This window comes from Populus alba, chromosome 1 (genome assembly GCF_005239225.2).
Source record: "Populus alba chromosome 1, ASM523922v2, whole genome shotgun sequence".
Taxonomy (NCBI): domain Eukaryota; kingdom Viridiplantae; phylum Streptophyta; class Magnoliopsida; order Malpighiales; family Salicaceae; genus Populus; species Populus alba.
In genome coordinates, this window is record NC_133284.1 from 42,662,258 (window position 1) to 42,805,303 (window position 143,046).

General features: G+C 31.5%; 12 protein-coding genes and 1 long non-coding RNA gene across 25 annotated transcripts; 7 read left to right on the top strand and 6 right to left on the bottom strand.

Moving 5' to 3' along the window:
* Window positions 1–14,529: 14,529 nt before the first annotated feature.
* LOC118063547 (transcription factor GTE4) lies at window positions 14,530–18,824 on the top strand. 4 transcript variants are annotated; one of them, XM_073410357.1, is made up of 5 exons: window positions 14,530–16,290; window positions 16,386–16,431; window positions 16,550–16,663; window positions 16,779–16,862; window positions 18,531–18,824. In XM_073410357.1, exons 1-4 carry the CDS (start codon window positions 15,259–15,261, stop codon window positions 16,820–16,822), a joined length of 1,236 nt encoding a protein of 411 aa, XP_073266458.1. In that variant the 5' UTR covers window positions 14,530–15,258; the 3' UTR covers window positions 16,823–16,862; window positions 18,531–18,824. The 4 variants fall into 4 exon arrangements, 3 of the variants coding, with proteins under 3 accessions (XP_073266458.1, XP_034933494.1, XP_034933493.1); XM_035077603.2 differs by having other exon boundaries at window positions 16,586–16,663; window positions 16,779–16,844; XR_004689918.2 differs by having other exon boundaries at window positions 14,531–16,290; window positions 16,779–16,901.
* Window positions 18,825–18,912: 88 nt separating this feature from the next.
* On the bottom strand, window positions 18,913–22,639 carry LOC118063548 (malate dehydrogenase, mitochondrial). Its single transcript, XM_035077604.2, has 7 exons — window positions 22,277–22,639; window positions 21,801–21,974; window positions 21,378–21,546; window positions 20,995–21,056; window positions 20,731–20,852; window positions 20,279–20,396; window positions 18,913–19,378 (listed from the first exon to the last, which is right to left on the bottom strand). The coding sequence occupies exons 1-7, from the start codon at window positions 22,514–22,516 to the stop codon at window positions 19,241–19,243; spliced, it is 1,023 nt and encodes a 340-aa protein (XP_034933495.1). The 5' UTR covers window positions 22,517–22,639; the 3' UTR covers window positions 18,913–19,240.
* Window positions 22,640–25,896: 3,257 nt separating this feature from the next.
* LOC118063549 (tRNA dimethylallyltransferase 9) lies at window positions 25,897–34,122 on the bottom strand. Of its 2 annotated transcripts, XR_004689920.2 has the most exons (12): window positions 33,665–34,122; window positions 33,282–33,335; window positions 32,498–32,540; window positions 32,256–32,364; window positions 31,304–31,502; window positions 30,592–30,790; window positions 28,973–29,067; window positions 28,436–28,530; window positions 27,646–27,721; window positions 26,429–26,568; window positions 26,124–26,315; window positions 25,897–26,025 (listed from the first exon to the last, which is right to left on the bottom strand). XR_004689920.2 is itself a non-coding variant. In XM_035077605.2 (11 exons), exons 1-11 carry the CDS (start codon window positions 33,908–33,910, stop codon window positions 26,234–26,236), a joined length of 1,338 nt encoding a protein of 445 aa, XP_034933496.1. In that variant the 5' UTR covers window positions 33,911–34,122; the 3' UTR covers window positions 25,897–26,233. The 2 variants fall into 2 exon arrangements, 1 of the variants encoding a protein (XP_034933496.1); XM_035077605.2 differs by having other exon boundaries at window positions 25,897–26,315.
* A 1,163-nt stretch (window positions 34,123–35,285) lies between these two features.
* LOC118063552 (protein trichome birefringence-like 31) lies at window positions 35,286–37,455 on the top strand. The gene is made up of 5 exons (XM_035077607.2): window positions 35,286–35,825; window positions 35,974–36,145; window positions 36,301–36,500; window positions 36,642–36,788; window positions 37,083–37,455. Exons 1-5 carry the CDS (start codon window positions 35,452–35,454, stop codon window positions 37,435–37,437), a joined length of 1,248 nt encoding a protein of 415 aa, XP_034933498.1. The 5' UTR covers window positions 35,286–35,451; the 3' UTR covers window positions 37,438–37,455.
* Window positions 37,456–37,656: 201 nt separating this feature from the next.
* Window positions 37,657–43,214, bottom strand: LOC118063551 (uncharacterized). 3 transcript variants are annotated; one of them, XM_035077606.2, is made up of 5 exons: window positions 43,074–43,214; window positions 41,649–41,821; window positions 40,414–41,386; window positions 38,809–38,966; window positions 37,657–38,095 (listed from the first exon to the last, which is right to left on the bottom strand). In XM_035077606.2, exons 2-5 carry the CDS (start codon window positions 41,739–41,741, stop codon window positions 37,913–37,915), a joined length of 1,407 nt encoding a protein of 468 aa, XP_034933497.1. In that variant the 5' UTR covers window positions 41,742–41,821; window positions 43,074–43,214; the 3' UTR covers window positions 37,657–37,912. The 3 variants fall into 3 exon arrangements, with proteins under 3 accessions (XP_034933497.1, XP_073263274.1, XP_073263273.1); XM_073407173.1 differs by lacking the exon at window positions 43,074–43,214 and adding an exon at window positions 42,989–43,009; XM_073407172.1 differs by lacking the exon at window positions 43,074–43,214 and adding an exon at window positions 42,980–42,998.
* Window positions 43,215–51,574: 8,360 nt separating this feature from the next.
* Window positions 51,575–53,109, top strand: LOC118063553 (uncharacterized). The gene is made up of 3 exons (XR_004689923.2): window positions 51,575–52,176; window positions 52,270–52,507; window positions 52,618–53,109. It is a non-coding gene; the product is annotated as an uncharacterized lncRNA (long non-coding RNA).
* Window positions 53,110–56,080: 2,971 nt separating this feature from the next.
* Window positions 56,081–59,495, top strand: LOC118063554 (protein PARTING DANCERS). Of its 2 annotated transcripts, none has more exons than XM_035077609.2 (8): window positions 56,081–56,214; window positions 56,843–56,979; window positions 57,074–57,162; window positions 57,236–57,331; window positions 57,424–57,518; window positions 57,600–57,640; window positions 57,755–57,838; window positions 58,832–59,495. In XM_035077609.2, the coding sequence occupies exons 1-8, from the start codon at window positions 56,157–56,159 to the stop codon at window positions 58,979–58,981; spliced, it is 750 nt and encodes a 249-aa protein (XP_034933500.1). In that variant the 5' UTR covers window positions 56,081–56,156; the 3' UTR covers window positions 58,982–59,495. The 2 variants fall into 2 exon arrangements, with proteins under 2 accessions (XP_034933500.1, XP_034933501.1); XM_035077610.2 differs by having other exon boundaries at window positions 56,087–56,214; window positions 56,852–56,979.
* A 533-nt stretch (window positions 59,496–60,028) lies between these two features.
* Window positions 60,029–63,973, top strand: LOC118063555 (DNA-directed RNA polymerase II subunit RPB7). Its single transcript, XM_035077611.2, has 6 exons — window positions 60,029–60,322; window positions 60,640–60,805; window positions 60,911–60,961; window positions 61,734–61,799; window positions 61,891–61,959; window positions 63,569–63,973. Exons 1-6 carry the CDS (start codon window positions 60,207–60,209, stop codon window positions 63,629–63,631), a joined length of 531 nt encoding a protein of 176 aa, XP_034933502.1. The 5' UTR covers window positions 60,029–60,206; the 3' UTR covers window positions 63,632–63,973.
* Window positions 63,974–66,302: 2,329 nt separating this feature from the next.
* On the bottom strand, window positions 66,303–73,578 carry LOC118063556 (UBP1-associated protein 2C). Of its 4 annotated transcripts, none has more exons than XM_035077615.2 (2): window positions 72,101–73,578; window positions 66,303–66,857 (listed from the first exon to the last, which is right to left on the bottom strand). In XM_035077615.2, the coding sequence occupies exon 1, from the start codon at window positions 73,428–73,430 to the stop codon at window positions 72,102–72,104; it is 1,329 nt and encodes a 442-aa protein (XP_034933506.1). In that variant the 5' UTR covers window positions 73,431–73,578; the 3' UTR covers window positions 66,303–66,857; window position 72,101. The 4 variants fall into 4 exon arrangements, with proteins under 4 accessions (XP_034933506.1, XP_034933504.1, XP_034933505.1 ...); XM_035077613.2 differs by lacking the exon at window positions 66,303–66,857 and adding an exon at window positions 67,065–67,479; XM_035077614.2 differs by lacking the exon at window positions 66,303–66,857 and adding an exon at window positions 67,509–67,654.
* Window positions 73,579–94,755: 21,177 nt separating this feature from the next.
* On the top strand, window positions 94,756–103,515 carry LOC118063557 (polyadenylate-binding protein-interacting protein 9). 2 transcript variants are annotated; one of them, XM_035077616.2, is made up of 10 exons: window positions 94,761–95,679; window positions 96,650–96,760; window positions 96,874–96,918; window positions 99,851–99,923; window positions 100,031–100,143; window positions 100,278–100,337; window positions 100,507–100,554; window positions 100,664–100,732; window positions 103,066–103,127; window positions 103,220–103,515. In XM_035077616.2, the coding sequence occupies exons 1-10, from the start codon at window positions 95,395–95,397 to the stop codon at window positions 103,275–103,277; spliced, it is 924 nt and encodes a 307-aa protein (XP_034933507.1). In that variant the 5' UTR covers window positions 94,761–95,394; the 3' UTR covers window positions 103,278–103,515. The 2 variants fall into 2 exon arrangements, with proteins under 2 accessions (XP_034933509.1, XP_034933507.1); XM_035077618.2 differs by lacking the exon at window positions 100,664–100,732 and having other exon boundaries at window positions 94,756–95,679; window positions 100,507–100,549.
* Window positions 103,516–108,274: 4,759 nt separating this feature from the next.
* On the bottom strand, window positions 108,275–110,370 carry LOC118027476 (exopolygalacturonase). Its single transcript, XM_035030851.1, has 5 exons — window positions 110,224–110,370; window positions 109,567–109,869; window positions 108,848–109,366; window positions 108,473–108,633; window positions 108,275–108,359 (listed from the first exon to the last, which is right to left on the bottom strand). The coding sequence occupies exons 1-5, from the start codon at window positions 110,368–110,370 to the stop codon at window positions 108,275–108,277; spliced, it is 1,215 nt and encodes a 404-aa protein (XP_034886742.1).
* Window positions 110,371–124,208: 13,838 nt separating this feature from the next.
* LOC118063558 (uncharacterized) lies at window positions 124,209–128,287 on the top strand. The gene is made up of 8 exons (XM_035077619.2): window positions 124,209–124,663; window positions 124,774–124,923; window positions 125,016–125,150; window positions 125,264–125,329; window positions 125,551–125,601; window positions 125,723–125,809; window positions 127,087–127,171; window positions 127,770–128,287. Exons 1-8 carry the CDS (start codon window positions 124,466–124,468, stop codon window positions 127,979–127,981), a joined length of 984 nt encoding a protein of 327 aa, XP_034933510.1. The 5' UTR covers window positions 124,209–124,465; the 3' UTR covers window positions 127,982–128,287.
* A 3,080-nt stretch (window positions 128,288–131,367) lies between these two features.
* On the bottom strand, window positions 131,368–136,255 carry LOC118063559 (interactor of constitutive active ROPs 4). Of its 2 annotated transcripts, none has more exons than XM_035077620.2 (3): window positions 135,949–136,255; window positions 133,596–133,652; window positions 131,368–132,691 (listed from the first exon to the last, which is right to left on the bottom strand). In XM_035077620.2, the coding sequence occupies exons 2-3, from the start codon at window positions 133,607–133,609 to the stop codon at window positions 131,587–131,589; spliced, it is 1,119 nt and encodes a 372-aa protein (XP_034933511.1). In that variant the 5' UTR covers window positions 133,610–133,652; window positions 135,949–136,255; the 3' UTR covers window positions 131,368–131,586. The 2 variants fall into 2 exon arrangements, with proteins under 2 accessions (XP_034933511.1, XP_034933512.1); XM_035077621.2 differs by lacking the exon at window positions 135,949–136,255 and adding an exon at window positions 133,825–135,927.
* Window positions 136,256–143,046: the final 6,791 nt, after the last annotated feature.

Below are 143,046 nucleotides of genomic sequence, written 5' to 3' on the forward strand. Positions count from 1 at the left end.
ACCAAAACTTATCCACAATTCAACCTTGCAAACAAAGACCTTCTTAGGGGGATGGATTGATAAGAAATCTCTACTACATGACTTCCATGGGTGACTGGATACGTGGCTTACTTTTTTTTTTATTGAATTAGTCAATTAATAAATTAATGTGTGTAATAGGAGCTGCTGAAAGCATTCCTAGTCTTCAGCACTAGTATTAGAGTCCCTATTATTTTGGATTATCATTGTATTGTTGTGGCCTATTTAGGTTCACATTTTCTGTATTGAAGTTTTATGCAATTAATAACAAATATTCTCCAAAACCTCTCTTCTTCTTCTTTTCTTATCTTCCCTAAATTCTTTTCTTATCATTTTCTAACAAGTTTGCAACATCAATGTTATTATCAATTCATTTCTTCGAACAAGTTCCCTTCAATCTCCATCCTCGCATTCCTTTCCAAACTTCGAACAACTATTTGAAACTAGAATCTTGTATTCCATAGCCTTTGTTATCTTGTCTTTAGGTATTATTTTATATTCTTTGAACTAGTTTGGGAATGTGGATGGCCATGTGTTTTTAAAGATTTTGAATTTTTATTTTTAGATTATTTTGATGTGTTAATATCAAAAATAAATTTAAAAAAATAAAAAAATATTGTTTAAATTTATTTTTGAGCAAAAAAAAACCATTTTAAAAAACAATCATTACCACAATACTAAACACTATGTTTAATATGTTGCTTTTTAGTTTCTTCCTATTTGATCATAGTTCCTAGTACATTTTTCTCTTAGGTTGGTTAACAAAAATCAAAATACTAAATACATTTATTTGAATTGGTGGACAAGACTACTTGTAACAGATTTTGAATAATTTCAATGCTCTTTTTTATTTTTATTTTATTTTTTTAATCATAGAAAGTTTAAAAAATTAGTTTTTGTTTCATAATAAATAAATCAAATGCGAACATAAATTTAAAAAATCAACCCACAATCCAAATATGCTTTGATTTCATAAAAAAAAAATGTCACGTATCTAACTATGATTTATGAATATTTAACTACATTTAAAAAAATGTTCTAGCCTTATCTTATTTCTTGTCGATGCATTTGAAGAGGTATTTAATCCTTTTCGAATGGTTGCACCTTTCAATAATTTTATAAGACTGAACTTTACTAATAAATCATAGTTATATGAGATGACATGATTATTATCTAATTTAAAACATCTCAAATAAATTATAAGATTTCTAGTGCTAAATTAAAAATCCATTTTTATTAATGGTGGTATGTTCATATAACTTGTTGGTACAATACTTTGTGTATTTATTCTATGAGCAGCTTTTGGATTCGAAATACCATAATTACCCTATACTATATATATATATATATATATATATATATATATATATATATACTCTTCATATTCTACTCTTCTATTGAAATGATCTTCTTTGTCAATCTAAAATATAATAATATATGCATTAAGCAAATCTCTTTTCTGAGATTGAATGGTATATATAGGGTAAAACAATTCAAACTATTATATCTATTATAAATTTTATTTCCAAAGATAAATATAAAGAAATAATTTGGTAATTTTGGATTTTATATCCCAAGCCTGTACCATGTGTCGATTGTAAAAAAACATACATTTGACCAAGAAAACATGGTATGGTGCCACCTTGATGTTTGGAAGTGTAGTAGTAGTTGTTTTTCAAAGTGTTTTTCATTCCAAAACACATTAAAATAATATTTTTATTTTTAAAAAATTATTTTTGATATCAGCATATCAAAATGATCTGAAAACATAAAAAATATATTAATTTAAAACAAAAAAATAAAAAAATAAAAAATTTTCAAAAACACTTTCCAACAGCAGTGCCAAACACTGCCTCAAACAAAAACACTACATCAAATAAATCTGAGTTGTTAATCCTCTCATCATTGATAGTATCACTTTCCTTACATAATACCCAACCTAAGTGTTTTTTCTTTTTCAGACTATTGTATTGCCTCTTCATACCATTAACAAAATACTAAAGGAGGAGGGTTTTAATGTGCACCTCCTCACATTATATTTATTATTCATTAGAATAATATTATTTTCTCTAATTTATTTATTTTATTTTAATTTCATTCTTTAATATTATATTTATTGGGGATTAGATTTTATAATTTGTTTTAATTTACTTTTTCTAAGGTTATCTTAGATTCATGACCTGAATCGCGTGTTTGATAGATTAACTCAATTTTTTTTATTTTTCTAATTAATTTTTTTTTCAATTTCATCCTTCAACATTGGATTGATTGAAAATTAGACTTCATGATTTATTTCAGTTTGCTCTCTATGAGATCATCCTCATCTCATGACTCAGGTCACAAGTTTGGCAGGTTAATCCTGGTCGACTCGAGTCGTATCTTGTGTTCTTTTTTTAATTGATTTTTTTCAAAATCATCCTTCAACATAATAAGTTGGTTAGTTACTGAGTTTTTTTTTTCAAATAAAAAACTATAATTAAAACAACATAATATCTATAAGTTAATGCATTATTACCTTTATTTTCCATAATTTACATTGCTTGTATGGGAATGTTATTTATGTTGGGAGACTATCAATTTTGTTTTCTTATTCTTTGTTTTATATTTTGAAGGTATTTTTGGATGAAAGATACAAAAAAGAGTAAATTGGAGGTAATTGGTAAATTTGACGTTCAGTCAATGTTTTGTGCAGAGCATGAGTCACAGAGGTCGAAATAAAGTGATTATAGTGGAACTAAAAAGCTAACAACCATACATTTCTGGAACATCTAAGTAAAGAAAATAAAATAAGGAACAACATGGAAATTACAGCTTTCAAAGTCAAGTCTTGCAATCTGCCAGTGTTAACTTTTGACCATTCCAACTTGAATATATATATATATATATATATATATATATATATATATATATATATATGGACCTACAGAAGTCCAATTGATACAAACTCAATTTTCTTGCATTCCTAACTTAAAGACCTATCAACTCTCAAACTTTTAGCCAAACAAGATGTCATATAAGAGAGATATGATTTTTCAAAGATGATAGCTGAATTCTACCAGCATGATTTTTCAAAGATGATAGCTGAATTCTACCAGCAAACAGGTTTCGTGAAGAAACGAGTTCAAGTTACATTCTGAAGCAACTAAACCGATATCCAAGATTTCATGCAAGGCTATTTCTTCGCTTTTAAAAGAAGAAGAAAAATAGTTATTGAAGTACTTAAATGTAAACTTTCTACTTAAAGGAGGACTATTTTATAAAATAAAGACTAGGGTTTCCTAGGATATTAAAAGAATAAGAGAAGAGAACGGAGGGCAGCTAGCCAAGAAGAGAAAAACACCCCTTTCCTCTAAAAAACCTGAAATCATGCATTCCTCCTTCTTTTTGATTAGTTGTTCAACAAACATGCAAGGCTAAACTTTTTTTTCTTGGTTGCAAGGACACGGAAACCTTCAAATTTCAAGAACTGTGAGGTTTATTTTACTTTTTATTTTCAGTTTATATGATGAATATGTTTGTTCTCCTATGCTTATTTTTTCATATGATTGTTTATTTTAATTGCTAGAGCAAACTCTAAGTTATTATTATAGACAATATATTGCTAAGTTTGATATCAAAACCGGAGTTGTGGTATATGAACTTGTGAAGCAACTGAGTTTAATAATTATAGCGAATCTACGTTATTAATATTAAGGAGAACATTCAATCAAATCAAACATAAACTGCGGACAGTTATATTTTCTTGATTAATCAACTTATTTAGTTCTTAAGGCTGCCACTAAATTAAATTATTAGTGCAGACACTGTGATTATTTGATGGTTAGCGTTAGTTATATGACGGGTCCATTAACTAACCAATGTTAAGAAGAGATAAATATTCAGAATATAAATTGATGTTTTGTTTCCATGATCAGTTATGATTTCTATAGGCGGATGTTTACGTGTGACCAAGATTTGTTCTCTTGATTATTTTCTGATTTTATTTAATTTCGTTTGATAGTTTTCTTTCTTCTTTTTTTTTCTTTAGCCTAAATGACTTCACAACCCTCCCCCCCCCCAGTTGTATATCATACAGCATAAAAATCTGACTTGAACCTTTCTTATGAGATCGACCCTTTACTGGCTCTATACTATCTTATGTGTTATGTTTTAAGCTAGGATAATTATTTTATGCAACCACGACATCGCAAGCAACTATAGAGTGAATTACTATAGACTATGAGTGATTTTACTATGGATTGCACTATTTGTTAGGGCATGGTGAGGTTGCAGACCCCAGGCACCTGGTTGCAGACTCACTCTCCTAGGTCTATAGACCCTACAATGCAGAATAACAAATTTGTTTGGTGAGGCATGGTAAGGTTTTCAAACCCCAGGCGAGTAGGTTTGCAAACCCGCCCGCCGTGGTCTTTTTTGACATGCAGCTAGGTTCTGCATGCCCCCTAGGGGTTGGAGACCCATGCGACCGGGTCTGTAGACCCTACAGAAAAGAAAAATAAAAATATAATAATAACAATTATTATTATTATTATTATTATTATTATTATTATTATTATTATTATTATTATTATCGTTAATAGTTAATAATTTTAAAATATATATATTACTACAAAAACTTTGGCAAAACAAGTTTAATATTATTATTAATATGATAAATATTATTATTTGTATTCTAAATATTATGATCTTTATTATAATTAAAAGTATAAGAATATTATTATTGTGATATAAATATTATTATTTTTATTATAATTAGTATTACAAATATTAAAAATACCATTATTTTTATTATAAATATTACAATTTTGATTATAATTAATATTATTCATATAATAATTAATAAATTTCTAGAAAATATTATAAATATTGAAAAGCAAAAATAGATTTGATTTTTTGGGTAAAATTAAATTACTATTATTATTGTTGTTATCATCATTAATAAATTTTAATTACTGTGGATTGTAAGTGTTTTCATTATGGATTATACTATTTGGAAGTACTATAGACTGGAAGTGATTTCATTGTGGATTGCACTGTTTAGGTTTGCTCTTTGCTAAAAGCATTGTGGATTGGAGCGATGTAATGACAGAGTTGTCATTGCCACAAAGAGTTGCAAAGATTGCAATAGAGGTGGTGTTGTCTGTTTGGTTGAGGAGAAAATGGTCAGTTCGAGTTTGGATGGGGCTGCAAGCCTTAAGCTGTAGACACCTGGCGTTGGCTACCAAACCCTACTCACTAAGGTCAGACCCTTGCGCCTGACCACAGCCCCAGGTTGTTAACACCTAGTGCCAAGCCCTTGGAGAAGTGGTTGCCAAACCCTAAGCAATAGAGTCAGACCTGCGCACTTGGCTACAGACCTGAGGGCCTAAGGTCTACAGAACCACATGTTGGATTCTGTGTCAAGACCCAATTCTCTTGGGTCTGGTGTTAGGACCCAAGGTTTCTGGATTTTAGGTTTCTAAATATAATTATTTGTATTATATATATTATTATTAATAATATAATTAAAAGTATTGATATCAAAAATATTATTATTTGTCTAATAAATATTATTATTTTTCTTATGATTAATATTATTAATATTAAAAATACTATTATTTGTATTATAAATATTATTATTTTTATTATAGTTAAAATCATTAATACAATACTTATTAAATTTTAAAAAAATATATTAATATTGAAAAGCAAAAATAGATGTTATTTGAAGGGTTAAATTAGAAAATATTATTATTATTATCATTAATAAATTTGGAAAAATATTATTGTTATTGAAGAAAAACCTTAAATTTGATTTGAAGGGATTACAAACTATAAGAACTTGGGTCAGATATGTTTAATATTATACGTATTATTATATTTATTGGTCTTTACGCCACGACCCAATGCTAATGGGTCCTATATAAAGACCCAATCTGCTTGGGTGCGGCATTCGAACCCTAATTTGCTTAGGTGCTTCATCAGGACGTAATACATTTGGCTCAACTGTCTAATTGGTCTCTACACCAGACCTAAACAATTGGGTCCTGACACCAAACTCATTAGCCTTGGAACCTATGGTCGAACCCAAGCAAATTTGGCCCCCTATCAAGACCTAATTCTTTTGGGTCAGCCCAAGATCTAATTCTTTTGGGTCTGACGTATGGACCCAAGGTTAAGGGGTCGGGTGTTAGGACCCAATTCTATTGGGTGTTGTGCTAAGACCTAATTTTTTTAGGTTCAGTGTCAGGACCCAAGCCTAATGGGTCCTGCGTCAAGACCCAATTCTCTTGAGTCTTAGATTTTTATGATATTTTTTTATGAAAATTAAAGGTGAGCCTACGGCATAATGTGAGCCACCTAACTAGTATAATCTATATCATATTGTGGTGCGTGAAAAGACATACTAATAGTCGATGTTACATATGGATTGTTAAATCAAGAGCCATTCGATCTTTTACACCCATTGATAAAGGCAATGTTGTTCACCCCTAGTTGACAAGGAAGACCACGATTGCGTTCTTCTCGAGTTCCTCCTTTCTCTCCTTCATCAAAGCTACTATAATTTTCGTTGTTATTGGCTGATGTTATGGTTAGTGGAGAGGTGTTATGGACATCATCGATCATGATGGAGATGTGTTGTTATGGATCACACAAGCGTGAAGGAGAGGAGAAAAGTTGGGTCAAGTGATACTCAAAGGTGAAGAGGATGAGGAAGGAGAAGAAAGAATGAAGAATGGCTTTTTTGGTGGTGGTATCACATGTGAAAAGAAGGCAAGGGAGAGTGAGAAAATATCACTAATTTGACAAAAACTCGTCAATGTAATTTTTTTAATAAAGTCTTATATGCAACAAGAAGTCAACAACAACATCCATACATAACTTAAAAATTCAAAACAACATCAACACATAAATTTCACAATTTAAAAACAACATCAACACATATTAAATTCCACATCAAGACCAAACCATTACGTCTTAGGTAAATATTATGATGTCGCAGTCACACAAATTAATTAGCTTAAATAAACAATATAGTATAAAGCAAGCAAGAGGTTAATCCCATGAAGAAGATCTGGATTAGGTCTTTATGCTAGATCATTTAAAGTTTGGGGATTTGAGGTTATCTAGGTTATGATATGGCAAATAGAATAAAACAGCAAACTAAATTAAATAAATATGAAACTTATCAAAAGAAAAACCTTGATCTCAAGTAAACGTCCATCTATGAAAATCAAAATTGATCACTGAAACGATATGACAATTTATATTATGAATATTTAACTTTCCTTAACATTAGTTAGTTAATCGATCCACAGTATAACTAACCCTAACCATTAAACAACCACAGTATCCGCACTAGTAATTTAATTCAGTGACAGCTTTAAAAAAACTAGATAGGTTGATAAATCTAGACAGCATAATTGTCTGAAGTCTATGTTTGATTTAATTGAACATTTTCCCTAAGATTAACAACATAGATCCGTCATAATTATTAAACCTAGTCACTTCACAAGTTCAAATATCACAACTCTAATTTTAATAGCAAACTTAGTAGAAGATTGGTTTAGAGTAATAATTTAGAGTTCACTCTTGCAATCAAACTAAACAATCATAGAAAAACATTCATATTCATCATATAAACTAAAAATAGAAGATAAAATAGATCTCACAGTTTTTAAAATCTAAAGGTTTTTGTATCCTTTTACCGAGAAAAATAACTTAGCCTTGCATGTCTATTGAAAAACTAATGAATAGAACATATGAGAGCATAATTTCGGGTATATGAGAAAAAGGTAGACTTTTTCTTTTTCTTTTTTACTTCCTCACCCTTCTATTTATCTCTTTCTTTTTATTTGATAGAAAAACATAATCCCCACATCAATCTAATCCATTTGTATCCTCCCAAAACAATAAAAATAGTCCTTTTCAAATTGGACAATCTATATTTAAGTAAATTTGAATTATGTCTTCACAAAACCTATTTGCTGGCATAATTTATAGGTTGTTTTGGAAAAATCATATATCTCTCATATAAGCTCTTTTTTTATTGCCATTTGGTAGGATGATAGGTCTTTGAGTTCAAAAAAAAAAAAAAAGAGTTTGCATCAAATAGACTTCTCTAAATCAAGGTATTCAAGTTAGAATGGTCGAAGGTCAAAATTGATAGAATGCAAGACTTGTCTTTGAAGGCTGCAATTTCTATCCCTTTTTTTTCTTTTTCTTTTTTCCTTTACATATATGTATAGAAAGGTATGGATGTTAACTTTCTAATGCCACTAGAATCACCTAATTTTGACCTCTACAACTCAAGTTCTAGACAAAGCATCGATTAGAGGTCAAATTTGTCAATATTCAACATGGGTTGGAACATGGTCTAAATTTTATCTTCAATTTACTCCTTCTTAATCTCGTATCCAAAAGTGTCTTCAAAATATAAAATAAAGATTATCAAGGAATTTTTATTTAAAAAACATAAGCAAAATACTAGGTAAATATGGGTAAAACTATCAAATAATATGGTTATATCAAATACCCTTACACATAGCTCTTGCTCGTCCTCAAGAAAGGAGAGATAAAATCAAACTTAAGGAATTTCAAAGTGTAAATAAATAAAATAAATATGACTAAAATATTAACAGGAGTACAAGCATTATAAACAAGAATACAATCAAGAAGGATAAAAACATAAATTTTCAAGATTTTATTTACATGCAAACTTCAAAACTCAATTAATTGTTGGGATTTAAATGAAATTCATGTCATGTCAAAGTGATAGGTCCTCTCATTATTATACACTCCAACACTCACGTGTTTAGGGTCTACGTGTTTAAATCTCTCTAATTCAATCAATAAAAATGTTCTACCATAAGCTTGTTCTTTAATTTCATCTTCATTACTAAAATATTACAAGCTATACATGAATTAAAAGGTCTTATTTTTCAGTTGTACTGGGGCTAAGGTTAAGTTAAAGTAAAAGAAATGAAAAGAAAAGGCTAAAATCAAAAGAAGTAAAGCATTCTATAAAAATTGAATTTTAAAACATGATATTTCATTATCAAAGCACATAAATTCACCATCTTTAAGCACGAATACTTCAATTCTTTTGATTTCATGGTCCATCAACATAAAGCTTTCAAAACACAATGGAACAACTTTTCTTTTTCTTTTCGAATGGTTTACCTTTGGTGACTTTGCTCATTCTTTTCATCAAGTATAACCTTTTTTCATATAATTTCCAACCATAATCTCATGAGATATCAACAAGTATATGCTCGACTAATCCTTGGCCAGGGGAAAAGAAAAACATATAAAATTTAAGGCTTACAACATAGGTAAAGCAAAGAAAAGATATACAAACTCAAAATAGCTCATTAAGGGTAATATGTTTTGGGTTGGCTTTTTAGCTCAAGTGGTTAAAATTCCTAGTACCTTTATCATCTTCATGTACATATATAATGTGAATATAATCTCAATAAAATATGAAGCAAGTTCTAAAGATATATTTCATTGAAAGAATGCGTAATCAAAGAATGCAATGTTGAAGGCTTAAAAACTTAGATTGGTGCAACACTATTAAGTCAACATGGTATATTTTCAAAGTCAATCCCTAAACTAATTAAACTTTAAAACTTGAATGCACGCTCATTCATTCAATTTATATTTTCATCTATCTTAATTAATTATCCTACATAATACTCATATTCTCATAAATCAATGGGAGTTCAAGAGATAAAACGTAATACTTAAAGTGGAAAAAACATAATTTTTTTTTTTGACATAGAAACAACAAAGAAAAAAGAAAACAAAAACTCTCCAAATACCCCTCCACACTTTAAATACAATATTGTCCTCAATGTTAAAACAAAAGAAAAGGAATATAATAGAATGACAAACATAAAGTTAAATGTAAAAAAATAAAAGATAAGGGAAAAGGAAAGCAAATCTGAATTATTATTTTTTTTGTTGGGTTGTCTCCCAATAAGCGCCTTTGTTTTATGTCATTGACTTGACACATCACATGCTCAGGCCTCATATATTGGTTTAACTAACTCCACAGAAACAATGAGTTATATCATCCAACCATCATAGAAAGTTTTCAATTGATGTTCATTGACTTTAAGCACTTTGTTTCTTTCTAAACTTGTAATCTCAACTACATCATAAGGAAAAACATTAAAAACAACAAATGATCTAATCCAATGAGAGGGCAACTTTTCAAGAAAAAGTTCCAAATATAAATGATAAAGCAAGACTTTGTCTCCAACATGAAACTTTGTTCTTGTAATCATTCAGTCATGAAGACTTTTGGTCCTTTCTTTGTAAATCCTTGTATTTTCATGGGCATTATTCAATATCTCTTCCAACTCTTATAATTGCAACCTACTTGCAATCCCAACAACATCATAATCAAAATTGCATTGTTTAATAGCTCAAAAAGCATTGTGTTCAAGCTTCATTAGTAGATGACATGCTTTCACATAAATCATCTTATAAGGTGACATTTTTATATGTGATTTATAAGCAGTCCGATAAGCTTAAAATGCATCACCGAGTCACAGACTCCAATCTCACCAGTTAGGTTGTACTGTCTTCTCCAAAATGAACTTGATTTCTCTATTTGAAATTTTAGCTTGGTCATTTGTTTGAGGATGGTAGGCTGTGGAAGTTTGATGAGTCATATGGTACTTGCGTAGTAATGCTTCCATTAAACGATTGCAAAAATATGAGTGTCATGATCACTAATGATAGCTTTAGGGATTCCAAACTTATCAAATATGTGAGTTCTAACAAAATATATGAGTTCTGACATATAATCAACAACAAGATGGATATAAAGATTACCAAAAAAAGAAGGAAATTGACCCATAAAATCAATACCCCAAATATAAAAAATTTCACTTACAAGAATATTAGTTAAAGGCATTTGATTCTTATGAGTAATATTTCCTATTCTTTGGTATTTTTCATATGATTTACAAAGGTGATAAGTATCCTTAAAAACAAAAGGTCAATAGAGATCACTTTTAAATACCTTGTAGGCTGTTCTTTTTACTCCAAAATGCTTACCACGAGAATGAGAATGACAAAAAATGAGAATGGAATGAAATTCATCTTATAGTACATGTCTTCTTACTACTTGATCCGCACAAAATTTCCACAAATAAGGATTGTCCCAAACATAATATTTAGCATCAGCTTGTAACTTGTTTTTTTAGGATTTAGACAAATCTAAAGGGAATTATTTGATGACTAAATAGTTTACTAAATTAGCATATCATGGTCTTGTAGAGGTATGTAACACATACAACTACTTGTCTAGGAATGTCTCTCTTACTTTTTGGGTTTGTATATCATTGGTCTGCAGTCGGCTCAAGTGATCAACTATATGATTCTCGGCACCTTTTTTTATCTTTGATCTCAAGATCACTTTCTTGTAAGAGTAAGATCAACCTAATCAATCTTAGTTTGGATTTTTTTTATTATTTTTTCCTTCAAAAGATACCTCAAAGTTGCATGGTCAGTAAAAACAACTTTTGTACCAAGTACATAGGAATTTTTCTAGAGCAAACACCACTGCAAAAAGTTCTTTTTCAATTGTATGGTAATTGCATTATGTTTTTTCCAACATGCGGGAAGCATATGCGATCACATACAAATTATTTCATATTCTTTTCCTAAGTACAACCCCTATCATGTAATTACTTGCATTGCACATTATCTCAAAATGTTCATCCTAATTTGGTGATTGCATGATAAAGTCAGATGTGACACGCCTCTTACACTCATTATAGGTATCTTTACACGCTTAATCAAACACAAAATCCACATTTTTCATAGCTCAAGACAAGGTTAGTTTCAATTCACCTTTTCAAAACTAAAGATAAATTTTCGAAACACTTATCAAAAGAATCACCATATACCGTGAAATCATCCATAAAAACCTCAATTATTCTTTTAACATAGTTAGAAAAAATATTCACCGTGCATCTTTGAAAAGTTATAAATGCATTACACAAACCAAAATGCATTCTTTTATATGCATATATACCAAATAGGCATGTAAAGGTAGTCTTTTCTTAAAGCCATTCTCTTCTCATGAATCTAGCTTGATTGCCAAACCCAAAGCTATTGGGTTTGGCATAACCGCCAAACCCAAGTTGATTGGGTCTAGATTGGCCATCAGACCCAACTGTCTTGGTCTGGCATGCCCAAACTTGGGTCTCGATTGGTCACCAGACCTAATTATCTTGGTTCTGGCATGCATGTCAAACTCAAGTCTGGCTTGGCCACTAAACCCAAGAGACTTGGGTCTCGATTGGCCGCCAGACCCAACTATCTTGGATTTGGCATGCATGTCAAACCTAAATCTGGCTTGGCCACTAAACTCAAAAGACTTGGGTCTCGATTGGTCGCCAGACCCAACTCTCTTGGGTCTCGGTTGGCCTCTAGACCCAAGGATATTGAAAAACATTATTTAGGATGCTTCAATGGCAGTTTAAATATTTATTTAATAAAAAAATAATTAATTAACATTTCTGTTTAGGCTATTTTAAGGGTAGTTCAAATGTTTTTTCTTTTTATAAAAATAGAAACATTTATATATAAAAAAAAATTATATATGATACTTTAAGGATAGTTTTAATGTTTTTTTATAGAAAAATTAAAAAAAAAAAAAGAGTTAATTAGGATTTCTGCTTAAGATACTTCTAAGATGGTTTAAATGTTTTTTTTAGAAAAAATTAAAAAAAAATCTATAAAAAAAATTAATTAGCATTTTTGCTTAGGATACTTTAAGAGTAATTTAAATGTTTTTTATAAAAAAAAATTAAAAAAATAATAATTACAATTTATGTTTATGATACTTCAATGATAGTTTAAATGTTTTTTATCAAAAAAAATAATAATTAGCATTTTAGTTTAGGTTACTTCAAGGGTACTTTAAATGTTTTTTTATCAAAAAAAAAAAATCAATTAGCATTTCAGTTTAGGATGCTTTAAGTGTACTTTAAATATTTTTTATAATAAAAAAAAATTTAATTAGGCATGCCACCAGACTCAAGGTTATTGTGTTTGGCTTGGCTGCCAAACCCAATTCGACCCAAGAAACTTAGGTCTGACTTGGCCGCCAAACCCAAGACTCTTAGGTCTAACATACCCATCAAACTCAAGACACTTAAAATATTCTTTATATTTTTAAGATTTTTATTACATTTGAAAAAAATAATTATTATTGACTCATCACGGAGTGCGGGCCAATATATTAGTTAAATATAATACCATGTAGATTTAGGGTTGACAATTCCTGTGAAAAAAACAAGCTATAAGATATTTCTCATATATATGCCTTTTTGGTTTGAAGTTCCACATATCTTTAAGATAAATTTAATTCAATAATATTTATTAGAATATACATGTTTTTCACTATCTAATAAAATCTATTTAATTTTTAAAGATAACTTTTTGTTATGGGTGTTTAAAAAAATCAATTCATCTATAATATTTATATTATCTGACTCAACATATCCTATCAAAGTCCGATAATATGGATTTTATATATGATAATAAGTTAAAACAAATCTAAGAAAATGATATCACATGTTGGGTAATGGGTTGAGATTTTTTAACCTGCTCAAGCTAATAGAAAAAAAAATCAAATAAATTATGAATTATAATTTTCAATCAACTTAGTATTGAAAGATAAAATTGAAAAATAAAATCGATTAAAAAATGATAAAAAAAACCAACTCGAGTTAACTCGTGTTAATCCGTCAAACACGTGACATAAGTTTAGGATAACCTCATAAAAATTATATTAAAAAGATTGTGAAGCTCAATCCTTAATAAATCTAATATTAAAGGATAGAATTGAAACTAAAAAATCAATTAAAAATTACACACAAAAAAAACAACTAAAGTTAACTCACCAAATTCGTGACTCAATTCATGAATTAGGTATAACATCATAAAAAACCAAAATAAATTAAAAAAACTTAATTCTTAATCAACCCAATTCTAAATGATGAAATTAAAGGAAAAATCAATTAAAAAAAGGAGAGAAAAAAAAAAACTAAAGTCGACTGAGTTAACCTGTGAAACTTGTACTCTGGATCATAAGACTATGATAACTTCATAAAAAATAAGTTAAAAAATTATGAAGTTTAATAACAAATCTAATGTTAAATGATAGAATTGAAACTGAAAAATCAATTAAAAAAAACACAAAAAAAACAATTGAAGTTAACCCGTGAAACTCTTGATCCAATTCATGAATTGGAGATAGCCTCATAAAAATTTGAAATAAATTACAAAACTTAATTCTCAATCAATACAATTTTAAATGATGAAATACCTTAATTGTGGTTTTTATTTTTATATCCTTTACACGAAAAACTAGATTAAAATTTTATTTTTCATACATTTTGAGATTGTAATTAAAAGTGTATTGTTTAAAATATTTTGTATTTAAAATTATATTAAAATAGTTTTTTTAGATTCTTTTAATATTAGCATTTTAATATGATTAAAAAAACACGAGCTGTCGAACTTCCATGTGGGGAAAGTCTACACATCGTCGTTACATTAAAAAGAAGAGGAGCCAAAGTTAGGGTTTTGATGCAAGAAATTAGGGTTTCTAACTTTCCATGAATGGTTAGGCTTTGAAGAGGAGGATTGTTGAGAGAAGAAAGGAAACCCAACATCAACAAAAATCTGTATACCCAAAAACACCTCAACAAACCCAAGAATCTAGACAACATCCCTCACCCGCAAAAGCACCTGCAAGAAGAAGAAATTCAACCTTTTCAAACCCTAAAATACACCACCACCTCCACCTCGTCCTCTTCTTTGAAGCAGAACCACCGCGACGGCACAGTGGCGTCGAACGATTCTTCCAGTCTTAATCACGTACAGCCGGTCCCACAGAATGAGAACAAGTCAGCACTACCCGGGTACGTGAGATTTGATGATGGTAGTAAAGTAAAAATCAACTTGAATTCAAGGTCTAAATCTGAAATTAAACAGCTAAAGAGGAAATTAGCAAGTGAACTTCATCAAGTTAGAAGCTTGAAAAAGAAACTTGAATCTAAAGAAAAGTTAACATCTTCTTATAATGATAATCATAATAATAGAATAGGTAATAGCGGTGGTGGAGGCGGCGGTAACAGAATTGGAACTCTTGCTAGGGTTAATTCTGAAGTTAGTTATGTGGGACCCACCAATTCGCTGCTGTTGGATGGTGATGAGAAGAAGAAAACCCAGATGAATTCGAAGAAGAAGTTGAAACAGTCTGGCGGTGGAGGGAAGGACGGTGGTGCGGGAAAGGGGGTGGTGGTGGAGTTTAGCAAGGATTTGGTTAAAGGGTGTGGGGAGCTGTTAGGGAATTTGATGAAACATCAATATGGATGGGTGTTTAATGAGCCAGTGGATGCAAAGAAGTTGAAGCTGCATGATTATTATAAGATTATTAAGCACCCCATGGACTTAGGGACTGTGAAGAGTAGGTTGAGTAAGAATTGGTACAAGTCGCCAAAGGAGTTTGCTGAGGATGTTAGGTTGACGTTTAATAATGCTATGAAGTATAATGAGAAAGGGCAGGATGTGCATGCTATGGCGGATAAGTTGTTGAAGATTTTTGAGGAGAATTGGGCTAATCTTAAGGCCAAAACTAATTTTGATAAGAGGGGGGAGATGGGATACGATGCTAGCTTGCCAACACCTGCTTTGAAGAGAGCTCCAGGTCCTCGTGCTTCGTCTCCTGCTCACGGTCCTGCTTCAAAGAGAGTTCCAGGTCCTCGTGCTTCATCCCCTACCTCTGGTCCTGCGTCTGCTTCTGCCCGTGCTCCCAGTCCTGCTTCTTTTCCACAGACAATGCCTTTAGAGACAAAAACTTTGGATAGGACAGATTCTTTGACAGAGCTTGTACATTCGAAGATGAAAGCTGCAAAAACTGTTGTCAATCAAGGCAGGACATCAGCGTTGAATAAGCCTAAGAAGAATGAAACTGACAGAGGCGTGATGACATACGAGGAGAAGCAGAAATTGAGTATACACCTGCAGAATTTGCCTTCAGAGAAACTAGAATCAGTTGTCCAGATTATTAGGAAGAGGAATCCTGGGCTTTTCCAACAAGAAGATGAGATTGAAGTGGATATTGATAGTTTTGATAATGAAACACTTTGGGAACTTCATGGTTATGTAACCAATTACCAGAAGAGTATGGGCAAGAATGAGAGAGAACCTGAAGTTGCTCCACAAGGGAGAGAAGAAGCTGGCCATAAAATGCTTGGGACTGTAAGACCATAATTCTTATTAGCTCCAATCTCTGCTGAATTTCCTTCATGAAAGTCAGGCTGACCAATACATTATCCTTCTCTCTGTCTGTGTAGAATATGACATCTGCTACTGCAGAGGCACCAAAAGAACTTGGATCGGGTAATAATCATCTTGAATTCCTTAGGATTTGTGTTGCCCACATTCAGGCTCTTTTGCTGGATCTTTATGGCATTCTAATTGTTATGCACTGATTTCTAATCCTGTTGGTTTGAAGCAGTACAAATGACTGTTTCTGCATCTTCTCCTGTTAAAGATCATAGGCAAGGCCATAGTATGAGCAGATCAAGTAGTTCCAGCAGTTCTGGCAGTGATTCCAGATCCTCTTCAAGCGGTAATTGAAACTCAGCTAATGTACCATTGTTGAGCATGTATAATTTTCTGGCAATGATGGTGCCAATTAAGACATTAAATGGATTTATTAACTCATTCCAATACCTTATGTGCAGGCTCTGATAGTGATTCAGGATCTGGGTCAGATGCAGCTCAATGACATAGGAGTTAGTAGATTCAAGGTAGGGGCGTCATCCTTGGTTAGAATCTAACCATCTCTTGTTTCTCTATCATCCATGGTAATACAAAAATTGCCATTCAACGTTTACAATATTGGACATTTACCTGTCAAAGTGATCATTATTGAAGCTTTAACCACTCTTTAATTCTCTTTCTTTTTTCTTGAACCATATATATGGTTTTAAGGTTATGGCAGTATGCTATGGAATTTTGTGATATCTGTGATTTCAGTAGTTGAATGATACTGTGAGTCCATAATAGCTCAATGGAAGCTAATTTTGGTTTAGATACTGGTGGGTGGGCGATTTATGACATGCCATTTGTTCTGGAAAAGTACTTACTCATATAGTGTAGGGCTGCAATGGCTATGCTTTTGGTAACCAGAGGTTACTAAGGTTCAATGTGTTGAAAACATTGCCTATAATCATCATTCAATGTCTTTGAAGTGCCAAAAGATAATTTTAGAAGCTGGCTGGCTTGCATTGCTCAAGGCATCAGATTAATGATAAAGCCCTTTTTTTCCTTTTTTTTTTTGTATGTGAGTGTGGTATTTTTTCCAATCATGTCTTGTAAACCGTTCCGTGTAGCCTATGAATCTTCTGGAGTAACCACATTTCCACTTTTCAGTGGCCATGCATAATCAAATGCTTTGTTTTATGTTTTCCAGAGTTCCCTTTTTAAGTGTTTCTGTAGGATTTCATCTCAGATCATTCACCATTTTTAGGTGATATTTCTGACATTGTTCCTGATTGTTGTTCATTATGAGATAGATTTGTGGCTTTTGGATACCAATGACGTAATTTATTTTATCCTTCTAGGGGCATCTATTGTTGGAATAATGATATTTTGAAACTAACAATTGCATGTTATTTATTTATTAAAGGGTTTAGGTGTGCTGTCATATACAATACTGTAGCACAAGTTCACTTCTTGCTAACACTGAATGCGTACAGTGAATTTTGTTGCAAATTCTTGTGTGATTGTTTAATTCTTGTTAGGTATGCATAGTTTTGCCTCCCAAAATTGCTACCTGCAGTTTTATAACTAAACTCTAATTTTTTTCCTGTGGAAATTATTTTCTAAATCAACTCTGCAACTTGCCAATCATCAGAGAAAAAGTTCTGAAAATAAAAATAAACATAAAATGTTTGGAATTTTGTACTCTGGCTTAACGATTTATAGCACTGCCTTTTGGTAGAGCGGCTTTGGATGGAAGCACTCTATCGCATTCTGCTGAGTGTGTGTGTGTGCTCACAGGTTGAGTGACTTTGTACTTGTTTAGATTTTAGATGGAGCTGACAACCTAGATTGAAATACTATAGCAAGCTACTGAGAAAATACATGATTTCAGAAAGGATTAGGGTAGCTACTTTTAGCAATCCTGTGCTGCGGCTGTTGTGGTGGAGTGGCCTCCTAGAACTGTTTACTGGATAATTTAAAAGGGAAGTTGTATTTCTGCATGATATCATGTTTTTTTCCTTCTTTTCCTTCCCCTTTTGTTTTTTAAGGTTGCTTCGTGTTTTCCCTGTATGAATTCCTAGGACCGGCACTTTTGCTCAAACTGCACTAGTTGCATGGTGGCCGGAGGGCCAAGATTGCTGGTGCAGGAATATTATTGTAGAACTATATATAACTTTTAACACCTATGGAACATCCTTGGATTGATACAGTACTTATTTTTGCTGCAGCTGATCCGCAGATTTAAGTTGGTCTGTATGCTCTTTTGGAACATACCTGACAATTCTTGGGATGCTGATTTTGCCTGGGAGAATCCAGGTTTCATCACCTTCTGTTGATTCTATAAAGTGAAATGTCTTTATCAGTAAGACGCTCAGCGCTGGGGGTCTTTCCGTACTTTTGTAGGCTTGTGATCATTCAGGGCGATAAACATATCCACTATGACAGCATGATTTTTACTTGTAATGGAATGGTCTGGTGAAATTGAAGTCAAAAAAGGGTCGGAAGCACTAGTTTCTTAGTCTTGTAGTGATTGCCACATGTTATTTTCTTGACAATGGCCATGATAACTTTCAAACATAATAATTCAGAACAAATCAAAAATACCCAGCGTGAAAAAAGGGTGGCGGAGATCTATCCAAATCGCCATCAATGTGGGTGCATACCCTGTTTTATAAGAATATCATCTTCCATGGGAAGTTAACAATGGCCATACGCATTTAACACAAACTAAAAAAATCTTATTCTCTCCCGGGTACCAAACACCTCCTATAAAAGTCACAGCGTATTATTGATAAAATTTAAATTTATGTGCCTCCTCTACCCGAAAAAGCAAAAGCCGGGTGCTGCTGGCGGCCGCAAAGACAACACTGAAAAAAATGCAAAGTTTGCATGTGTTTGACTCGAGCAAATAACCGCCGGCCAAAAATCAGTAATTGAATTACTGGGTGGCAAATTTGATTCCCTTCTCAATAGATGATTTGAGCTCAGGCTTCAACTTTTCTAAGCCTTCCTTTTCGAAGTCAGAGAGAGGACCTAACCCTAGAACTTCCTCCACGCCATTCTTTCCAAGCCTCACCTGCAAATACAAAAGGATTCACAGGCTTACTATCTCACAACAACCCTGGCAAGCATACAAAATTCAAAATACAAAACTTCCATCGCAAAAATGCAAGAGTAGAACAACGACGATGCACCAGAGTGCTGCATCTGCAAAAGGTGCAGAGCATCATGTAACCTTTACAATGTAATGCACCCTTTGTCATCAGATATATCTACAAAGGACCTGCTAAAAACAATAGATCTAACAAGTTCACTCTTCATTTTTCATTTGGCAGAGTGATTGCTTTGTCATAAAATTAGTGTAACTGAGATGAGGATGCAATGATCAGCACATCAAGACTGACCAAATTAATAAGTGCATCTGCAAAGAGGTGATGGCACCTACTGCAGCAAAATTATGGACACGTCATAAAAATGGTTCAATCATGTTCAACATGAAGCGAGAAAACATACACGATGCACTAGAGAGGAATAGTTATCAGATTGAAGTACTGGAGGTAAAGGGGAAGACAAACCAAAATGACATGAATTAAACCAGTATCCTTTAGTATGACTACAACATTTAGAAGCTCAACCCAACATAACATTGACTGGATAAGACAGAACCGAGTAGGTAACCACAACTCAGGTATTTCATTCTTGGGGCTTAAAAGAATTAAAATTCAATGAAGATCATTTTTCTTTTCCAACCAAGTAAACAGGACAGCTCAGAGGAGACTCCAAAACATACAAATCTGTAATTTGAACTAATATATTGTGAAGATAGCATGAATCAGCTAGGGATGGTACTCTAAACTTGTAAACAATATGCAATTAAGTAAATTAAAAGAATGAATCCCAATCAAAGAGATATTTTCCATCGACATAATAAAACAAAGAGCTTTTATGTTCAATCAAGGAAAGTTGATAAAATTACCCTGGATGCGAAGAAAGGTAGTTCAGTGACAGTTGACTGCACAAATGAACATTCAATCACATCTGGAACTCCATTGAGCCCCTTCAAGCAAGCATCAGCAAAAATGGCTCCTGCATAGCTGCAAATGGCCAATCAAATTAGTTAAAAGAAACAGTTTTTCTTTTATAACTAAGCTGGATTAACGACATGAAGAGACTTCTAAAAGGGTAAAGAATGAGTTACACATTGTTTTTCCAACCATGATTTATACGGGAAGGGAAAAAAAATTAAAGCTGACAGGTAAAAATAATCCTCCATAAAAATAAATTACACAAGAAATTTATTTCCTGGTCAACATAGCATGAAAACTTTTGTAGGCACCAGACTTTCATGATGAAAAGCAAATGTAGTGTCCATAGACAAGGATCCAAATTATATTCATGATTATAAATATGTTCAGGACATAAACTTACGCCATTGACAAAGTTGCAGAGCCCTTTCCAGCCTTTGCTTCCACAACTTCTGTCCCACCATCTTGAGTTCTCTTTGTAAGAGCAGTAATCACTTCATCTGATAAATTGGCTTTTGGTGTGGCCTATAAATAAATCAAATAAGTAAAACATAATTGGAAAGGTTGATCTCGAACAATCAGACAAGAATTTGCATACAAACAATATTAGCATACGCCAGATACAGAATATTTAGGAGAGAACAAGGGGAAGGGAGTGAATAAATACTTGTGAAAATAGTGGGAGAATGGTTATGCCTGCATGACCACCAACAACTGGTACATTAACCTCTGTGAACCAAACCAAAACACCAAAGGCAGTATGAGAAATCCACACGTGAGGTATTCAAAATGTTCAAATAACTCCCCTATGCTCATAAGATATTATAGAGTCAAAAGGTTCTAAAACACAGAACTGCACAGTAAAAGACCAGAGAAACTTGCTAATATAAGAATTCCATCTACTGAAGCTAAGTTATTCTTTTTCACCAAAACAAAAGGTTTAGTAGGTTAAATCACTATACACTTTGCTTTCAACTTGGTTTTCTGTAGGGAAACATAGGTGGAGAAAAAATAAGGACAAGTTTCTTGTAAATGAGTAACTGGACAAACCTGCAACTGGCACCATGGCCTTTCCAGCATAGAAAGTTTTGGCCCTAACAACATCAAGGGTAGTCACACCAAACAACCTTTTCGGGTCATAGGTTCCTGCTTTCTTAAAAACCTCAGCGGCAATAGGAACTGTTGAGTTCACTGGGTTGCTGATCATATTAACAAGTGCCTAATACAGCAAATTCAAACACAAGATTTGTAAGCCAACATGAAATCAAAACAAAACCATAAAGAAAAATAACCCTGAATGCATGTTTGATTGACTTTGAAAATACAAATGACTCTATTGGGCTCCAAATACAACTGCTGCAGGAGCCATATAAACCAAACCATAGCAGAGTTAAGAACTAACCATTAAAGTTAACTCAGACATACAAACATGAATTAATAGAACTGTTTACAGAAAAGAAGCTTGTTACTCACATTAGGGCAGTGCTTAGCAATTGCTTCACAGAGACCCTTTACAATCCCAGCATTGATGTTGAAGAGATCATCACGGGTCATTCCAGGTTTCCTTGGCACACCAGCTGGAATGATTACAACATCTGCCCCCTCCAAGGCTTTCCCCAATTCAGCATCACTTGCATACCCAACAACCTAAACACAAATAAACAAGCAGGCAAGCAAACACCTAAAGTTAATGACAAGTGAGTTAATGACAAGTAATTAATCAAAGCAGAAACATTTAGTGCAACTAAATCAACAACAGCATTATAAAACGGATGGATTCAGTTCCAGAGAGACCAAAAACAATAAGGAATTAACACGACGAATCAAATATAGATCTGTTTAATTTACATATTGATATAATAAAATATACTAAAAAAGCAAGCATCTGCACAAAAAGAGGAAAATAAAAGTGAAAGCATGTATCTTTTATATAGTTAGGGGATATAAACCTCAGATCTGGTGTTGATGTGGCTGACATCGGCAGCGACACCGGGAGTGTTAGCGATATCGTAGAGAGCGAGGTTGGAGACGAGAGGATTAAGTTTCATGAGAAGAGAGAGTGGCTGACCGATTCCTCCGGCGGCACCGAGGACGGTAACCTTGCGTTCGGGGACGGCCTCAGAGGCGTAGCCACGGCGGACGATGTGGGAAGATGGGGAGGTGGTTAGGGATTTGATGAATCTCAACATTGAAGCCCTCTTTTTTTTTTTTTAAGTTTTCGAGAGAGAGGAAATGGAGATGGAGGAACGATCGAGGGTTTTGGGGTTTGGAGGAGGAAAAGAGAGTTAGTTTTGTTGGTAACCTCCAGGTCGAGGGTGAGAGGGATCTTAAGGCAGTGTTTTGAATTTTTTTTTAATTAATTTTTGTATAATTTTAAAAGTTAATATTAAAATAAATTTTAAAAAAAATAAATTATAAACCAGTGCCATTTTTTAAGTATTATTTATTTATTTTTTAAAAATTATTTTTAATATTAGTATATATTGAAAATATAAAAAAATTTAATAAAAAAATTAACATTTAAAAAAAACAATTATTATTTTTTAAAAAAAATTATTTTTGATATTATTATATATCTAAAAATATAAAAAAATTAATAATAAAAAATTAACATTTAAAAAAATACTGCAATCCCCCGATCACACTCTACAACTCTTTATTTATTATAGCTACCCATTTATTTATTTAGTTTAGTTTAGTTTAGTTTAGTTTGATTTAATTAAAAATCGTGAAATATCTCTTTAGCCCTTTGGGCTTGGGGATATTTACGTGTGGTGAGTAATTTGACATGCCACGTGATAATAAAAAGAAAAGTATGCCAAAAGAATATTCTTCTATTCTACACCACAACTTTAGTCTTGTTTAAAAGTTTTCCGTTGCAGAATTGGTCCCTTATGATATTCCGTCGAATTACACAAAGTCACATTGTCTCTCAACATGAAGTTTAATGGAGTTTGATATGGAGTTTCAATATGTCCCAAAATACTATATCGGAGGCTAAATCTATTAAACAAGTTTTAATTATTCATTTTGTTTTCCATGCTTTAAAAGTTCATTGAAATGCATTTTAGATAGTATTTGTTAGTATGTGATTATTATAGTAATGGTTGCTTTTCAAAGCGGTTTTAGCTCAGAAATATATTAAAATAATATTTTTTTTATTTTTAAAAAATTATTTTTAACATCTTTATATTAAAACAATTAAAAAAACATTAAAATAATTACAAAAATAAACAGACTTTTAGAGAAAAAAAGGGTTTTCAAGGTCTTAAGATTGTCTTGGATTGTTTTACATGATGAAAAATAAATGTAAAATACAAGTTTTGGGGTAATTAGTCGTCAAAAGCGCACATCTCTCGTTATCCTATTAGATAACATGTTATCCGCTTTTATGGCTTTTCCTCTTGGATATTTTCAAGAGTCACACAGCTCATGTAAAATTAGAGGCCTAACTGCCACAGAACCTTGAGCGAGCTAAACTTGTTCTCTATGTTTTTTTAATATTTAATATTAATCTTTTATTTGTTATGTTTGGATAAAAATTTAAAGCATTAAGTTATGACCATTTATTTTTTTATCTAAAAGAAATATGATCAAAATTCATCTTTTGAATTCAAAAATCAAGACAAGCTACATTACATTATACATTGAGACAATGAGAGCAACATGTAATTTTTTTAATTTAAATTATCATATGAAAAAATTTGTTATAAATACATAAAATAAATTATACAAGACAAATTTGGAGATGTTGCGTCATGGTATCTTTTGTGCTTGAAAGTTGTTTTTTAAATTTTTTTTATTTAAAAATATATCAAAATTATTTTTATTTTTTTATATTAACACATTAAAAAACTTTAGCTAACTTGGAGAGGTTTTTATGTCTTATCCTTTGTATTTGTATAGTAAAACAAATCTCATTGCATTTGGGTTTTAGTTTGTTATGCCTAAGATTTGAGGATGTTTTTGTTATTGCACTATTGATTTTGTCTTTTAATTTGAAAAATTAACCCAACTTAAAAACATTTACTAGGAGTTTTTTTAATTTTTGTAGTTATTTTAAGCTAATGTTTTTATATTTTTATTTTATTAGAGATTAAACTTCTTGGTTTTTTATATATGCTTTGCTTTTTTTATTTGGTTTGGTTATCTAGGTTTTTTTATGTTTTGTTTTCCTGTAGATATATTTCTCAAAATAAATTTTTTTATTAAAATAAAATTGATTGATTGAATAGATGAATACTGACTTCACTATGATTTGTTTAATTTGCTTTTACAAGGCATTGCTTTATCAAACTATGCAACTTCTTTCAATATCATTTTACATCCTTTTGCAGTTGAGCTTAAACTAACTCATCAAACTCTTTTGTTTATGGGTGATGTCTACCTCTAAATGGTGAGTCTCTAATAATTTTTGTGTTTTCTTTTCTTTACATATATGATTTCAATAACTCAATTTTTTATTTATTACTGATAGATGTTTTTTTATGATGTGTTTTTTTGTTTTTGCCTTTGATTTAAATCAAATTATTAAATTAACTAATCTTATTAGATATAATGTCTACTTGTTTTTGCTTTTCAAAAATACTTTTGAAAAAAAAATAAGATGTTTTTTTTTTTTTTACTTCAAATTAATTTTTTTTATATTTTCAGATAGTTTTAACATACTGATATTAAAAATATTTTTTTAAAAAATATATATTATTTCAATGTATTTTCTAACAAAAAAAAAATTAAAAACAACTGCTATGACAATACAAAATAAATTTATAATTAAGGTAATAGTTAAGTTAATAACCTTACTCTCAGGTTTTTCTTGTTTCTTTCAAAATAGAATCGTTGACTAAAAGTACTTGATCACAAGACAATTCGTTCATTTATAGTTTCTTATATATATATATATATATAAACGAGATCACCATAGAACACAGGCACAGCACCATTGAAGGGCGGAGAAAGCACGGATTTTGTTTTTTTGTTCCTTAACAGCCGCTGGGAACAGAAAGGCGGGCATGCATGCATCTTACTTTCCGCCTCGAAGTGTTCTGTCCTTTTCACTTGCCTAACATTTTTAGTCCCTCGAGGTTTCTTTTTGAGAAATTAGATGTCCAGTGAACAATAAAAGAAAGAAAGGTAAAGAAAAGAAAGGAAAATGCTAGAAAAAGGTGCAGAACATAGTTATAGTTGGATTAAACTCCGATGAGATTTTCTATATATAAATTCAAAAAATATAAAATTAATTTATAAATACTTAACCTCATATATTATTTTTAAAACCTACATTTACATAAATTAATTTATAATTTTTCTATATAAAATATTAAAATATAAAACATATTTTTTAATTTTTTCAAATTAATCTAAATCAACCCACATCACCCAGAATCGACCGCGCCTCTTAACCAAGTCAACTACCATACCCGATTTAATAACTAAGCTAATATCCAAACCTTTGAGGTTACAAAAAAGAAGAAAAAAGGGTACTAGGTTTTTTGGTGCATGATTATAGCCCTGTACGTTTCCAATGCTCTGGCAGGCAGGCAGGAACTGAAACTAAACTGAACTTGGATGTTCGTGAAAGAAATGAAATTTATTCAGTTCAAGGAGAAGTGAAATGGTAAATTCACTGACAGCATAATGTTTTGAAACATGCTGGCATTCATATACAGTTCAGCTACCACCGTGCCCTATTGCTTCACTGACAAAATAAAGAAAAATATACGAGCGAGCATAAATACATTAATTCTCTGCTCAATGCTTTAGCCAGTTAAAGTTGGGTGTAGAATTCAAACATACCACGAGAAAGCAAGGGTCTTAAAGGTTCCCCTTTTGAAGAAACTTCGAGGCTACTTCCATGTGAAAGTTTAGTTTCAGATGGGCCAAAATAGAGATTAGACACCATGAAATTACACTACGCTCATTGCTTCGCCTTGAGTTGTTCTTATCCAGTCAAGTATATCAGAACAATCATTACGACTAACAAAATGCCTTCACAAGTAAACACACACATTAGTGTTTTGTCCAAAAAACGAAAAAAGTTTTGTCAATAGATAAATAAAAAGAAAAAACAAATGTATCTGTCCTTGTTTGTTAAACCATACCTGTTCTTGGTGCGATAAGCCTTGAGTTGAAGAACCTCCCGTCTGCTAGTCACATCTTTATTCATTCTAAGTGATTCAGGCACAACAAGGCTTCCGGTTTGGTCATGGTATGCATCATAAACAAAGTTAAGCACCATTTCCTGAAAATAAAATTATAGGAAAGTTAGCATGGAGAAAAGATCTTTTCACCAATGGACTAAAAGTGTGCGGCTGCTTTACATGTAGAAACAAAATTTATTGCATTCCATCCTTCTGTACAATCTGGAAACTAGGAGTTGGATCCTCAGAAGAATAGTAAAATAATGATCAACCATGCCAAACAATGAAAATGGTACCATTTTATGTCAATGTTCCTTTGTCTCCACTATGTTTTGCCTGGACTGCCATAATTTATCTCTCGGTTCAATTTTCTCTAGAAAAGTCCATTCTGAGTTGGTCTAAGAGAATTTTGTGAAAAAATTCTTCTTACAAGATTGGAGGTCAGTTGTAATAGAGAAACAAAAATGATAACTTGACAAGGAAAACAGAATACGGTATTTGTTCTTCTTGTAAGGTATTTGCACCTGGGAAGGCATATGATGCCACTTCGGGCATTTTTAGCGGTCGAACATGGCTATATTCTGGCAAATTTGTTGCCAAAAGACCTCAAGATTTTTCTTAAATAATTAGCTAACACTTATATCATGTCTTCAATGGAATGGGGGAACTTTCGTAACATCCTTGACCTGTTATAAAAGTTTTGCTAAATGATTTTGCACCAGCACCAGCGGAAAAAAGCAAATAAAAGTTGAGGAACAAGAAAAGCTTTCAACTTATTTTTCTTTTAAAGCAAAATATCTTTCACTCAACCCCCATTCCCCATTCATTAGATCAAAGAATTCATGGTGTTTTCACATCGCTCCAATGAAAGGTGCACGAAGATGATAGAAACATGCATATGACCTGTCTGCACTTACCTCCAATGATCACAGAGAAATGTGCATGCATGTGTGTTGCTGTGGGCACACATACTCGAAGATTCGCTACATAACCAAGTTTCTCATCATGAACTCAGAAGCATGCACGCTCATAAAAAAAAATGCACATACATGATATAGGCAGGCATATCTAAGCCATGTAAAAGAGACTTGTACAGTACCAAACACTTAACAGCTGTAAGCCAACCAACTTTTAGTTACCATTGCGAAGAGAAAACATGGCATCAAACTTGATCATACCAGAGGTTTAGAAGCATCAAGCCAGTGATAGATATGCTCATTACGAAACCATGTCATTTGCCTTTTTGCAAAGTTTCTGAAAAGAAAAGGCAAAAGTTGAATGAAACAAACCATTGGATATTAGATAAGAACATCCAAAATCTGATAGAATAACACACTGACTAGGCTACACGTAAACCTTTTCCCCCTTCTGGAAGGGAATTGAATTCTTTTACAAACAGATTTTTATACACAAACCAACTTCATATCTGATAAATTAATTAACAGATGACTTTTAAGCTACTGCCTTGATATTATTAAATCAAGTACATATTTTATCAAAGTTCCCTATCTAGGACTTGTAAATGTCAAGTGCCTAAGGACCTTCATGATACGTTCACTAATTAAATAAGCCTCAATGCTGTAGTGTTACAGACATTATTATTACTGTTTCACCCTAATAAAAGAAGAAATTCATTAGAAGACAAAGAAGAACGAATACAACAAGACAGTTAGGCATCCTCCAAAGTGCATGGAAAGCTTTGATATATATATCATCCATGAGCATAAGAAAGCATGCGAAATTATTATTTCATTACTCTTCCCCTGTTTTCTAATATCTCGTACTGCCCTTTGCTTTTCTAAAAAGCATCCATGACATTCATCTGAGCTCTTGTTTACCCTCTACCTCACACATGGCCCAACCTCCCAGCATTTTGTTTTAAATCTTTCTACCAGTCGACATGAACATCAAATTGAATTCTACATCAAGAGTTACATAAATATCAATTTTGAAGTGGATAAATGTTACCGGGATGCTTTCTGAAATTCAGATAGAAAAGCATAAAAATCTCCAGCAGAACTACTACCCCCATCTTCTCGACACCTTAAAAGATACTCCATTGCCTGATAATGTTAAATAAAAAAAACTGTATTATCATTCAAAATCAATATAGCAAAAAATAAAGTACGAATAAGCAAAAAAACACAATCAAGTGAAAATGATTGTGAATGATGATGATCTCACACATTAAACTAAAACAGCAAGGAAAAATTTGAATCGAGCTGTACATTAATCAGAAGTGTTCTCTCTGAAAAAGAAGCAAACAAATTGATCCAAGTTTTAGCATTTGATATGATTAATACTAAGGTACCTATACATAAACAAAATCAAATGCAAATCACTGATTAAGTGAATTAGGCGAGGGAGGAAAATAGATGAGAAAACCAAGCAATTGACATGAATATCACCGACAAGAAACATCAAAACAACACAACAGCTTTCAATGATAAAATAAATCCATATAAAACGGAAATAAAAATAAATAAAAGTATTTCAATGGCATACTTGTCTGTAACCGATTGCTCGAGTTGCAGAATTGGAGTTTGGAAGAAGACCCTCGTCAAGAAGCCATTTGGCTTCAGTCAAAATCCCATTGCTCCCTATAGCCAAATCAAATAAACACAAAATAAATGTCACTTAGGAGTTGACAATGCAAAGGAAACTAATATGCATGCAAAATTTAAAGTAAAAATTATAAATAAAAATACTCCCTTAATCCTAAAATAAGTATTAACTAAAGGAAGTAATAAATATTTTCATTTGTTTTAAATTATAGTTTTTGTGATTGTCTACAAATTGAACATAGACTATATATATACATTTATTTTTTAAAGAGGCCATTTATTTTAAGGAGTACATAATAAGTCAGGCCATCTTATCTTAAAGCAAACATAAACACATCACATGATGTTGCATAATCATCTCTGATACTATTCTAACTTGCATTAATAAAAGAGCAGGAAATTAAAAGGTTAACCAAATATGATATTAAGGGAATGGCATTCTTCCAAACTAATCAAATATAAAAGAGTTTTCACCTATACTTAAATCCAACCATCTGAATGCATACTACCATTGCTATTTAATTTCCAAGTTTTCACCAATACTTAAATCCAACCATCTGAATGCATACCACCATTGTTATTTAATTTCCAAGTTTTCACCAATACTTAAATCCAACCATCTGAATGCATACCACCATTGTTATTTAAATTAAATGAATGCATACTACCATTGCTATTTAATTTCCAAGTTTTCACCAATACTTAAATCCAACCATCTGAATGCATACCACCATTGTTATTTAATTTCCGAATTGCTCAAGAAAATGTAAGTACATCTGTCAAAGTAGACAATTGATGATGCCGGTATCTCTAGAAGGTAGGCAAGGGGAAAAAAATTTAAGTGTTCCATAAATTTTCTTAAAACACTACCACATATGTAAAGCCCAGAATGTATAAATATTATCTTTGGATTCATAAAATGGCAGTGTAAAACCTAAATCTTCACAAGTAGTAGAGCCCTTCTACAAAAATATAATTTTCTGAATCACAAAAAAAGAAGAAGCAAATAACATTTTATGTCATTACAAAAAAAGCCACGTTAGATGTTAGATCATTTCCTTGTGAAGACAAATGGAAACGAATGCTGAAGATTCTAAGATCTATAACAAAGAGAAAATTAATAATAATAAATTTTTCTTCATACCTCAGCATATTGGGAAATGCAGCAAAGGCCTTTTGCATTTAGTGGTGAATCTTACATGGTGCCGGGTAGAGTGGAGGATTCTATTATTAATTATTAACTGTGATAAGTTCACTGTTTGATTGAACATCCAGATGGAAGAATTTCAAAATCTTTGATGGTACCCTACTTTGTGACTACAGAATAGGAAAGCATTCCCAGCATCATTACAGCACAATGTTTTATGAGCTTCAAGAATGTCTTTAGTTTCTATTCAGTCGCATTGTAATGCCTGCTTGTCTTCCCTTTTTTATTCCTGTCATCTCATTGGATCATGTCTCATTCCTCTTATTGTACTTGTATATTCTTCTCTTTTCATTATTATATTCCTTTTTAGCAAATACGTGTCTATAATAGTGATGAGCTGTGATATAATCTACCTGCAAGCATATCTTCACATCGGTAATCGATTGATTTATAGAGATCAAGTCTGGGGCTTGAGAGGAAAAAACAAATGAACTCATAGTCCAAATCACCAGATGAATTCACATCATGGGAGCTGTCTGTTAATCTTGTATCAAATTGGTCCTTGAAAGACTTGTATGGAACTTGAAAAGCAGATGGAGGAGATCCACTAGTCTGCCACACCAAGAGAAACAAAAATCAATGGAAAATACATGCACTCAATCTAGTTATGCAGCCCCATAAAACACAAACAAAAAAGAAATTGTTTCCTAATATAATTAACATAAACTGATAACGAAGAAAATAGTATGTTCTGTGATGTTAAAAGCAACTTATCCCTGTGCCCATTGGGAAGAGGAGTGCCTGCACTCATGTGACTAGGGAGGGGCATAAGAGATAATAGGGTGAGGGATTTCAGTGTCATGATTTCATGACAGCCAATTAGATTTTGGTTAGGGCTTCTTAAGTAATAAATGGTTTAAAAATGTTGGGATATTATTGTTGTTGTTGTTGTTCAAAGAGATGAAATCACTTTGTTTGTGTTGTGTAAATAGTTCCATATTATTGTGCAGTTAGAATTTTCAACAATCCACATGTCCAACACCCACAATAAAAGTTGCACAGCCATGACCTTGATATAAATTCGGTTGATGTCACAAATATAGCTAGAAAACTTCACAAATTAACCTTAATTATCTCAAGGCTACGCCGCAACCGATACCAATCATTGGCAGCCAAAAACTGTGCCTGTGAATCACCTGCTTTGACCACCAACTGCACAGCAGCATCCCAGTCCCTAGTCCTCTCAAGTTCTGCAAGCTCGGAATATACTTCAGATGCAATCTCTGGTGAGGCTTTAGGAACATCTGGCTTTCCATATATGAACCTAAGAATCACATTAAAGAGATAAAAGTGAAAACTAGCATCGTAAGATACTCTTGTGTGTTTTACAAGCAATATATATAATTTCCTTCCATCAACCTAAAAAGGAGAGGGATAAAGGAAGGAGAGCAAAAATAAAGAAAGGAGCCCTTTTAGAGTCTTTCCAGCACAATCTAGAACATAAAGCTTTATTTCCGTACAATATAAGGAAATAGTAGAAAATATAGATGCAAGGTCGTAACTATAAGGAACTGTTCAACCAACCATGCCTTGTCAGTAACAGTGTCATGTATGATGTTCAAGGAAATAGCAAAGGGTTGAGAAACTTCTGTCAAAGGTATGAAAAATATGCTCCTAACTGGTTGAAAATGACCATCAAAACAAGCTTATAATCACCATTTTCAAATCAATATAACTAGTTTTTCCTTATTTCTGTAGCTAAACATGTTGCATGTGTCTTATGAACGGTTATGCAAGATAAATAGGCTAGAAGAATTTATGTTCTTATCTTTACTTCTTTTTTTTCTCAAAAAATTAACTGCAGAAAAGAACCATGTTTTTATTTATGTTGATGCAAACTCATTATTGACCCATCATTATATCATAAATTTAAATTCTGCAATGATGTGATTTTGGAAGCTTATGTAGTACGTAGTAGAGACTTTTCCTACAAGTATTCTTTTTCTTAACCCAAAAGAAGGGGGAACTTCTTTAGAAAGATTGATCGTAATTATAGTTGAGTTATGCAAATAGATACCATCGCAGGTACAATCCAGTCCCACCAGTGACTATGGGAACACGACCATTTTTGAGAATATCTTGAGTTGCTTGTCTTGCATCCTCGTAAAATTGCCCAACTGAATAATCTGAAAGGACATGGTATGAGAAGAATCTTAAGGGAGGAGTTTGCATTCCATCAAAGAGCAAAATACAAATTACCATAAAAAACGATGTGCTACAATGCTTCATAGACATCAGCTGGTCCATCAAAAAACATACCTTCAGATGGGTGTAATATGTCAACTAGATGGTGCCGGACTTCCTGCAAAAGACATATAGTTTGAGATTAAAAAATCTATTCACAACGGCTAAACTATATGTATCTATCAAATGCCAGGTATTATGTTTTACTTTGCATGTCAATATAAGAGGAAAGCAGCATATTTCACCCAGAAATAAATGAGCTCTACACTGAGAAAATTGGCAAGTTTAGCAGATACAATATTGTCTTGTGAGGTTCCATGCCATTATTGCTAGATAATAATATTTCAAGGAAGGATATAAACTTCAAGCATGAAATGAGTGCACTACCACAAACAAAATAATTCTTGACGATTCTCTTTCTTTTCTATTTTCCTCCCTTCAACAATCAAGTGTTCAATAATTTTAATCACAGGAAAGCAACACAATCATATCATTTTATATATGAAATTCTGTTACCTGGTGAGAGTAAAATTGCTATTTTAAGTTGCCAAGATGGTGCGCGACACATAATTCCTCAAGCGCACCATTCCAAGAATATAACACGCATCAAATAACAGGTTGAGGTTGACCAAAAGCTTCATAGTTTTTCTTCTATATAAAAAGTTCCAAAGTTATGAGATGCATATCCACCAAAATCTAAGTGAATATTTTTCTGTGCTCATGAAGAGAATTACTTGGAACATTTGCACCAAAGCGAATTACATGATGACCTACGATTATTTTAGTGCCAGGAAAAGTGACACTGATCAACAGAAGCAACAAAAAACAAAAGCATAACGTATGGAATATGAATAAAGACCTTTCGTTCACTCTCAGTAGGCTTTGCTGATCCTACATCAAGACCACGATATACCTACAGTACAAAGCAGATAAAACAATCAATTTCAATTCACCTGAATAGAAATTTCAGTACTCTGGAATTTCAAGCATAAAAAGAAGGCTGTCTAAAATAAACCCAGATAAATAAATGATCATGCCTAACTTCTTCAAAGTCCTAAGACAGTTAAAACTTCTTCTTTTCATCCTACATTTCTCTTACCAGCCAAAAGGCTAAATCCTCCATTCCATTTGTTTTCAGATTACTTTGTTTTTCTTTTCCCAAAGAAGCAAACAAAGCAGTGATTAACCAAATAAAAGATAGAAACCATAAAAAGAGGGGTCAGCATAAGACCAAGAAGAGACCTGGACGGAGTCGGCGCTGACGATTTCACCGTTAAGGCGTTTGGCAAGCTCTAAAGCGAGACGGGTCTTGCCGGATCCAGTGGGACCAGAAATCACAATTAACTTGTCTTTTTTGTTCGGTACAGGAATGGAGCATGTTGTAGTGGTGGCGAATTGGCGGCCGTGGCGACAGAAAGAGGAGGAAGAAGAGCGGAGGAGAAAGTGTAGGCAGCGTGTACGGAGACCACACACTTCGGTCATTATCATAGTTTGGTCTATGAAGCGATAGATTGATAGGTAAAATAGTTACAGCTATGCTTATACCTAAACCAAACTGGAAACTGGTTCTCTTCTCTTCTCTTCTCTTCTCTTCTGCAGTTGGGGATATTTTTGTTCTTAGATAGATAGGCTGAGGTTTAAGGTAAGAGGTTTTACTTTTAGATTTTTCATTCTTGTTTTTTTTTTTTTTTTTTTTTTTTTTTTCTCTCGGTGAAGGACAAATATATATATTTTTTGTTTTCGTGGATAAATATATCTAGCACTGACCTCCTTAAATCAAGCCTCAAGGTTTATTTTTTTTGTTTTGTTTTGTTTTTTTTTACAATAAATATATTTTTGAAACAACTTACTTATCACTTAAAATTATAAAAAAAATTTCGAACAATCTTAAAAATATTTTCTTCTCCGATGAATTAAAAAATATTAATTTTTTTAAAGTATTATACCACTATTTAAATTTAAAAAGTTTAAAAATATTATTTTAAAACTCTATTTATGTTAATAAATTAATTATGTAATCCAGATGATTCAAGATCTAAATTAGATTAAATTTAAATAAAAAAAATTACTTAGTATGACATAGTTTAAAACTAGAACTAATACACAAGTCAATCAACCCAAGAAAAATTTAATTAAAATTGATTTTTTCAAAAAAAAATAATAGTATCATCTTTATTTATATAAAATAAAAAATTAAATTAATCGAGTTAATTCAATTCATCTAACCTAACTTAAGGTTTTTTTTTCTTCATCTGAAACTGTTTTTTTAACATTGCCTAAAAAGAAAACCATTTGAAAAGAAAAAAGAAAATATATAATCTGGTCAATGGCTCTCTGCATCCAAGTTTCTTTACATAAACACAAGCATTTAGAAATGAACGTGCAAAGGTCCAGTGGGAGTTATCCATCGCTTGCGATCAAGTTGAATCGGATCGGATGTCAAAACGCTTACATATTACCATCTGAAATCTGGATTCCATATAACATGAAGGAGCAGAAGAAAATGGTCAAGTCATGAGCCACCAACTTAAGCAACCACCAGGTTTGTTGTGTCATATATATATATATATATATATATATATATATATATATATATATATATATATATATATAGATATCCGAATTAGTTTGTATATGGTATATAAATTTTTAATAACTCTGATATTTATAAAAATTATATTAGTAATTTAATTTTAGAAAGCAAGTTTCCAACCTAACTAGTTGAGTTAGTCGTGTAGGCTGATGTGCCACCTCTCCAAGCAGAGAAATCAAGAGTTAGAAGAGAATGGGAACGAGTTCAGAGTGGGTTACTTGTGATTTATGGTTCTTAACTTCTCATGAGGATGACCCAGATCCTAATGCTTTTGAAGCCTAAGACACTACCTAAACTGTAATCTACCAACTGGTGGTTGCATGGAGCTTTGTCGAAAAGACTTCAAGCTCAAGATACACTGTCAAATACGAAGGAAGCTGTCTCTAAAAGGAAGCAAAACGCAACCACTTCAGTTCTATTCACCCACCCTAAATTAATGACGATCAAACCTTCACTTGATCGACGAATTCAGACCCTCTTCCCTGTAGCTTTAGCTTGTCTCCTTGTTTTAGGAACTTCGAGATTAGTCCTAGATAGTTTAAAGAGCAACCAGAGCTCTATCTTCAGGGTACATGGAAGGCAAGAAGGTGGCGAGTATAAAAAACCAGTCTTCGTTTTGCCAGAAGATCGGTTTGAGAAAGGGTGCGATGTTTTTGAAGGGAAATGGGTGTGGGACAATGTATCCCGCCCTCTTTATACAGAAGAAAGCTGCCCTTACCTGGTTAAACAGACCACCTGCCAAAGAAATGGCAGGCCTGATTCTTTCTACCAGGATTGGAGGTGGCAGCCTCATGCATGCAAGTTGCCGAGGTAAGACTTTATTTTTTTTATTTTTTGGTGGCATTTGATGTGTTCATGTCCCCCTTTGAAACGTGCCTTGCTACTTGCCATTATTTTATGGCAGTAGAAATGCAGAAACTCCTGAGTGCTTTTTTAACTATGTTCTCTGTCGTCTCAGATTTGATCCATTAAAGCTACTGGACGTTTTGAGGGGCAAAAGGCTGATGTTTATAGGAGATTCTGTACAGAGAGGCCAATTTGAATCTATGGTCTGTATGGTGCAATCTGTAATTCCTGATGGGAAAAAATCTTTTCACCGAATTCCTCCGATGAAGATCTTCAAAGCTGAGGTACTCAATTCGCTTACACTTTTTCCAATGTTTTCTTCAAAATATAAACAGTTAGCCACGGGGATTTTATCAGCTAAATAATCAAGCAAATTGAACTGTGATTACATATGATTATGACCAATAAATTCATATTTCTTTCCCACAAAATGTTTCAGGAGTATAATGCATCGATTGAGTATTATTGGGCTCCCTTCATTGTGGAATCCATTTCAGATCATGCAATAAATCATACTGTACTAAAACGGCTGGTTAATCTCGATTCCATAGCTAAACATGGAAAGAGCTGGGAAGGCGTTGACGTGTTAGTATTCGAGAGCTACGTATGGTGGATGTACAAGCCTTTGATCAATGCCACGTAAGTATCCAGTTCTTCACGTCTTTGCTGACTGTCCGAGCACATTCTTCATTATTATAACTTCTGAACTCACGCATGTAACTGAGCAAAATCTAACTTGAATGTAACAAAAGGTTGTTTAACTATGTGGTTTTGTTTCAGACATGGATCAACAGATGACATTCAAGAATATAATGTAACCACTGCATATAAGTTAGCATTGGAAACTTGGGCAAAATGGCTAGAATCCAACATCAACTCCATCAAGCAGAAGGTGTTCTTCATGAGCATGTCTCCAACTCATTTGTGGTGAGTTACACCGTTTCCCCAGGTTAATTAAGCTTAATGCCATCTTTGCAGTCACTGTTAAAAAGCATTGAAAGCAGACACCTCTTCTCTTCCTCTTTTTTTAATGGATTTTGATCTAATTCTAGACTTCTCCTTTGATATATCACATTTGTAGGTAACTGTTATCAGCTAATCTATGTTTTTGTAGTTATTCCATAACCAACCTTTAATCAATTCTTTTGATGGAGCTTCATTCATTTTCGGGTGAGCTATAAAGTTCTGGTCCTAATGAGAGAACATAACATTCTTTTGTAGGAGTTGGGAATGGATGCCTGGAAGTGATGAAAACTGCTTCAATGAATCCTACCCAGTTGAAGGTCCATACTGGGGCACCGGTTCAAATCTCCAGATCATGAAGATAGTTGATGATATCCTACGAGAATCGAAAATCAATGTTACTTTTTTGAATATCACCCAGTTGTCGGAATATAGAAAAGATGGCCATACAACCATCTATGGTGAACGCAAGGGAAAGCTCTTGACAAAGGAGCAAAGATCTGATCCAAAAAAATTTGCAGACTGCATCCACTGGTGCTTACCAGGGGTTCCTGATGCTTGGAATGAGATTCTCTACGCATATTTGTTACAGAATCATCAAAATTTTATGTGATTACGACGGTGGGGAGATGCAAACTTTTTGCTGAAAAAAGAAATGAACAAAAAAACAGAAGGCAAAGACCTCTGCGAGTCATAGAGTTACATTCATGAGCTGAAAATTTTGTAATTCAATTATTTTTTTCGGTTGTTGAAAATTTTTTCCCTTAACAAGCATGCATATGCAACAAAGCTCAAACATGAAGATACTATATCTAGATGAAAAACTGGAAAGTAATAGCGCAAGTACTACCAAGATATTGCAATTTCATAGCAACTTGATCAGAACAGAAACTGCAGCAGCAGCAGCAGTTTGGCAGATGTGATTGGATAATCATCTTCTACTTTATTACTCTATATTTTTCTATACCAAACTTGATACCCTCCGACCATTATTCACAAACCGTGGCATTGTCAACTTATTAACCTGTACAAGGGGCAGGCTGGCCAATTACCCCACTTATGTTTTGTTCACGTCTTTAGCAATTTGTTTACAGCAGCTCCCATTCAGAGTCTTGTCTCCAATTAGTCTGTGGATCCAAGGTGATGGTGGTACTAGATGACAACTCGTGCTGCATTGTATCATGGCCATCAAGGTCTCCGAACCAAATTGCAAGCTGCTCATACTCCTTGGTTAACCTCTTTTTGGAAGAGAAAGCATCTTGGATTTTTTTCTTAAAAAATAAGAAAACCAAAAGGGGGTCAGTAGGTCTTATTATCTACAAAATTAAGAAATTAAAATAAACGCACAAGATTCTAATGGAGGTTCATTTACCAAGTAACAAAATTTAAGTTGTGAGCAGTAATGGGCTCAAGAAAAAATTTCAAACTGTGCTCTGTGGCTCTGTGGAATTAGAGTTTCTAGTGAATTCCTACACACAAGATTCTAATGGAGTTTCATTGACCAAGAATAACAAAATTCAAGTTGTGAACAGTAATTGTCTCAAGAAAAATTAACTGTGCTCTGTATGAAATTACAGTTTCTAGTGAATTCCTAGCCTCTTACTTATTCATTATTCACACTCGCAAGATGGTGGAATTTAATTAAAACATAACAGAAAGATTGCCAAACTAGAAAGTTAAAAGTTACAAGGATATAGCTCATATTTGCAAACTAGATACAGTAGAAGTAACTAGCCCACATTTGACCAGCCAATGAAAATTTATCTGTCATTATTTTTTGAAGCACTATACATATAGGAATGTAGTGGCTCCTTTTCTTTTATTCTCTTCTCATGTTTGAAAAATTATCAGTTGCATAACTGCAAATAAATTCTTCCTTTACTTGGAAAATATATGCACAGCTCCAAATACCCCCCCCCCCCAAAGGATGCACAGCCACCAATCCACACCTGCACACGCACATAGAGAGAGAGAGAGACCAAACCTTGTATGATCGGAGCCTACGATTTCTACGAGAGACTTCATAGAGAAAGCTATTGTCAACAATGACACAACTTTCATCAAGCTTCACATTCTCAGACAAATCAATGTTTTCCATTTCAGATTCTGTCAAATCTTCCATAGCAGAGTCATCCGAGCATCCTGCACGTGCTTCTAGAAATCAGTAAAAAGACACACTTGCAAGTTTAGCTTATGCAACTGATATTCACATGCAAAAAACGGATCAGCTATGGATGGTTCATGTTTGGAAGCTCATGTTTTGTTAACAAGAAAATGATAAAAAACAGTCACCAAGAAACAAGCAGGTTCAAACTCACAAGTCGTGAAAGGCTAATTATATCCTTACCTGTGATTTTATAAATGCGTTCTGTTATTAGAAAGAATGAATAACTTCCAGAAAGCCATGCCTAAGGTGCATGGTTATTTAACACCTCAATACTAGTCACTGAAAGGGGAACCATGAATAAGATATAGCATGTACATGTCAAAGCCATGTAGTCATATACATGGAAATCTTACTATGCACAGGACATACCATAAGGAGTTTGCAATAGCTTAAATAATGCTTAGAGATTACTGCATTCTGATAATCAGGCTGTTCCAATTAAATGCAGATTAGTTTTCATTGATTATGTTAATATGCATATTTCTTTTAGCTGAAACCATCCATTCAAATTATTAGTCAGAGGATGCATTCAAACAGTACCTCATTCCCGTATTCAATAATAGTTCAGAGATGACAATTAGGCTGATATTCTAACTTACCATAAGAAGAAACCAATTTAAAACTAATTCGTTATAGATAGGCCACAAAGCAATTTTATTGAATGTTTTACATCTCAGGGGCTCATAATGATAGCTATAACAACTTTTTACCAATAACACTACTAGAATATAGACATACGTTGATCTTTATTTTCTGATATTATCTCAAAGTGAACCAGACAAGTTTCATCAGCTTTTATTTTTTTCAGAATATTTTCAGAACACACACCCAGACACAGAGATTGTATGAATTTCACATCAAACCCATATCTGAAGATAATTAGCCATCAAGATATTACAAGACAGCTTCACATAATTAATTCAAAGCAGGAGCTTTCTCTAGAATTTGTTTTATTATATTTCTGATAACAGGGTTAATCAATCTAGGGTCGTGATTAGAATGTTACATTTAAAAGTATCTTCTTTATAGGCTATGTAGTTTTACTAAGGGACTAAGACTAGGAGTCCTTTTCCTACAAGGATGTAGGGCTTAAGCTAATATAAATTGGCTGCTAGGGTTACTTTTGTAGTATTTTTTGTTATTTTATCAATCTATTCAGATTTTAGAGGTTTCTTATCAACCCTAAACCTTAATTATCTTGTTCCAACTTCAATTTAGCTTAATTTTAACCATTATGCTGCTGTAATTTCTGTTTTCTACTGTTTTCCTCTTCCCACACTACATCATAAAGACATGGAAAAAATGATTTTAGAGTGTTTTTTCAACCAAAATATGATTCTTCAAAGATGTGGGCCTGGCTGAAATGATTCTATAGTCTTTTTCTACCAAAATATGATCCCTAGATAAAATTGAGTTACCAACCTATTGATACCAAGGACAGCACACTGTTGGAGGAGGCAAGCCCCGTCTCTGCTCCATTGATCTTACATGAAACAGTTGGAGCAGATGTGGAAGACAAGAGCACAACAGAATCATCAGAATGAGATGATGTAGATGAAAGGAGCTTTTTGGAACTGTCAGAATCATGGCCAGCCACATCACAAGGATTACCGCAAGAGATTAATTTGGTGGTGATGTTATCAAGTGGGTTCCCAGGCAAACAATGAGATTCCTTGAATATGGAACAGCTGGGGGATGCAATTTCCATCTCCGCTGCTTCTTTTTCAGAAGATACAACTGAAAAGGAAATCGGAGAAGAAACAATCACATTAGCAGAGTAGGCATCACCTGCAGAGCTATCACATACAGTTCCCACATCTTGAGGGCACTGGAACGCCTCACCAGGAACTGAAGTAACAGGTGAAACCTCATCCAGAAACCCACATGCATTTTCACTACTAAAATCAGGAAATTCACTGGATGCTTCAAAAGGTTCTTTATTTCCATGAGTAATAGATTCCAACTCCTCAGGTCCACAGGAATTCTCCTTTACTGAATTTTCTTCAGTGCTCACATCAGAAGTCTCAGTTGTAACATCGTCAACTCCAAGAGCTGACTCAGATTCTGCCCCTTCAAGTGTTTCTTCAGAATTGCCAGTGATAGTCAATTGATTTGCAACCTGAAGCTCCCAGACATCCTTGCCTGGCTGCTTTGTCATAGGATCATGATCACCAAGCTCCGCAGGTGATTGCTTTGCCTGAGAAGTATACCCATGATCATCCTCGATGCCAATCACAGTTTTAATAATATACGCACCAATGGTAGCTGCTGCTGGAGCTTCACATTTTGCAGTATCCACCAAAGGAGGGATTAAATCATGGACAGCATCAGAATAGATTTTCTTCATGTTCTCACCCACAGAGTGCACCTGATTTTCAACGAATTTAAATGCATCCTGTACATATAAGAAGAAGTAAAAGTATAAGAAATGGCCAAATCATGTTTGGGCTGTGGATGCATGCAGGGATATGCCGGCCCATGGGATAGTTTAAAGTAAATATGTTACAGCTAAAAATATCGATGCATGAATGAAAAGTTGCAACAACCAAAGAAAATATGACTATTGATTTCAATCAATGAAAATGACAGAAAATGTGAAAAAAAGCCTGTCTTAACTCATGCTAAAGAGAAGAAAACAGAAAGAAAAAAAATGATACCTTATTCACAACATTATCCACTTCATGGCACATAGTTTCAAACTTCTGGTAAATGTTTCCAGCCCAGGCCATACCTTTAGATCTTAAATCCATTATGTATTAGATTCTAGAAGACAGTGCTCAAACACTGCAAGATATTAATTCCTGGTTCAGGACAGGACAGTAGCCTAAACCTGCAGAGATGAATATGTCAACACTTGCATGACTTGGATAGATAGAATGTCTTAAAGTGAGAATATCAATATCACAAATCAGAGAAACTATCAGAAAGCTAAAGATCACATAGAAACCCAACTCAACTTGTTAAACATTTCAAAAACTGAAGACAAATTTGTATTAAGTTTTTCTTCAATAAGATTATGGGTTGCAGTATTTTAAGTGCATTGACTGAAGAGACGGAGACAGTTGGGACATGTCGTTTTGAAAGTACATAAATTCACTCCAAAGTTATCCTAAAGACAAGTCCCTAAAATAAGATTAACCAGAATGGAGTCATGTAATAATGGCCTACCTAAGTTATCTTCTTTGGCTCACTTGCAAAACTTGCTTTATTGGCATGGTGGTAAAAAAACATATCCACTATAAGAAATAGGACTAACACTTGAAAGAAAGGAAGCACGATATGTCAATCAGGTAATTTTTTTAAAAAAAGATTTATACCAAATTCACATGCATATGATGCAAGTTACAATAAACATCAAACTTTAAATAAAACCTACTGATCCTCATGCAAATTTTCAAAATTGACCAAACATGCAGTGACTTCGAAAGTGCCATGGAGGAGACCAGAATACAGACAGCGGAAATTTTATTCAGATTGAATTTTCAATCAATTTGCTTTGTCTTAACAATCCAATTAAATCATTTTCTTTTCTTCTTCAAAACAAAAATTATAATTATGGTTGAGATTTTTGCTTTGCCCCAATCTCAGTGGATATATAACCAACAAAGGAGACAACAGAACTGAACAACAGGATGCATTGCAGCTAATACACGCACACCCACACACACACACACACACACACAAAATTCTGATTAAGAGTAAAGATTGAAACTTTGAGCTGGTTTTATCAATCAAAAAAGCTTTTCAGGTTAGAATACTAGGTTTCTCAATCAAAAGTAGGACCCCATATCCTTGAAACAATGAAAAACAGGGAGAAAAACACTAGCAAATAAGGATACTCCACCCCAATTAAGAGACGCAGCCGAGCAAAACATAGCCAAAACACATGCATTCATAATTCGACACAAAAACAACCATCTAAACAGAGCATCACAATCACAACAATCATCAAAAGACATCAACTAAAGACATGATGTCAAAGACAAACCTCACTCACTCATTCATCAATTAAACCAAAATTATACCCTCGAAACGAGACATTAAGCCCATAATTTTTTTTTAAAAAAAAGGTATCTTCTAACCGGAAACAAGGAAAGACGGCCGGGGGTTGTGGTGATGATGATCGCCGGTTGCGAGATAACACTAGCAGCAGCAGTATTTTTTGAAAAAACAGGGGGGTTTTAGACTTTCCAGTGGTTTTGCTTTTGTCAGGTTGGGTTTTATAGGAGTTCAAACCACGACGTCGTTTTCTAATGAATATTCATTCGGTGTCCTAAATAACCCAAACTTCTAAACCGACTTTTGGAGATTGTGTTTGGAGAAATATTTTTAAAGTTTTTTTTATTTAAAAATAATTTAAAAAATAATAATTTGAAGAAATATATAGTTAAACTGTGACGACAAGAGGGGTTTACGTTGGCCTAGCTTAATTGCATCAAGTGAATTATTGTGCTCGGAAACAGAGCAGAATGGGCAGCTGCAGCCTGCAGCGTGAATTACTGTAGTGTTTGATAATGAAATTGTGTATTTAAAAAAATATATATTTAAAATTATTTTTTTTAGATTTTTAAATTAATTTAAATTATTTATATCAAAAATAATTTTTTAAAAAATATTATTTTAATATATTTTGAAATAAAAAAAATACTTTAAATCATTACTATCAGCACATTTCTAAATATCCCTGCGGCCATTCCAATTTCAAGTATTGATTTCTTTGCATGTTACGCAATTTTATTTATCATGGACTAGCTGATCATCATATTAATTTTAAAATATTTTTTATTTAAAGATATATTAAAATAATATTTTAATATTTTTTAAATTTTATTTTTAATATCAAAATAATTTAAAAACAAAAATATATAATTTAAATCTATAAAAATACTTTAAAAAATTATAATTCAGCTACAATCTCGGCACCGGCGCTTCTGCCCGGCCAGACGTTGCAACAACTAAACAATGATCCTGTAAATAAGATTTCAGTTTTCTTTTTATTTCGAGTGGCTGGGACTGAGAGCAATGAACTACTTGTAAGTGCTATTTCTGGTTTTGTAATCTTCTTATTGAAGGAAGAAATCATATTTTTTTTCTTTATTTATAATAAGATTGAAAAAATTATGAATCAATAAATTTAAAAACAAAAAAGAAATTTTTTATGTTTTTTATTTATTTATTTATAATTTTCCTGAAAAAATATAAAAATAAAATTTCCTAAAAATATTAAGAAATAAAAACTTAAAATAAAAAATTATTATTTTATGATTGAATTACTGAATGGAACATTTCAATTCATAAAACTTTTAAAAAATTTAAATACAACAAGTCGAGTTACATTTTCAATATTGTTCATAAAAACTATTTTGATATATATTTTATTATTTTTTTATGAGTTTCGTGTTTAAATTTTAAATATTAAAAATAAAAAAAATTATCTCATAAAATTATTTAGTGGAATAATTGTAAAAAAATAAACCTCCTATATTTTGGTTTTTTTTTTTCATTTTCAATTTGAAAAATTATAATTTAACTCTTAAACTAGTTTAATAACATGATTACACTTTATATCTCACTTTTCAGCACTAAAATAAAAGTCAACTATTATTTACAGGTTTTTTTACTATAATAATTTTAATTATTAAAGTGTCTTTGATGGCTAAAAAAAAAACAATTGGACATTTCTTTTTTTTGAAAAAACTACCCAATGCACAATGTCCTATTATTTACAAAAAATACCACTAAAAATCATGTATATAATAAATCCAACAACTCTTAAACCCACCTCCACTCATATCCATTTCAACATCATTTCAACTTGTAGTACCATATCATACTCCAATTTGATTAGCAATATATATTTGACAGTTTTGAATTGTATCTAGATTGCTTACATTTATTGCACTTTAGAATAGATTCATTTTATGCATAATGTTCTTTGGCTGTATTCTCAATCCATGTGGTTATGTCAACTCCAAACTAATTTTAAAAGCGTATTAGATAAACTATTTTTTTTTTTTAAGACATAAGACCTTGTTTAGTTATTTAGATATATTTGTCAAACATGCTCTTAAGGTATTTTTAATACCTCTGAACCTTAAGTTTAGAACATGTTTGCCAAATATACCCCAATCATTTTCTCTTTAGTTTTGTTTTGTATTTATTTATGTATCTAGCTAAATAGACCCTAAAATATTTCAAAAACATATCTAAAAAACTTTAGGGATTATTTTAAAAATATTTGTGGGTCTCTCGCATTTTTTTCGTAACAATTTTGTTTAATAATAGATCGTAGAGTTACACTATAAAATATGAAACAATATTAAAATTATCTAATTTTCCTTTTTTAAAAAAAATCAAAAAACAAATTCTTATTCTAGAAAACACGAAAAATAGGTTTTTTATTCATAATTTCATTTAATATTGGATTATATACTTATACTATAATATACGAATCCGATATTAAAATACCATATTTTTCTCTAAAATTTTGATAAATGGAGCCAACAAATAGAAACATGATCTAGATATAACGATCAATAAAAAATGTATCTTATAGGTAGGGTGCACTGGAGGTAAAGTGTATTTTCCTTACATAATTAGTCCCCTTACTCAAACTTTTACAGAGTATAGGTTTTTTAGTAATCATGTTGCTAGGTGGCGACTCTCTTAAAATCATAACTCTATAATTAAACCCAAAACACTCTTTAATTACAAGAGGCGACTCCACCATTTGATATTGTGTACATCACGACACTCATTAAAAAAAAAAATCATCATTTGCTTCCTCTTTATCATTATCATTTGTATATTTACCATCAACCTTATCATGCACACTACTAGTGCCTATATTAACCATTGCAGTTCTTTCACTTCCTAGTTTGAAATTTCCTATCACCAACAACAACATCATTATCATCATCATCAAAAAGATCCAATTCATCCATATCAAATTATTGTATGACTTTATTACTCACAACATCATCATTGAAATATTTTACTCCAATTCTCATATTGCCTTCAACCTTGTTAGTGAAATATCTTGACATTCTTATTGTTATAAGAGCAACAACATCATTAGCATCAATATAAATATGTATTCCTTCTTCCCTTTTGTGTATATTCATTAGCTTCAATGTTGATGCATCATTAAATATTTGATTCCCCTAATAATCTATTATTTTAAAACCATACATATCTACATCAAAAGCTTGTTTACATATGAACAATATATCCATTTAGGCCCTATACTCATAACAACAACCTTTCTTAACATGTGATAGGTTACCATGGTGAGGAACGATACATAATATCTTGTATCTTATAATTACAAACACTATAAACTTAATTAGAGATCTATCTAGCAGAAGTTCTAATCGCAAATACTAATTTGTTAAGAATTAATCGGATTGAAGCTATAGCGTCATCATTCGCTGGAATCGAAATATCTGTGAGATCCGGGTCACAGTTTGTATCAATTAAACAAATTGTTGGAATTCCCAAAGTGATACATTCTTGAAGAGCCATATATTCTTCTTGCTGATCAACGATTATTACAATATCGGGTAACCCTGTCATATATTTAATCCCGCCCAAATATGTTTGCAAGTGAAATAACTGTCTCTTTAATCGAGCCGCATCCCCTTTCGGAAGGCGGTGGATTCCCCCCTGTCTTTTGTTCCATTCTCAAGTCCCCTGAACTTTTGAATTTGGGTATAAGGTATAAGAGAAATAGCAATATATATTTATAATTGATATCGAAATAAAATTGAAGTAAATGGAACAATTCGAGTCGATAAATCTTGAAATGAGAACATGTACCAAAGCAAAACAAAACTAAGCAGTTCAATCAAAATAAATTGTTATTTTGACTAAACAGTTATGAATGAGTTGACAATTAATTTCAATTCGACTCGAATAATCTAGTATATTTTCTACATTCATAGGAGTGCACCCATGTTTCTGCTTTAAACGAATATGATATTTTTCTGGGCATTTCTAATAATATCAATGTGTTATTCTCTTTTGGCATTTCTAAATTTCGGGTTGATAGAGTGAATATAGATCCGCCATTTCTTGAAATCTCTCTTCTTGATTCAAAATCGTGGTGTAACGTGTATCCCCCCCCCCCCGTTTCGATCATGAATAGATGAAATAAATCAAAAATGGATTTTTGTTCAAGGAAAGAAAAATCATTATTTGAACTGTCCATTGATCCAGTTTCATCCTTCAGAACCATATCGATCATTTCCCTGTGAATCTTGATGAAAAATAGTGCTGTAATTGAAGACACTGTTATTTTGTCCAAAATACGTGTCAATTGTCTTGAATATAGTGTGAACTATTTTCTGATTAATTTAGTGATCTGTGGCGGTTGCATATTACTTTGAAATTCACATTTTGTAGGCATTACAGCCTCCTCTATCTGATATTTAATGAAAAGATCCCAACTGAATCCTTGAAAAACGTATTTTATCTCTTTTAACCTGGAGATGCAGTCAAAACCAAAAAAAATCCCAAAGATTTGTCTTGATGTACAGAGCATAGAATCTAATTATTATTTAGTTGTCTATAATTGTATTTCTCTCTGATGTAATACTAATCGACTAGTGAGGCACGCTCATTAGGTTGCCAAGCTCCGCTACACAGAATCTTAGTATTCACACTGGGAACAACGATATTTGCCCTCCTCTACGCCCGAACACCAGAATCTATTACTTCTTCAGTATTGAATGCCATTTTCTTTTCCACCAAAAAGTAGTGAGAAAATTACCCCTACTAATAATCGATCAAGAAAGTGAAAAACGTGTATCCCGTTTCGTTGTATAGTGGAAAAAGTAAGAAAGCCTATCGAAATAATGTGTTAGAATAGCATGTATTTAATTTATTACGGAAAAACTCTTATTTAAGACGGTCTCGGGGAATGCCCATTTTCTGGTTTATTTTCATGGGAAATATGGAGCATCAGAATAGCAAAAAGGCAAAAAATTTAACACAGACATATATTTTCTAGTTTGGAGAACATTTCTTCTTCCACAAACTCCCTTGATGATAGGAGATTAGGATTCACTAAATAGACCCGGAACATGCACCGTGCCCTTCCGGAATCAATCATAGGATATAGTAAATTTGACCCTCATTCACTTTTTCCAGATCGAATGAAATGTTTGGAAACTCACACATATTTATGCTAAAAGGATGATACCCTGGAGACATTTGCTTTTGCTAATCGAATTTGAAGGGGTATATAAAATCGTCTATTTCCGCATCATATCATCAGTTATACATTTCATCCTAGTTTAGAAGCTCCAGCTCCGTACCAAGGTCACGGTCGATATCGTCACCAATCATAATCGTTCACTATCATCAATATCGTCCCTATCATCAATAAGAAAACCCTTAGGGCTTGTTTATCAGGGAACTTTTCAGAAATACTGTATGAAAGACATAGGAGTTTGTTCGCTAGGTATTTGACCAATAGGACCGTCCAGTTCCTATAGAACCTATCACTAAAATACCCCCTCGAGAGGGATAAGGTAAGCGGACCGAAAGGGTTTTCCAATGAGAATGGGAAATAGAAAACTTTCGCCCACACGAGTTTGTGAATAAGTGATGTCTGATAATAACAAGGAAATCCGTCTTTCTGCCTAAACAGGTTTATTGAACCATAATTCATTAATACCTTTTAATGAAATGTCAACTAAGTATCGTAATAAATTCCCCGGCTCCAATCATTGATAACCAGAGTCATTCTTTGATAAATGATCACTATGGGTCCAGACTCAATTTTACAGACCTATGTTATAGCAGTTAATTTATTATGGTAAACCGCTAATTTATTCAATTAGGTAACTATGAACAAATAACTTAATGATAAAATTGAGTTTTTTTTTGTTTAGTTAACAAAAAATGCAGTTGAACAAAAAATAAAAAGGTTTCAACTTACCACATCACTTAATATTGCCAATCAATTTAAGTTTAGAAAACCACATAATTTATGGTTTTCAAAGCTTAGACTGAGTTATAGGATAAATTAAAAATTATTATTATTTTGTTAAATCAAATGTATATTTCATGATATTTAACCATTACCACTAATTAAATATAAATAACCCTCACATATGCTACTAATTCACAATTTAATTAAAAAACTTAACTTTTTATTATTCTAGACGAAGTAAGTCGAAATAAAACAACACCAAGAAGATTTTTCGCTCTGATACTTAACAACATGAAAGGATGTTGCTTTTTTTATTTAAGTGTGTTTTTTTGTGGCGTGTCATGTTAGAGAGAAAGGTAAGGGGAGACCGAAGATATAAATCATGTTTGGGAAAGAAGAGCAAGACGAGAATTTTTTAGAAAATCATGTATATTTACATTTATTTATATACGAAAATATTTTTTTATATAATTTTGATTTTTCCCGGTTTGATATAAAGCTAAACAATAATTTTCCTAAAATTTCTTAAATTTAAAGAAAAAACCAAAACCAAAGTATTTGAGGTTTTTTTTTTTTAATTATTCCCCTATTTGTAAAAAAAATCAATTTAATGAATCTTCAAAAAGTTCAAGAATTGATCGATTTTTCGAAACTTCATCACAGAAACTGAGTTACTCCAAAGCATTGAGAGTAAATTGAAAATAAAACCCGCAACAATATTACAATTATTTCTTAAATCTTTTATTTCTATTTCTCATTATGTAGTAAAAAATACAATTAACATGAAAACAAGTCAGGGACAAACGAATCGCCACCTTAAACATTTAACCCAAAAAAAAAAAAAATCCCAAAAACACCCAATGCATTCCGTCTTTAGAATTAGAACTTCTCCTCCTTAAACCCCAACAACGAAAACCTCTCTGCTACTGGCGTCCTTCGTAATCATCCACAAACCTTAATCTCTTGCTCTACCAACTCGATTCCGAAATCCCAAAATAATGACCAAAACAAAAAAACCCCTACCTCTTTTTCCAAGAAGCTGTAGATTATGTGAAAAAACCGGAACAACAGCCTGTCCATATAAAAAACCAATGAGTTTAAGAACTAAAGTTGTTGGAGTTAGAGAGAGAAGTGGGGATTTAAAAGAAAGCAGATTCGAAGAAGGCGTTGAAGAAGAGAAGGTAAAAAAATGTGATGAGTAGAGCGGAAGAGAGACACCTGGTAACAATTTGTACTCTCTATTGTTTTTGGGAAAAGTTTGAAAACAAAGTTGAAATGAAGGGAAAGGAAGAGAAGGCCTGTGGTATTTAATAGGAGAAAGGAAGCTTATAAAGTGGGGAGGGAGGATAGGCCAAGGTTGTTTCTCCTGATATGGAAATGTTTATCCACTCATTTGTTAAGAAGGATACTTTAATTAATTGCCAGTTTCCGTGACCAGATGGTTATCTTGATTTTAGCTTCTTTTAAATGATAGTTATGCAGGGATTTTATCAAGTATCTGCAGAGAGTTTGGTAAAGATCACCAAGAAAATTGCAAAAGTAGTTGATTTCTGGCTTTTATTTTTCTCTTTTTATATTTTAATGCATTGTTTGTTATGTTATTATGCTTGAATTTTGAGAGAAGGGTGGAGAAATTGAAGATGGTGAAGTTTCGTTAGAACATGGGCCTTGTGTTTTTGATCTAGGGAAACTGAATTTCAGTTTATTATGGAGTTCAAGATCATAAATCATAAAGTATATTAAAGTTATTTTAATGTGCTAACAGACGAGGGATCTGCTTCTAGCTTTTGAATTTCTGTGATGCATAGAATTACAGTTTTAAGGGAAGTGAGGTGGCGGAAACTTAATGGAAGTTGATCATGATAGATTATTGTGTTTTTATATCAACTCATCAGAAACAAAGAGGAATTCGATGTAATGACATCAAAAGATGTAGATTTTATGTTCTTGTTCTTTTACTTCAATTGCTATTATAGCCTCTGGACATTTTTGAATTTCAATCCTATTATATAGATGACAAGGAAGTTAATTTCTGTTCTTTGAAAATTTTATGCCTCGCATAAGCATCGTCTATTGCTAGATATTGCTTTCTAGGATCTGCTGACTGCCTACGAAGAATCCATAGATTATTTGGGCTGTTAAACATAGGAGTTTTTGTTGTTGCATACACAAAGGAGATGCACATTGCTCTTTCTTTCCTCTCTGATTCTCTTGACGAAGTTTTTTATGAGAAGTTCTATTATCTACATCCTCAAAGACTTTGGACTTTCTCCATTCTAATCCCCCCCCCCCCCCACTTTTTTTTTAAAATTAAAAAACCAGGTTCATGAATCATGGTGCTACCTGGGTAGTCTAATTATACAAAAAATTCAGATTGTTCATTTAGTCGTCTCAGGAGCAAGGTTTACAGTATTGAACATCTTTTTATGACCAGTTTACAGCTTCCTAGGTATTTCAGTTCCTTAGTAGTGCAAGTGAGAATATTTTTGTACATGGAATGCAACCTAAAGTTGACAGGTTAGGCTTGAGCTTCAGTTGAGCAAGAGTTTTTTAAATATCCTAACCTGTTGCTCCAAGAGAATCATGTTTCCATCGTTTACTAGTTACTCCTGTGTTGAGCTATCAAACTGTGGCTTATGAAAAAACTGTGAAAATTTTTGAGATGCATCATCAAATGCACTATCAGAAGTGTTGTGAATGCCGTAGGAAGGGAAGGTGTAACTTTGAAAACCCAGTTACAGAGCAGGACATTAGAGGGCTCTAGAAGGCCAATTATATAGCTCATTCCTGTTGATGGATACCAAAGTTTTTCAGCTGTGTTTTTTATCAAAGTATTAGATGGAGTCTCTTGTCAAGTTTGCTGAATTTACAAATGGTGAATTCATCACCACAATCAAATTGTCCATATCTTAAATGGCTTTAACAAATGTCTTGCAACTCAAGCCTTCAGGCATCATAGTAAAAAAAAGTTTTCTGCATCTGACTTTCTGGTAATTTCTGTATGGTTGGTTGGAAGGCAGACATGACAAGAAATATGGCTACCTTTTTGCACTTTGTATTTTAACCTAGCGTATTAATTCCATGACCATTTTTGCTGACTGTTGCGAGCTTTGAACCTTGGATTTACAGGTGGCTGTCAGGCAGTGATTTGAAAAAGGGTGGCTTTTCTTTGGTTGCCCTACCTTATGAGAAAGAGTGTTTTTTCTGCCAAAAGGTTGCGTAATTTTTTTGAGATTCAAGAGGCCACTGTAAGCCATCCCATTGTCTTCTAATTTTATCTTCATTCAGCTGTTCAAACTAAAATATTGTGACTTCTTTTTGTCCATGTATTTGCTCCTCAGGTATGTAACAAATGCGTCTTAAAACATTCATGCAATTTTGTGAATCAAAGTGTTTGGAGAGGTGATATCAAGACTTTGAATTTAGCTGCTGTGATGAGGGTCATCACTTTATATGCGTTGGAGGCAGTGCACCCAGAATTGTCAATGCCAAATGAGATTAAGGCTTCTGTCAACCGATTGTTGACTGAAATATTGAAGTTGAGTCAAACTGTTCGTCAAGCTGCATAGGGACCATATCGTGAGTGTTTTCACATAATTTGCGATGTAATATTTTAAACCCATCTCATTTTGACAATTTCTTGTTTGCTTCGCTTTGTTATATATTTCTTTTTTTTTTGCACCTTGAAGGAGAGATAGATGTTAAGGTCTCGCCTTAACAAGATGGGAAGAAGATGGATTTTGAGAGAGATGAAGAAGAAGAAGAAGAAGAGAAGAAGATAGACTTTGTGAGAGAAGAACAGAGAAGAGAAAGATTGAAGAGAGAGGGAGAGAGCTCTGCAGTTTCTGCAAAATTACTTCATTCATTCCTCTCCTTCACGTAATACAGAGTCTGTTATTTACATCCAAGCAAGCCTCTTTCGCGCCACCTTCAAGTAACCGTTCCAACTGCTGTTCTAACTTTTAACTATTTCTAGCATAGCTTAACACGTGCGTTAACAGAATTGACCACGTGTGATGCAAGCCTCTTCAACTTCAAACTGATTCTTTAACCGAAGCTGTTTCGCTTCAAAATTAGCCAGCCTTCATTGCAAAGAACCTTTTATTATTGAACCCTAACAATAAATAAACTATGAACAAGTTCTACTTGGAGATTCTGTGCGAGAAGGGATTGATTACTTACTTGTCGCTTCGCTGCATGATAATCACTACAAAGCCAGGGTTTTATAAAGCACAAGGCATTGAAATCATCTGCACATTGAAGAATTTTGTTAGAAGAATTTTGTTAATTCATCATACCATACCTTAGATCATTCACCAACTGAGCTTGATAACTTCAATTTTAACTATTTTTACCTATTTATATGAAAAGAAAATAAATGCTCCTATGAAAGAAACCCAATAATATTTTATTTTTTTATAGAAAAAAGAGACCATGAGTGGCTGCACAAAAATAAAATGCTTGCTAATGTTTTGAAGAGAATGCTATAATCTTATTGAAAAAATAAAGAAAAAAATTAAATGATATTTTAATAAAATAATATCTAAAAATATATTCTTAGCTAATTTAATAATATATTTTTTTAAAAATAAAAATAGATTAGAATTAAATTCATGGAAAACATTAAAAAAAAAAACTTAAAAAAGGCTAAGGATAAATGCCTAGGAAGCTTGACCCATTACAAATAAGGCAAAGCGCATGGGCTGGCAAGCCAAGTCCACACGCCTGACAATTTTTATTTACTTTAATTTTTCTTATAATATAGGAGACATGTTACCTACCAAAATAAAAAAAATATGTCGCGTGGTTGACTAGTTTCTATTCATTCCAGGTGATTAAAAATCCAAAGTCCAAGTTTTTGGACTCAAATATTTATTTTTTGACCTGTTTTCACTTAAAAGTACTTAAAAAAAACATATATTTATTTTCAACCCTTCACACCTTAAAATCACTCAAACAAAAAATAAAAATGAATTGAGGTTAAAGGACTAAATGGTGCTAAAATGTTTATAGAAAAATACCATCATCATTGAGCTTTCAAAATATTATTTTTCCCCTCTTCATGTTTTGTAAAAACTCAATAAATAACCCCTTACATAAACATAAATATTCATGGAAATAAATAGAATAGCTCTTTACCATACAAGGGTACCCTAAAGGAAGTTTTAGTCATCCCATGCGGGCAGATTAACTAACCTATTGTCTCAAAGATCCATCCCCACTAGATAAACAAATATTATAAGGCTGGCTATAAAACACAGAAAGTAGAGACTAAGTCAATTTTATTAAAAACTTTAAGGCATGTGTGGCACTGCTTTTTAAAAAACATTTTTTGAAAAAAATTAATTTTTTTTTTACTTTCAATTAATATAATATATTTTTAATATTTTCAAATAATTTTAATGTGCTGATCTCAAAAATAATTTTTAAAAAATTAAAAAAATATTATTGACATACTTTTTTCTAGATGAAAAACATTTTAAAAGGTAACTACAACCACACTTTTAAACACACACAAATCTTGTAAACTTTTAATAAAAATTTCAGGTTTATTAATGCTAATATAAGGCAAAGCTCATTAGTACACCATTAATTTTTTGTAGTTATACCTAAAATAAACCTATTGAGCATACTCTATAGGTATTTATGGAGTTATGTTAGAGAGTGTTTAGAAACGAGATTATACTCGTGTTTTTAAAAAATTAATTTTTTTTTTATATTTTGGATCATTTTGATGCGCTGATCTCAAAAATAATTTTTAAAAAAAATAAAAAAATATATTATTTTAATACATTTTCAGCATTAAAAACACTTTAAAAAATAATCGCAATCACACTCCCAACCAGACCCTTTTAAGCCTATTTATAAATGATACAAGACATGTGTGTAGTAAATGTAATATCAAAAAGTAGTTTTCTTGTTAACTTTATTAATAGTATGTACTATTTTTTTTCCTTCAAAAAAACAACAAAAGAAAAACAAATGGATTTCACAATGGGCACCAGATTGATATAGAACCAATGAGAAAAATTATTAGCAAAAGAGACGCTCGATCTTGAAGAAACAAACCAAGAGCGACACACTCAACCTTGAAGAAAGCAATTCAAGAGAGTCATGAACAAGGCTTTGTTTAATTTTAATGCATGTCTGCTTTCTTATTTAGATGCATCAAACCAGATAAAATAGAAAAACCTAACAAGTCTTAATTAAATAATAAAAATAAAATCCTAATTAAACTATTAAATAATAGAATTTAGAATAATCTTATAATACAAAATTCCTAAATAAATAAATACTAATTCCCATTGAAGCCTTTCATTCTATTCAATAACATTTATATAAAAAATCGATAGAATTTTAAATTAAGTATACATTAAGGATATATATATTTTAAATTTCATTATAGTTTGAAACAAGATTATAATAAAATTGTCAAATTACTATGCCCCCCTTTGGCATTGTGTTCCAAATGGGGTTGGATAAATTTTGGAATTTATTTTTGCTTAAATCTTTTTTTTTCCAGTTTTTTTTATAATTTTAAATTATTTTAATATGTTTCTATCAAAAATAATTTTTTAAAAATAAAAAAAAATATTATTTTAATACATTTTCAAGTAAAAAAATACTTTTAAAAAATAACTGTTACTACACTTTAGACACTCTTGAAAGGAATCAAAGAATTATCTCAACCCAATAGCTTAAGTTGTTAGGTGAGGTTCTAAGATATGATTTATATTATTCTTTAATACACCTCTTCAAGTGAAAGACCAGCTCATATTATCTTGTATTTATTTTTTTTTTATCAAATAAATAGGAATGATGAGATTTGAACTCGTGACTACTTGATCATTAAAACTCTGATACTATATTAAAAAAACCATCTTAATTTAATAAATTAAACTATCAAATAAAAATTTTAAAATATAATTTATATTATTCTTTAATAAAAAGCTTGTCCGCCCATGCTTTTCTAGCTTTCACTTCTTTGCTTTAAAGAAAAACATCTGAAAGTTTTAAATAAAATACTTGGTAAATAACTTATGCTCCATTGGTTAACTTTAGAAAATGAAAAGTTATTTATTTATATAATTTGAAAAAAGAAAGACATTAATGTCGATAACTGATTATTCTTTTTTAAATAATATTGCAAGTACAAAAGCTGTGGTCCTTCCCGCTTCTCTCCAATCCCACACAATTCTCTCACTCTCGCGCGCGCGAGGGTTTGAAAATGTCGAATTTGAATTCCAGTTACAGATATCCAACTCCTCAAATCTCATCGAACTCAGGTTTCCTTTTTTGATTCCCTGCTTACTCATCCTTCGATTTTCTGTTTAATTGCTCCCTCAAATCTTTGATCTTTTCACGTTATAGTGCTCTTTCTCCGTTGTTTGATTTTTATTTTAGATTTCTTAACATCTAATTTCTGTAAATCAATCAAAGTGTTCACCCTTAATTTGTTTGGTTGCTAAGAAAGTGGAGGAAACTGAATGTTTTGAATCTTCTCATTTTTCTTCTAAACTTTTTTGTTTAGGTTTCTTGAGATCAAGTTTCATAAATCCTGGTACCTTCCATAGATTTTCTCTGGCAAGTAATGAGAGCCATACCTCTTGCTTGGTTGCTGAGAAAACATTAGAAATCAACACCGATCACTTTTGATTGCTTGAGTCATATTATTATTGTTGAGTTATTCACGTATTGAACTGTTCATTAATTTCATAAATCTTAAACTGGAGTAGTCACTGATTTTAATTTCATTAATCTTTCAGAATTACTTCCACACACTTGATTTTCATGGATATATTAGCTCTTAATTTGCACAAATTTATTCAATTATAGAGTAGCATTACCATTTTCTTAAGGTGTATCTTAATGAGTTTTGAAATGGTATTGTTGTATCGTTTTTTTTTATTGAAGTCAATGCAGGTAGTAGTGCTGGAGTTTGTATGATGAACACCAAATGGAGAGATGAACAACACCCGTCTTTCATCAACTTCATCGCATCCTTCCTAAGTGCAAATTCTTTCCGCCTTAACTTTGTTCCAATTGCGCCAGTAATACTTGCCTTTCTTAACCTCCTTTCTATATTTACATGCACAGGCACACATAATAAAGATGTAAACTCATCGCTTTATTCATCATATGTAGGACTGCATTTTTAACTGTGGGGGTTTGTCTGTGGCTTTTATCTTTGTGACCAACTGGGATTGTCAAAACTGTGAGCCAATCTTCAGCAGGTATGCTAGATGCTTGTTTCTTATAGCTTCTTGCAATGTTTTAACATTTTCATGATCTGTTGTCTGAATGCAGAGTTAAGAAGCTGAAGGGGCAGTTCGCAAATCTTTATGTTGTCGTCTCCCTCCCTATCAAGGAGCAAAATGACTCCTTCGTTCACTCTTACTTCAAGTGAGTTATGTGTGAAGCTAATATTTATGTTGATGTCATTGAATTCTGATTTTGATTATAAAGAACTTTATACTTGCTTGGATATGGTTAAGATATGGAATGGAGCTTGGCAAGCCAACATTTGTGCCAGTTCAAGACTTGGAGATGGGATTTGAAAAGATTGTTAAGATAGCTCATTCTCGTGGGAGTAAGTTCTTATTTTGCTAAAGATGAATTTCAAGCTTACTTGCAAGTACTGGTTCATTAAATTTTAATTTATAAGCTGCAGCATGCAAGCGGCAGGATGCCCTGTCAAAATTGAAAGCTGAGGTTAGTTTGTGTAAGTTATTTTCTTGATTACAAGTACTAGCTAAAGATCCTACTGTTCAAGACTATTTGCTCACTTTATTTGGCGCTGCAACATTTTTTTACTTGCATCTGAAGAGGAAGCAGTCGGTGCAAGGGATGGGCAATTTTCTTAGAGTAGTGACATCCATTCCGGGCATTGATAACCATGACGCAAATGCTGTAAATTCATACTTTCCAGCCAATTACTTTAAGATTCCTTATAATTCTTTTTAATAGTATTATTGCATCTGTGTTTTCTTCCTTATCAGGAGAATATAAAGCTAATTATAATTTCTAAATCTAGATTCTTCCTCACAGTTTCTGCCAGCCATAAGTTTAGTTCTAGCCTGCTCCTCGTAGTATTTTGTTATTTGAAGTGTTCCCAAGTACATTGTTTACAAAATTCTCATTTACATGAGAGTATTGATGTTGCTTCGAACAACAAATTATTGTAGCATGGAAGAAATCAGAAGCCCACTACGTGTCTTTAGGCAGTACCATTTCATATTTGTGTTTTTGATCTGTGAATTATCAATATGCCATTCCCTTGGAATGATCATTAACAAAATCAAAGATCCAGAAAAGTCTAATGTACTTAACATTTAAAAGCTCCCTGGAATATATTTAATGTCTTTTCCTCTTTGCTGTTCTTAGACTTTCCTGGTGCTCATATATCTATTATATTTGGAAGGAACAAATAGGAGATACCATGATGATAAGGACCAGTCTGCAGAAGTTCTTAAGGATATGATTGTTTCTTGTCAATCTTATTTAGCATAAAACTAAAATCCTAGACAATGCTTTAGCTAAATCCCAAGTATACTGCACTGTGTGGTGTCGTCGGGGACTTTAGTGAAGTAATTTTCTAGCGTTGCGGTCGAAGTTTGTATAGCCTTTTCTTTCCTTCTTTGATGTGACAAGTCTCTAAGCAATCCTTTGAGCTGCTTTACAGTTTTGTAGGATTAAACTCGCTCCCATCTTAGTTGGTTTTCCGGTTAATGGCATATTCATTTCATAAAAGCTCCCTGATAAGGTTATTTTTTCCCTTGCAAATTGTCCTTGTAAAGGATACACATTGAGAAACTGCTGACTGTTAAGTTGAGTTCTGCTGCCATGGTTGAAGTTCTGGGAGGCAAACCCTTTTCAGCTAACACCTCTTTCTTCTATTTTCAGCTCAATCAGGCTATTGGTTCGATTGAAGCGATTGCCAAGGCATCCAAGGGATATATTCTAGAGAACACAGATCTTTCAGCTGACAACGCCGAGACGGTCACTAAGTTCTTCAGAGATCCAAAATTTTACCTTGGTCCAAAAATCAATTGATAGAAGAATCATTTTTTAACTCGAAAAAACTCTAGAGTCAGTAATTTTCACCTTTAGCATCCGATTTCCTTGGATCAGTAAACTTTGACTAAAAATATAAAATACTATTGCATATACGATAAAGCTATAAAAATCAAGTAGTTCAATTGAGATCTTTGATTGATAGAAAAGTGAAAGCTTTCTGATGTTCGACCATGGTTTCTTAAAAGTCTTCACCATTTCATTGCTTTGAGTGAATTTGAATGATCTTGCTGTTGCTGAATGAATCAATGCATGGAGCTTCCTCTACTGCTAGTTTGCTACCATGGTTTCTTTTACTGTTCTTTCTCATGCTCTTATAATTCCCACCTGGGTATAGCTTTTCAAATTGCGGAAGTTTTTGGAGGCAAACCATCAATTGCACTGAAAGTAAAGGAAAGACAAGATATTCAGCATTAAAATTTTAGTTCCAGAGTAGGAGATTGTCTGATGTAGAGGGCTCTTGAAGGCCTATGGGAATAGTTATGTCCATTTAAACCCCCCCCCTAAAATATATATATATATATATATATATATATATATATATATATATATTTGGATAATTGTAACATTTAAGGGAGTTATTTAACAAAACCTAACTATTTGAACTTGTATAGTTATTTATAGTTTTTTAGCTATTTGTTTAATAAAATATTTTCTAAATTATATGCATTATAATTTCGAATAAAAAATAATTGTATATTTTTTCTATTATTAAAGTTAAAAATTTATATTTTATTACGATATTTCAAGCATTTTTGGAATCTATTTAAAAAGGTTTAAAATTAGTTTAATTTATGCACTTGATTTGATTTTAGTCTGTTAACATATAATATAAAATTTTAAGTTTTTTAAATTAATATGTTTGTCATGAATAATTTTCATAATATTATTTAATGAAAGGTAAATAATTTGTTTAAGGAAATAAAGAGAGAATTGTTTTTTTAAAGAAAAAAGTGGCGCCAGGCCCGCGTGTGACTGGGCCGAGCGCTGCAGGCCCTCATAAGTTAAAACAGAAGAGAGAACTTGCTAACGACGCCGCCGGAGGAGGCACATTCTCTCGTGTTTATAAATCTCTCTTCTCTCTGTCGACGCTCCTACTCTAAGAAGGACCTGTCTTTGTTTTCTCCAGCTTTCCTCCGGTCAGCTCAGCTCAGCTCCAGTGATAAAAGCAGAAGTAAGAAGTAGTAGAGAAGAGAAGAGAAGGATGTTTTTCCACATAGTGTTGGAGAGGAACATGCAATTGCACCCTCGCTTCTTTGGGCGCAACCTCCGCGAGAATATTGTCTCCAAGCTCATGAAAGATGTCGAGGGAACTTGCAGGCATGTTTCTTTTCAACATTATGCTTTCTTTTCATGATTTTCTTTCAATTTCTCCACTGCAATTGGAGTTGAACCAAAGTTAGGGTTTTTTCTTTATTATTATTAGGATCGTTTTGATGATAAAAACTTCGTAAGACTTGATACTGAGAGTGGGTTTTTGAAAAGAAAGAAAAGGAGGGGAATTTAAGTTCATGATGTATCTAATTGCCTGTATATTTGGTGATCCAAGAAACAAAAGTGCACCCAAAAAAAAGGTCAGTGAAAAAAAATTGCATCTTTAATACCATTATAAAAAAAATTTCTCTGCACTCTTGCAGTGGTCGACATGGATTTGTGGTGGCAATAACAGGCATTGAAAACATCGGTAAAGGGTTGATCCGAGATGGGACAGGATTCGTGACGTTTCCAGTCAAGTACCAATGTGTTGTGTTCAGGCCATTTAAGGGAGAAATTCTAGAAGCTGTAGTTACCATGGTAAATAAGGTATATGTTCCTCTCTTACCAGCAAGTTTTTCGGGGATCATATTTTCAACCTCTTGTGGATTACTGTGCTGTAGAAAATATCTAAACATACTCCGATTTTTACAGATGGGATTTTTTGCTGAAGCTGGGCCAGTTCAAATCTTTGTTTCAAACCATGTAAGTTTTACATTTTTATTTGATTTGATACCTCTTTAAAGTTTGCAAGGGTTTTAACCATTGTTTTCTGTTATTGCTTTCTTTGCTTAATATATTCTATATGTTCCCCATCTGTTATTTTCACTGTACCAATTGTATATCCACATCAATAATTGGATGTAGAATGCATGCACTTTTGTTCTTTGAACGGAAGAAAATTGAAACTACCATCTTGTTATCCATGGTTACTGTCTGGCCCAGTTGACTATAGTTCATCGTTCTTTTGGAAGCCAAAATGAGAGAAACATGGGATTTGTCTTTTCCAAATCCTTATGTTCCATTTGCTTAGTAATCAAAGATCATGTTTGGTTGAAGAATTGGGATGGAAGACAATATTTAGTTATGGAATGTTGTCTTTGGTATTCTGCTTTCTGTCTGTCCCTCGCCATAGACAAAATTCTAGAATTCTTTTCTTTTGCACTTCATGTGATAAGCAGAACAGATGTTTTCATGAAAAATTGAATTACTGCTAAAAGTTGACATTTTGAAACAAAGCTGCTTGTTGGTTGTCACTTATTTTTTTATCTTGCTTTGTTGATACATATTCTAATTGCATGATAGCAAACTTCTATTATGCTGTAAGCTTTTCCATCTTGCTTATTTATGTTTGATTTTCTTTCAAGCCTGCGTATTTTCTTGCATCCCTGTATATCTAATGCATATACATTTGTGAACTGTGGTTGTAGTCCCCATCTCCCTACTCATGAACTTGCCTTCTCATTTTGTGTTTCAGTTGATACCGGATGATATGGAGTTCCAGACTGGAGATATGCCAAACTATACAACTTCAGATGGATCGGTATGCTATAATTTCAACTAATTCTTTAAAGAAGTTTAGCTTTTATGATCTACAGAACAAAGCTCAAATCAATATCCTGAACTTCTTCCAGGTTAAGATTCAAAAGGATAGTGAAGTGCGATTGAAGATCATTGGAACGCGTGTTGATGCCACAGAAATTGTATGTGCTTTAAACCTCATCTGTTTGCTCTTTGCTAACTTACAATGGTTATTTCTTCTTTTCAGCCATAGCTTCAATACCATTTCTGTTTGCATATTAGCCATTACAGGATACATATTCTTTAGTGACAAAATCATAAAAGAAATATGGAGTGTTGCTGTCACATAAAGTTCCAGATTTCTACCTTTTTTTTGTCTTGATATTAAAATTGAACCTACCTCCGAGCCAGTGGTTAATGACAACAATCATCACAAGATTTAGGTTTTGTTAGTGTGTCTGCGCTTCTCACCTGGGGTGGGGGGATTGTGGGCACCATCTGAAGTGGTTCTTGTGATCAAGGCAAATAGTAACCAGGGGCAGTGCTAGGGATTTGGTGAACCACAAAACTACTCTTGGCTAAGATTTATAATGGAAATTGAAGTAGCTGAAGAAGGAAGTCTCCCTGTGTGTGTGTGTTTGTGTCTGGGTTTATCTTAATAGCCTCTCATGCTACATTTCTACAACCATTAAATAGGTCCAAATTTTCAGAAAGAGAAATTGGGCCGAAACCATTAAAGAAAAACTGCCAGTTCAAATTTTATGAATTTCTTTGTAAGATTTTAGAGTTTTATCTTTTTTATAAATGTAAAAAGAATTTTATATTCATGAACTTGCCAGGTCATTCCAACTCCGCTGTATAGCTCTATATTCCTCTGTCAATGAAATCTGACTAATAGATATTCATGAGTGAGAATTGCAAGTAATAAGAACTTAGAGTTATAAAGTCAGTCAGCTAAACTGTGAAACTAAATGATGTCTTCTTAGTAATAACCATCTTTTGGTGCTCTAGCTATAGGTGATTATTCTGCAGTATCCTTGTAAACTTATACTTTAATTCTTTTGATAAACAAAATGCTTATATAGTATATTTTTTAAGTGGAGGTGTACAAGTGTGTTTTGCTTGTGTTATGTTTCTTTTCACCAGGGATTGTTCAATAGGGGTGTGGGGTATTATGGTGAAGTGTGAACTCTGAAAGGACTATCGGAAGCCTTGCATCCACAAGAAAAAAAAAAAAAAATTCTCTTTTGTTCTAGGAGTGATTACTTCTGAGAAACAGTCAACGGTTAAATGGGAGAACTTTTGGCTGGGGCTTGTAATGGTGCATATTGTATATATCCGAAAAAGGGAATGAGAGTGCACCATTGTAACATCACTTCTTGTCAGTAAATGCATGTTCTAAAAATGAAATTATTGAACTAAGCACTCAACATCGGAACAGAAAGCATATCTGCTTTACTTTGTTTGAAGAATCAACATTTTCCCTGAATGGTTTGAGTGCTCCTGTTGCAGTTGGCACCCGTTTGCCATTCTCCTCGGGAATATTCTAGTTTTAGTGATGATATTGCTCTGGACAAATGTGATCGAGATGTTAATGAATTTTGTTTAGATAATTTTGGAAATATGATAATTGGGTTGTTTAATGTTTTAAAGGAACATAGGTAGGAGAGTTTTGACGTCTGAGAGCTTGAAAAATCTTGAACTTTCTAAAATGTTGTTTGCAGTGGTCAACGCTTGAAACTTTTCTGCTGTGATTGCTCATCTAATGCTGCCACTATCCTTTTCTTGCAGTTCTGCATTGGCACCATAAAGGATGATTTCTTGGGAGTTATAAATGATCCTGCAAATGCTTAGGATGTCAGAAAGAATCTTAGCACATAGGATTTGCTTGGGCAGCATCTGCACCTCGTTGCTTGGTGATAATAGTGTGAAGGTGATAATTATTCTTAGCTGTAACTTAAAATGGCATTGCACTTGATGTTTTGTTTCACTTTAAATGAATGTCATTCCCCATTAAAGATTAAAAAAAATGTATAATCTTGGAAGACTGATTTTAATTTGGGTTGAAAAGGCACTGGTAAGGAGAGAGGAAGTAAAATCCTCGACAATCACTGTAATATTGGATTAAATTGTCAGATTTTGTAAAATTTATTAGCTTCCAGAAGTTAAATTCATAAAGGGATTTAGAAGAAAGAAGCGCGTTGCCTATATCCAACTTCCAAGTTAGTACTCTGGTTCTTCCATTCTTGTGCTTCTCTTGCAGCGTTGGAGCAAGGAAAGTTGAATATATATATATATATGTATGTATGTATGTATTAACTATTTTATTTTTTTATTAAATAATTAATAATAATAGATAATGAATATTCAAAATTCGATGAATAGTTTAATAATTTCTGAATATCTAATATGATGAATAATAGGTAAAGAATTAATATTAAAAAATTGCTAACAATTATTAAAATATTAGCTTGAATAATTGCTTCTGCACAATATCATCAACTTCCCTCCTTTTTCAAATCAAGAACTAAAAGAAAAACAAAAAGGTAGTTTTGATCCTCAACAAAAAATAACAAAAACTAAAGGGACTGAAACTGAACCCAAAACAATGGTGAGGGGGTGGGCACAAAAATCCAAGCAAAAAATATCTTGAAAAACCCCTGTTTTAGATACAATGTCGAATTAGGTACTTGTATTCTCATTTTTGTTCATGCAACATAAATAATATTTTCTTTCAAAATTAAGCATAAATCAAATGTCTAGCTATTGATAAACAAATTAAAATAACTTATGAGGTTCAAATTAAAATAAAATAAGTACAAGGATTGAAATAAAATAAGTGACTAAAATTAAAAAAAAAAAAAACCATAAAAAACCAGAAAACCATGGAAGTTATTAGCAGAGCAATTATTTAGTTACCATGGAAGTTAAGGGAGCATGATGGAAGTTTGTTAGATTAACGTTAGTTGATAGGAGGTTGCCTTTAACGTATACTACAAGTCATTGTAGTTGAGACCTGGGAGCAAGCAATAACATTGGGACAAATTTTAGCAGCTTCTCTTTTATTTTTTTCTTCTACTTCTCCCTCAATTTTATTTTAAATAATTTCTTGTCAAGGAGAGATCATTAACACGGCCAGCAGTGTAGCCGCCGTTGCGGGTGGCTGCAACCTTTTTTTTCAATAGATCCCAGCCAGATTTGGAAAATCCTGGCCAGATCTAATTGGAACAATAACTGTAGACAATCTAAAAAAAAAATTCATGAGAAAAATTACTTTTGGAAAAGAAAAATTTGCACAATGAAATCAATTTGTAACTAACCCCAATAATAATTAAAAATACAATCAACCTTGAGCTACATGTGTTTGCTCTGCTTGTACTCAAGCCTAAGCTTGAGTTTGAATTTATTATGAAATAGTTTTTTGGATCACAAAAATTATTTTTTACCTACCTAATTATTGGGCTTGGTTTTTTAATTATTTAGCCCATTAAAAATTATTTTTAATTGTCTTGTCTAACCTATGAATTAAAGATTATGAATAATTTATTTAACCTGGACAGTTTTTATTAATATAGAAATGTTAGATTTAAAGTCAAAACTATCATGTTCAATTCTTGTTTATAAAGGATAATTAAAACTAACAATAATGAAAATTAATTCTGTTAATTATCATAATTAATTTTTGTTTATTTTTTTTAAATCCTCTATAAAAAAAAAAAAAAAGGTTGAGAAAAGAGTATTTATAGACTCTTCACCCCATTTTCAACTTAGTTTTTCTTTGGTTAAAGTTCTATTTTTCTTCTCTGTGTTTTTCTGACTACAGAGCTGAAATTCAATTTTTGTTGAGAACTGTTTTAGTCAAGTTTCTAAACCTCATCTAGAACTATATCTCAACAAGATGAAAAATAAAAGGTTGATTGTATACATCATGTTTACACCAAGTAAAAATAAAGCTTGTAGAACAAATAATTAATTATTGACATAACTATTCACAACAACAAATTCTTAATTTGATTATATTTCAAGTGCTTCAATAAATAAGTACCATATACTAGTTTTGTTCAAGTATAAATTCTATACATACTAAGTATACATGCTTGGATTAAGTTCCAATCTTTAATACAGATTTCTATGTATGCTAGGATTTTTATTATACACCGGATACCTAAAAACTAAACATTATGCCAACCAGTCAAATAATATTTATCAGACAACCATGAAGTTGAAGTTGGAGGAACCACCAAACAGCACCGTGGGAGCTCCCCTTCCTATTTGTAATAATAGTAGCGAACCACCTACCAAGAACAGGACTTGCCATAGCTCCCTCCCTATATGAGATGGTAGCAGTGAAACAGGTAATAACGGCCTTGATATGTTTTGCAATTATTATTCTTCGAAAGCCTACAATCGTGTCGTTTTGTTTTTGCAACAGAATTTTGGAGTATAATACTTTTCCCCGGTTTCCACAAACCTTTGAAATGTTCTTTCCAGGCGTGCAGCTTTAGGCGTTCCATACGAGACCACAGAATTAGAATCTCCAACCGACTTGACAAAAGGAGAAAATATATGCCTAACAATCCACAGAATCAATCAACTTGTAGGAAATTAATCGTGCCGTTATAATCATGGCCGAATATACATATTTGCACCAGCTGTTTTGAGAATTATTCCGAACACCCACTAAATTAACTACTACCCGTCACCATGTCCGGCGTCAATGAACTCTCGCCAATAAAACTTGGTTGATCTTTCACCACCACCCTAGCTACAACAGCTGCCGTGATAACAACCAGATTAGGTGTTGAAACTGCTGTGGCAGATACCAACCCTCCTCCCTTCATCTCCATGGAATACAGAAGGCCTAATTCTCAACCAACCTGTAACCCTCATATGCTATGCATGTCACCAAAGCTATCCCCCCCACTTGGCCTTTGAACTCTATCCCGGTCATCTCATATTCCTCTCACCAAAATGCAAGAGAAAACAATAAAGTAAAAGGTAAAAGGAGGAGTGACAGTTATTAGGACAAAGGTGTGGCGAATCACATTTTCTGGAGCAGCTAATTTCACAGCAAAAGTACCTAACATTAATGGTGTCAAATCAACTTCCTGGCAGCATCTTAGCATGAAAATTGTTGAGAACTTTAAAGGCACCTAATACCAGTGAAACTAGCACTGGAACACAAACATCTCTGTTCTCTTCTCACGAGGAAACAACAGAGTTGTGCGAGAAGAAAATGGGCAACCTCAAGAAAAAGATAATTCACATATAGGATAAAATCCACAAGTCGAAAAACCTAGGGCTGTAATTTTAATCTTATCTAAAATCCGCAAAGAATAAAGGATTTAAGTAGAAACGAAAAAAAATCAAGTACAGAACCATGTTTTTACATCTAAAATAATTATGTTTAAGGAGTTTTGGTTATTATAAATTCAGCTAGAAGACATCCACCCAAAAAAACACACCACTCTGATATCCTAGATTCCTATAAAGGCATGAGAAGAATAGAGGATGAGCTGGCAACATCCAATTCCAATAGAAGCTAAATAGTCTAAGGTACACAAACTACGATATGAACTGACGGATAGAATGATATATCCTGTGGAAAAAAAGCAAACAGAAACCATGATGCCAGCCACTTTAACCAATTTGTAAAACTTCTCTTCGAAGGACAAGTTCCATGAAATCTAGTGCACATTATTCTGGCAATGACGGTAAATTAACAAGTCAATCTCCAACAGCAAAAGGGAATATGATTAACCACTAAGTAGCTCTGATGAAGAACAATCAAATGCAACATCCCATGTTCAATACAGCAAACTAAGTTGCGTTCTCTTCAAGCAAGCAACACAAGTGCATAAACATCCATGCACATGCCTACACGCATAACCAATGAGCAAATCTATCAGTTCAGCATCATTAAGCAAGCAACTTCAGAAATGACTTGAATAAAAATTTCATCAAAACCACTCAGCTTGTTAAATTTTTGCTTCATCATTAGAAATCCATAAACAAAAAACCTGGCCCATACCAGCAGTTATTGGCCAAAACACCCAAGGCTAGTTGAACACATAAAAGAAACTTCGGTGGGAAATGATCAATAGCAAATACCATCAGTGTGGTTTCCACGAGTGGGAACATGCCAAGGGAGGTCACTGATTACTTGATTATAGAGTTTAAATTGTCAAGCAGCTCACTGGACCACAATCTTAAGTTGTGGTTGAACGAAAGAATTACTTTAAAAAGAAAAGTGTAAACAGAAACAAACTTTTCTTCACCAACATCAATTGGCTGAGGACATCTTGGAAGCCAATAAAAGAAAAGAAAAAGAAAAAAGCAACCTCCACAAAACACGACCAACTTAAGAATTGGACAACGTTTAATAAGAAGGATTCAGTGGTTTAATGCAACAAAGCTTGAACAGGAAAACTTACATCTATTGCCCACGCACATCTTCATAGAACAATCAGAGAAAAACCATACAAAGCAAGAAAACTAGATTCTCCGACTCCCAGACATCTTCAGAAAATCACCAGATTAAAAAAAACAACAACCCTATGAAACAAGACCTTAACTAAAGAGCTGATGGTGTAAAATAAAAATTTACAATTAAATACATGATGTAATGCATTCTATAAGGTTCCTTGTTGGCTAAAATCCTAAAAGCTCCGAGTTTGAGAAAATCCACAATTTTGCCTTATTATTTTCACAAAGATTACATGAAACAGTTGATTTGTCTGGATGATTAGTCATGTCTGATTCCCCATAAGATATGGTATCAGCATGGGATCATACAAGCCTATGTAAATAAAGTATTAAAAAGAGTGTGGTGCAATTCCAAGAGTATGCAACAGAAAATACAAGTACTGAACTTTTCAGAGAACTAGTGTAACAAAGAATCCCAAAATCCATATCAACCACCACGAAGTGAACCTTGCAATAGAAGTACCAAAAGCAAGCATAATTCACATTCGCACAAGGAAGGTATATTATCAATACTCATGTCTTATTGATATAATTCCAAGTTGTGCATACCTTCTGACAAGAGTACAAAGACTAGTCTATTCAGTCATCTTAACAACCAACATTCGTTTATCTAAAAAAGAACAAACACTAAAAAATGAACCACGATTAAAAGTGCAGATGAAGTGAAGAAGCGGATGTAAAAGCACAGCTAATACATTCATCAACCAGAGACCCTATAGTCTGCAATCAGGCAATCACGAGTACCACAAAAAGCATCTGCGCCCAACAAGCTGTCATACACCTGAATCAAACATCCATGCACAGCTCAATTGATCATTCAACATTCATCACACAAAATAAAGCTCATGATAACTTGAAGCAAATAAACAAAAAAAAACAAACTAGCAAGACAATAAAGAATCTTCGCAAGGAAAATTACAAGAAACGCTGATAAACAGTCATGTTGAGAAGCTGAAGAAAGCCACCAGATGAATGCTACCTAAAATACCATGGCTTTAATAGTATGTACAAACACACAGCATTGTCATAATGTCAAAGTACAGATAATAAAACAGGCAGGCCATGAAGAGTTTCAATATATGAAGAGACTTTTCAAATGGGAAAAAATATGATGAAAAGAAAAGATGAAATCTTCATAATACAGAAACCAGCAATCCAACTACAAAAGCACAGCTGTAAAAGGCTACAGTTAACAACTGCAAATATATTTGAAGATTCATATAAGGTTCCATCCAAGTTTTCACATAATCAGGGCAGTATCTGACCTAGTTCTTAATACAAGGAATGGTAGCTCAAAACAACAGAACAGTACTTTAGACAGAGAAAAAAGATGCTGCAGGCTGAGAGGGACACCAGACAACCAACAAACCATCTCACAAATAAAGCTAATGACAAGTATTTCTTTCACAAAAAGAAAGTCATGGTCAATGCAAGACTGCCAACCTACAAACCACAAGAAATTGCCCTCACTTCTTTTCATGGCTTATGCCATGGTCCAAAAATATCATGAGGGTATAAGATGAAGAGAAAATAAGCAGATATATAACCACCTTATGCAGTTCACATGTGTTTATAAGAGGTAGAAGGAACTTAATAAAGTACAAAATACTGTAAGCTATAAATTTAGGCTCCGTTTGTTTCACATAAAATATTTTCCTCATTTTTCCATGTTTGGCTACCTAGGAAAGCTTGGTCAACAAACAATATTTTATGGTCAAAGGAAAAATAAGCTTAAAACAATGGAAAACAACTTGCGGTTCTCAAGATGAAAACATTTTACAAGAAAATCTTTGTTATTAAATCATGATCAGCACCCAATGTTTACCTAATTCTATAACCCCCTGAATCAAAAATATCTAGTTTGGAAGTTTGTCATGTGCAACCATGTAATTGTGACATATATAAATGGACTACTGGAACAAACGCGAAGCACAACTTGAAAAAGCTACCATACCAAGTGTGTGTTTGGTAATGTGGTGATGCCTTTTCAATTAAAAATGCATCAAAATAATGTTTTTTAATAAAGAAATCATTTTTGACATAAAAGCACCTAAAAAGCATCAATTTAATGCTTTTTTAGGCAAAAAAACAATTTGAAAAGTATAAATTACTACAGTGCCAAACAAACACTAAGCCCTACCCCTTTTGTACCGCGTTCCGAAGGGGGTAGCGAACTGCATACCATAATGTACCGTGTTCTAGGTAACTCAAGCATCACCCAATTTACTTGGAATGTGGTGCGTTATGATATGCTATACATGCTTTTACTACAATGCCCCTCCCCTTGAAACTCGATTAGTGGGAGGTAGGCTTAGTATTGCTAATTCAAATAGTGGTTTGTTTTTATAAGCCTTCCATGTATAATCAAAAGATAAAAGTATTGTATTATTGCGTGTAGACTAAAACTTCAAAATAAGGTAATTTTCATCCTTGGTCCTAGAAAATAGCATGCAAATTATCCGTCTCAAAAACCTCTTGATTTTCTATAGGCACACACATCTACACAATTATCAGCTTTCCTTCTTTGCTTTTTTTAAAAGGTAAAAAAATTGAATGGTCCAAGCAACTTTTCAGATTCCAATTAATAACAAATATCTTCAAATCCAAATATTTCATTTATTATATAGGTTTTAAACATTTACTCTTATATTTAAACATGAATACTTGCAAATCTATAGCAAAGGATAGAGTAAAAAGGGGGTCGCCAGATTTCACATTCTGGATAGCGAACACACCAAGATTGGGATTGCACGATCTGGAATGATTGAAAATTCAAGGAGGATGAGTGAATTACATAACTCTAGCACCATCACTAATCAACTCTTGTCTTTTCCTTTTTAACACTTATTTCTCATACATACCAAATACTAAAACAATTATTTTCAAAGTAGTTTTCACTAATGTAACCAAACAATGAAAAACAACATATTTTTGAAAGCAAGTTAGTTTTTACATGAAACAAATGGGACCTTGCTATTCTTCCTAGTTGCAACAAAGCCAGAGGAACTTTCATGGCTCATAACTATTTCATACCAATATCTAAGAACAACTCAGTAACTTAGAGATGGTGAAGGAGTTAATATGGGCAGACAAAAGGAATTTTTTGGTCGGCATCCATGGTAAAAATTTGAACAAATTCTTCCATTCTCAGCATTTCCCCCACTACTACTTAAGCCAAGGAAGGAAATTTTAATTCTTTTCATTTCATCTCCCCTATTCCCTTAAACCAAAGACGACGGCACAAGTCTTCTTTCCCATTTCATAATTTGATCTAACTAGCTAAGATTGTCAGCCCAAAGCTTAAAAAGACTGAAAAGCAGCCGGTCAAATACAATTAACAGACATTTCTATGAGGCCAACAAGCTGCTTTTACACCTCCATCATTTCTGGTATGACAATCTGATTCTTATAGATCTGAGCATGTTCAACCTATTGTCAAACATTTCAGCAGTGTACTCACAAAAGATAGAGAAGACAGGATGCAGAAAAATGGACAGCATAGAAAAAACTAGGGACACATGAAATAGATGGACAACAAATCACATGAATGCTATCAAGGAACACACTAGATCACACTAGATCACCGATTCACCCCATAGCATGACCTTGTAACAGAGGTCAAGACAATCAACATAAACGACATAAAAGCAAATACCATGGCCAAATCATACAGTGAACAAGCATACACAATTTTTTCACAAACCAAAGCAAACAAACCAAGCAAATATAAGGAAAAGAAACCATCCCAACAACAAACACACATAGAAACCAAGTCATTCAACAGCACCAAATAATGCAAGAAATCACAAAGCAATTAATTTAAACCCAATTTACTACCTCAATAGTAAGGTGGCAAATTTGGATACATTCCCCCAGATGGAACCCTTGGTGCAGGAGATGCTCCCTGATGCTGACTTGGAAATGAAGCATTTGTTGATGACAAACTATACTGCCCAGGATCTGGATATCCACCAGTAGGCATTCCAACTGAACTTGGTGGCAACCTAAACGATGAAGACGCACCAACAGAAGCACCGACGCCAGCACCACCACCCCCCAATCCACCATATCCTGTAGAACCTGGTCCACCATACCCACCATAAGGTGGGCCATAACTACCACCCCCAGTACCACTCAAACCACCTACCCCCTGAGACCCCAACCCAGGCCCACCCAGTGAAGCATTCAGAGGAGCAGCAGGATGATGGTGCTGCTGCTGATGACCACCCATTGGCGGCACGCCACTCGAAAACGCACCACCATAAGAACCATATCCACCTGGTGCACCATACCCTGTCTGCAGCACCATCCCCATTCCACCATCTCCATGAACATTCCCACCCTGCACCTGTCCTTGCAATCCATCTTGCCCTGGTCCTTGCCCCCCACCAGGCTGCCTCCCTCTTTTCCCATCAATTGCTAACTTACAATTCAACTGCCTCCCTTCAATCATCTTCACCGGCTCTAATAAAGCAGCCTGCGCTCCTTCTGCCGTCTTATAAACAAAAAGCGCAAACCCTTTCGATTTCCCTGTTTGCTTATCAAAACCTAAAGGACCCTCCTCAATCTCCCCATACTGCGCAAAATGATTCAACAACTTATCCGACGGCATTTCATACGGCACATTCGCTACATAGATCTTCCGCATTGCAACATCAACAACACCAGGATTGGCGGAAGAATTATTGTTGTTATTGGCACCTGAATTCCCTGCTATCGCCAGTTGCGTGACAGTCACGCGCCCATCAATTTTCTTACTAGGCTCTTTCAAAGCCAATAACGCACCATCGACATGCTTATAGATAACAAAACCGTACCCTTTCGACTTTCCGGTGTTTTTATCAAGGATTACAACCGCTTCTTCTAATTCTCCGTAAGTAGAGAACAGATTTCGTAGATTTTCCGTTGTGGTTTCCCAGCCAAGGCCGCGGATAAAGAGCTTCCGTTGCGTGGCGTCGGGGTCTGCGATGGATCGGACGGCATCAAGGACGTCTGGGTGGCGTACGACGGCGTTTTGAAGTATATCGAGGAGCTGGTCAGGCGTGAAGCGTTCCATCATCTTGCGAGCGTCTTGAGGGGTTAGTTTGTAAGGAGAGTCTAGGTCGGTGGTGGATGATACGATGCCGTTATCTTCGAGCTTGCGCTTCTTTGTTGGATCCATCTGCATCGAGAGGGGGAGGGGTATTTTTGGAGAGAGAAAGAGGGGGAGCGATAAACCCTAATATCCTTAGGAAGAAAGAGGGAGAGGAGGATAGGTTAGCAAATTAGTAAGAATCGAAAGGGGTGTTGTAGAAGAGCCGGTTCATTCTATATAGTATATACTGTGTAGAAGAGAGGGACACACCTATATAGATTATAATAGTAAAATAATGATTTTATTAAAAAAAAAAAACTTTTTAATTATTGTTTTTTTAGGAGAAAAGTTTTTTTATTTATTTACCATTTTAAAATTATTTTAGAATTATTTTTGTCTTTTTTTTTTCACAACCAAAATAACTTTATTATTCTCAAAATAAAAATAAAAATCATTTAACTACGGATAAGGGGTTTTTTTTGGATATTTTATTTTTTAATATATAATAAAATCACATATTTGATCCTTGGGTTAAAAAAATTAAATCATTGACACAAGGGTATTATTATCTTTTCATATAATTTTTTTAATTATTGGTGTGGTCAAAGATGATAATGTAAGTTATTATTTAAATTATTATTTTTAAAATTGAAAAAGCTGTTAGCACATTGCGTTTGTAACTGCGTTTCGTCAAATTTTGAAATTTTTTTTTTTTTTTTTTTTGCTAAAATTGAGTTCGGTTTGTACTTTTTGGATCGTTTTGATGTGCTGATGTCAAAAATGATTTTTAAAAAATAAAAAAACATCATTGGCATGCTTTTCGGCACGAAAAGGCTATTTGAAAAGCAACGCTTACCAACACGGTGTTTGTTTTTGCTTTTGTGACAACCTATTTATGCACTAACCTCAACCACAAAAAGCTATTTTTTCTTGTTTTTTAATGGGTCTCACACATAAACCTCAACCTCCACCTCAAATACAAACACACACGAAATAGGTGGCATGTGTTATCTAAAAGTGATCGGTTTATCACTAATGATTCTATTTTTTTTTCTTCATCTTTCTCTCCTACTCCTAAAAAACTAAAAATAGCCCACGTTGTTGTTGATGTTTCAGAAGCCATACTTTTAGTTTTGATTTTTTTTATTTTGGTTTTTTTTTGTTAAAGTTTTTTTTTTTTCAATTTAATCATTCAATTCTAATTTTTATATATAATATTTTTCTATTTGAACCTTCTACTTTTGATTTCTTAGTTTTTTTTCTTGGTTCTTTTGTCAAAGTTTTTGTAGTTTTCAATTTTATACTTCAAATCAAGTTTATGATTTTTTTTCAATAATAATAATATTAATTTTAGCTTGATCCTTATTCTTATGATTTCTTACTCGTTTCATTTGTTTTTTTGTCAAAGTTTTTATGGTTTTTATTTATCCTTCAAATCAAGTTTATAATTTTTGTTATTTCAACAACAATAAAATATAATGGTTGTGATGGTAGTGATAGTAATAATGGTAATGATAATAGTTGTAATAATAATAATAATAATATAATAATAATAATGGTAATAATAATAGTTTATTATGATTGTAATAATGGTAATGATGGTAATAATGGTGGTAGTGATTATAAAAATAATAATAGGAATAATAATAATGAAAAAAAAAATTGTAATAGTAATAGTAATAGTAGTTTTTTTATGATAATAATGGTGATAATGATATCAATAATTATGATAATAATATTAATAATAGTAATAATTGTGATAATACTAGTAATAATAGTAATGATAATGGTAATAGTAATAATGGTAACTGGTTATTTGACCCATATTTCGCCACGAGTTGGATAATTGTTTTTGAAAAAAAATACAAGCTTTTCAAATGTGTTTTTTTTTTAATCTAATTATAAATCAAAAGGCATGTGCATGCATTTAATTAAATACATTGAGAACCATTTCTTCCAATAAATGCAAAAAAAAAAAAACAAAAAAAAAAAACAAAGTGTTAAAGTGTTTATTCAACTCAGTTCTCTGCCAGTCAAATAATTTTTTTTTCTAACACAAAAAAATTAATATGTAGATGTTATTAATGCATTTGTTAACATTGAGTAAAAACTATAATTGTTAATCTAAAAGTTGATGCTTATATATAATAAAATATATTAAAGATCAAGTGGATTAAAAAAATCTCAAGCTAATTTTTAACATAGTAGAAGAATAAAACAATATTGCAATTGCTACAATGAAACACTATTTCCTTAGTATTTGTATAATAATTAAAAAAAAGTGTAAAGAAAAACAATATAAAACAAATTACAAAAAATAAAGATAAGAACAAAAAAAATGAGATAAATAGTCAAGTATAGAGTGATAAATATTCAAAGTGTAAAAAATAAAAATAATATTTTTCCAAAAAAATGTGTAAGAAAAAAAAGGAAAAACTAAAAAATATTACAAAAAAATAAAGATAAGAAAAAAAAATTGGTGATAAATAGACCAAGTGTAAAATGATAAATACCAAGTATAAGGAAAAAAGAAAATATAAGAAATTTTTGTTTTCTAGAGAAAAATTAAAATTTACAATTTTGCCACAACTACAGTGAAAAATTTAACAAAATTTACAATTATACCAGTTCTACATGTAAAACACATTTTCTTTTATTATATGTATAATAGTAGTAGAAATAGCAGTAGCAGTAGTAATTTATTATGATGGTAATAATGGTTATGATATCAATAATCATGGCGATGATAGTAACAATAATAATAATTGTGATAAAAACAACAATAATTATAGTAATTATAATAGTAATAATAATAATAATAATAATAAATAGCAATAATACTACTAAAGCTAATAATAATAATGTTAATAATAATACTATTAACAATAACAATAATAGTGATAACAATGTTAATAATAGTAATAGTGATCATGATAATAGCAGTAGTATTAGTGATAGTAATAATAGTAGAAATGATGATGATAATAATAATAATAATAATAATAATAATAATAATAGATGATAATAGTAATAGTAATGATAATGATAATTCATCATTTAATGTAAGATTTGTTTGGGATTGAGTTTTATTGTTTTTTCATGCTATTTTTAGTCTAATAACCCCGAGTTACGGGTTTTAAGAGTTGATGTGGTCATTCAACATAATATTTGTTTGGGATTGAATTTTATTATTTTTCAATATATGGTATTTCCAGTCTAATAACCATGGGTTATGGGTTTTAAACGTTGATATGGCCTGACGTTCTCTTTTATTTTTTGCCTTATTGTTTTTTTTTTTGCTCGATTTCATTGTTCAACATTAGTTTTTTTAAATAAAAATCAGTCATCCGAGTTTCCGTTGAACCTATTAAATAAACCAATTTATATTGAATTAACTCTTTTGTAGTTTTGTTGGAAACTCGTGATAGACAAAGATTTAAGTCAAGGGATTTCAAGATTTATCTTTTTGCTCGGGTTTTATAGCATCACAAAAAAATCCCCATGTTCTTAGTGATTTTTATCACATTTAAAAGAAAATTGGTTCGACTCATGACAGAGTAATGGTCAATGGACTAGTTATGGATCCAAACCTTAACCCAATATATCAAATACCACTCATAAATGTTACTGATATTTTATAAGTTATAAATCTGATTTATTCAAAAAAATTTACTTAATGTATTAGATTAGGCTAAATGTTTTTTTTTATGAATATTAAAGATATTCATGATTTGAGCTTATATTGCTAATTTTTATGAATCCATATTTAGAGATGGACCTACTACATAGATTATAGGTGCCATAACACCCTCAATGTTAGGTCTACTTTTTGTACATTACACCACCATCAAATTCTAGTTACCTTCTCCTCCCATCCAATAAAGACAACCTCTCTAATAAAAAGTCAACTAACAAGAACTTTAAAGTTGAAATATTTATAAATAAAATATAAAAAAAATACTCAATCCATAAATTATTAAATATAAAAACAAAAGTAGTTTAGTGTATACGAGTTGAATTGAGTTGATCGGGTTTCAAAAATTTTGACTAACTATTGACCTGCGATATTCATTTCTTAGGTTTTTTAACCCACTATTATTTGTAATATTCACATTATCCAACTTTGACAAACCAATTCGGATAAGATAATCCAAGTTTTAAAAATATGCCAGATTTTTTTACACCTATTATAGAGTGGTGAATGAGTTTGGATTTTAGGATATACTTCATTTTTTACGTATTTACTAGATTAATAGATGGATGGTTTCTCTATCTTAGTACAATAATTTAAAATTGCCAAATCCTAAAGGCATTCCTCAAATAAATCCCTAACCTTATTTTTAAAATTTTAATTATATGTTTGAATTAGTTTTACACTTCAATTAAAAAATAAATAGGCTATTAGTACAATCTACAATCTATTTATCTATCAACACATGGTCTTGTGATCTATCCAAAAACTCTCCATGTACATCTTAACTTTTTTTACTTGGAAAGAATAAACCTATACTAAATTTCATTTTACCCTTATTTGATAATTATCATTTTTATTAAAAGTTTATTTTTTTTATCACTTATCTCTTAACATTTCATCTATTTATCAATAATATCTTCTTTACAAATAAAGATAAAATTAAAATTAACTAACTCAAAAAGTTATTTTAAAAAAATATATTTTTTAAGAAAATATTTTATAAACTCGTATAATTCATAAGAATAAAATAAAACCTAACCTAGAATCATCCCTACTTCTTTCATATCCAATAATGGTAATGGTATTCAATTCTAAGCTAGTTTGGTCCCATTATGTTGTGCTATAAAAAAAGAAGATTATTATTAGCTTTTTTTGGGGTTAAAACTTGGTGCTTTCTTGAAACCTATAAAAGAAAAATATGGGTAAATCGTATATTTATCCTCCAACTATTAATAATTTTTTTAATATAGTCTCCACACTTCTTTTACTTTAATCATTATTATGTTATTAGCTCGTGTTATATTGTGGATCAGATTAAAATTTTTTTGAATGTAAAAAGAATACCCAAGTGTTGTGAATGTGTTTTTTAGTGGCACTTTTACTTAAAGAAAGGTGACAATATTATGAAGGCATTTTTTAGTATCATAATTTTTTTTACTTAAAGAATGGAAAGATGGTATCTTTGTTTAATAAAATATATTGAGAAATATAAAAAATTGATAAATCAAATAAGGGTTTTTAATGTTGATTGAAGCTAAAAAATATGAGACCAATCTTCTTTTAACTAAGCAAAAGATACATTCACATACAAATATTTTATCTTGACTATCCTTTTTATTTTATACATTTTCTTTTATTTATCTTTGAGGTTAATTTTACTTGTTAAGTACATATGGTTTTCTTTGAACCATGCAAATGCAATTTATCTATTTAAGATTTTAGATGGAAAAATTTAAAGATAAATTAAAATAATCTCTTTAAAGTCTGTAAAATTATAGGAACAATCCAAAAAATCAACTAATACTAAAATAAAAAAAATTAAAACTAAATAATTTAAACAATAAGAGAGAGTGTATTAATTAAAAAATTAAATTTAAAAAAATTATTTTTTTAAAAGAAGAGGTCAGCTGCTAATAACTAGTCTTGCACACTTGCCTAACGAGAAAAGCCTAGGCACAAATGGGATTAGAATGTCAGGCCTGCATACCTTGCTTTTTTATTTAAGAAAAAAAATGCATATAATTGACACATCATCCATTTTTTTATATTTTTCGATCAGCTTTGATGATTTTAAGATTAGGTATGAGACCTTAAACACCCATTTCAGCTTGTTTTGGCCTAAAAACACCCCAAACACATCCTTAAAACCTTAATAAACATATTTTAAAGTGTAAAACACCTCTACTTAGTTTAAAAATCGAGAATTAAAGTAAATAAAAAAAATAATGGTTTGAACCTCCTTTTTCTAGTATGTTTAAAGGGCACAACCACCTTAATTGAATTATCATATATAAAACAAACTCATTGACATCAAGTTTGACTATTTAGATGGTCAGAATGTGGTCAATTGGCCCCTTTTCTCTCTTGTTGCTATTTTTAAATGACTTTCTCTCTCTATGCTCAACATTTAGATAGTATTTGGTTATTGTCCTGAGACATAGACGATGGAGACAAAAGAAATAACACAGAAAAGAAAACGGGGATAAAATTATGTTTGATAGTAATGTAAAAGATAAAATGACTGTCTTTATATCCTGTTTGATTACGGTGAACAAGACATAATAAAATATATATAAAAAATCTATTTTACTCATAACATTTGTTGTTGTAAAACTTACATATTTAAAAAAAATATTTAGTTTTATTTTCTGTTTATTTTAGTTTATATTGAGTATTGAAATTAATAATATTATAATAACTCTAGTTATAAAAATCAGGACTAACTTGACAGGGTTAACTAGGGCAGGGGCTTGTAATGGTTCAAGTTTAAGAAAAAATAGAGGAATATTGACTCAATATAAAGTGGTTAACCAAATCAACTTGAGATTCAAAAAAAGTCGATAGTTTTTTTACCCATTTGGTTATCTCAAGTTGATTTAGGTTTTTTTTTTTTTTAAAAAAAAAAACAAATTAGGTCAATGGGTTAACCCTCCCAACCCGTGACTTGAACCTTGTCTCAAGTCAACTTTCAAGCCGAGTTTTAAAACTATGATAATAACCACTTTTATCTATACATTGATTAGGGGTGACCTATGTTGACCCTCTTGACCCATGACCTAAGCCTGGCCTCAATTAACCCCCAATTCAAGTTTTAAAATAATAATAATAATAATAATAATACGTTTATCCTTACTTTGACCCGGGTCAACCTAAGTTAACCCTCTTGATTCGTGCCCCGAGCTTTACCCCTGATCGACCCTCAAATCAAGTTTTAAAACTATTACAATAACCATTTTTATTCTTGTGTTGACTCAATTCAACCCAACTCGTGACCCTTGCCTAGACCAGTAACTCGGCTTTTACGCTGTATCAACTTCTGAGTTATATTTTAAAACTATAATAATAATTATTTTTGTCCTTAAATGTCTTAGTTGGACAATTTAGAATTGAGATTTTTTTATAAGGGTATTTTAAGAATAATAAATATTGTCCATGAAGACATATCCTCTCTGTACCTTTTGTTTTCAAAATACAAAAATTCACTCAAAATTATGATAGACAAATTTATTTTTATTTTTCAGTTTTTGTTTCTTTAACCAAACATATTTCTGTCTCAATTGTCTCTGTCCTTTTTATCCCAGAATAATAACCAAACACTACCTTAAAGATAAAAATGTGATACAAATAAATTTTTTATTTGAAACATAAAAAATTTAAACAAGGACCAAGATGTATAATTCAAAATGCTAGGATGATATTAAATTGTTTGAAGATTTTTTTTTTTTTTTGGTAAAAAACAACTTTGTTTTTTATTAGTGTTAGTTTTGGTCTCTATTCTTTCAGGTTTTTGACAACAAATTGAAATTATATTTTATGAAATATACCATTTAATGTTAATATACATGGAATTTGTTTTTTTTTTGAAAATGAAATTGAAAAGAAATTAAGTGCAATGATCAATTTGTAAAAAAAATAAAAATTTCAAGGATAAAAAAAATTCTAGATATGAATAGTGGGATGAACAAGCTAATATCAAAGGATAAATAGTAAGGCTACAATAAACAACAATTTTTTTTTTTTTTAGTTTATATTGTAAATGATTTAGTTTTAACTAGTTATAGGACCTAAGCTACTTGTACTAAAACAAAGAATGTCCAAGTAACTAGAAATTTTTTTGGTGGCCAATAGGTCAATACTAAAATCTCCTGACTCGTCTCCTTACATAAGTCATGTTCAAATTCAAACAGTTTTAAACTTGTCTCGACATGACACAATAAACTTAATGAGTTTAAAATCAGGTAAGATAACTAACAAAATATGGTCTAGGTTAAATACAAATTTTAAGGTGATGTAATTTTTAAAAAAAATATTGAGATGATATCTTATTGGATTAATTCGGATTTCATGGCCTAACTCATTGAACCAACAACCTGGGTCATAGACTTTATCATGTTTTATTTTATTTTTCTACATAATTTTTTGTATTTAATCATATTATAAAACAAGGTGCTCATAAAATCGAGCATCAACTCAATGTCAAAATGTTTGTTTGAGACCTCGATAACTTCATATAAAAAAAAAATATATGAAGTTTGATTTCTAATTAACCAAATTTAACCTCCAAAACTTGTGGCCCAAGTAATGGACTCAATCAAGTTCAACTATTTTGTTTTATCTAATTATATGATAAAAAAACAAACGCTTGCAAAATCAAGAACTGACTAATTATTAGGGTATTTATTTGAGATCATAATAAACCCAGATATAAGACTGAAACAAATGACATTGACCAATTAAAAATTAATACAATATTAAAAGATAAAATTATAAAAAAAAACATTTGTGAAGGATTAAATTGAAAAAAAAAAAAAAAAAAGTCCAGGTGCATAAGTTTGGTTGCCCTAGCACATCGAGGGCTAAAAAACAAAGGCCTAGGCGTGCAAGCCTCAGGAAGCCCACGTAACTCGGATCTTGCCGAGTCTTGTCTTTTTTATTTTTTTTATGGGGTGGCTAACTTGTCATCTACCTTTTTTTTTTTTTTTTGAAAAAAAATAACATGTTTATATCTTTAAATAACTCAAAAAATAGTTTAAAAATAAAAAAAATCAACCCAAAATCCAAAATGTTTTTTAGGCCATTATGATTTTTCAAGCAATTTGAAGGTAAAAAAAAACTAGTGAAACTCTACTTATCAAATGAAACTTATAGATACCAAGATCAACTATTTTAGCGGTCAATGTCTTTTTTTCTCCTACTTCAAACTTAGGGACAAAAAAATAAGAGAAATGAAGTTTTGAACAAAAAATGAATTGTGAAAATATTAAAAGGATATAAATGGATATATTGCAAACTAAGAGGACTAAAGGAAACTTTTTCAGGAAATTTCAAAATAGTCATCTAGTTCCTATGTGTTTTTCATATTGGTCGAGTGTCTTTCAGTTATGTCATTCCTTAGCAAAATAGAAGCAATTGGCCATTAATTTGACTATGGCACGGTGTAATTGATGAGAAAAAAAAAAATTACTAAAATATATATAAAAAATTCAGTTGTGGCTCCACAATGATTGTAACAGAGTAAACAGTTATGTGGAGTGCAGTGTTTTCCCCAAGTTGTTTAGATTCTAGACCTCGTTTATTTGCTGGAAAATAATTTTTTTTAAAAGTAATTTTCTTGGAAAATGGATTCCTGAAAAGTGAATTATTTTTCAATGTTTGGTAGTGTTGTGTAAAATAAGTTGAAAAATATTTTTCAGTGTTTAGCTATGTCATGAAAAATAACTTATTAATGTTTTATTTTTTTCAAGTCTATTAAAATAATAAAGAACAAATCTTACAAATTAAAAAAGTTGAATAAGAATAAAATTAAAGAAAAATGTAATTTCATAAATTATCTTAAATAAAATAAATAACAATCAAAACAATAGAGATCAAATCTAATATATTAAAAAGTTGAAAAGCAATGAAATTAAAAAAAAATAATAAATTACAAGTTCATAAATTATTTGAAATAAAATAAATAATATTCGAAAGAATTGAGATCAAGGTTAATATAAAAATTAAATTTTAAGGGGTAAAATTAAGTTCAAAATAAAATATATAGCAATCAAAAGTTTGAAGATCAATTTAATATAATCAGCAAATAACATGATATTTCTATTTTTTTCATAAATTATGGAAAAGTGTTTTCTCCCTAAAATAAAAGAAAAATATTTTTCTATAAAACCAATCTAAATTTTCGTTGAATTGAAAAATATATTTTGTTCATTAATTGTTTTAATGACAAATAAATATAAACCAAGCTAAATTTTTCATAATATTTTTTTCATGGCACTAACCCCGGTATAGTTTGATCATTTGATGTTTATGGACTGGGCCACAATATTTTTTCATGGGCCTGATTATGGGCCGATCATTTAATTTTATTCTAGAGCCTAAATTTGGTTCATGATCTATCTTGGGTTTTCAAATTGAATTTTGTTATTTTTTAGAAGATAAAAAAAATAGGATATTGTTGAATCCAACTTAACCATCATCTTCAAGTTTCGAATTTAAAATCTGCTTTGTAGGGATCACATCACTTTACAGAGATGCCCACGGCCTATAGTTGCTCCTTCCTTCCGTGCGAAGCGAGAAGATAATTCACTGCCAAGAATTCTTCAATTTTTCTCCTCATTATATTGAATGATGTTCTCGTTGATTAAAATCATTGAAATACATATAAATAAATATTAATTTAATTTTTTTAAATAAAAAATACTTAAAAATACAGATTTAACTACAAAAATAAATATACTACCATTTTGTATTTTGATTTTATTTTTTAATATTATATTATTTAAAAAATTATGCTTCATAATTTTTTTTTTATTTTTTTTCAGTTGGGTTATATATTAGTCCCATTTATTTAGTTTTTTTTCTTGATTTTTTACCTTTAATATTATGTCCTTTGAAAATAAAGTTTTTTTTCCCAATGTTTTTATATAAATCTACCTCAATCTCATAATCAAAGTCACATGTTTAATAGGTTAACCCAACTTGATTTTGATTTTTTCTTTTTAATGTTTTCTAATTGATTTTTTTCGATTTCATTATTTATAGAGTTGTTTCAATCTTATAATTGAGTTTGATATGTTAACTCGGTGCGTTTTTTTTGTTATTTTTTAAATTTATGTTTTAATTGGACTTTATAGTGTTTTCTTTATTTGTTTTTTATCTAGTTATCTTGATCTTATGATCTGAGTTACGAGGTTAGCAAGTTGATTCAGCTGTTTTAGTTTTTTTCTTCAATCTTCAACGTTGGAATGTTGGAAATGAAGCTTCATAATTTTTTTATAAATTTATCTTGATTTTATAACTCAGATTTCACGTTTAACATATTAACCCGGGTTGATTTACATTGTTTTTTTTTTAATCTTTTTTAATTTTTTTTTTTTTCAATCTCATTTTAAACATTGAGTTGATTTAAATTTGAGCTTCAAAAATTTTCTTATTTTGCTCTCTACGAGGCTATCCTTATCTCATGGCCTGGATCGCGGGTTTAATGGGTTAACCATACTTGACTTGGATAGTTTTTTTCTTGTATTTTTTTAAGTTCATATGTTTTGTTTTTTAATTTTATCATTTAACATTTGGTTGATTAAGAACTAACCTTTATAATTTATTTTGATTTGCTTTTACAGGGATATCACAGGTCTCATGAACTAGGTCATATATTTGATAGTTTAACCTGAATTGATTCAATATATCGCCATCTTATTGAAAAATATAATTTGATGCATCACATATCAATATTTTAAAAAGATATCATCTAATATATATCATATTTTAATTTCATGGTTTTTTTTATGAAAAAACATATTAACAATATTATTATGTTAAAAAATAATCCAACCTGAATCCGTGCCGCGGACTAATAATCTAGTAATTATGTTGTACCAGATCAGTCGGGCCTAAAACTCATGGACTTGAGTCCAGATCGTTTAAATATTGGGTCAGATCTGGCCTTACAGGACTGGGAGAACGGGGTAATTTTCTTAACCGGTCTGTTAGGCCGCTTAGCTGGTGCGAATCACATCTTCCATGTTCCGTGAGGTAACAGAGTCCTTCTACATTTGACTTGTGTTAATGACACTCATTTATTGAACTTAATTGACTTGCTTCTTGTCAGATGTAATTGAAGAATAAATGACTTAGGGTTTCATTATATTTGTGTATTAAATGAAGTATTAATATAGCGTATGGTTAAGGATAGGAGAGACATAGATAAATGTGATATACGAAATTGTGTTTGATAATTGTATATATGACATGATAAATTAAGTTTTTTTATTCAATTTATAAAAAAGTTATTTACTATAATTCATTTATTTTTTTTAATGTTACAATTATTAAATTGTATAAAATAAAATAATATTTATTTTTTCCAAATTTATTTTTCTATATTAATTTGATAAAAAAAAAAAAAACCAAACTTATAATCCAATTACTTTCTAAGAGGTATTCAATCCGTCCAAGTACTTTTATCCTTTTCTTTAGTTTCTTTTTACCACTTTTCACTTGTTATTTTTTTGTATTAACAATTCGGGTGTTATTGATATATCAAACAGTAAATAAACAAGTATATATATATATATATATATATATATATATATATATATATATATATACTTGTTTATTTACTGTTTGTATATTTCTAAAAAATATTAATTTGTTTTAATAAAAAATTTACTGTTTATTTTCACTTGTTTCAGTCTTTCATGTTTTGATTATTTATGTTCTATTCAAGTGCTGATAATTAATTCGGCAACTTGGACATAAAAATTATTGTAGCACGTGATTAATAACATTTTTTTAATAGAAATTGATTTTTTTTTTCTCAATGGAATTGATAGAAGTGCGATACTAGAAGGAATTCAAACAACAATATCTATCAAGCGAAATGAATTTGAAAATATTAAATAACGTATTATAATTTTAGAAAAATAAAGATGTAAATTATTCCTATCTCTATATCACAAGATGTCTAGATAATTTACGCTTATAAATTCTATCCTTCCTTCCTTAATGCTAGAGTTCGTTTGTTTGTTTGCCCTTAAAGGTACGCTCTCCATTACTGAATAACAACTGATATGTGATGATGAATTATTTTTTGAAAGTAAAAAGATATAGGGATATGTTAGTGGAATTTTTGTGAAATCTAGAAATATTGATAAGGGTTTGAGAAGTACACAATGTAAAAATTATTATTTGGATTAACAATTCTACTAAGCATTTCATGGATACATAATTAGTAAAGTATGAGATAACAAAAAAGATTTGAGATCATTTACCAAGGTTATTCACTCAAATAAATTTTGTAAAGCAGTATTAATTAGAGAATGACATGTGGGCTTTTCACTAGAAGCTATTCTACTATGACAGATCTTTAGGATCAATTAGCTCCTATAGAATTGATAAAAATAAAGGCATGTGGTACCTATATTGCTCAAAGAGAGCAATAACAATTAATATAATTTTTAATGGCACTTCACAGTGATTTTGAAGGACTTAAATGTTTGATTTTGTATCGTTCTCCACTTTTTTCTATTAACTTAGTTGTTAGTGAGTTATTGGCTAAAGAAATACATCTTTAATCTTACTCTGAAAAAAAAAATTTCGACTTCTAATCCTTATATGCTAGCAGTACCTTCTAAACTACTCTCTAATAATCAAAATAAGCCTTATACATGGGTTGCCTTTGACGAGTGCAGTTTCTGTAAATAGAAAGGTCATTAATTAGAAGGCTTGGTGTCCTAAGTTGAGACAACATAATCAATCGTAACAACAATCTCAAGCTTAGAAGCTTGATCACCACTCACAATCTAATGCTCATAGACTACATCAGTGTTACAAACGACCATAGTTTAATACTGCAATAGTAGTTTCATCAGGCCCTTTCACCAATCCTTGCACTCTAAATAAGAAATTTCAAAAATTTTTCTCTTTACAGTCACAAGCTATGTCTGCTTTTTCTGTCATGGGTCATTTTTCTCATGGTTTTTCAGGTCTATCAATTTTGAATGAGTCTTGGATTCTAGTGCTTCTCATTGTATGTCTCTAGATTCTTTATCTTTTGCTTTTATGTCTCTTTCGTTTTCTATTTCTGTCATGACTGCTGATGGCACTCCTATGTCTTTAACAAATGTTGGTTTTATTATTATACTTCACATTTCTCTCCCTAATGTTGATCTTATTCCGAAACTCATATTGAATATTGTTTCTGTTGGGAAGTTATGTGATTCTAGTAATTATTTAGTTATTTTTTCCTTTTTTTTTTTTTTTATTTTTATTGTGTGTAGGGTCTACAGTCTCAAAAGCTGATTGAGACAAACCATAGGAGTATATGACTATATATTTTGGATGAGTTAAAAGTATCAGTTGCTGCTACTGCTACTAATGTTAATTTGTTTAGTTTTCATTTGAGTCCTTCTTCTTTTAGTTTTTATTTATGACATTCTCATCTAGGTCTTGTTTTGTCTTCTTGTTTGAAAATTTTGGCATCCATATATGTTTTAGAAAATTTGCAAACTTATGATATTTCTGATTATAAAGGATGTCAACTGACAAAATTTTTTACTTTACTTTACTTTTCAATTGAAGAATTTCTGTTTTTTCTTCTCCATTTGATTTGATTCATTCTGATGTATAAGGACCTTTTCTTGTTTCCATAAAAGAGGGTCTCAATATTATGTTTATTTTATTGATTATCATACTTGTTATTGTGGGATTTATTTAATGAAATATCATTCTGAATTCTTTGAGATATATACAACCTTTCGTACTTTTGTCAATACTCAATATTCTGCTATTATTAAATGTTTTGGGTGGGGATACACCTCTCAATATTATATTTTTTTTTATTGATGATCATACTCGTTATTGTTGGATTTATTTAATGAAATATCGTTCTAAATTCTTTAAGATATATACAACCTTTCGCGCTCTTGTCATAACTCAACATTATGTTGTTATCAAATGTTTTAGGTGTGATTTGGGTGGGGAATACACCTTTAATAAATTTATAAGTTGTTTTCCCTAGATGTAACTACTATTCACTAAACTTTGTGTACAAATACTCCTGAGCAAAATGACAGTGCTGAAAGAAAATATAGGCACATGGTTGAAACTGCTCATTCTTTGGTTGTCTACTTATGTTCCTGATGTATTTTGGGGTGAAGTTATTCTTACTATAGTAGATTTGATTAATACAATTCCATCTTCTTATATTTAAATTTTTCTCATTTTGAAAAGTTGTATAGGTATGCTCGTGATTATTCTTTCTTTAGAGTTTTGGGTTGTACTTGTTTTGTTTTTCTTTCTTATATAGAACGTAATAAGTTATCCTTTCGATTTTCTATTTTGTCTTTATTGGTTATCATGAAGATAAAAAGGGGTATCGTTGTTTTGATTCAATAATTCAAAAAATTTAAGTTTCTTGTCATGTTGTCTTTCTTGAGTATATATCTTCTTTTTTTTCTATTCCATCCACTACTCATAACTTGACTAAATATGATATTATTTGTATAAATTTTTTTTTTGAGGTTCTGATTGTTTATCATCTCAGGTTCCTAGTAGTTTAAATTCCCTTTCTCATGTTCTTACCCCATTACCTTTATATTCTACTTGACTAATTCGTACTGATCATTCTGCAACTATTAACACTTTACTCTCCGGTACACCTAAAGGTCCCTTTTCTTCTATTGTCTTTTCAGCTTCATATGAGATTATGGATTCACCTTTATGCAATCCACACGTATTCATAAGTCCATAAAGTTAGCATATTTTGCCTACTTTTATTATTCTTCATATTTTACTTCTTTTTTAGCTTTTGTTCATTGTCCTTTGAGTCTTTTTCCTATAAAGAGTTAATTTTTTATCTTCATTGGTAACAAACTATGGATGAGGAACTTTCAGCTTTGCATAAAATAGATACTTGAGATTTGGTTCCTTTACCTCTGGGTAAGAGTGTTGTTGGTTGCCATTAGGTGTACAAAATCAAGACTAAATCTGATGGATCTATTAAGCGATACAAATCTAGGTTGGTTACAATAGATTCAATTTGTCAGTGGTATATCTCTTAACTTGATGTTAAAAATATCTTTTTGAATAGAGATCTTTAATAAGAAGTTTATTTGGTGCTCCTCCTAGTGTTTCACATTATTCTAAGTATGCTTGCAAGCTCAAAAAAACATTATATGGTCTTAAACAAGTACCTCATACTTGGTTTGAGAAATTTTCAAAGTATAGATTCATACTTCTTAGGTTCCTCCTAACCACTTTGAGATTTTATAAGTACGGGCTTCACCCTCCATGAGTTCCCCTTGGTCTCTTAAATTTATTTCTACGTATAGATTCACCTTTCTTATGTTCCTCTAGCTACTTAATTTTTTTTTTTTTAAATATATACTCATTTTTCTTGGGTTCCTCCTGGTCAATTAAAACTTTTCTAAATACAGGCTCCACCCTCCATGATTTTCTCCACCTATTAAAAAATTTTTTTAAGTATGAAGTCATTTATATCTTACCTCACTCTCCTAGATTTTTTTTTAAGTATGGGTTCCTTCATGGTTCCCTTTTATATACTTAAAAATTTCTTCAAACAAGGTGCCTCTTCATACATACTCTTCGATATATTACTTGGGGTTTTCACCTCTCTTCTCATTCAAAGAAAATTTTATGAACTCATCATAATAACCGAGTATATTACAAGTCCTTGCGTATAAATATCACAAATACCTGGGGGCTACTAATAAATCCAAATTCAACAGACCTAAAAAAACCTTGAAAGCCTAAAATCTCACTGTCTTAGGCAACATGCCCGGACATAACTGTCTCAAGGGCTTAGCTTAGAGGAAGAGTCTAACCCTCATAGGCTCAACCTAGAGGAATAACCTAACACCATAGGCTTAGTCTTGGGGAAGAGCCTAACGCTATGCTTTTAACCTAGAGGATGAGCTTAACCCTTGTTAATGTTTGTTTAAGAGATATTTATCTATAATTAATATTATAAGGAAAAAATGACATTCCAACCTCTCATTTCCACAAAATAACTAGACTCATGGGCTATCAATACCTCATGAATAATCATTCAAGCTCTAGGTTCACAATCTCCATTCTCTATTGTATGTATATTTTCAGAGCATCCCTCTCTAAAATATCATTGCATTCTTTCTCTAAAAAGATACTCATTTAAGCATATAATAGTTCCTAATTATAGTGTAAGGAAACTTATATAAACACCAAGCACTAACCACTTTAGCTAGGAAAAATAAATCAGATTGCTACAACTAAGAGATTAACCAATTATCCAACATATAATAAGCCTTACTCCTAAAGCTACTTGAATTTTCTGAGACATCATCACTTGGCTAAGAAGTTTTCCCATCTTCTTGTAATAAAAATAATCCAAGCCAGTTTCACTTATGACTCAACTGATATATAGGCCTAATTTTTCATTTTATGATGTAATTATTTGTTCATGTTATATCTAATTAACATATCAATGAATTACAATTAATTATAGAATATTTTTAATGTACAAACTTATTAATTTAAGGGGTAATTTTTAATAGTTAAGACAAATATATAGGCAAATTATAAATTAGGTATTGGTATAGAATTTTAAATAGATTAATTCCTTCTTTCATTTTTTAGGTTGAAATACTTGAACCAACACTTATGAAATAGTCAATGGTAATTAGAAGAAGACTAGAACATTAAGGCCTTATGCCACTATTATTCAAGTTTTTTTAATGCAAAAAAAATAAAATCTAGTCATTAATACTGTGCTTTATAAGAGAATAAAACTTTAATAATGAATGCAAAATCTGATGATATATTTTTTCAATAACAAGACAGTAACATATTAAACAATTGTTTTTAAATATTAAGACGACAATATATTGAATAGATTTGTGTCAACTTGGTTGAACCAACTAATTAAACAATTTTAAGAGGATGAAAATGCATCAATATTTTTTTTAAAAAAAATTAACAATCAGGCCATACCCATTAAAAGAGTCCCGACCTATGTGCTAGGTCTTTTTGTTTTTTCCAATATCAGAGGGCGGACAACATGTTATCCGCTTTTTATTTTTTCAAATGATGCAATGTCTTTAGAATCCAACAATCACAGAGTCGCTAAAAAATAAAAAAAGGATATTTAATGCCTAAAAATCATTTTTAACCTATTTTTGATCCAAAACACTTAGAAAAACACTTTAAAGACATTGATAAATCACTTTACATCCTTAAATAACCCAATGACTAGTCAAAAATCCAAAACTAACCCAAATTCAAAATATTTACCGAGCTCACATAGACTCTTTCAAGTGATAGGAAAACCAAAAAACACTCGAGTGAAACTTCTCTCATTGAATGAGACCCATTAACACTAAGATGTTTTATGTGGCCAAAATCAGTGTCAATCAACATTCTCTTTCTTTCCACCAAAAATTGGTTACTTTCTCTGTTCTATCTTAAACCAGGAACTAAAAAGGTAAGAAAAATGAAGTTTTAAACCAAAAATTATTTTTGTGGAAACTAAAGGGACCAAAAATTATTATTTGAAAAGTGTAAGGACCAAAATGATTTTGTTGTGTTGGTTTTGAAACAACTACCTATTTTCCCTATTATTTTTCACCTGGATCCTTTTCCTTTTAATTATATTCTTTGTTAACAATTTAAAAGCAATTAGCCATTAATTTGGTCAGAAAAGGATTTAATCAAAGAGAAACAAGTACGAGGATCAAAATTAAAAAAAAAATCATTGATCTAATCTAAAGTAAAATATGAAAGGGAACATATTGATTGGAGCTATAATATTTTCCTCAGAGGGCTTAGTTTATTTTAATTCATCCAATCATAAATTTTAAATTTGAGATTTTTCATTCATTTCTTAATAAGATAGCAGACTACTAAAATTAGTTCAACTCATGTCATAGAAAAAATTGATTGGCATAGAAGAATCATTGTTCCCCCTTTCTTATATTACAATGAACGAGAACAATATCTTTTTTAAGTTATTGAATGAAAGATAAGGGAGAGAGTGAGGAAAGAGGAAAAAAAAAGAAGGAATAAAAAGGGCGCTGGAGCTGCGTCAAGTTTTCACCGACAACACGCATTACCCAAACATGACAACTTCCTCACACTCTAACGTGTGTTTTACATGCGCCAACCAAATTATTTTTTGGCCACTCATTATTATTTTTTATTTAGTCCTTTTCTTTTTTATAACTAAATTTTTTTTTTACTTAGTCCCTAAATATTTTTATAGGTCTTTAGTTTGGTCCCAAACTTCATTCCACCCAAGCCTAAAGAAGATTCAATCGAGGAGAAAGGAAAGGAATGGAAATGAAAGAGATTTGTTTTTGTTCGGTCCTTAGTTCTCTGATAACCCTTGGATTTGTTTTTTTATTGTGGTTCCTGGTTTTTTTATGGCTTTATAGCTTAGTCCCAAACTTCATCCTTCCCGAGCCTAATGAAGGCCAACCAAAGAAAGAAATAATAGAAAAGACAACTAGCTAAACTGAGTTAGCTCATTATGGTCATGCTTACTTGCACATGTAGTGGGTTAACTTGGGTTGGTGGAGATCAACCTAATATGGCATTATCTTTTCGTTCCTCCTTTTTATCTTTTTTTTTTTGTGATTTTTCCTTTTATATTAGTTGTTTTGTGTTTGAGCCTGATTGAGTTAGGCGCAGGTTGAAATGGCGGTGCCTTTTAGATTTTTTTTGAGCCATATCAGGAATTGAACATGGCAGCCGAGTCATGATTTATCCCCATAGTCAAATGGCACATGCTTAAGCAATTCATCGAGTTAGACAAGGATTAAAATAATAGTGTCCTTAGCCAAAATAAGTTTTGAATAAGTTGAATGGGTCGCGATTGGCCCCTTGGTCAAATAACACATATTGAACAAATTCCAACACGGATAAATTTTAAGACAATGTTTGGGAATGTAGTGAAAACCGCGTTCCCAAAAAATTCAAATTTTTTTTTTTTGTTAAAATTTAATATAGTTTGTATGTTTTGGATTGTTTTGATGTGCTGATATCAAAAATAATTTTTTTAAAATAAAAAAACATAATTGGCATGCATTTCGGTAAGAAAAGTTATTTGAAAAGTAACCGTTACCACACTGTCAAACATACTCTAAACTCAGGCCATCCAATGGCCTACAACATGGAGCAACCATGACAAAAAAAGAAAAAAAGAAAAGAAAAAGAAGCAAAGGAACCATCCAATGGCCTAACATGTTGTTTTGTTTTCAATTCAATTTTTATTTTTTCATCCTAAAACAATATTGACAAATAATTAAATAAATATTTTTAGTATATTTTTATTTGTATAAATTTTGATTAATTTTATTAAATACACTAATCAATGCATATTTTAAATTTGTTTTATCTTCCACTCAGAATTTAACACCATCCATGCTTTTTTTTTTTCTTGTACGCATTGTAGCATGGACTAGTATATTTGCCCGTGCTCCGCTACGGGTCATACTATTTTTTTCTAAACTTAAAAAAAATATTGAGTATGAAGAATTTTCTGACAATATTATTAAATCCAATCAAGTAGTTCAATCTTGAAACTTATCAACCCGGCTTCTTACCTAACTCAAGTTTTGAATTAAACCGCGTGAGAGCTTATCCAAAATGAATTATTCAATTTAATGGGTTCAGATATAACTTAGATGACTAGTAAAAACATAAGATAACTTTTAAAAATACTTTAAGATGACAATTTGTTTTTTATTAGGACGATGCAAATTAGATCGACCCCGATCACCTTGCATTCTGGGTCATGGACTTCAATATGTTTAGTAACTTTGTTATTTTTGTAAATTATTTTTATTTAATTTTATGATAACATTAGATGCTTTTAAAGTCGAGTATCAATTCTAAAAAAGATATTTATTTGAAATCATGATAATCTTATAAAAAATAGTAAAAAAAACTATGAATTACATTTCTCAACTAATCCAATATTGAATAAGATTGAAATAAAAAAAAATAATTAAAAAAATTAAAAGATCAAAAACTAAAAAAAAAAATATCATGTATGATGGTAAACCAACTAAAACTGTGAATTAGATAACCTGGATCAACACATCAAACCTGTAAACTGAGTATGGACTCCATTGAGATTAATAACTTATTTTTTTTCTAAATTATTATTTATTTAACTATATGATAACAAAAATAAACTATCACAAAATCAAGTGTCAAATCAATACTGAGATTTTTTTTTTAAGACTAAAATAATTTTATAAAAAACAAAACAAAACAAATTATGAAACTTAATACTCAATCAATCTAAAAATAATATTAAAAAACATAAATTTATTAAAAAAAACTTAAACTCGCCGCATAATAAATTTTAAATTTTATTTGTCAATTAAATTCTAACATGATAGTCTAGATTAAATTTTTAAAATGTATTTAGATTAAAAAATTATTAAGTCCAAACATGTAAAAAAAAAAATGCAAAAGTGTACTATTCTTTTTTGGGTGAGCGGTCAGTCAGCCACACAAACATTCAAGTGAAGGTTTTTTTTTTTTATTAAAAAAAACATTAAAGTGAAGTTAATTTATTTGTAATTACGCATAAAAAAAAAAAGAAAAACGAAGAGGAGAGAGAGAGAGAGAGAGAGAGAGGATAGGGAATGACAATCCCAACAAACCCATAATAGTAGCAGCAGTTACAGATGACATATCAGAATCCATAGTCTCTCTCTCTCTCACAAACAAACAAAGTAACAACAACTTTAGCTGCTTAAGTCATCTTACGTTAGCAGCTGTCCTTCCTCTCCATTTCTAACGTTCCTCCCTTTCTACTCTCTCTCTTCTTCTCCCCCTTTCTCGAGTAAGAGGGAACATTCTCTAAAAAAAAAAAAAAAAAAAAAACATACAAATAAAAAAGCCAAATGTTCTTCTCTCGCATTTTCACCTCCCACTGCCAAAAACCCTAACTCTCTCTCTGTCTCTCTCTGTCTCTCTCTCTCTCGCTCTCGCTCTCTCTTTTCGTTCTCTCACTGCAGAATAAATAAATAAATAGAACTAACAACTTTGATCACTCATTCCTCCTACTTTTTTTTTTTCCTTTCCATTTCGGCTTAATATGTATAATCTCTGTCAGAATTCATCATCATCATCATCATCATCATATCCCTTTAATCTCTCTCTATAAGCTTATTACATTTCTATACATTTTCCTCTTCCTAGCTGATCTTGCCTCTATTTCTCCTTCTCTTTCTTTTTCACTGATAGAAATAAAAAAAAAAAACTTGGTTGGATTTTATGCTCAGTTGTTTTTCTTGATTTCCAATAAATAAATAAAGTTAAGGTCTTTCTGGTTTCTGGGTTTTTTAGCATCTATCCATGGCTACGGTTGCTGAGATTACCAGTGAGGCTGCAGTGGCTTCCAACAACAACACCACCGCCGCCAACAAAAATGATAACAACAATAATTTGGACTCAGAAACAAAGCCAACATCAGAATCTGAATTCACTGTCCAAAAGCTTGTGGATATGTTCACCAAGTTGAATCCCTTGGCTAAGGAGTTTTTCCCATCTTCTTATAGTAAAAATAATCCAAACGAACTTCATTTCAACAATTTTGCAGTCCCTGTTAAGCAATCGGCCAATGACAACTTCCCTAAAAGGGTACTTTTTTTTTTTTTTGTTTCTGATCATTTCCATTTTGATCTTGCATTTCTGTTTTTTATATTTTTTTAATTGGTTCCATTTAGTTTTGATTGGTGTTTGGTCAATTCTTCTTCTTCTTCTTCTTTTTTTCTGCGTTATTTGGGTTTTGTTTGTGTTTTTGACAAATGGGTTTTTTGGATTCTGCCAGATTTTGGAGTTCCCTATTTTTTGTACTCTTTGAGGTTATATATCTATGTATCAAATTTTGAATTTGATGACTGATCCATTTGTTTTCGGCGATAAAAATTATGTTGTTGATTTCTAAAATTAGCTAACAATTTGTTGTAATGTTATCGTTGGATTGAATATCATAACTGCCATTATGATTTCAACGATAACTGGGGTTTTAGGTTTTTATAATTTTTTTTTTGTTAATCATTGGTCAATATGATTTTAGCTGGGTATGATATAAGGGCTTTGTTATCTTAATCAGATCCTAAATTAATATGGTTGGTTGAATTAGAAGATAGGTTTCCTCATTTTACGTCTTAATTCGATTTTGTAGTTCTTACCGTGTATTAATCCTTCTTTATAATGTTAATTTATATGTTAAGAAGCGGGTTTCTGATACATGGTATGTTGTCTTTGAATTAATTCAATTTTATAATATTAATTCGATTTTGTAGTTCTTACTTCTTACCGTGCAATTTTTTTCTTAACCGTCGGTAAGATCACTCTGCATGTTTGTTAGTTCTAAGCTGCTCGGCCTTTTATTCAACCGGGGATAGATTTTTTTTTTCCTCTTTTTTCTCCGTGTTTTTTATTAAAGTTTTAAGATTTTGGCAATTTCAGCAAACATTTCTTTTTCGGAATTAATATGGCAAGGCCACTGGAAAACTATGAGAGAAGCTTTGGTGACATGCTGTAACTATTTTATCTGTTCTTTTTCTTGGTTATGTTTGCTGAAATCTTACTTGTGTTTTTACAGAAAAGAAATAACTTTAACCAGGGGAGGAGGAAGTTGAATGGGAGAGCTTATAGAGCCCAACAAGAAGACAGTATTAGACGAACAGTATATGTTTCTGACATTGATCAACATGTATGTTTCTGAGTTCCATAGCAAAAGTTTTACGCTACTTTGATGCATCGATTTTTATAGCTAGTGGTTTTGCTCTTCTGTTCTGAGTTTAGAGAAACTGGTTCACAATTTAGGTAACTGAAGAGCGGCTTGCTGGCTTATTTAGTGGTTGTGGACAAGTAAGTTACGATCCTCATTAATGTTAATTCGTTATTTGGCAGTTTCTACTATAAGGATAATTCCGAATCTCGGTGATCCATGTTAGTTCATCATGCGTTTATTTTAATTTAATTTAATTTTTAAATTTTATTATCATGATGGCCCTGTTTCACTTCAAAATGATCTTTTCCCCCCAGCAAAGTGGATTTCATTTCCTTATTCATTAGTTGTGTTTAGTTCATCCTAAAGAACTAGAACTTGGAATATGTGCTAGCTTGATATTTTGCTCGTATGTGGTGTGTTTTTCCTTTGATCAATTGGTTCCTGTAGTTTTTCCACGGTTTGTGATCATTATTTTTCCTGTCATTCTAAGGAACAAGGATGAAGACATGCCAAATTCTCAGATATGGTGTCCTTACTTTAGTTTGGAAATTCTTAGAGTTTTGTTCATTTGTTTTCAATAAGAATTTGTTCAATTCAAGTATCATTGCTATGTTTTCTGGGGACCACTAATTCTTTGGACCATACCATGAAAGTTCCATGGAAGGCAAACCTAAAGTTTGCCTTGACGTTGCCCTTGATGTGAGGTATAAATTGCTGTTAGGTGTAAGTTGCCATTTGGCACTAAATCACAAGGAGCATTCTTTATGTGCCCTAATCCAGTTGAATCATACCATTTTAACCTCAACTCATGAGTGTTGCTGCACATTTTTCTTTCTCTTTTATATTTTTCCTTTCTAAAAAAAATTGAATTATGCACAACTTATGGGATTAACTTTCCTTTCTTTTATTGATGGTAGGAGTGAGTAGAGTTTGATCAAGGTTCATGGAAGGACTTTAACTTTTCCAGTTTAGCTCCTATTAATCCTACTAATAATATTTAAGGGCTCTCGGTTGGCACGCAAGCTGAAAGAAAAAACACAAGTTAGCTGGCACCCACAGTTAATTGCTAAGGGTGTGTTTAAGAGTGTGGTAACGGTTGTTTTTCATTTAGAAATACATTAAAATAATATTTTTTGTATTTTTTAAAATTATTTTTGACATCAACACATCAAAACGATCTGAACATAAAAAAAATAATTAAATTTAAGCAAAAAAAAAAAAAAAAAAAAATTTTGAATTTTTGTGGAATGTGATTTGCACCGCAATCCTAAATGGTCTCTTAGTTCCATATACTCATAATTGGTTTCAGATTTTGCATTTGAGTATAATTTTTAATAAAAAAATATTTTTTATGTTGTTACTTTACCAATTCAATATATTTGTTTTATTAATTGGTAGTGTTGGATTCTTAGAATTACTGTTGATAGTTTCACACATTTGTTAAAATCTATTGGACTTAATAAAATTCAAGCTAGTTGTGGTAGTATGGCGATGTTTTGACTAGGAGATTTATGTTTTCCTTCTTGATCTTCATCTAGTGTGTAGTTTTCATAATGGATGCTATTTATGGAACTGGGCTCGAGTGTTTCTGTTATTGACATGTTTCTTCTTCTCACTATTTTAACTTCTGCTAGAGAGTTGCAGTTTATATTATCAGTTCTATATTGCTGGTTTTATTACATTATAATGACTTTATGTTGCATAAGAGCTTGTGAAGTTTTTATCTTCTCATAGTTTAAAAGATTTGTAGTTTCAATGGATCTCTGCTATCATCTTTCTATCATACAATATAGTTTCCATACAAACATGATGGCAAGCATTTTTATCTCTCCAGAGGTTATAGGTGTATTATGTGCATGTACAGATATGCACATAATCAATTTGTGGTGAGTGTTTTAGTACTGTCTTGTATTTCATTATTTGTCAATTTGTGCCTCCACTTTTTCTTTTTGTTTTCATCCATAATATGTTGGGTCCATGCTATTACCAATGGTTAACAGTCCCCTTTTTATTTATTTTATCTCACATGCAAACACTTAGACCATATTTTGAAGGATGTTTACAAGTCAGGTTCCACATTTACTTGTATTGAAGAATGAAGAAGTGACCTAAATTCTCAGCCCGGGCTATAAATAACAAGATAGCCTAGGATTATCTACCATTTGTGTAACACACAAAACTGGTTGAAATTTATTATAACCCTGAACCAACTTAATGATTGAGGATTTACTTATTTTGTTACTGCTTTCTTGTAATTGTTCAGTAGATGGTTTCCCTTTCACATTTTGTCATTCATTAACTTTGCTTTCACACAAGAGCCACCTTTTTTTAATGCTTAAAATTCAGATAAATTATAAATTAGTCCTTGTAGTTTTGAGAAATGAATTAATTAGTCCCCCCTTTTCAAAAACTAATTATTTAATACTTTTCATTCATTTTATGTTATTTTCCAATTTAAAAAAAATATAAAAAGGAAAAAAATAAATAGATATTATGGAAATATTGATAAGAAAAGAAGACAATTTTTTAAATAAATTAATATTAAATTAAGCATGGTCATCACTGGTCAATAAACTAAATAATTAGGTTTTGAAACATGGGGGACTAATTAATTTGTTTCTCAAAACTAGAGGGACTAATTTATAATTTACTCTTAAGGCTTCACATTAGAATTATTAATTAGATTTTATGAGCTACAATCTATTGGTTCTCGTAGTTCATGAGATATTTGGTTGTTTGCATATAAATTGAGGTAACCTGAAAAAATGGTTCAAAATTAGCAAGATGACAGATTTTCACAATTCCAAAGACTCATAACCAACCGGTGCTTGCGTCCTAGTTCCTGGACTGCAGCTCCTTGAGTCCTTTAGCCGCAATTTTCCTCCTTCCATGTGTTTTATGGTGTTTATAACTTTTACTATACCCTTGTGCTTTTGTCTTGAGACTTTGCCTTTATGGGCATGTCAAAAGGAAATGCATTACCTTGCCCCCTTTTGTTCAAGCTGCATGCCCTTTTTTTCATGAGCATGGTTTTTGCTATCTCATCAGTATTTATATGTTGGATTGAAGGTTGTTGATTGCCGGGTTTGTGGTGATCCGCATTCAGTTCTTCGTTTTGCATTTGTGGAGTTTGCTGATGAGCGTGAGTGAACAGCTGCCTGCAATCATTTAACATATGTATTTGTATTTGCACAATCTATATGTAATTATAAGTATTTCTTACATGAGAAGTTGGATTTATTTCAACAGAAGGAGCAAGAGCAGCTTTAAACCTCGGTGGGACAATGCTAGGATACTATCCAGTCAGAGTGCTACCTTCAAAAACTGCTATCCTTCCAGTGAATCCTACATTCCTCCCTAGGGTATGAATGGATTTTATTTTGTCACTTTTAACTTGTGTTAATTTCTGCATGATAGTGCTATTTTAGCAAGTGGATAATTTTTGATGCTTGAGAGGTGGTTTTCTTGATGATACAAACATTTTTACTAAATGCAGTCTGAAGATGAACGGGAGATGTGCACTAGGACAGTCTATTGTACCAACATCGATAAAAAGGTAACACCTCCTCCTTGCATTAAATGGATTGATGAACTTTTGAGTCTCTTGGCATTATGGGCTCAATTGTCTTCTGATATTGCCATTGTACTGTTATGCTTGCTGATTTAGTTCACAACTTCACTCCTATTTAAATTCTTCCAGTTAATGAAGTTCATTGTAAATGCAGGTTTCTCAAGCTGAAGTCAAGAATTTCTTTGAATCTATATGTGGTGAGGTGAGCATAGCACCAAAACATCCCCACCCCCTCCCCCTTCATACGAGTGAATGCCAAGAGTTGTTCATTGAGTGACCCTACTCTTTCTCTTGTCTTGTTTTATTGACAGGTTACTCGCTTGAGACTTTTAGGGGATCACGTGCATTCAACTCGTATAGCATTTGTTGAATTTGCTATGGTAAGCTATGATGTTGATGTTATTGAAAATTCTTGAAACTGCATCAAGTTTATGAAATTGATGGCTGGTGTGGTTACACACACACACACACACACACACACTCTTATGTAACAAAAGCACCATACTGTAAGCATGTTCGGCTTTTAATTTTGCTGGTTTGCACAAACTTTCCTTAATGAACAAAATTATTCTTTCATCTGTGTTTTTCACACACAACAATAGCTGACATAGTGTAAACATGTCTGGCTTTTCTTGGTACTGGTTTGAATGAACTGCCATTGGTTTTGTTACCACACACACACACACACTCTTATGTAACAAAAGCACCATACTGTAAGCATGTTCGGCTTTTAATTTTGCTGGTTTGCACAAACTTTCCTTAATGAACAAAATTATTCTTTCATGTGTGTTTTTCACACACAACAATAGCTGACATAGTGTAAACATGCCTGGCTTTTCTTGGTACTGGTTTGAATGAACTGCCATTGGTTTTGTTTTTGTGTTTTTCTTTATTTTTAAATCGAGGAGTTTTGGGGGCAGGGAGTATGGGAGCTATCTTGACTATTTTGATTTCAATTTTCTGTTATGGATTTTTGTTTTACCTATTTGGAGATACAAGTAGTCATTCTTCAACTCTGTATCATGGTTAGACTTAATGTAGAGAGAATAAACTTCTCATGTTAAGAATAGGGTTCATATACTTTTCCACATAATATGCAGCCTATCACACCATTTTACCCTTGTAGTGTCCTGTTTGTTGATGGCAGAGGCTGTGTGTATGCTATCTTGGGCAACTTGGAAGTACAATTGTTGTGATCGGTGGTTATTGAGTGGGATGCATGGAAATTTCATGGAAGTTGCATCACATTAGATTTTATATATATTTTTAGTATCCTATTGCATCTTGTATTTCCTTATGTTCATGCAGGATACACTTCTAGGACCTGCCCATGGATGTGGGAGAGGTAGTACTGACACTAAGTGCTGAATATATTGTGACTATATTGAATGCATTTTGTTGCACTGCATCACTTTTCATGGAATTTTAGGAGTGTTTTTAGAATTTCAAGGTCTTCAAATCTTTTGAATTTCATACCAGTTTAGGAGAGTAATCTTGGGATTTAACGGACAAATGATATTTAAAATTTGATTATTTTAAGATTTTGGTCTATTAGGATTTTTGATCATGTCTAGCGATCCACTAGTTTCCGAAGTTTTTTGGTTTTTAAGTGCAGCCTTGGCTCAATAACATGAACTTGCTACAAAATTATTTAAAGGATCTTAACAGTGCATTAAAGGTGAAAATTTTAAAAGGGCTATTCTAGTATTTTAGAAGCTGGACCAACCAAAGTTTTAAATTTTATTGAGACCCTCACCTCCTTAACTCTTTGACCAAATACCTCCACTAACCCGTCTCACTATTGTGAATTGCTGTGTATCCTTTCTTTTCATGTAATATGTTCCTTCTTGTATCTATCTATCTATCAAAAAATCTTATTGACTGGACTTACTAAAGATTTGAATTTTATTGACTCTCACTCATTTTCTCTCCCACTTTTCCAACACCTCCTTCCTCCATTTACTTTGTGAACACATACCTTCACCAACCTTTTCTCTCTACTGTGAATTGCTGTCATGCTGTGTGTCCTTTCCTTGCTTGTCAGATTTTCGTTCTTGTAGGTTCAGCCTTTGTATGTTTGAGTGTTGCACGTTTTCTAGCAAGTGAGACTAAAAATCATGCCCTGTATCTATAAAATACCATTTTCATGGATGCAATGAGAGAGTATTGTACAAGTTTTAGTGTTAATTTATTTCCAAGGTTGTTTAAGCTATTCAATTTGACAAAGGTGATTAATGATTCATTATGAAGAAAGTGGAACCTAGCATACCTCTAAAAGTTTGGTGTTGAGTTAGATTTAATATCAGATAGTTGTGTAAGACAGGGAAATTGATAGGACTGGAGAGGGTATAAGATAGCAACAGTAATCTCTATATAAGCTGCACTAGTACGTACTATATACCCTATATTCTTCTTCTTCTTCCTCTTATGATGGAGCTATTAATCATGTGCTTACATTCTCAAAAAAAGCAAAAAAAAGAAAAAGCATTGCTTACCGCTGATGTTGATTGTAATAACTGCATTGCATCTTGCTGGCAACTGCAACGATTTATGTGCATGGTATTATTAATCATCATAATGTTTAATATAGACAGCAAAGATGAAACATTTAGCTATGATGCTCCCAATTGATTTCATTTAATCATGCAAACAACTGCCATTCCTTTCCTTTTGCAATCTTGCTCTTTTCTGATTCTTTTGATTTTGTAAACAGGCAGAAAGTGCCATCATCGCACTGAATTGCAGTGGGATGGCCCTGGGATCCCAGCCTGTCAGGTATATTGTCACTGAACTTGAATTGAATTTTCTTTTTCGAGGATTTGAACTAAGCCAATGCCAACACATCTAAAATATTTGAGTTTTTTTAGGGTAAGTCCTTCAAAGACTCCCGTGAGGCCGCGAGTTACTCGCCCAGCAATGCATTAACTAATCACCAGAGTCAAAGACCCTTGGATAGAATTCAGTTATTTCCTAGTTAAGAGGAACTCTGTTGTGCTGAACGGATGGTGAAACTTTCTCTTGTTTCAGTGTTTCCATCTTTTCCATCGCAACCGAAACTTTTAATGTGACTGAAACATGTTGCCTGCTTCAAATTGAAGTTTTTACAAGACTGTCTCAGTCTCCGAGGACCTTTTACCTTAATTCCATCCCTTTGCTTAAACCATTTCATCTGCTTTCTTAATTTTACTTTCAATTGCATCTGTCATGATCGCGGTTAAAGACGCATATAACTTGATCAGGTAATTTCTTTTAATAAATTTTTAGTGCATTTTGCAGCAGTAATTTGGTGTCCTATCCTTGTAGTTGTGGAGGGGGCATTGATTCAGGAAAAAAAGATAACGTTTCAAGCAACCATGAATGATGGGAGACCTTCTTGGCTACAACACTCAAATATTAAGGTTTACAAGTCATAGCCAGATCTGAATGGGTTAGGAAATGATGGAACTGGTCATGGATGACGATTCGGATGTGTTTGCTGAGTATCTGGAATCTGGAAAAAGGAAAAAACAAAGCTCTTAGAAATCACTCCTAGGCGCCACGATTCACACCTTAGATAAAATGTAGCACCCTTCTAACATAAATTCAGTTTCCTAGATCATATGTTCTAGAGGAGGTCCACCATAGCTCGTGTATCTTAGAAAATTACAAAACTACCCCTTATCAGACCACCGCAATTTTTCTCCAGTATTAACTAGCAGAGCAAAATTTCAACCATAGGGTCCCGTTATTTTTTTTCATAAAGATTAAGATCGAGGCCTTAAAAACTCTTCATTAAAATCCAAATACAGTAGTAAAATAAGGGGACGTCTTTCCATTTCTCTAAATATTTTTGATACCCACCATATGAGTTGAAGTGACATTGTTGTCTGTAATGTCTTAAAGTTCATTAATCACTTTAAAGTTCTCAAAAAACAGCTTGCACTGTCTGTCCCTGTCCGAGACAATAATTCGGGGCCATGGAGTCTAACCATTTATTGGAAGAACAATATTGCAATATGAACAGCATTCATTGTCTCAAAACTAAGGATGATATATATATATATATATATATATATATATATATATATATATATATATATATAATTTCTGAGAAGCGATCTATGGCCATAAAGGATTGTCATGGCTTGGCTTTAATTTGTTCTTGACAATCCAATACTAGGGCTTTTCAAGGCTACTGTGGAATGGTAAATAGAGACCGGAATTCTGGCTCTTATGTTAGCCAATTAGCAAGTTTAGCAGAGTCTCCATCTTCATGGAGGCCTTCTAACTTTCATATCCGTCTCTATTTATATAAAAAAGGTGATTTCCAATTCTTTTATAATGAAAGTTTTCATTCATGAACATTTTTTTTAAAATAAGATACATTATTATGATAATTAATATGTTTTATATTTATCAAACAAACTTAATCAGGATAATTTTAGAAAAAACACTACATCAATTATTGTATTTTAGACATATATTGAAAAAATTATAAATATAATATATTATTTACATTTTTTAATTGGGTATGAAGCTCCATCAAGTCAGAGAACATCCTCTGGCAAAAGTCTCTCTATTCCCGGTTTTTGTTTGGGTAAGAGGAGAAGGGTACAATTGCTATCCCTAGGCACAAACTTGGCAGCAACATTCTTCAATCTTGTCCTGCATAACCTTTCTTTAACCATTGTTTCTGTTTCCTCACGAGTTAAATGTCCTCTCCTGTGTAATTCTCATATATATATAACCTGGTCATTAATAGAATTAGTAGGTGTTCATGGATTAGCTTGCGTGTACCTCTTAATTAATTTTATGAATTTTAAAGTTAATAATCATGTAAATCTTTAATAGTCCTAAAATTTATGAAAACTTGAAATTGATGACATTTAAAAGCAAAAAATATTTGTTGCTTTCTTACTCAAAGTCTTCGAGGAATTGATTAGGTAGTTCTTGCACACTTATAACTTTATTAATCGCTAGTATAAGAGATTATTTTAGTCTTGCTAGTTTAAATTTACAACTTGCTTACATTTTTTCTCTCTCAATATTCTTAGTCTTTTCAATGTTATTTTTTCATTTTAACTCACCGACTATTCTCAATTTTATTCTCTGCAAACATTTTGAATTGGTTTTTCATTCTCCACTCTGATATATAGTTTAGGTTTAGTGAAGTATTAATATCCTATATGGCCATACTATCTACGCTTTAAACAAGTGTCCCAACCATTAGGCTTCTTCAATGCCAATGTCATTGCACCCTTTTTTTTTTTTTTCAGGAATATAGGACTAATTAGAAGTTATATGATTTGCATAAAAAGTTTGAGATTATCCTGGACTCTAGATGAATCTTTTAAGGCTAAATCGGTTAAACCTTAAATTTTAAGTCATATATAAACTGCTCCTTCAACTAAAAAATTTGGAATTGACCTCCTACATCTCTATCTTGTTTAAAATTGAATCATTTTATTAGATTTTGTAGGGTTTCATTCATTAATTATAGGGTTTTTGCACATAAAAGTGATGTGACTTGGGCACAAATTGATCTAAATCCTTGACTTATTGACTTGTTTTTGAATTCTTAGATGATTTTTCACCTTGAAAATAGAAAAAATTAAAATATGATATAAATATCCATAATTATAATAAAAATCCATGGAAAAAAAAACAACAACAAAACTTTAGAAAGTTGTTTTGGATTCAAGAATAAAAAAATTTTTTTTTTTTAAAAAATTATATACGAGTCACATGACTTTCATATGAAAAAATTCATTAATTAATTGATGAAACTCTACAAAATCTAATAGAAAGATCCAATCTCAAATGGGTTAAAGTTGAAGAAAGTCAATTCTAACCCATTTATATATAGAAAGTTTTTTTTCTTGTTTATTACTTGTTAACAAATGATCTGATAACACTTTTGCAAACACTTAGAAACCAAATAAATAAAAAACACAAAAAATTAAATGCACCATATTTAGTTACGAAGGGAAAACCTTTTGAATAACTCTTTAAAAGATTAAAAAAAAAAACGCTTTCAAGATAGATAACTTTTCACTAATTTGAAAAATTACAAGAGAAGTATTTTGATCACAAACTCTTTGTGTCTATACTACCTTACTTGTTGAGACAGTGAACTACATCATGTCTCTTATCATAGTACTTGCCAGTATATCATGATGATCTTCAAACTGTTGTCATCTAACTAGAACATCCGTTGTTAACAATTAACATAAGAACTCCTTATAGGAATCTGCAGGCTCTCCAACTCTTCAAGTATCAATTATAATTGAGAATTTCCTACACACTCATCATGTGTTAAGAATATATGTTGTGTAACTTTGTGTGAACTCCTTAGCTGATTGGCACACTTACTTCAATATAATTGCTACTTTTATGTTATGAAACTCTCATCTGAAAGCACCTTTTTCTTTAGACTTAACCTCCTTATATACATGTTCTTATATGATAAGGATAAAGATAATCTTCAAGCTTCCTAGTATGTTACATTGATAACATATGTGTTTTACTAAAACACTGATAAAATTATTTTTTGATAACTTTTTCTTCTCTATCTGAACTTATCTCACTATCACAATTTTTAGATTTACCGATGAAATTTTCTGTTTCGGTATTTGTACTATCATTCTTGTTGTAATTTAATTTACCAACAAAATTACTGACAAAAATGATCTGTCGGTCGGTAATTTTTTTTCTTTTGTTAATAATAAAAAAAATATTATTATCGATAGATTTACTGACAAAAAAAGCATGAAAAAAAAACAAATTATCCGTTTCATTTCTTCGTATTTCCCATGGAAAAACCATGAGTGATTTCATGTTAGTAATTATTTAAAAATATATTTAAAAAAATTCTATTTTACAAAACTATAAAATAATTAAATTAATATAAATCAACAATTCTATAATACTCAAAACACTTGGAAAAAAAGAAAAATCATATGAAAAGAAATCAAAAAATCATATAAAAAAAAACAATCTTACTAATGTTGTTGCAAGTGAAGCAATATTCATACAATTACTCCCCTTTCGGCTTGATTTGTGACAAAACACAAAAACATGAATTAGCAAGCATCAAGCTTAGATCAAACAAAAATTCCTATAGAGACAATAATTAGTATGTGAACAATTATCAATGTTCTTATAATTTACAGCATTTCTCCAGCTTGATTTGTGACAAAACACAAAAACATGGATTAGGAAGTATTAAGTTTAGATCCAACAAAAATTCTTGTAGACACAATCAATTCGTATGTGAATAATTATCAGTGCTCTTACAATTTATAACTTGTATGATGCTAACAATTTATAACATGCTCAAAAAGTACTTTTATGCAAAAATTTTAATCAATTATTCAAATAATAGTGCATATACATAAAGTTTGGATTAAAAATATTACATGCAGCCATAACATAGAATTCCTTATGCTTATCCCCGATATTACAAACTATTAAAATCAATTCAAAACTTAAAATCAGCGGGAATAAAACAAAGTAACAAATGTTAGTAGTTTGCAGTTCCATTCCTCCATAAGAGACTACAAATTACCATAACCATCCATTCACCATATGTGAAACTAAATCTTATTTTCAGAAGTTTTTGTTGAGTGAAATAAATTATTGAAAATTTCTGTGGCTACATATATAAAGCAAGGGATCGAGTTCATTTTATTCATACTACAAAATTCAGTCTATATATTCTCTGGCCGAAGGTGTCTTGATTTGATTGCGCAATGCTACAAAGCCACAACATCATGCATGCATAAAAGAAGGGGGGGCAAAAAGACAAGATATATGTACAGAAAGTCTAATTTCAACTCAATATGCAAAACCAAGAGACAAGGCTTCAATAACCACCTTAATTTTTTTAATGAAAATCATTAAACCTCAGTGATATTACAAAGAAATATGGATAAAAACCAGTTTCATCCATGAGTACCGTCAAAAGTCACTAAATCACTGAAGTAAACTAGATACTGTACGTTATTAAGGTAGACCAAAGTTCCAAATCTGAACATACAAAATGAAGAACTATGTGCAGTCAAGCCAAATCCAGGTACTAGAAGCAAGAGGGTGGTCTTTGACGGCCATAAGAAGTACCCCTGGCGTTGGAACATAACGACCTTACAGAACCTCCACGACCATGGAAAAAACTGATGTCTTTTAGCAGTATATTCTTGCATGGAACGGTTCGACTACAATTTAAAGTAACTGCAACATTCGATTCAGAGGTGCCCCAAATGTTGTTGAATGTAATGTCTTTGATTTGAATGCGTGAGGGAGTCTATGAACATGAAAGGAAAAGAATAGAAAGTTTAGGCGAAGTACTTGCTTGCTTCCCATGAAACAAGAACATATCAACTCATTAGAGAACTCCTACGCAAAAAATGGATTCTGAAACAACATAATACATGTGATTTTAGGAAAATCTTGGCAAGAATCATGCATGGTGATGGAAAGAGCTTGTAAAATAAGCTTGGTTATGAACAAGATAATACCTTCATATCACAGGGAGGGTAAGGGCAATAATCTTGATCGATAATGATAGGATTGGCAACATTCATCATTCGAATGTTCTCATATATGAAATTGGAAGCAACACCGGTGGTGGAGGAAGCCCATGTCTTGATTCTTGTGCCATCACTTGTACCGTTGAAGGTGCAATCCTTCACAGTTACTCCCACCACACTCTCTGTCACACTACCCTCCCCTCCCATACTTCCAACACTAATTCCATGCCCAGGGCCACAATGAACTTGAGAAATATTAATGTTCTTACTTCCAGAGAGTATAGCTACACAATCATCGCCGGTGCCAATTCTTGTTTTGGAAATCTTAATCTCTTCTGAGCTCCCAATTTTGATCCCATCGGTGTTAGGGCTGTCACCTGGAGCTGATAGTCTAAGATTAGACATGTTTAAGTTGACGCACCCAAAGAGTGACATATGGGCGTTCTGGCTGTTGATTGATCTTATATGGCTGACCATCCCATTTTGGATAAATTCGAGCCTCAATGACTGATCCAAAATATAAAAAATTATTAGATGATTTGCATATTTAACTCAAGATACTAAATAAACGAGCATATACTTCACCTCTAATTCAAGGATTCAATGAAATCCCCCATTGAAAGAAGATAAATGTGTTCCAAATTAACTTGTACATGGGAATCTAGAGCGTTGTGGCATTAATTGAATTGATATTACTATGAACTTACAATGGCAAGAGGATGGCAGTTAAGGTTTTTGAGACAATCATGGCGGTTCCAATGCTTGTATCCTTCCCCATCCAAGGTACCACCGCCTCCGAGGAAGAACCCTTTAATATACCGGAAAGTAATCCACTGATCAGAAGTCTGCAGACTGCCTTTCGGCTTTAAAATCCCCTTCAAGTTAAATGCCATGTAACCATTGCATTCACCTAAAAATAGCACTGAGTCCAAAATGTATACTCCTCTTGGGATCAAAACCATAGCCTTTCCATGCCATTGACATGCCTCACTCCATGCTTTCAAGAACGCCTAAACTCAAATTGATTTGAAAGATAAGCATGTGCTTATTTTTTATAAAAAGACAAAAGAAAATCTAGTATATATTGAGGCAGTGATCAGCAAGCACGCACTAAATAAAGCAACTAAACTTGGAAATGAAACAGTACAAGAACATTAATTCATAGAAGGGAGGTTGCTTCTTCTTCTTCTTCTTTTAATAGCTACCTCTTCACACTTGCAAAGTCCCCCAAGATGAAATAGCCATGAAAACAGAAATAAACCAACTTAATCGACCCTTAAGATATCAAGTGATAGTTATGCCTACGAACCATGATTATCTGAAATGGCCAGAAATATCAAATTAATGAATGGTTTATTTATTACCTTGTTATTCTCTGTCTTTCCATCGGAGACTGCACCGTATTTCTTCACATTGAAAACCTTGTAGCCATTGCTAGCTCCAGCATCAGTATACCAGACCAAAAGGAACGTAAGAAACAAAACCCTAACAAAAGCCAAAATCAAACCCATCTTTCCGCCTGTTCTTTTTCAAAATGTTAATGAACTTTTTGCTTCTTGTAAATTATGAGGAGATTGTGTGCACATATATATATATATATATATATTGACGGTTGAAAAAACGTTCTGTTACCTTGTTTATCACTAACATTCTGCATATGCTTTGATTTCTTGGCATTCAGTCGATACGGTTTCATGATATTGATTAAGTTGACATGGTTAGGGAAATATGTTTGGAAATGTTTTGATTGCAGTTCCTCTATTTTAATTCTCACAGATATATTTCAACCTTTATTACAAGAACATATTTTTAAGAAATCATAAAAAGGTAAATAATTAAAGGGCCTTTCGATTCTTGGAGTCGACTTACCATATTATAAATCACAACCGAAGAAATTGTGATGTAAGTTACCTCCCAATTATAATTAATTATAATTAGTACATAATATAGGATAAATATGGGTTCCTTAATTCACTCCCAGTTTCCATAATCAATTTGGTTTTATGGAAAAGTTTTGGAAAATATAGATATACTGGATCTCAATTAAAGCCTTTGTCTGTAGATACACACACACACTCCTATTTGATTTGAATTTTCCCATTTAGGAATGTATACTTTAGATAAACCTCACCATGAGAGATTATATTGTTAATTCTTGGATAATAATTTGCTGCTACCAAGTCGGTAAGAATTTGTGCCGGTCAACGTGGTAGCCAGCAAGCTGCACGCTAAAAATAATAATAAAAAAAGCCTATTAACAACTAACTAATCCATTATACATAATATTAAAATTTGTTGCTGATAAAATTTAACAACAAAATTAGCAACAGATAATTTTAGATACAAATTATATATGCTAATTTTTTAACAACAAATTATCAATTGCTAATTGTTTAGTAACAAATTATTCGTTGCTGAAATTAGGTTATTGATTGTATAAATCAGCAACAAATATTCCATTGTTAATCATCATTGCTGATCAGCAACGGATATTGCGTTGTTGATCCATTGTTGATCAGCAATGGAAACTTTGTTGCTAATTTGTTATTGATTTGTTCGAATTTTTTAAGTTGTTTTTCCCATCTATTGAATTTTTTTAAATTATTTGTGGATATTTCAAAAATTATAGATAAATATATAAAGAACATAAATTAATACTAGAACTTATTTTATAAAAAATAATAACTCAAATAAAAATAAATTTCTAAATCTCGTTAAACTTATATCAAAATAGATAAGTCACAATTTAATAAATATGTTCTATCATAAAGGTGGTGGAAACAAACCAAAACAATGCTGACTATCATAAGGTGGGACCGGTATATGTTGGTCGAGACCTAGGTTGATATACTGGATTAGACAGGGGATACATAGATGTCGTCATCTGTGGAGCCACATGTGACGGCATAAATGAAGCCATAGGTACCGACATACCTTGGTCCATATTTGATGCATTACATTAATAATTAAAAATATTAGCATGTGATGACAACATATTTAACAAATAATTTGCAAAAGATTGAACAAAATTATTCTTTTTATCAATAAAATTAGTTAATAAAATAAAATATATTCTCTCTAAATTACAAATAAAATATCTCAAATATGAGTTTCTAATTATACATGTCTTAATTTTTTGTACCAAATTCCTTGCAAGATGAGATATGTTCCTTGCAAGATGATTCCTTGGGAGCACAACACAAAAGAAGTTAAGAAAGTAAAAGTGGGGTTATTGAAAAAGGATGTCTTAAAATTACATATTCATGGATAATAATTTAAGAGAAAGTAACAGAAGATGGGGTGGGTTTTTGATAAAGAAAGAAAGGGACAAATTGATGGGGTTAGGGTTCTTTATTTGGAGAATGAAAGTTTTGTTTGATTTTGAGATTGGTAATCGTCTCCAGTGTGAGGTTTTCTTTTGTGTTTTTTGCAAGATATACTTGTACCAATTAATTATTGACACGTTGTTGTTGTTGTTATATAAAAGTCAAATTCTGTTATTTTCTTTTTATCAGCACATTGACTTTTTCACTATTGTAAATTGTGTGCCACCGTATTAGCAACGGATAATTCGTTGTTCATTTTTAATATATTAATTTATTTTTTAGCAACTGATTTTATGTTGCTAAATCCGTTGCTAATATTAAAAATTTAGTATATGTGTTATCCATTACTAATCTGTTGCTACATTTGCATCTGAAATATTTCGTTGCTAATTTTCGATGTTATTGACCCTTTTTTTTTTTTTTCTAGTAGTGGCATGCAAAAAATAATAAAAACAAAAACGTAGAACGTAGACTTATAAATTATACAATGAGTTAATGATAAAAGAAAAAATTTAGTAAATTAGTTTACAAGAAATGATTTATGAGAATTGGTTACATGTCTTGATAGTCATGACATAATTGGAATCAAATGGATTTTTAAGAACAAATTAGATGAGCATCGAATAATCATAAGAAACAAAGCAAGACTAATGGCACAAGGATACACTCAAGTCGAAGGGATTGATTTTGATGAAACATTTACACTAGTATCTCATTTGGTATTTGTTTGCATATTACTTACAATTGTTTATCACTTGAATTTTAAACAGTATCAAATGGATGTCAAGAGTGCATTTCTAAATGGAATTTTACAATGAGAGGTCTATATAGAACAACCCAAAGATTTCACTAACCATTTGTTTCTTGATCATTTATATAGGTTGAAGAAAGCCCTTTATGGTCTGAAACAAGCATTGCGAGCATGGTATGAATATTTAACAAAATATATGTTAGATAACAATTTCAAAAGAGAACAAACTAACAAGACTTTTTTTGTAAGAAAAACTAGTAAACATCTACTCATTTCTTAGATTTATGTTAATGACATTATATTTATAGCTATTTGCAATTCATTTTCTCATGAGTTTTCCAAAAAATGAAATTTGAATTTGAAATGAGTATGATTGGTGAGTTAAACTTCTTCTTTGGCATATAAATTAAACATATGTAGTGAAAATTGAATTTTTATTTCTCAATTTAAGTATGCTAGAAATATGGTTAATAAGTGTGGTATTTAAGGAAAGAGTCATGCTTATACACCTATGAGCATGTATGTCTAAACTAGCTCAAATTATATAAGTAAGGGTGTTGATTCTACACTTTATAAAAGCAAGATAAGGAGTTTACATTACTATAAGTAGACTTGGCATTGCTTTTAGTGTTGGTGTTTATGTTAGATTTCAATGTAATCCTAAAGAATCACATCTTATAACAATTAAAAGAATCTTAAAATATCTTAGTGCTACAATTGATTTTGAAATGTTATTCTTTTAAAAGACAAATAAAAATATTATCTTAAAACACTGTGAGGAATTCAAGTTATTTTACTACCTGTTAGCAATATTCAAATTGAGTTAAATACAAGTATGCTAACAGTTAAGGAGGAGTAATATCGAATTGACTAAAACTAGTTGAATTTAGAACACAAGTTGTTAAGACATTCGTTCTAACGGGTTCTTAAGAAAAAAATCAAATATTCATATCATTATGGAAATAGACGAACACTTCGATATGGATCCATTCTACGCTTCAATTCTTTGAGAGAGAAAAAGTCAATTGCTTATTATAGAGATAAACCAGAAATTACATAATAGAAATGATAGAATCAAATATTATGTAAGATTGAAAATCTTCTATATCTAGGTTCTAACATAAAGTTTGACTTTCAATGTACGTTCACACCTTGGTAGCATATCATATATTAAAGAGAAGAAGATGAAGGAAGAAATTTTAAAGTAGATTATGTGACCATATTATTCGATAGTTTCACCTGTATTTAACTAGTGTTTTGCCTATGTTTTATATATAAAATACCTTGATATTCTTTGTTTTATGTTTTGAAGGCTTTTCTGGATGAAAGATGCAAAAAGAAGTAAATTAGAGGTAATTGGCAGATTTGACCTTCAGTCGATGTTTTGTGCAGAGCGTGCGCTCTAGAGGTTGAAATAAAGAGATTTTAGTGGCACTAAAAAGCTAACATTCATACCTTTCTGTCCATCTAAGGCTAGAAAATAAAATAAGGAAGAGCATGAAAATCCCAGCCTTCAAAGTCAAATCTCTCAATTTGCCAATGTTGACCTTCGACCATTTCGACTTGAATATCTACAACTAAAGAAGTCCAATTGATGCAAACTCAATTGTTTTGGATTCTTGACTCAAAGGCCTATCAACGCTGCAAATTTCAACCAAAAACGCTATCATATTAGGGAGATATGATTTTTCAAAGATGACAGCTGAATTTTGCCAGCAAACAAGTTTCGTGAAGAAACGAGCCCAAATTATGTTCTGAAGCATCTAAATAGATATCCAAGTTTTTATTTCAGCAATTTAGCTCCTCTAAGTCAAAGCTTGAAGATTTCATGCAAGGTATTTTTTTTTTTTTTTAGAAAAATAGTTATTGAAGTACTTAAATGTAAACATTCTACTTAAGGGAGGACTATTTTGTAAAATAAAGACTAGGGTTTCCTAGGATATAAAAAGAATGAGAGAAGAGAAGGGAGGAAGCCATCCAACAAAAGAAAAAAGCCCCTTTCCTCTAAGAAACCCAAAATCATGCATTCCTCCTTTTTGATTAGTTGTTCAGCAAGCATGCAAGGCTAAACTCATTTTTTTGGTTGCAAGGACACGGAAACCTTCGGATTTTAAGAACTGTGAGATTTATTTTACCTTTTCTTTTTAGTTTATATGATGAATATGTTTGTTCACCTATGCTTATTTTTCCTATGATTGTTTATTTTAATTGCTAGAGTGAACTCTAAGTTATTATTATAGATAATCTATTGCTAAGTTTGATATCAAAACCGGAGTTGTGGTATATGAACTTGTGAAGCAACTGAGTTTAATAATTGTGGCGGATCTATGTTATTAATCTTAGGGAGAACATTTAATCAAATCAAACATAGATTGCAGACAATTATGTTTTTTTGATTAGTCAACTTATCTAGTTCTTAAGGCTGCTATTGAATTAAATTACTAGTATGGACACTGTGGTTGTTTGATGGTTAGGGTTAGTTATACGGCGGGTCCGTTAACTAACCAATGTTAAGAAGAGATAAATATTCAGAATATAAATTGATGTTTCTGATGCAACCATATTATTCGATAGTTTCACCCACATTTAACTAGTGTTTTGCATATGTTTTATATATAAAATGCCTTGATATTCTTTGTTTTATGTTTTGAAGGCACTTTTGGATGAAAGATGCAAAAAGGAGTAAATTGGAGGTAATTGGCATATTTGACCTTCAGTCGATGTTTTGTGCAGAACGTGAACTCTAAAGGTTGAAATGAAGTGATTCTAGTAGCATTAAAAAGATGATATCCATACCTTTCTGGACATTTAAGGCAAGACAATAAAATAAGGAAGAGCATGGAAATCGCAGCTTTCAAAGTCAAATATCGCAATTTGCTAGTGTTAACCTTCAATCATTCCGACTTGAATATATGAAGCTATAGAAGTTCAATTGATTCAAACTCTTTTTTTTAGATTCTTGACTCAAAGGCCTATAAACGCTCCAAATTTTAGCAAAAAATGATGTCATATGAGGGAGATGTGATTTTTCAAATATGACAACTAAATTTTGCCAGCAAGCAGGTTTCGTGAAGAAACGAGTCCAAATTACGTTCTAGAACATCTAAACTGATATCCAAGTTTTTATTTCAGCAATTTAACTCCTTTAAGTCAAAGCTTGAAGATTTCATGCAAGACTATTTCTTCTTTTTAAGAAAAATAGTTATTGAAATACTTAAATGTAAACAATCTACTTAAGGGAGGATTATTTTGTAAAATAGAGACTAGGGTTTCATAGGATATAAAAAGAATGAGAGAAGAGAAGGGAGGCAGCCATCCAACAAGAGAAAAATGCCCCCCTCCTCTAAGAAACCCTAAATCATGCATTCTTCCATGTTTTTGACTAGTTATTCAACAAACATGCAATGCAAAACTCATTTTCTTGGTTGCAAAGACACGAAAACCTTCAGATTTTAAGAACTGTGAGATTTATTTTACCTTTTCTTTTCAGTTTATAAGATGAATATGTTTGTTCTCCTATGCTTATTTTTTCTATGATTGTTTATTTTAATTACTAGAGCGGACTCTAAGTTTTATTATAGACAATCTATTGCTAAGTTTGATATCAAAACCAGAGTTGTGGTATATGAACTTGTGAAGCAACTAAGTTTAATAATTGTGGCAGATCTACGTTATTAATCTTAGGGAGAACATTCAATCAAATCAAACATAGACTGCGGACAGTTATGTTTTATTGATTAATAAACTTATCTAGTTCTTAAGGCTGTCATTGAATTAAATTACTAGTGCAGACACTGTGGTTGTTTGATAGTTAGGGTTAGTTATACGGCGAATCCGTTAACTAACCAATGTTAAGAAGAGATAAATATTCAAAATATAAATTGATGTTTCGTTTTGATGATCAATTCTGATTTCTATAGGTGGATGTGTGCTTGCGACCAAGGTTTGTTCTCTTGATAATTTTCTGATTTTATTAAATTTCATTTTATAGTTTTCTGTTTTCTTTTGCTTTAGCCTAGATAACGTCCAAACCCCCCCCCCCAAATTGCATATCATCTAGCATAAAAATCTGACTTGAACCTTCCTCGTGGGATCGACTCCTTGTTTGCTCTATACTATCTTGTGTGTTGTGTTTTAAGCTAGGGTAATTAATTTGTGCGACTGTGACATCGCAACAGTTTCGTTTCCATGATCAGTTCTGATTTCTATAGGTGGATGTGTGCTTGCGACTAAGGTTTATTCTCTTGATAATTTTTTGATTTTATTAAATTTCATTTAATAGTTTTCTATTTTCTTTTGCTTTAGTCTAGATAACGTCTAAACCCCCCCAAATTGCATAACATCTAACATAAAAATCTGATTTGAACCTTCCTCGTGGGATCGACCCCTTGCTTGCTCTATACTATCTTGTGTGTTGTGTTTGAAGTTAGGGTAATTCATTTGTGCGATTGTGACATCGCAATAGTAAAATTATTGTATTTCTCACTCATACACTCACATATTAATTTGGTCAACTAAAACAATATGCGTTCATAAATAAATATTGACCAATAAGATAAATATATCCTTTTAAATTGTCAATTGTGAGTATTTTTAGGCTAGAAAATTAGGTTACTTTATGTAGGTCTATATTTCTGCCTAAATGTACAATTAGACACACTTGTGGGAAAAACATATGAAAATGGTAGGCCTACTTGATTTATGAAACAAAAAGAGAAATGGTTAGTCTAGGGAGTCTATTTTCTTCATAACATTGATGTGTCCATAGAGGTTATAGGTGCATATCATGAAGCTTATTTTGAGTAGGAATAAGAGAAATTAGATGTTTCGTGGTTGATTTAATGGTTTTGTTTATTAAAAAATGCAATCATCATTCTCTTTTTCTATCTCTCTTTCTCTCATTGTTTCTTGTTTTAAGACACTCATCTTATAATTTTTCAAGAAAATATCTTCCTTCATCTTTACTTATAGTCTTCTAATAAATACAAAAGAAATTTTTGAGATACAACATCTGTTTATTCTTCCATCTTACTCTTAACATTTCTCCAAAAAATGGTAAGGATATCCTCTCTTTATAATCATCTATACATTACGTTTGCAAAACACATTTGTTTTGATTTATTGTTTTTGAAAATGGCTAATGCATTTTCTTATTGAAGAGACATTATAAAGCAAAAGGTAAGAAGAAATATGGAACCCCTACTTCAAACTCTACCGATAAGAAAGAACATGAGACCTCATCCCTTAAAAAAAACTCTAGTCTAGCCTTCTACTACAAGTAGACTTGACATTGCTTTTAATGTTAGTGTTTGTGCTAGATTTCAATGTAATCTTAAAGAATCATATCTTATAATAGATTAAAAAAAAATCTTAAAATACCTTAGTGTTACAATTAATTATGAAGTATGGTATTCAAAAGATTCAAAATTGAGTCTAAGTGGCTATTCAGATGTTGATTGGGCAAGTAATAGTGACGATAAAAAAGCATTAATGAAGGGTGTTTTTACATTGGCGGAAACTTGGCAACATGAATGAATAAGAAATAAAATCCAATCTTATTATCCACTACAAAAGTCGAGAATATTGCATTAGGCAATTACTACACACAACTTTTTTGGAAGAAGAAGATACTAGAAGGTTATGTTTTTTCTCAAGATACTATGATTATTTATTGTCATAATTCTAGTGCAATTAGTATCTCTAAAAATCTTATGCAGCATTCAAGAACCAATCATACAGATATAACACATCACTTCATTAGAGACTTGGTTAAATTAAATATTGTGTTATTAGAACATGTGAACATTGAAAATCAATTGGCTGACTTATTCACGAAACCTCTAGATGGTCTAAGATTTAAATATCTTATGAAAGTCATTTGTGTATGTGAAATGCCATAATTCTTAAAAGAGATAAAATTTGTAAATAACAAAAATAGGTATGTTTAAATTTTTGTTTATGTTTTTATATATTTTTCACAAAGGTGACAAGTTGTTGACATTGAAGCACAAAAGCAAACCTTGTAATTATACCTAACTATACCTTTAAATCTCACAAATTTCATTTTGCTAAGATCATGGCAAAACTTATTAGTATGGTCTAGGGGTGTTCAAAAAAACTGACCAACCGATTAAACCGAAAAAACCAAGAAAAAATTAACCGAAAAAACCGAACCGATAAAAAAACCGAACAAACCGATTAAAAAATAAAAAAACCCACCCGGTCCGGTTCGGTTCTGGTTTAAAATAGCTTAAACCGATTAAACCGACCCAAACCGAACTGGTTTAAAAAAAGTATAAAAAAACAACCCCTAACCCTAAATCACTTTTCTCCTTTTCAGTTTCAGCCGTCTCCTCACCCCCCCTCCTTTCCCAGCCTTCACTTAGCTTTCATTTTCCTTACCCCCTTCTCAACCACCCCACCCCACCCCACCCCCCTCACCTTCTTCTTCCTGGATATCTAGAACAATCCTGTTTTTCTATTACCATAGAACTGCTTTGATAGGATTGGAGACCAACCCACCAAGCTTTAAGAAATAGATCTAAGAAATAGATCCAGGCAACTAGAGCTCACATTCATAACAGTTGACCCTACACGAGGAAGGTTTTGTCAGTAGATTTTATTACACTCTCCAGAGCTACCCTGTCTCATGATTCAAAGTTTCAAAATCCTTCTCTTGGTGTCAGCATTCTTTGCTTGCCACTGCCTTCCCTACCTTGTCTCGGCATCATATCGTAGTCACCCACAAAAACTCCAATACCTAACATCTAACACATCTATCTTCTTCTCTTTATCTCTCTCAAAGCAGTTCTCAAGGGGAAGCGAGTGAACAATGGTTATCGCTGTTACCAGAAAACAATCCGGTTTTTCTGGGTTTTTTTTTGCTAAAAAACCGACCCGAACCGAACAAAACCGGTTCGGTTTGAACCGGTTCTCGGTTCGGTCCGGGTTGTTAATATAAAGAATATTATTTTTCGGTTTGCTTGTAATTTTAGGTGAAAACCGGACCGAACCGGACCGTGAACACCCCTAGTATGGTCTTTATTTTTTAAATGTTATTCTTTTAAAAGGCAAATGTGAGGAATTCAAGTTGTTTTACTACCTATTAGCAAAATTCGAATTGAGTTAAATACAAGTATGCTAATAGTTAAGGAAGAGTAACCTTGAATTGACTTAAGCTAGTTAAACCTAGTACATAAGTTGTCAAGACATTTCTCCTAACATATCATTAAGAAAAAGTTAAGTATTCATATCATTGTGGAAATAAATGAACATTCCAGTATGGATATATTCTACTTTTCAATTCTTTAAAGGAAGTGTCAATTGATCACTATGGAAATAAATAATAAATTACATAATAGAAATGATAGAGTTAATCAAATATTATGTTAGGAGTGAAGATCTTATGTATCTGGGTATTGGCATAAAGTTTGACGTTCAAGATATGCTCATATATTGCTAGCATATCATAGATAAAAAAATAATAAGATAAAGAAAGAAATTTTAAAACATAAATGTTGTCTTTCTCACTCACACACTCCCATTTTGATTTGGTCAAGTAAAAAGATACGCGTTCAGTCTACCAATAAAAATAGACTACTTCAAACTCTACCAATAAAGAAGAATAAGAGACCCCATCCCCTAAAAAGACTTTAGTCTAGCCTTTTAAGATTCAAAAGACAGAAGAAAATGGTAAAATAGTGACTAATTCCTTTAAATTTACAACACAGTCTGGAAAAATTGACCACTTCATTTCCTCCAATGCAGAGATGACTTATATAACCAACTTCTTAAAAAAAAAAATATTGGTAGAAAAAAGCTTCAATAAGTGATCTTTCTGATCCCACGTCTATGTTTATAAAAGATATCTTTAAGAAAAACTATAGGGTAAATTAACTAAAGGAGCAACTACTCCAAATGATGAAGTAGTTGAGTTTTATGTCAATTATAAGCATTTCCATCTTGATGACCACTTCATTACTTCTATTGTTATAGATCAAAACATTGAGTTATCTCATGTTATCATTAGGAAGTTATATGAGCTACATGAAATCACAGATCTTGGCTTTCCTTATAAAGGAATAGGAGCCCCTTCAAAAACTCAAATGAATGATCTGTTTGTTATCCTTAAAGAACCAAAATGATCTACTAAAGCATATAGACTGCCTATGAACACTATATTACATCCTTACTAACTGTTAGCAAAAATTATGCTAAGAAACCTCTAGCCTATTAGAAGACATATTGAGCTAACAATTAAGAAAAATTAGTTCATGTATGTTATTACTACTGATGTTTCCATTGACCTAGCCATTTACTTTGTTGATGTCATACAAAGAGCTACGGTTGAGAATAAAGTGACTTTACATTTTAGTAGGTTGACATCTAGTGTAACAATCATGGCTAAAATACATGTGTGATAGTGACCCAATAATAAAGATCTATAGAAAGATCTTAGTCATCACTATTGTCAAATCTGAAGTTGTGGTAAGTTAAAAAAGGTCACATTTTGAAAAGTCTACATCCTCTCATCCTAAGACTCCTCAAACTAGCCTCCCATTTCCTTTTATAATAGAAAATTATAAGTAATATCAAATAAGTTTGATAGTTTTACTAGTAAGTGGGAACAAATGATTGATGCAGTTGATAACAAATATGAAACAAAATATTATGCAAGTTAATAACAGACTTGTTCAACTCAGCTTCGATATTGAACAAGTGCATCAATATGTTATCAGTTAAGATAAGGAGTAGGATTGATGTCAAACCAAAAGGAAGAAAAATATGCAAGTAACCAACCAACAACCACGCAAGCAGCCAATAGTCAACCCTAAGCCCTATAAGAGAATTTTTTGTTGTTATGGAATTTTATTGATTTTTAATCAATAATGAATATTAAATATTCTTATCTATAATAACTTGAATATTTTTTTAGTATAGGAACCTCTATGTTGAATACTTGATGGATTGAACTTAATGCATGTAGTTGTATAACAATATTAATGCATGATAATTTTCGAACATATTATGAACTATTTATTATGTAACATGAAACATGTTAGAAACTAATAGGATGTTATTGCATGAAAATTAATTGTTCTCATGCTACATAACATTATTTTAATTATGCTTACAGGAATACTTTAATGAAGTATATGTTTATGATTAAACTATTTGAACTACTAGCATGTTAAATCATCCTTAATATGTTTTGTCACAAATCAGCCAAAGAGAGAGATTATAAATGTCAAAATTGTTGGCATTGATTAGTGAATGATTATTTGCATTGATAAAGATGAATTTGTTTAGATTGTTAGTTTATCCAAATTAGATAAATAATTAGTCAAATTTATTATTTATGTAATTACCTAGTTTGTTTGAATACATTATATAAGAAGCTTAGATAAGTTTTATTAAAAGAATATAAATACAAGATATCCAAAAATAACGGCTAGAGAAATGTTTTCGTGAAACATGATTATTAGTTTATTAGGCTTGAAGATAATGTTTATTAAAAGTTCTTGTCCTTATTATATGGATGTATATTTAAGTAAGGACAATTAGAAGAATTAAAGCGAGAGTAGCACTAGGTAGAGCAGCACTCGCAGCAGAGTAAGAGTGCTCAACCAGCTAAAGAGTTATACAGAGTTTTGCAACATATACTCTAGACATACAAGTGGGGTGTGAAGAAATTATGAATGAGAATTGTTCGATGATGAGTTAGAGATCTTGCAGACTCCTAAGAAGAGTTTCTATGTTAACTATTAGCAATTAGATGTTCTAGTTAGGATTATAATAGTTTAAAAATTATCAGGTGTTCTGACAAGCTACGTGGTAGAAGACAAAACAGTTTGTTTGTCTTGCACTTTCACCCTTAGCCTTCTACGATTAAATCCTTAAATTTCTGTGTTTTTTTTACAAAATAGTTCTTGATCTTGGATATTTTCAATTTAATTTTTTAATGGACCTTCAAACTTTTAATTTCTTCAATTTCACCCTTGTTTTTAACCAAATTAAGTCCCCAAAGTTTAGCATCTTTTTTTAAAAAAGACATTGGTTGTGAATTTCTTCAATTTGACCCTTAATTAACCCCTAAAACTTTGATTTTCTTACAATTTTATCCATGATTTCACCAAATTGACTTGTAAAAATTAAATTTAATTATCTAAAACTCTAATATTCTCAATTATGCCCAAATTAGGCTTCCAAACTTAATTTTTCACCAATTAAGTCCCTAATAAATATAATTTGACTAATTAAAAGTCTAATTATATATTTGCACTTAATTAAATCTTTTAATTTGATATAAGGATTAAACTTGAAAAAAGAAAAAATAAATAAAAGATGGCCCACGCACATGGACGTAGGCTTCTTTTTTTTTTTTTCTAATTTTATATTTCAACATTGCGTTTGTATTGAGTTTGTATTGATTTTTTTTCGACCTCATCCTATAACAAAAGGTTTATTTTTCATTGACATTATAATTTATTTTGTTTTGCTTTTTTTATATTTATCGCAATCTCAAATAAATATCTTGATATTTGGTTGATACTTAATTCTACGAGTGTCTACTTTATTTCTTTATAATTAAATAAAAAATAATTTTTAAATTTTTTTTTATGAAAAATAGTTCAATTTATAGCTTGGATCGTGACTTTGGCATGTTGAGTTATGAAACTCGGATCAATTCAATAAATCGTGGTTTCAATATTTAAAACAAATTATGGTAAGGATCTCAGTTTTAGAGAATGAATGATCTTAGATTTATTTTTAAATCAAATCATGTTTTTATTATTTATTAATGTTGTTTTTAGACCTATTAAGGTAGTGTTTGGCATTGTAGGTAACAATTATTTTTCAAATTATTTTTCACTTGAAAATATATTAAAATAATTTATATATATATATATATATATATTATTTTTAAGAATTTATTTTTGACATTCATATATTAAAACGATTTAAAAACACTAAAAAAATTAATTTAAAATAAAATAAAATTTCAATTTTTATTGAAAAGCATGCAATCGCAAAAGCAAATATTTTCTAAATTGATTAAGTGAACCTCAAATTAGAATAAGATATTATTTGACATTGCTATTTAAACTTTTTAAATTGTTTACGGTAAAATTTTAAATTAATATTTTTTATTTATCTTAATGTGTTAATATAAAAAATATATATTATTTTAATAAATTTTCAAATAAAAAACAATTTAAAAATAATCTTTATTCCACTTTTATACACGGTCTAGGGACACTTTCTGAGAATTCCTTCTTGTCTTGACATATTTTTTACGTTGAAAACAATTTTGTTCGGAACCGCAGCCTAGGCCGGTTGTCTAGTTCATTATTAATTTATTATCACGCTGCGTCTCTCCCCGGCTTTACGATTTCAAAGATCAAGTCAAAATTAATCCCTGATTACTCACGATCCGAACACCCAATCTTCAATCAATTGCAGTAATTTGGGTTTTGTTTCTCTCTATTTCATTCGAAGAAGAAGAAGGCAAGTAACTAAGCAAAGAAGATGGGAGAAAGAAAGGTGTTAAACAAGTACTACCCCCCAGATTTTGATCCATCGAAATTACCCAGGATCCGAAGACCCAAGAACCAGCAAATCAAGGTCCGAATGATGCTTCCCATGAGCATTCGCTGCAATACTTGTGGTAATTACATCTATAAAGGCACCAAGTTTAATTCTCGCAAAGAAGACGTAATTGGCGAGGTAAAAATCAGGATTTAGTTTGTCCCAGTTCACTATCGTAGTTTTTTTTATTTATGATTATTTATTTATTTTGGGTTTTGGCTGTGATTTTTATTTTTTTATTTTTCCAGACGTATCTAGGAATACAAATATTTAGATTTTACTTCAAGTGTACCAAGTGTTCTGCCGAGATAGCAATGAAGACGGATCCTCAAAACTCGGATTATACAGTTGAGAGTGGTGCCACGCGGAATTTTGAACCTTGGCGTGCCGAGGATGAGGTGAAAATATTAGCTACCATGTTGTACTTTGGTTGTTGTTTATATGTGAGGATTGCTTGTTTGGAAAATAATGCTGTTTTTTGTGGTGGTAGGTGCTGGACGGTGAGAAGAAGAAGAGGGATGCTGAAGAGATGGGGGATGCCATGAAATCATTGGAGAATAGAACTTTGGATTCTAAAAGAGAGATGGACATTCTTGCTGCACTTGACGAAATGAAGTCTATGAAGGTAATTGGTTTGTGCGAAGTTGGTATTTTGATGCTTTGGATTGATGTTATTGGTTAAAATTATGCTCTGGTGATTTTTGTCTTCCTGTACTGACGTTTGTTTTTGGTTTGCAGTCCCGGCATGCAACTGTCAGTGTAGATGCAATGCTCGAGGCTTTGCAGCACACTGCTTCTGAAAAGGTATGGAGTTTCAGCTGTTCGATATATTCTCTCTTAGTTCATTGAAATGAAAAGCAGCGAAGCATTATGTGCATTCTGTGCTTTTACATGTGAATGTGTGAAATCCAAAATAGAGAATCTTGCAGGCATAATGCTTGCTTTCTTCTGGGAACGTTTTCTTTTTTATCTCTGTGTTGTATTGCCTTTGTTCTGACACCGGCAATGGATTTATGTGCTGACAGGAGAAGAAGTTGGAAGAAGAGGATGAAGCTCTTATAAAATCAATATTCCAAGTTAGTGCTCAATTTCTGTACTTGCTAGTTTTTCCTAACCAGCTCTTTTGAATCCCCTTCCTTTCCTTAACTTCATAACTGGTTGCTCATGCATGGTTTGTTTGGTGTTTAAAATTTAAAGCAAAGCAAAAAGGAGGTTATTAGAAGAATTTCTGATGAAGATTCTGATGATGATGAAGAGTTTAACATGTCAAATGATAAGCTCAAGGTATGAGAATCCTGTAATTCTATTTATTCCTTTTATTGGTTACTTTCTGGATATATGAGAAAAAGATGAATGATACAGAATATAGTTGGTGTAATCATTAAAGGAAATTATGAGAAAACGAATCAAATGTGGTTGTAAACTTTCACATGCATTCTTTACCCTAGGCAATTTCCTCGTTGGTATAATTTCAAAATATAAATGGTTATAGAACGCATGTTTTCCTTCTTCCAGAGAAAAGGAATGATTAATCTCGAAGCTTAATCCACCGTCTTTTTACTTTTATTTGCAAATATGAGTATTTTCCCCTTTAATTATTGTTGCTATGGAGGCTTTGCCCTTTGATTGCGTTTATCACTTAGAAAATATAATGACGGAGCTTTGGATGCATTGAATTTGGAAAGAAATATGTAGATGCTCTTTGTAGGAATGAGCTAGTGTGTATGCTTTAGAGTTTACCTATAGAAAAACTGAAATATTCAATTAATTAGCTCCAAACTTTAAGAATAACTTCAAGAATCTATCCGTCCTACTGAAATCAACTTTTCTTGGATTGAGTTTTTAGTTTAGAACTCAGATAGATAAAGGGATGCGAAGGTGTATGTATTAAATCTTGTGCTTTTGGCTCACTGGTCCTGAATTTTGATCATATAGCCGTAGTTGAACCTACAACTGCAAAGACACATAGCAGGAGGGAAGCATATTTATGACAGGTGGGTCAAGAGTATTAACAAGGGGTGATATAGAACATATATGAATATTTCGCAACCATGCCCATACTTGTGAAAATATTAATATTCCTACAATTATCTTCCATCCTTGCACTTTTTCACTCTACCAAAAAAAACAAAATAAAAAAAATAGCTTTATTCCTCCATTTACTGCCCCACTTTCCAACCTTACCATCTCTACAATTCCAGTTCAGAGAAAATGTTATGGTAATGACTTTTTGGAGTATGCTAATTAAGCGACTCCTTATTCATTTAGGCACGAGGAGCAGTTTACCTGAATGCATATTTATCAGAAATACAGTTCTGTGTGACCTTTTACATTCTTCAAGCATTGTGTCTGGATGCATAGCTGTCATGCATCAACTTTGTCATATTTATAAAGTATTTCATCTACTGCACTCATCGTGAGCGTAATTGAACCATTTATATTTGCGCTTCTTTCTCTTCTTTTTCATTTGCAATGTATTAAACTTCCAATATAGCAATTTATGGCTTTATGTGGAGATTAAATGGTTCCTTAACTTGAACTTTTGCCTGCATGCATTGCAGAAGAGGAAAGTTGCTGATGAAGTTTCAAGTAAACCAACAGATTCATTAACAAAAGCTAGTGTTTCAGATAGCTCAAATAACAAAGGTACTCTATATCTGTCTTTTACCTTTTCCTTCCTTAATTTTTACAGAACTAAAATTCTTGAAGTGCAGTTAGATTAGAGTTCATAATTGGAAGCAAGGAATGAAACGATGAGTATATATAAGCTCCTTGTTGACATTGAATGGAGCTATTCATTTGTTAATATCGATAGATTGACTATGATGTTTGAATAATGTGACAACTATGAGGCAAGAACAGCATAGATAGCTAGAATACTCTCAAACACACTTCTGTGGCTAAATGTTCAGTGTATTTCTGCTAAATATCGAACATCTCCTGCAAAAAAAATTTATTTAATATTCAAAATGTTTCACTGCCTTTCTGGTGGTCTGCATGACAGGTCTAATGTATTCAGGAAATTGGTGTCCCAAATAGAAGTTATTAATGCTCTATGTAAAAGAATATCCTTCAAATGCTAGTGTATTTAGAAACATTTATGTCAGAAAATTTGATTTCCTTCACATCACCAAGATCATAATTTTCAGCTTAGGATTGTTACCTTTTGTTTTACTTGTTACATTCATCTGTTATTATGAAATCCTAGGTGAGTCTGACATTCATGTTCTTTGGTTGTCAACAGAAAATTCAAGCGGTTCAGGGACACGGAATGATAGTAAACCCAGTTTCGGATCCCCGATGATCAGGATATCTGTGATAAAGAAACCAGTTGCATCTTCTGACAGTAATAAGCCAGTGGAGAATAAACAAGTGGAGGAGAGTAAAGGCAATGATACAAGCACTGGGCTACAATCCCTATTCCAGAACTATGACAGTGATGATGAGGATGATTAGTAAATGGTATTGTTGTATACCAACATAAGCTTCCTTTCCTTGATGAAGTTTTGGAAATCTATTTCACTCTCCTTCGCTCGAGGGGCAATGGTTATGGAATATTTTGTCGAGTATGAGAGAAAGTCACTAGAAAGCATATGCCAGGCCGTTAGAAAGCGAAGTTTTCCTATGGCTCCGCCCTGGGTGTGCAATGTTAGGCGTTCGCTCTTTGGATTCTGCTCTGCAAACTAGAAGAGACAGGCTCTATTTGAATCAACTTGGAATTACAGATTCTGTTTGATTTAATGGTTCTGATTTGCTTGATGATGAGCATCGGTGTAGATGGCAATTATAGCAGTAAGCGATGGCCAATAAGTACAATGGCAAGTGAAATATTTGTCAGTTAAGGTCCCTTTGATTTGCAAAATGTTTTCCAAATTTTTCCATGTTCCAAAGAAAAAATTTTCTTTGGGAACATGGAAAAATATTTCACCATATCCTACACTATCACTATTAAAAATATATTTTATAAGCAGAACATTTTACACAAAATATATAAAATATTTTTTGTCTTGTAAAATATTTTATACAAAATAAATAAAATTTAAATTGTAAAATGCCCTCTTGATTTTTTATGAGAAAACTAATATTCTCTTGAATATAAAAAAGTCTGATTTTTCTTTCTATGCAAGGTATATTTAGATAGTAAAGAAAGCATATGACGGTGGCGGCGGCGGAAAGACGTAAGAGCACTGGTGGTGAAAAATGAAAGAGAGAGCAAACTGTATATTTTTTTCTATAGCTATTTTTTTTTTTTTTAATATTATTACCTTGCAGAGAAGGAGAGCGAACAGTGAGGATTTTCAGGGTATTTTTGGTCAACTTACTAAAAAAAGCCTTAATAAAAATATTATATTATTTATGATTTTGGAATTTTTTTTAGTTCAAGAATCTCTTTCCCCTTAAATTTCATAACTTCATAAGGGTATTTTACAATTTAAGCAGTACTAGATCATGTTATTACCATGTTATTAACTTAAAAAAAAATATCCAAGTGTTGTTACCATGTGTTTTAATAAAAAAATCTAGTCATGAACTTCAAATATAATACATATTAGATTATATTCTTTTTAATAGTGATATGATGATATATTGAAAGATATTTTTTTTCAAATAATAATATAACAATATATTGAATCAACCTGGGTTAACATGTTAAATGTGATATAGATTATGAGATTATAATAACTTATAGAAAGAAAATAAAAATAAATTATGAGTCAATTTCAAATTAACCCAATGTTGAAGGATGAAATTTTAAAAAATATTAAATTAAAAAAAGAATAAAAAAAAACTATTTGATTCAACCTGGGGGTTAATTTATCAAATTCGTGACCTGGGTTATAAGATCAGGATAATCACATGGAAAGCAAAAAAAATTATGAAGTTTAATTTCCAACCAACCTATTATTGAAGGATGAAATAAAAAAAAATTAATTAAAAAAAACAAAAAAAAAAAAACTTAAGTCAACATAAGCTAACTTATTGAACTTGCGACCTTAATTATAAAACTAAGATAACTTCATATAAAACAAATAAAAAAAATTATGAAGCGTTATTTCTAACATATATAATGTTGAAGGTTGATATATAGAAAATAAATAAATAAATAAATCCATAAGACTATGAAAACTCCTCCAAAAACAAATTTTTAAAAAACAACAATATGAAGCTCAAATTCTAAACAATCAAATATTAAAGGATGAAATTGAAAATAAAAACTAAATAGAAAAAAAAGAAGATTGAGTTATTAGAGGGTGAAATTGAAAACAATTACTTAATTAAAAAAACAAAAAAAATGAATCAAATTAAATCAGGTCAACCCGTCAAGCTTGAAACCGAATCATGATATCAGGATATTCCTATATAAAGAAAATACAAAGTTACAAAACCCAATTAAAAAGACTATTCAACTAAAAAAGGACTAAAAAATAAACAAAGTCAACTTGGATCAATTTATCAAACTTGTGACCTAATTCATAATATCACAATAACCTTATAGAGAAAACAAATAAAAAAAATTATGAAGCTTAATGTGCCGCAAAGTTAAAGTTGAAGGATGAAATCGAGAAATAATTAATAAGAAAAAGTAAGCTAAAAAATTACCTAAGTCAACTCAAGTTAACCTGTTAAACCCACAATTTAAGTCATGAGATCGTGATAAATTCATATACGCAAATAAAAAAAATTTATAAGGCTCCACCTCCAACATATCTAAATTAAATGTTGAAATCGACAAAAAAAAATATTATATCTATGAGACTAATATATAATCTAATGAAAAAAATATCAAAAACAATTATGAAACACAATTTCTAAAACAACTCAATATTAAAAAATGAAATAAATAAATAAATAAGATTAAGTTGTTGAAGGTTAAAAATCGATAAAAATTTATAAAGCCTATTAAAGGTGGTTTTTATATCAATGAATTTCTTTTGATAAAGAAAGCTTATTAAAGGTGTTTTTTCTTTAAACATGCTTGAAATTGTAGATCTAAACTTGAAAATGTTTTTATTTTGAGTTGATTGTGAATTTTGAAGCTAATTTCTAAGTTTTTAGATGCTATAAATATATTTTAGAAGGTGTTTAAGGGTTTTTTTTTTTTCAGGTTATAATATGATTGAAGATTAATTTCGCTTGATTTGAAATGGACCAACCTGATTTTTTAGTGATCGAAAGTCACCGAAATCTGGATAGTTCAGGCAACGCGTTGCTTACTATTTTATTTTTAAAAGCATTAAGAGGTGGACAACCTTTTAAAAAAATAAGGTCTAAGCACGTGGGCTGCTTTAGACCCACACACCTAGGCCTTTTCTAGAAGCTCATGAACTTTGAATCTTCCTATCATAAAAAATTAGGCTTTTTTTATTTTGTTATTTATTTAAATTATTTTTTTTTAATTTCATCACTTGATATTTGATTAATTATTAATTTAGCAACACAATTTGTTAAAGTTTTTCAATCACTTTAATATTTTTTTTGTTATTAAATTTATAGGTACTTACCTATTTTAGATCAAAAAATCAATCAAATCAATTTGTTGCAGTAGAGTACCTTTATTAGTAAAATCTCATGTTATCTAATAATCCTTTATTAGTAAAATATATTAAAATAATTTTTTTTTTTATTTTTAAAAATTATTTTTAATATCAATATATTAAAATAATCTAAAAATACTAAAAATAAATTAATTTAAAGTAAAAAAAAAAATTAAATTTTTTCAAACATACTTTTAAAATACAAAACAAACATAACCGAACCACCAAGGAAACCATCAAATTTCAATCATTCAAAGGGGTAGTTGGGTGTTTGCACTTTGCAGTATCCTCTCAAGCTAAAGTATCTTAAAAAAGAGTGAGGTCTCCACATATCTTATTGTGAATGTTAGGAGGATTCCCAGTTTCACCAAAGCAACAACATGCTACAAAATCATCCCTGAAAAGGTTTAGATAACGTAACTTCAACATATATAAACATTGACAACAAAATGTGAAATGGTGAGCAACCATTTCCTTACCAACACAATAAAAAAAGGTGGATCACGATTTCAACAACATAACATCTTATTTCTGGGCCTTCTTTTTCCACAAGTCTCCAAACTTCTTGATCCCAGAACTCTTTCGCTTCACGCTACCAAAACCATCGTCCAAATCATAAGCCATTCCAGGTGATCCCACGAAACCAGCATAACCTCCTGCTGGTGGCTCGAATACACCACCAAAGTGCTTATCCATGGAGCCACACCTCTCTGGAATCCTTCCACTCATCTCCACTCCCCCAGCAAGTACTGCAGCAGCAGCGTCTGCTGCTTTTCTCCACTGCTCTGTCTGCACTCTCATTTTCTTCATTTCTGTCTCCAATGCTTCGTTCGCTCCTTCGGCAGCTTCCAGTTTCCCCTTTAACTGGGCAGCATTTGCTTTACTTGCTTCCAGATCTTCTCCCAATTGGCCCAGCTTCAAGGACACTTCCTCTTCCTTGGATTTGGCAGATGAGATGTACAAATTTGCTTCATTCAGTTGATTCTTCAAGTTCTCATTTTCCATACCAAACACCTCTAGGTCCTTTTGTTTCTCTTCTAGCTTGGTTTTTAGCATATTTATCTCATCATCCTTCAATCCCAGGTCATGAAAAGACAGCTTTTCTGGCTCTGCAATCACTTGCGGTTCAGCTGGTATATCAGTTGGGTTGTTTTCTTTTTCTACCTGATCAAGCAGGTCGCCAGGATCAACCTTGGGCTCAACAGTCTTTTTCTCCACTGGAACTTCAAAAACATCAGTTTCCAGCTGGTTGTCTTCAGAAACTTCATCTGCTGAGTTGCTATCTGCTTTTTTGGAATCCACCTCTGGCTCTGGAACAGCACCTTTCCTGGCTTTTTTCTCCAATTCTTTTTGAGCTTCTTTCTTTGCAGCTTCAGCTGAAGCCAACTGCTCTTTTAGAGTCTTCAGCTCTACTTGTGCTTGGCCAAGCTGAGATTCTAAATCTGCAATGCGGGTTCCAAGCTTCTTTTGGTTTAATGAGTCAGGGTGGGAGCCTCTTGGGGAGCAACGGTCTCCTAGCTTCTCTCTTCGATCAGTTATAGGTCTATGATGCAGTGGGTCGGAATCAGAGTTAGATGTCCTAAGTGGATGTGAGCCTCGAGGAGACTGCCTTTGAGGCATTTCTGATCCTCTAATTATCATTGAAACAGAAAATGGAAACCAAAATAGCCATCAGACATTTTTGACACAATGAATTCGTCAGTTACTGGTAATATCATAGCCAAAACCAAAATGAACAGCAACTTCATTTTCAAAAAACAAAACAAAAAAAGAATTAGAATGTTAATGCATGCCACTTGTAATGTAATGTGACACTCACGATGTTCATTGTAAATTGAATTGATTCAAGACTACATTGAGGAAAAAAATTGACAAGGAAATGATAGAACGAATCCAAAGTGATTGAGGATAGAGCATCTAAAGGACGGGTTGAGTAACCCTACTAAAGTATGGATATTATTTGCAGCTGCATGCAATCAGGAAGCCAAGTCAAACGATTGTTAAATAGCATAAATTCATTCTACTTGATTCGTGATTGATTTCATCATTTTATACCATACAACAACAAATCCTCAACCTGAAACTAGTTGGGGCATTTCATGCCACCCAACTGAAATAAAGTAGACTTCTTCGATGACGCCTAGTTCCTGAGGGATAAATCAATGTATTGTCATGGTTTAAACCAAGCTACTAGTTTAACAACCGATGCTTCATGTTATGATTCTGGCATAAATCAAGAGTTTTATAATAGTTTAACCTTGCTGAATGAAATGATAGTAGATTTGGATATCCTATAGATGAATAGAATTTTCCAAGTACAATCACGTCTATAAGTACATATAAAGGCATCAATACACTCTAACAGAAAAACATGCCTGTAGCTTTTTAATTTGCTTTAAACCATGTTATAAGTATAAAGCAAGTAAAATCTCTTAATCCAAATAACTTGAATCAACAGTTCAATCCGGGCACGCGCATGCATGTGATGTAAAAACAGTATATTGATAAATGATAGCAGGGTAATGTTCTCTGACCTTGATCTCGGCATTGAAGCACCTAAAGCAATGTTTGTTCAAGAGAGCTGGAAGCAACTGTCATTGGAAATTCGTATTCTCAGCACTTAATATGTAAACACAAGGGAAACTTAAAAAAAGAAAAAGAAAAAAAAAAGGAGGCTATAATGAAAATGATGAACAAAATATCAGTCCAATTATAGGTGTAAGAATTAAATCGCAATTTGTAATAAAAAATCAGTCCAGTGACCTCTGAGCCAAGCTCCAGCAAGCTATTTTTACAGGATGTCAACTCAACTCTTCCTAGTTAACCGTAAAAGGTCAAGGCATGGGCTTGTGAAGCATTTAAAAACTCCCCTGGGAAATGAAATAAATCCTGGCTTCACATCTTAATTTGTTCCATGAGCTTTATTCTAGGGGGCACACTCAAGAAGAACGAGTGTAGCATCACAAATAGAATCAAATAACTTGGAGTAGCAATAGCATTTGCAAAAGCCAAGTTCTTGAGACGGTAAACATTACATGAGCCTACGTCCTTGAGGACATACAAGTGCCTGTGAAATGATCATTGCTAAATAATGCAGACTTAAGCTTGCTTCGCCAACTTTAATGTAAGAAAACATAATAAAGAAAACAGGTGTATATGCCCCCACGACAGTGAACTGGCCTAACTCGACATGTTGCCCCAAATACACCACTAGATTTCCTCAGGAAAAAAAGAAAAACACTGCAATGAGAAATCTGGATCACCAAAAGCTGGAAAACCTATGGTTAAGAAACAATAAATGGAGTACTGTGTTGCATTATTAGTATCTCATGGTCCATCAAGAGAAACGGATGTAGAATCATACATTACATCCACCAGACACAAGTAATGAAGAAGATAATCCAACCACCACAGACAGGATTCTCCATCTTTTTATTTCTCAGGAAAAGCTGGTAAAGAGGTGACAGTTTTACTTTCCACATGGTCTCAACAGGTCCACAATATTGACATATCAGGGGCCTGTTAATCATGATCACTGGGACCCTTTAATGGGAGCAGTTAAGATATCAACTTTACTTCAAATAATTATAGGTAAAGTGTAAGCTCTCAAACCACTTGATTAAGATAAAGATCGAGACCTGCCATTTTCAGGACCTAGCACGCAGTTCAAATGCCAAGCCAACATGACAGAATTTTTACTGGAAACCCTGATGAGATTGATAGCAGTCTACGGAGCAATGCACGTTCATATCATTTGACTAAATTGATTTCCATAGTCACATGATTTCTTTTCTGAAGATTTCCATTCCTTTTGTTACTCGTGTTCAATCCATGAATACTAGCTAGGCTATACAATCGAAAAAAGTACCATCCATTCCAGCTTTTGCAAGCACCAAGACCGCGATATCCTGCCGGTGTGCTTTGTTTTCTTGGACAGTGCAAACGCAATCTTTTAACCACTCCTTTTCACTATCCATGTCCATCAATCAAAATATGCCTTCCCTTTCACCATAACTACTTTTTAAAAAAGAGAGCTTCGAATCTCAACTTTGGCAGGGGCATTATTGTCCTTTCAGCCCCATATCTCTTTTTTTGAAAGAAAAAAGGTGAAGGATGACAACAGAGAAGCGTTAAATAAGCCTGGAAGGTGTCAGAAGAGGAGGGACATGCTCTGCCCAAGAATATTTCTAAAGAGAAGAAAAGGAACATGCCACCACACGCGCCACCGTGCACGTGTTGGTGTAATACAACCTCAAAACTAGACATTTTTTAAAGTGAAAAAATAGTAATAAATAGTGACAGTGTTGACTCAATAATTCAAGACACAATTTTTTTCTCTCGGTTTATTAAAACCAAAGAAATAAATTCAAACAAATCAAAGTACCTGGATAGATCTGAAACAGCATTCATGGATTCGCATGTTTGACCCATTTAACATCTTAACATTTTGTTTTTCTTAAAATGACCAGATGGGAAAATACAAATTATAGATACCCAAAACAGGAGTATGTGTAAAATAAGTGTTTGGTTGCCCAGAAAAAACATGGACAGACTAAAGCTTGAATTTTATAACAGATTGAATTGTGGGTAGTGATGAGATTCCAAAGTTTCGCTCTTCTTATAATCTCTCTCTCTCGAAAACCAAATGGATCATAGTTAGAAGGGCAATGGTACTTTGTTGGTACCAAAATATTTCAAAAAAAGAAGAAAAACTCAACAAGCTAGCACACATGATTTACAGAAAAACAGAAGGACAAAGAAGAATAACAATGAGATCCAAAGAAACTCCTTTTGTTTTGCACGTTCATCAACTACACCTACATGCATTGTTACATACAAATAAATCGCTTCGCTTCTCAAAAACAAAACAAAAAATGAGAAACTCACCTTGGTATCTATATGAATGCAGAACTAGAACTGTTCCTTAAACCAGTCAGCTCCTCTCGTGGGTCGCAAGAGAGACAGAGTATTCATATAATCAATGATTCCATAAAAAAACCCTTTGGTTAACAGGTGTAGAGGGAGCTGCTTAATGTCAAAATTACGATACTTCTTTTTTCAAACACAAACACTAAAGACAAGGGAGGGGTCGCCTAAAAAATATGAAGTTAGAGAGAGGAAGACAGAAGTTTGAAGTTTGAAAGAAAGCTGGTACCAATAAGTGAAGGGAAAAAAAATAAGCAAGGTGACAAAAGGGTAATTTTTATGGAAAAGGACGAGTGGGCAGTGTGATATAGTGATAATAAATGCAATGAGATAGTGGTGAATCTTTGGAAATCCAACCTCTATCTCACCTCTCCAAGAACTCTTGTCTTTTTTTGTCTCTTTTCAAAGTTCAAACCTTTTTTTTTTTTTTTTTTTTTGTCTTTTTTCAACTCCACTTCCAATACTGTTCTCAACAGCAAGTCCTTGTAGAACGTATCCTTTTTCCCGCCTGCAGTAATTATCATGTTCTCCAACTTAAAAGTTTGAAAATTTAGTAGTAAAGTGTTGAAGAACAAACAAGTGATCAAGTATTAATATTTCTGTTTACTTGTAATTTATAGAAGAATTTACACTCATGGGTTTATTTCAGCTAGCATTACATGAGAAATGCACAGAGGAAATTTATAATTTGAAGGGCACCGGAAGCCGAATAAAGATGGAAGTTTTGTTTTTATTTTACAAATAGAAAGGTATTCTATGATCCTCGAATGTTCAAATTAAAGAGTTTATTTGCATAAAAGCATCTCTTTTTTTTTTTTTTTTTTTTATACAATCAAGAGACTTCAATCATTTTTTTATATATATAAACACGCAATAATTAGAGCCTATTTGTGAGTATGATTATTTTAAAGTGTTTTTCATGCCGAAACGCATCAAAATAATATTTTTTTTATTTTTAAAAAAATTATTTTTAAAATCAGCGTATTAAAATAATTTAAAACAAACAAAAAAAAATAATTTGAGCAAAAACAAATTGATTTTTTTTAAAAACACGGGTTGCCCCGCGTTTCCAATCACTACCTAAATATTGGGGGTGTATGGTTGTTTTATTTATAATCAATTTTTAACACTTTAATTTTCAGTCATCATTTGAAAAGGCCTTTAATGGTTTTTAATGTTTTTGCATTGAAATCACTTTTAACTTAATCTATGTTTATTTGCTAGAAAGTATTTTTTTTTAAAAAAAATAGTTTTCTTGAAAAATAAATTCTTATAAAGTGAATTATTTTTTTTATATTTAATAGTATCATGAAAAATAAATTGGAAAACACTTTTTAGTGTTTGGCTATTGTTATGGAAAATGAGTTAGAAAATAACTTATTAATATTTTTCATGTTTATTAGAATAATAAGGAGCAAATCTTACAAATTAAAAAATTGAATGAGAATGAAATTAAAAGATGATGAAATAAAAAATAATAATTACAATATCATAAATTATTTCAAATAAAATAAATAACAATGAAAAGAATGAGGACCAAATTTAATAGATAAAAAATTTCAATTAAGAAAATGATAAGAAAAAAAAATAACAATCATAAAAATAAAGGATCAAAATTGATATAAAAATCAATTAAATCAAATTCTAAAGAGTGAAATTGAAAAAAAAAAATTCAAAACAAAATATATGGCAATCAAAAGTTTAAGAACCAAATTTAATATAATTAGTAAACAATATGACATTTCTAAAAGTTTTCACAACTTCTGAAAGTTTTAGAAAGTTTGGAATTTTTTCCTAGTAGTAAACAAACTCAGGAAAGTTTGGAAGGTGTAGTTTCCAAGAAAGCACTTTCCATGAAATAAACGGGGCCTTAATGTATTATCATTATTATACTATATCATTCATTAGAAGAATGTCATAGGTATGATTTTTAAAAAAAAAAAAAAACATAAAAGAGATTTAAACATTATTAATATTTTTTTCCTGGTAAACATATAGGGTTGACTCAATATGACTCGGTCCACTTGATGAGTTAAAAAAACAACTCAAATGACTAGTAAAAACATAGTTTAACTCAAAAACATTAACATCTTTGTTTTAAATAATGAGACAAAAATTTATTGAATCAATTCGAATCGACCCAAATTAACTTGTCAAATCCTAAACTTGAGTCATAAGACCATGATAATCTCATAAAAAGCAAATATAAAATAAGTTATAGAGTTCAATTCCTAATCAACCTCAAGTTGAAGAACAAAATTGAAAAAAAAATTAATTAAAAAAAAACAAAAAAACCATTTGACTCAACCCAAAATAACTTGTTAAACCTTTGACCTGGGTTATAAGATAGGGATAACCCCATAAAAAAACAAGTTGAATCAAATTGTAAAGCTTAATTTTTAATCAACTAGATATTAAAGCATGAAATTGAAAAAAATCAATTAAAAAACAACAAAAATAACCTGATTTAACTCAAGTTAATCTGTCTAACTCACGTCGTTGTTCATGAGATCAAGATAACCATATATAAAGCAAATCAAAATAAATTATGAAGCTTAATTCTCAATTAATCAAATATTGAATGATAAAATTGAAAAAAATAATAATTTAAAAAAAACAAAAAAAAAAGATTTGAGTCAACTTGGATTAACTCGTCAAACATGTAACTCAAATCATGATACCATAATAACCTTAAAAAAAAATAAAAAAAATTACAAAACTTAATTTCCTAATCCACCTAACATTGAAGGATGAAATTGAAAAAAAAAAAAAACTTAAGTTAACTAGGATTAACCTAAAAAATACACAAACCGGTTCATGAAATCAAGATAACCTTGTAATGAAATTAAGAAGTTAATTAAAAATGACAAAAATAAAGACTGAAGTCAACTGAGGTTAACATAGATAATAAGATTGAGATAACCTCATAGAAAAAAATTGAAATAAATTCTGAAACTCAATCCCTAATAAACTCAATGTTAAAGGATAAAATTAAAAAAAAATATTATTCATAATATTTTAAATTTATTAATTTTTTAAAAAATAAATTTAATTAAACAAAAACAAAAGGAAAAAATATCTCTAACATCATATGGTTTGGTCGTAAATGAAATGTCTAACAAGTTTTGAAAAATTACACATTGCATTTTAAACTTTATATGCTCACTGATACTTAATATCCTCAACAAAAAAAAGCAACAAAAATTACTTACTTATTTACAAATTTGTCATTATTTTTCATTTAATAAATAAAATGACCTTATATTAAATATTATAATTTTCCCCATCAGATTAAAAAAAAATATATCCATCAACCTCATCCTTTTTCTCATTATCGAAGTTTCATTTACCTAATAATTGAATAATATAATAACCAATATGGTAGAAATAGGAGTTGTAACATTTGATTTAAACCAAGCATCTAACGTATAATTTGTTGTAAAAATTTTAATCCGATCCAATTTTAGGGCAAGAAGTCGCTTTAAAGAGTATCCTAATTATGTTTAAAAAACAAGGCAACTCAATCACCTTCATTCACTTCAAAAACTTAGACCTAGATGGTAAGCTAAATTGGGACACAAATGATCTAGGAGTTTTTACTAAATTTTGCTTAGATCTTTAAATTTCTTGTTTTTCCTATAAAAAAAAAAAATTCAACCTAGATCTCTTTTTCTCTTAGTTGTAAATCCCAATCATTTGCCCTTATTTATAGGGATTTGAAATGAAGACAAACTCTTTCTTGTCTTTCACTAACAATTATTTGGGAAAAAAGATAAAACAAATATTTTCTTCTTCAATATGCAAGAGTAGAGAGAAAATGAATAAAAAAACAGGACATGACGAAAGGTTTGAGAGAAAACATTGTTTGCCATCTTCCACAACTAAACCTTAGCCATCAAGACCACAAACTCAAAACCTAGCTAACACATCACCTCCATAACAACCTTGTCATATCTCTATACAAGTCTTTCTCCCTATCCAAATAACCTAACATCGAACCACTACTTCTCCCAATCCATTATGACAAAAAAAAAAAAAAATCACCCTACTACCACCATTTTCTCATTTCACAAACAACTACTTATAGTCAAAAGCCACTTGCCATCATTTTCCTATCTCATAAACCATTACCACAACTGAGAGTCATATTACTCTTTCCCCCACAACAACAATAGACTTTAGCTTTCCCAGCATTAAACAACCATCTCCACCAAGCCAAAGCCAAAAATAGTTGTAGACTAATATACATCACAGTCCCTCACCATAAATAAATCAGATAATAAGTCTTTACTTACTGTCACTCTTTGCATAAGTGTAAGCATATTTTGACTCACCTTCACCTCTTTAAATAATAAACCAAAATACTCCTAACCCCTAAAAAATCCAAATAGAAAACCAAATTCATCTTCTCCCACAAGGTTTTAGGTTGAAAACCCATTTGTTGCCTTAACTAGCTCTTTAAAAGCAAACAAAGACCTTGAATTTGCCTACTTCGCTTGATTCAATTAGATTATACTTTTAATTTCCTAGTCAGTTGGGGTTTTTTTTAAAAAAATAAAATTGGATGTAGCCTTTAATAAATTCAACTTGGGTTTATGGATAATCAATGAGATGATTGAAAAAAAATAAGGTTCTTTCTAAGTTTATTTGAGTTTTTTCAGGTCTTTTTAAGAGATAGAAATTGTGTTTGGAGGAGAGAAAATTTTTATTTGTTTTTTTTTTTTTTTAGTTTCCCATACATTATATATAAGGTTAGTTTAGGTTTTTTCATCCAATTTTAAAAATTGTGTTGATGAGAATACAAGGTGTAATTTTCTAAAAATTAGAAAGTGCAATTTCGCTAAACTATATAATGTTGGGAGTAATTTTTCCAAAACAAAAAATAAAAACAAGGCAGGCCCACATACTTAGGCTTAATTAAAAAAACTCAGGCTCAAGCGTGAGGTTTTTTATATTTTTTTTTTCTTTGGAATAATATGCTTTTTTAAAAAAAAAAAAAAAAACTGAGAAACATGTCACTTGTAGTAGCAGGTGACTTGTCGCTTGCTTTAATATTTTTTTGTCACCTCTAGTGATTAGAAAATCAAGAAATGATTTTTTTTGTTATAAAAACCCAATTTGTAGTCATTTTTACCCGAATACAACTCAAAAACACATAATAACCTTTATAAACCACTTACCAACCTCAAAATCAATTAAAAAAATAATCAAATAAAAAAAATTAAACGAACCCTAATTTGCTTGTTTTTTTTCAACATATTTATAGGAAAAATCTACTACCATCAAACCACTCTCGTTGAAGGTAACCAACAGAAAACTCTCTCTTCTCTGTAATTTTCAATAATTTTTTTTTTATCTCAAATTAAGAGATTGAAAAGTAAATAAAATAAAATTTTGAACTAAAATTACAATTCCAAAAACTATAGGAAACTGAAAACATAAACAAAGAAAGATAGAGGGACTAAAAAGGACTTTTTTTCAATGAGTTTGAAATTTAATCATGTAATTTTTTTTATTTAACGCATTGGTCCTATTTTGTTAATTTTTTTTATTTTCTCTAGTAAATAAAAAAAAATTAGTCAATTGTTTAATCTAGAATATCACAATTAAAAAAAAAAAAAAAAAATTAAGGAAAAAAAAAAAAAGCAGTCATTGTTAGAGACACGCCACTTCAATCTCCTTAAAAACATATCATTTACATGAATTCTCTCATTTGCCCTTACCTTAAACCATGGAGCTGAAAACAATTCTCTAAATTCCTCGTTTAAAAAAAATAAATTTTTTTAATTGAAACCGTAACTCCAACTTAATATTTGTTCTTTACTACTTCAGAGGTACAACAATATATATATATATATTCTTTCATATGCTATTTTATCACTTTTTGGACAAAAATGCCTCTACAATCACTAACTAAAAAAAAACTAATTTCCAAAAATCTAAAAAATGAAAAACTACCAAAGGCAAAAGGAATAAAACTTGAAAAGCCAAGAAAAAACCTAGAAACCTTAAAGCATAAAAAAATGTCTAATAAAATAAAATAAGTTTTTCAGAACATGGATTTTATATAATTTTTTATGGTTTATTTCAATGTTTTCTCGAAATATTCCAAGTTTTTAGTAATATTCTAAGTTTTTCAATTTTTTTGGCTATTTTAATTTTATTCTTTTTTCTAGGTATTTTAAGTCTTGCTTAAGTTTTTTAAATTAATTTTTAATTTCTTATATTCGTTTTTTTTTGTCTTTAAAAAGTGATAAAAAGATATATGGTAGAAAATATGAATACACAAAAAATAACCATATGGAAGTGCAAGATTCTTAAAATATATATCGGAAAAAATACTATCAATTATTTAAATTATTTCCTTTCATCTAACACATGATAGGCATTGAATTAGAGTGTGGAATTATTTGATTACATAGTTAAATTTGGAGATATCAAGCTAGATTAAAAAGTAATCATTGTGATCTTTCGAAAAAGACTTCAATGAGATTTCTTCCAAGAAAATCTTTAAAAAATGTTATAAGATGGCATATATATAGTTAATTTGAGGGATTTTGTATGAAGATATCTTGTGATTTTGTTAAATTTACAAGGATGAAATTAGTTTTTCTCATTTTTACATATTTAAGATAAACATTACAAATAAGTAGATAAATTTTACAAACCCAACCTTTATGGTTTAAGGCTTTGTTTGGACTTATGAGTTTATCATATATGTTTATTGTTTATACCATGATTCATTATAATTAATACATACTTATATGAATTTGTTTGATTTTAGGTTTATGTCATTTTTATGAGTCATTTACCCAGATATATTTAATGAATTTATTTATTAAAATTGATTTTTTATTAAATCAAAAGATAATAAAAACCGATACACACATAAAAATAATTGAACAAAAAAAATTAATTATACAAGGCTGCATATATTATAAATGTTATTCAAAAATAAATATATTTTATTTTTAAAAATAAACTTAATCTATATAAAATACAACAAAAAAAGTATAGATAAACCATACTAACCTCTTAAAACCTTAGATATATACAATA

What these genes read in the sequence shown, in the direction of transcription:
- LOC118063547 (XM_073410357.1), top strand. Translation starts at nt 15,259, where the DNA reads ATGAATTCGAAGAAGAAGTTGAAACAGTCTGGCGGTGGAGGGAAGGAC. An exon ending in GCCATAAAATGCTTGGGACT is followed by an intron (nt 16,291 to 16,385) that starts GTAAGACCATAA and finishes CTGTCTGTGTAG; the next exon opens with AATATGACATCTGCTACTGC. An exon ending in ACCAAAAGAACTTGGATCGG is followed by an intron (nt 16,432 to 16,549) that starts GTAATAATCATC and finishes GGTTTGAAGCAG; the next exon opens with TACAAATGACTGTTTCTGCA.
- LOC118063548 (XM_035077604.2), bottom strand. Translation starts at nt 22,516, where the DNA reads ATGTTGAGATTCATCAAATCCCTAACCACCTCCCCATCTTCCCACATC. An exon ending in TTGCTAAGCACTGCCCTAAT is followed by an intron (nt 21,547 to 21,800) that starts GTGAGTAACAAG and finishes TTGCTGTATTAG; the next exon opens with GCACTTGTTAATATGATCAG. An exon ending in TCTGCAACTTTGTCAATGGC is followed by an intron (nt 20,397 to 20,730) that starts GTAAGTTTATGT and finishes GGCCATTTGCAG; the next exon opens with CTATGCAGGAGCCATTTTTG.
- LOC118063549 (XM_035077605.2), bottom strand. Translation starts at nt 33,910, where the DNA reads ATGATAATGACCGAAGTGTGTGGTCTCCGTACACGCTGCCTACACTTT. An exon ending in ACTGGATTGTACCTGCGATG is followed by an intron (nt 31,503 to 32,255) that starts GTATCTATTTGC and finishes TGTGATTCTTAG; the next exon opens with GTTCATATATGGAAAGCCAG. An exon ending in TTGATGCTTCTAAACCTCTG is followed by an intron (nt 26,569 to 27,645) that starts GTATGATCAAGT and finishes TTTTATTTTCAG; the next exon opens with GAAATGGTGCTTAACTTTGT.
- LOC118063552 (XM_035077607.2), top strand. Translation starts at nt 35,452, where the DNA reads ATGACGATCAAACCTTCACTTGATCGACGAATTCAGACCCTCTTCCCT. An exon ending in TGAAGATCTTCAAAGCTGAG is followed by an intron (nt 36,146 to 36,300) that starts GTACTCAATTCG and finishes AAAATGTTTCAG; the next exon opens with GAGTATAATGCATCGATTGA. An exon ending in AAGCCTTTGATCAATGCCAC is followed by an intron (nt 36,501 to 36,641) that starts GTAAGTATCCAG and finishes GTTTTGTTTCAG; the next exon opens with ACATGGATCAACAGATGACA.
- LOC118063551 (XM_035077606.2), bottom strand. Translation starts at nt 41,741, where the DNA reads ATGGATTTAAGATCTAAAGGTATGGCCTGGGCTGGAAACATTTACCAG. An exon ending in TGGATAATGTTGTGAATAAG is followed by an intron (nt 41,387 to 41,648) that starts GTATCATTTTTT and finishes TTATATGTACAG; the next exon opens with GATGCATTTAAATTCGTTGA. An exon ending in GCTGTCCTTGGTATCAATAG is followed by an intron (nt 38,967 to 40,413) that starts GTTGGTAACTCA and finishes AAGCACGTGCAG; the next exon opens with GATGCTCGGATGACTCTGCT.
- LOC118063554 (XM_035077609.2), top strand. Translation starts at nt 56,157, where the DNA reads ATGTCGAATTTGAATTCCAGTTACAGATATCCAACTCCTCAAATCTCA. An exon ending in GATAGCTCATTCTCGTGGGA is followed by an intron (nt 57,519 to 57,599) that starts GTAAGTTCTTAT and finishes TATAAGCTGCAG; the next exon opens with CATGCAAGCGGCAGGATGCC. An exon ending in TGTCAAAATTGAAAGCTGAG is followed by an intron (nt 57,641 to 57,754) that starts GTTAGTTTGTGT and finishes TTGCATCTGAAG; the next exon opens with AGGAAGCAGTCGGTGCAAGG.
- LOC118063555 (XM_035077611.2), top strand. Translation starts at nt 60,207, where the DNA reads ATGTTTTTCCACATAGTGTTGGAGAGGAACATGCAATTGCACCCTCGC. An exon ending in GATGTCGAGGGAACTTGCAG is followed by an intron (nt 60,323 to 60,639) that starts GCATGTTTCTTT and finishes GCACTCTTGCAG; the next exon opens with TGGTCGACATGGATTTGTGG. An exon ending in TAGTTACCATGGTAAATAAG is followed by an intron (nt 60,806 to 60,910) that starts GTATATGTTCCT and finishes CGATTTTTACAG; the next exon opens with ATGGGATTTTTTGCTGAAGC.
- LOC118063556 (XM_035077615.2), bottom strand. Translation starts at nt 73,430, where the DNA reads ATGCAGATGGATCCAACAAAGAAGCGCAAGCTCGAAGATAACGGCATC.
- LOC118063557 (XM_035077616.2), top strand. Translation starts at nt 95,395, where the DNA reads ATGGCTACGGTTGCTGAGATTACCAGTGAGGCTGCAGTGGCTTCCAAC. An exon ending in ATGACAACTTCCCTAAAAGG is followed by an intron (nt 95,680 to 96,649) that starts GTACTTTTTTTT and finishes GTGTTTTTACAG; the next exon opens with AAAAGAAATAACTTTAACCA. An exon ending in TGTGGAGTTTGCTGATGAGC is followed by an intron (nt 99,924 to 100,030) that starts GTGAGTGAACAG and finishes TTATTTCAACAG; the next exon opens with AAGGAGCAAGAGCAGCTTTA.
- LOC118027476 (XM_035030851.1), bottom strand. Translation starts at nt 110,370, where the DNA reads ATGGGTTTGATTTTGGCTTTTGTTAGGGTTTTGTTTCTTACGTTCCTT. An exon ending in ACTGCCATCCTCTTGCCATT is followed by an intron (nt 109,367 to 109,566) that starts GTAAGTTCATAG and finishes ATTTTGGATCAG; the next exon opens with TCATTGAGGCTCGAATTTAT. An exon ending in ACCCTCCCTGTGATATGAAG is followed by an intron (nt 108,634 to 108,847) that starts GTATTATCTTGT and finishes TCATGTTCATAG; the next exon opens with ACTCCCTCACGCATTCAAAT.
- LOC118063558 (XM_035077619.2), top strand. Translation starts at nt 124,466, where the DNA reads ATGGGAGAAAGAAAGGTGTTAAACAAGTACTACCCCCCAGATTTTGAT. An exon ending in AAGAAGACGTAATTGGCGAG is followed by an intron (nt 124,664 to 124,773) that starts GTAAAAATCAGG and finishes TTATTTTTCCAG; the next exon opens with ACGTATCTAGGAATACAAAT. An exon ending in TGTCAAATGATAAGCTCAAG is followed by an intron (nt 125,810 to 127,086) that starts GTATGAGAATCC and finishes CATGCATTGCAG; the next exon opens with AAGAGGAAAGTTGCTGATGA.